Raw genomic sequence first — 144,179 nt, forward strand, 5'->3', positions numbered from 1 at the left:
GGTGACATCTGCTAGTTTCAATGTTTGTTTCTCTGATTTTTTTGCCGTATTCAGCCAACCTACTGTGTGTGAAAAATAATTGTAGAACTGGGCCAAACCATGATGCCTTTAATGTTTTTGAGATGTAGATGAAAACTGGCCAGCTGATGGGATGAGGCTGCACAAGGGTGCTGTGTTCTGCCTTGATGGAGGTGTCACTTTTAAGGATGCCTTTTAGTGTGACTCATCCAAAGCATTTCTATTTTATTTCTGCAAAGACTTGGATGTTAAGCCAAAGGTGTTTTTAAGCCTGAACAGGTTTTGTTGATTTACAGAGTGGGGATAGTAGAGAATGTAGAGACAAGCTTGCTACAACTGAAATGTGTAAAAGAGCAGTTGAGATCCTGAACTGCTTCAGTGGTTATGTGATTTAATACGCCCTGCTTTGAGTGAGATTCACTTTGCACTCTATATCCTCAGAGTCTGTAGCACAGAGTTTTGTTGTGCTAGATGCATCTACTAAATGACTTGCAGTTTCTTTATGTGCTATGCCCAAAGGGGGAAATATATAGAATAGAAGGCAAAAAAAAAAAAAAAAGTTGAAAAAAAAGTTTTATTACAGGATACAAAAGAAAGGAGGATTTAAAAAATGGAAAGAAAATAACCTGGCATTTGTTAGTTGGCTGTTCATGGTAATCCTCTTTAAGACACATGTGACCTCAGCTGGAAAACCTCTCACATTTTTCAATCTGTTGTGAAGCAGCGAGCTTAGTGACAGTCATAAAAACCTTTAAAAATCTCTGAGCAGTTTCTAGCCCCTCTCAGTGTCACTCTCTGACTCTCTAGGCTGGCATACCAGCACTGCTCAGTGACTTGGACCAAATGATAAATACTAAGCCTGCTTCTATATATATCAGTTAGTCTGTTCCAGGACTACTGGTTCAAAATGACATGTCAGAAATTGATGTGTGGATTTTAATGCCATTTTTGAAAAGAGACTTGAACAGAATTCTTATTTTCAAAGTGGAATTTAATAATTTGTAGTGTGTGCCAAAAAAACATGCCCTGGATTTTGGTTGTTAAGGTATTTCAGAAGAGTTACTAGAAGTCCTGAAAGGACAAAGCAGAACATAGTGCTGAAAGCTTTCCCTCTTGAATGACTATAGAGGTAACAAATTTTAAAAAATAAAATAAGGTCTAATACAATAGATCATTTTGTCTCTTATGTTGTCAAAGTTGGAGTAGGTTCATACATTGTTATTTTCAGCACTTATCCAGATTAATTTTGGTTGTCTTGAGGAGCTGGATTTTACTACCATGTACACCCAGAACTACAGACATGGGGTTATTTCAGTTTTTCTTTACTGCGTGGGATCTAAATTTATATTACTAGGAAATGTGGGTTGACTGAGAACAGTAATAATATGGCGTATATGGTCTAAGTGTATGGATTAACTGTATGACAATGGTTTTAGACCTTAAAATGAAATTTATACCTTTCATAATTCAGAGGGAAGAACAACCTAGAAAATAAAGAAAATGGTTTGGGGTTTTTATTTTGCCATTAATTCTTCTGCATTAGCTATGCATAAGAACTCAAGAGCGCAGCTATCTGGTTGAAATGGTACTTTATGCTGAGCTCAAGTGAAGTTTGTTTTTATTCCTTTGGTGCTATCATACTGTCTTTATTTTGCCTAAATTTTTAACACAGTTATAGTGATGAAATTTGATGTTGTATGATTCCTTTCATATTGTGAGAAATGAAATATGTTGCTGTCTGGAAATACCAAACAAATAATTTATCTTTTCTCAGATCTCATCAATTATGAGAGCTTGGGTTTTTCTGTGTATAAATGCTTCAGTCAGAATGGTTGCCAGTAAACCTGGTAAACCTATAAAAACTGAATGAGTGGTAAAACACAGAAAATATCTATGAAAAGATCTATTTTATCTGATGATTGTGAGATGATATGTCAGGAATTAAGTACAAGGATGTATTTTGTCATACTAAGATATCAGTCTTAAATGAAACCTTTTAATTCATGCTGACAGACTCTTTCTTCTTCCAAACTGATTTCCAGGTTTAACTAGGTTTAATAAATTCAGTGACAATTTTAAGACTGTTTTTTAAATGTAAGTGTGTAATCTCTGGTTTCATGTACTACTTCTCTATCAACTGAAAAGGTCATCTCTAAAATTCACATGTGTATGTAAATTTAAAATAAATTTAGTTTTTCCTTGTAAAATGCTCCAGTGAGAATTATTAAAAAGCATCCTGGAAAGTGAGTCATCATAAACTGAGGAAAAGCATTTTGGGAATATGACCTTGAGAAGTCTGGGGGCCTGGTCCACAAATCCTACTGCCACTATTTTTTTTTTTTTTTAATGAACTAACAGTAAAGCAGTATCTGACTGCACTTAGATAAACCTTAAAGTGGGTGATATATGAAGGATAAAACTTACAAAGGGACATTGTGTGAATGGAAGCAGCCAGACAGGCTGTGGGCGTGGCCATCAATTTATGCACACAACTGCATTTTCAGCATAATTAGCTGTCTAATTGAGCATTATAGTTCAACTGACACATTTAAACATGTAATTTATTTGAATGTACACTGCTTGTAATCTATTTCTAATGTTTGCTCTTCAGGATGGCATCAGACTCTAGAAGAAGAAATTATCCTTCTGATGAACAGAAAAAAGAACCAAGAATATATTGAGAAGACCTGAATGCAAATACATTTCTGTAATTTGAGATCAGAAGGGGAGCATAGAAACGGAAAAGCCATGCAGAGAAAGTTAAGTGCTGAGCATGACTGTAAAGACACGACTTAATTTCAAATACCAGCACTTCATGTTACCAGGCTACAGTGAAAATCTGACTGGTTCAGCTGGCACCTAGGTAAGAGGGATATTGTAGTAACTGAGAGGTTTAAACTACACATCTGTCTTGTCCCGAGGAAAAAAACATCCTTTCCTCAATGTGATGGATTTTGCCATATAGATATGGCTGTCTTTTTCCATTCCTGAATAGGAACAAGGGCACATCATCCATACTCTGTTAAAATATACAGAGTAGTCTGTCATCAAGTTGCAGGAGGAAGGAACAAGAATTTCCTTCATTTACAGTTGCACAATCCCTGGTGTGCCAAAATGCCACTTTCTGGGTGATAGTTGAGCACCTGGACATTTATTTTTGGGGGAGAAACAAACCAATGCATGTTTGGTTTTGTTCCCAGATTTTTTTTTCTTTACTTTTGGGACTTATTTTCTGAACAAAATAGTGGCAGATTTCCTTTTAACCTAGCAAACTTTAGTAGTTGCAGCTCATTATGTACTTTGTGGTGCTGCTATGAATCTGCTGCTTCAATTACAGAAACTGCCAACAGACATGAAAATCCAGAACATAGAGGCTAAACCATTCCTGCTTTTTATCTTTGGAATTACTTTTGCATACTCTGATAATTTCACTTTCTAAACAAAATGTAGTAACAGCTACAGTTAAGGAATGCAACACAACTAATGTGAAACATTGCTGCCAAAATAGAGAAGAAAACTACTTTTTCAAACCTGAGGTTGGCACAATTCCTGGCTTTTCTCCTCACCTTTCCCTCTGCTCTCCACACTCCCAAGTAATTAATTATCAGAAGGGAAGAAGAGAAATTAAACGCAAGACCATGCAAGTAGAAAAAAAATTTATGAGTCTTTTACCCCAAGATAAATTCACTTATTAGGAGATCCTCAAATTTATAGCAGTGAATTTTGCATATCTGGATAGATAAGGTAGAATAAGCTCAGAAGATAAAAATAACACAGTGTATGTAAAAGGATCTCTGAAATTTGCATAGGTTCCCAAATACATGGCTGCCATGCAGAAGCCAAGAGGAAAGGGAACACTTAGAGAAAAACTGGTCTTTGTACCCTTCATGGGGAGATGAAGGGAGAGTTAGGAAGATGGACTGTGACTCAGAGCATCGTTTCTCATTTCCAGTTTTTTGACAGAACAATTGTCAGGAGGTAGAATTTCTATTTTGTTGCCCAGTGTGTTCAGAATAGCTCTTGTCAGGAGAAGCAGTATTGGAAATAAAATGAGAAATACATTATAGAAAATAAAATTCTTTACTACTTTGACCTTTCAGTCCTTTCCATTGTGCTCTGTGGTGATATCCTCCATTTTGTGAAGAATAGAAAGGCTGTCCATACAAAGAGGAGAGCACTTCAAAAATCTCCCTACTCTGATTATGGGTTTTGTTGGAACTTCTGAGTTAGTGCCTCTTCTATTCTCCCTTCATGATAAAGAAGCAGCAAAGCCTTTCCCATTTGGAAGGGGAAAATCAGAGAAATTACTCCCTAATTACCTCTGATAGAGTAGTTCCTGTTTTAATGATATTGCTGATTCTTGCTCTGCTTCGAGAAAAATATGAATTCCTGTCTTAGGACTCTGAGTTGACTCTGCTCTGGTGGGAAGCAGGAACGGCACCAATGCCAAAAAGCAATCTGTGAATTGCTGTCTCCTCACCAGGATTTCTGCTTGGCTGTGCACTTGTGTGGACACACAAAGCTGGCTCAGCTGGCTGGTCATGTCCTCCTTCTCCTCCAATGTGCAGAACTGGCATAGCCTTAGGGGCAGGCAGGACAATGAAAAGCTCTGGATTAAGCTGCTTTGCTTGGTTGAGCTATCTGGGATAATGATGGATATCTGGATCAAAGAGTCAATTCCACATTATTCATGAAGATTCACTGAAAGTTGGGCATTCACTGCCCCCTGGAAAGGGGCATGAAAAAATATGGAAAATAAGAAGAAATTCAAATGGGAATGGCTCCTACTTTAATTCAGACTTTACTGACTGTGTGTCTTCAGGTGGAGAAAAAAAGCTGAGAAAAAAATATCAAAAACTAAAATAAAGCAACAATGAATGGCAAGATACTCCTTATGTAGCAGATTCATTGCTGTCATGCCTGAGTAGAGGCCTTTAAATATATATTGTTTTCAGAAAGCTGAATTGGGCTATTTTCCTTAATCTCTCTGAAGGGTTTTATAAATTGAACATAATTATTAACGAAAGGTGTATGCAGATGCTTAACGTAATCTCGCTGCTTAACCTATACTCCTGTCCATTTCATCTTGTTTAAATTAAGAATAAATAAAAGCCTACATTGTGTAACCTGAAGAGAAATTGATACAGGAGCAGCTCAAATTTTCCCCAACTTAAATTTCTGTGGTATTTTGATGTGTTCTGCAGGAAGTGTTCATGTGATTTACAGTGCAGCATCTTTTTGTACTCCCTCTCTGCAACTCTTCTGTCTACCACAGAATATCTTTTACAGGGAGGTGTTGTGCTACTCGAAAATGACCACAGTTAACTTGGTGTGCTGTTTGAACAGCAAGTACAAATTGCACAGCAAGTACAATTTGTATTTTGATTCAGCAGGTGGATACTCAGTAAAGGAGATATCTGTATATTCAGGGTTGCATACTCAAGGGGAGGGCCACTTCAGTGTGAGACAGATTATGCAGTGGGAAGGATTTGCTTTAGATATGGAGACGGCTGACTAGATATGTTTTCTACTCTGTATATTAGCTCCCAATTTCAGTGCTCTCTGTGTGTGTGTGTGTGTGTGTCTCTGTGTGTGTGTGTGTGTGTTAAAGAGGAGTGAGAGTCTTTTATCCTGTTGAATCCCTCTCTGCCAGCATCTCCTGTGAAGGGACTATTAGGGCCATGAAGCCTCTAGAAAAGTGTGAACAATACTGATTATATTCATTTATTTTAAGGCAAGAGCCCTCGAATTGTGGTCCCTTACAGAGTCCTCTCAACTTTCCTCTTTGAAGTGCAAGCAAGGTGTTAACAAAGAAGAATAAAACTCTGAGGGTTAGTGTGCATTTTGTTATAAAAGAGCCTAGGATAAGAGTAGAAACACTTGATAGGAAAGCCTCCTCTCTTAATCTTTGGACTAGATTAAAGGTGGAAGGGATGGAGAAATGCTGGAAGTGGTGCATTATACACAGAGAGGGTTGAGCTGTTGGCTGTTTCTATGCGTGAAGCATGAGTTTGAAATGTGCTTAGAAATCCATGTCAGTAATTTTTGTTGTCCTGGAGACTGAATTTCTCAGGATCTGGGTAAACTGTACCTCCTCACAAATGTGGGGAGGTAGAAGAGGGCATATTTCTGGCATGACAGCTGTTTTGCACAAAATTTTAAAGTCTAGAAGTGGCAAGTCAGAAATACCTTCATCAAGGCCACACACTGTGTCCATCTGCCATACATCAGCTTATTAATCTTCTTTCTAAATGTCACAAAACATGGTAAAATTATTATGCTTCAATAGACAGTGTCTCTGAAGAATAGATTGTGAATGTGGAAAATAGGAACTTCACTTTCAAAGTGAAAACAGAGGCTGACCTCAGCATTAAAATGCTGTTCTCTTTTGAAGTGTGGGAATAATATATGGAGCTGCACTAGTTCAAACTGCTGAAGTGCCTTGGCAGTGCTCCAAGCAAGTGCTTTTTCTGATGGAGTTTTTAATACTTCAAGAAGACAAAGTATGTGTATTTAGATGCCAATAAAATGATTCCCTGTGTGATCCACAGGCTGCATTTCAACGCTAAACTGCTATGACTGTGTGAATGATTGAATGCCAGTCATTTCTGGGCATGTGTGTGCTTTTGCTTATCTGCAGGTTAAATCCGTTCTTGTGGTAAACTCTGTCACTGCTTCAACCCTTAACTGAGATGCTTCTGTCCATCTCTATTGATGGAGATGTTGTGACATTACTGCTAAAGAAGCCCTGACCACCCCGGAGCTCATTGACTGAAGCCTGACCTTGCTGCATTCATGACCTGCACAATGCCCCAGCCAAGATTTGTTTGGTCTCCAGACAAAAAAAAATCTACATTAAATGGACCTAAAGGGAAAAAAAAAGTATTGCTGCATATGGCAATTGATACAGGAATGAGAACAAAATGGGACCTACAATTCCCATCACAATTATTCTTAGGTAAGAGTGTCGTTTTCTGCTTAAGAAAAATCAAGTAACTTTGTATATATTCTCTATCTAGTCTAAATTGTATGCAGCAGAAGGGGAATGAGCTCACCCAGTCTGGTGGGATAGACGGGTGACCTTCTGTTAGGGTGGAAGTAAGGAACTGGGCTTCAGATTACAACAAGGGATCTGAAAGATTTCTCCACTTAGTGGTCAGTAAATTAAAACTTTGTTTAAGTTCTTGAATTCTCCTCTCCAAGATTTTGCATAGATTCTTTTCATAGCAGAATTCAGCAGCTGTCACACCTGTGAACTAAGTATAATTAACCCTTTAAGAAAAATGTTATTTATGGCACAAAACCATAATTCACAGGAAGTTCAGCATCTAATCAAATAGAGTAATGCAAATGGAAAATTATGCTGTATGAATTGTATGAAAAATACGATAAAAGTAATATGGAGTTGCTAAAGAGCCAAGGTGAAATTTGACAATCTATGCAGTTGTTGTATGTTTTCTTCACATTACAAACGTTTATCTACTGTGAAGAATTCTCCCATGAAAAATGGGGAAATGGGTTAGAAAACATTCTCACTGCTAATTCAGTCTCTGAGTTTTTCAAAGATTTGTTTTTTCTGAAGTGCCAATTAATTCTCTTCACATGCCCAGCCTAGCCTGAGTCATCTGAAATAAAATCCTGACTCCCTGAAGTTGCCAGCAATCTTGCCATCATGCCAGGTATCTGGCACATGCAGTTTTAATGGAAATTTACCCTGAGGTCTTGATTTCCTGAGTGCCATGAGGTATCTCAGTGTGTGCATCCAAAAGCTGAGGAAAAATAACATGGGACTCTGAAAATTGTTGTCTCATTCTGCTAATGAGAAATGCAAACACAGAAAACTCAAGAATAATATTTATGTACAGCATTGCTTAGGTTATGATTACATATATCCCAAATATGAAAAATTGATTGGTATAAAACACACTCATATTTTCATATCCACAGGGCTTCAGTGAGAATTTGCTTTCTCTCATGTGGAGTTTTCATGCTTGGTACAAGCTGCTAATGGTTCCTGTCTGCTTAAAAAAGACCCATTAAACTGTCAAACCATTCAGCCAAATTCATCATGTCTTTTGAAATAGAGCTTTAATAGTGAGAAAAATAGGAGGGATTTGTGAAATCCCTTTTTCTTTCCTTCTTTTCGAGCTGAAAATTGACTGGCAGCTATCAGCAAATTGAAGACAGGGAAACTTTCAGAAGCATTTGCCTTCTAAACTGCTGTTGCCTGCAGTCTTCTTGATATCAGATTTTTATTTGCTTCCTGCATTTGGTAGGAAGCTTTTGACTGAGAATACAAGAAAAAATATTTGAATTGCTTTTGGATTTCTTATAGAGGTTTTATCTTATTTTTAAAATCTGTGAGCTGGATGTGTATTTCATTCCCTCTCATTTTTTCTTTTGCTGCTAAATGTTTGTATCCAGCACAAAGTGGAATGCAAAATAATTGAGTAATTTGTAAGACTCTGACTACAAAATAACAAACCTCCCAACATTCTCAGTAGTTCCATTTTTAACTAAAGATTTGACCTGTATTAGAGATAACAAAGTATTTTGATATTCTCACAGTACTGTGTTTGCATTAAAACTTTAAAAACTGTCCCAGTTGACTGAGATTTTTGTTACTTCATAATGATTTATTCTTAATGACACCTTATTTTTTAAATACTTCTATATTTTCCCCCCAATACTAGTTAAACGCCTTCTCAACACTACAATAGGAGCTGAAATCCCCAGTCAAAACTACTCAGTGTTAGATTATCTACATGAAACAAATACTTTTAGGTATTTTGCCATCCTTTGACATTTGAAACCAGACTAGTGCCTTTCTGCAGGGCTGCTTTCTGAAGTTCACAAACAACTTGGCATTATACGCAGAAGACTCAGATCAGTTTTCTAAACAACATTTTTCATGCCATGCCACCCACGTGTAATAGTTTGGGGCTTTCCTCGCCTTTTCAGTCTTACTGAACTTCCTCTTTTATTCCTGTGTCTCCAGTCAGCATGGCAATGTGTGGCTGGAGGCTTGACTTGTGACTCTTTGGATTTGTTTGATGCAATAAGCTGATAGACAAATGCCTGGAAACGTTGTCAAGGTATGCTCTCTACATCTAGAAATTATAGAGTTTTTGTGGGCTTGAGAATTGGGAACTCAAGTTCAGGATTGAACTTTAGGTTCTTCACTTTGCTGTATTCGTTGTAGCATTACCATAAAGGTGAATGCTTTGTGTGTGTTTTGTAGCATTCCCCAGGGGAAATACCAGAATTGTAGCTTCTTTGGAAAGATACAGCTGTGTCCAGATGTTGGCAAAAACTCTGTTAGTGTGATAAACAGGGGTAACACCGTGTCAGGTGTGTTCAGCCTGAGATACTGAGGTATTGTTATTCCCTGTGATGCTCAAGCACTGAGAAGAGAGGTGCAGCTGGCCAGGAAGGTTATTCACACCCTGAGAGGCCACTGATGGCATTCAGGCAACCAGTCTGGGTTGCTGAATCTTCTGGCTGATGCTTTAGCTCTTTGCAGGGTGTAGGTGTAGGACTTTTAGGCTTTTCTGGTAAGGATTTTTGTTTGGAACAGAGAGTGGATAGATTGATCAGGGCTGGTGCTGAGATTAAAAAGGAAACTGTTTCACAGTGATGATCTCAGTTATGCTCTAAAATGTTTGTTCAGGAGAACATGTCTATGAGTTGGAAAAAAAATAACCAGAGAGAAACAATAAAAAGGCTATACACAATGCCAGATGCTTTTAGAGGTTGAAGGTTTATTTTCAGAACATATTTTTTAGAAACATTGCTTCAAAGAATTTCATCAGTCTAAACAAAATTGCACCTTATACCTTTTTGTTCTGCTTTTAGAGTGAGCTTTTTTTATGGAAGAATGAGGCTGTTCTGAGTGTTGGACAGGTTAAGCCCTGAGCTTTCAGAAAAGCTCTTTGAAAAGACAGTGAGCATTGTTTGTTGTGTTTGCATAGTGGTCCTTGCTCTGTGATGAATAATTGAAGTAAAAGTGGATGGTGAGATACAAATAATCAAAAGAGATTTTGTGAGTATACCATAAGTGGGGTCAGCAGACAGTTATGACCCTCTTCCAGCTTCATGACCTCCTCAAGACTGGGCTCAGTTGATGGATAATTCTCATGAAATTCCCGGAATGTAACAAATAATCCCTCAACACCAAATAAGTATTCCTTACCCTGAGTGGAACTAATAATTGGAAGTAAGGCTGGAACTTAAAGGAGAAAAGCTCCTATTTTTCTTATTTTTAGTGGATAGCATTGAGAAGCTATGAAGAAGAAGTACACAAACATACTCCCTGGGAAGGCTACAAATAATGAGATCACCAGCAAGCTGCCAGAAGTTAGGAAAAGGAGTTTTCTGCATCCAGCCTTCCTCTGGTCCTACCTTATAAATTTCCCTGGGAATTACACAAAATCCTAAGCTTTGCATGCATGCTGTCCCCATACCATTGAAGGAGCAAGCACCCTTTTCCCTGCGTGGAAGAGTGTTAATTGCTATGCCCAAAGGGAAAACATGTATTCTTCTGGCTAGTAATCAAATGCTACTTGAAAGCCATTATACTGCCCAGGATTTGTACTGGATGGTTGTTGCAGACAACTGGCTGGCAGGGAGCTGTCTCGGGGTCGTCTGGTTATTGAGCTTTTGGTTTGATCTTGGAACCAACTTCCTGTGTAAATAAAGGGTAAACATTAGTTAAGAATGTGTACCTTAAAGTATCAGATGTTTGAAGATGTCATGTGCTTCTTCATTAAAAAGCCTTTGAAAATTAAAAAAAGGTCACCAGCCCAACTCACCTCTCTGATTAATGCTTTTTGCTGGTTTGATTTGATCCAGCTGCCTAATCCTATTGGGGGGCAGCCTGTGGAACGTGCATCAAGAGAAAACATCTTGGCACAACATGCCACCTAGTCCTGGCTTTACTTGTCACTAGTGCCATGAAAATTGCCTTGGTTTGGACTGTGGGGTGACAGGGAAGGTCCTGTTTGCAATCAGTCTGTGCAGTCACATGTGGGCTGCTGTACAGGGATCAGCTGACAAGTGAGGGATCAGCTACTGAGCACATCAGTAGGTGGAGGCAGAAGTAGGATATGTTCAGAAAACCAGACAAGCACTACTTGACTGCTATACAGTCAAAAGCTACAATCACTTTGCTTTTTACCTGTGTGCATTTAAACCAGATAAGCTTTTTTTATGCCTTCTTTTATCTCAGTGCCAACTATTACAGGTGAGTTGTAACTGAAAATATGAGGCTTTAAAAACACTCAAGTTTTACAGTTGCAGCATGTTGCTAGTCCAGTATTTCTTCTTTCTCACATAAATTTGAAAGCACAGTTGTGCTCTGATCTCAATGCCTGCTTTTTGAAGGATAAAATGGTTTAACTGATCTTCTTTTTACTCCCAAACCTAGGTACTAATTAAGCAATACCTGTAAGAGCAGTAACTGTAGCTATAACCTCTCACTACACTGATCTAATCTGAAGCTATTAGCAGCTGCAATAGTTATACCACGAAGAATTTTTCCCCTTTGGCATATGTATTAAAGGCTGTCCCTTCAAAAATGTTTGAAGGCTATTGATTTTTGCTCTGTTTCAGGAGAAAGCACCTCTCATTAACACTTTAATTGCTCAGTTTGAATTTGAATGATCAGGTGAAGCAAATGTATTTATGCATCTGATTACCTGTTTGTTACCTGGTCAGAGGAGTTGTGTGGATTTTTGTGTTATCAGGGACAACACAAAAAAGCCATTCTGATTCCTGAGCTGTTGGAGATCCTGTGCTCTGGGGTGTTGCCCTGCTCCTACCCGGTCACACACTCGAGGTGGCTGTGAACCTTTGCAGTGCATTTTAGCAAAGTGGTGTTGCGGCGCCGGTTCCTGACATCCCAGGAAACAGCCGCACCTACGAAAATGCCTGTTCCGTGGAAATAACGCCTGTGTGCTCCTTGGGCTGACTGGGGGGTGTTGCTAAGTAACTCGGGGTAACACCGGGGCTGTGTGGATCCTTTGCGGTGGGTCCTGGTCCCTGCAGAGATTTCCAAATTAGTAACACGGACGTGGGAGAGGCGGATCAACTGCGACACTAGAAGTTCAGCCCCTGCAAACTGAACTTTTGTTGAGAGTATTTCGAGATGAAATTGGATTAGACCCAGGGATGACGTATCCTGTTTGATTTCTTTTCCCCTTGTGCTCTGACGAGCTTTATGTTTAGGCAGGCTTTTGTTTCTGGCTCTGAGCTGCTTTAAAAAATTGGGAGTGTGTCTTGGGGTTTCGAGGGTGATATGCTTGCATTGATTGGTGAGGTTTGGCTCGAGTTGCTGGCGAGCGCTTTGTTCTTCTCACCACCCCCAGGTCAGTTGCACAACATGCCCCTACAGTTTAAAAAGGAAAAAAAAAAAAAAAATAAAAGGGGGGGGGGGGGGAAGAAAAACAACAACCAGAAGAAGAAAAAAAAAAAAAAAAAGAAATGCTGAGTAATAGTAATGCCAGCGGTTTCTCAAATGGCTGATGCAAACCTGGAGAATTTGCATCATCATTCAGCTGGAGTAACTTGGTATGACAAGAGCTTAAATACAAGTCCATGCGGAAGCTGAGCTGGTTTCCAATGATAGGGCAGTACCACAGTGTGAAAACGCAGGTGTTCCTGAGCTGGGCTTGGATCACAGGAAGGGCTCACATACTCTTTAAGAGCTTGTTACCTGTGTGTAGGAGCAGCTGGAAAGATAAGAGAAAACAGAGGAAGAGACAAAGTAGTTGGCTACACAGAGAGGGGAAAAAAATCCCTTCAGTTTCTGCTAAAAACTTTTCTGCCTGTGCTTGCCAGCAGTGTGCTGGTGGCACTGTAGCATGTTTAGGAAAGCTGCTGTGCCCACGGTCTCTAATGGAAGCTACTTGCAGGGACGAGTTAATGGCAAGTTGTCCTCTATGGACAGCGGACAGCCAGCCCGGGAGGGAAAAGTTGTGCTGAAGAAGAAAGTGACGCTTTTGAGGGGGATATCCATCATAATTGGCACTATCATTGGAGCTGGCATCTTCATCTCTCCCAAAGGCATCCTGAAGAACACAGGCAGCGTGGGCATGTCCTTGACTGTCTGGACAGTGTGTGGTATCCTCTCACTTTTTGGTAAGTCCCTGAAAAGTTTCTAATTGGTCTAGAGGGGCAGCCGATGAATTATTGTGATTATTTCTCTGATTTTACTATTGGATCGGAAGTGAGAGTGCAGAGGTTGAGCACCAATGGGACTACAGACGGTCTGTGCTTCACGATGGATTTGTGGAGGATGCAAAGATTTCAACCTCTGTCCCCCTGCTCCCAGCACCAGCTGGTGAAAGCTGGAAGCACAATTTTTTTTTTTTTTTTTAATGAGTCCCTAAAGGAACAGGAAAACCAAATGAGCATTTTTCCCTATAGAATGTGCTGTATGCTTTTCTCCTGTCTGTAAGATGTATTCATGGTTTGCTTGTGAAGCCCTGGCAGCTGGATGAGTACGCTGCTAGATCACCACTGAAATGTTTAGACAGCTCAACCTAGTTCCCCAGAGGCTAGAGCAAGGTCTGAGAGGAATAATTCCTACTGTATGTAAGCTGTATTGGCATGAAGGGGAGCAAAACAATAATACTAATAACCCCTCTTCCCAGCTCTTCCTTCCTCACCTGTGATGTTGCTTTGAAAGACTGGGCTACAAAAAACAGTGTGATGGAAGCAAATCTGCCCTGGGAGTTTTATTACTGGCCTGCTTATTGTGGGAGTTTTTGTTAATTCTTTGTATTCTTGAAGAGTGTTGAATTCTGAAGAAGTCCAGTTAAGTTGTTCTGTACACAAAACCCTCATTCAGAGTGGAAAACCCCACCCTGGCCTCTGTGGGACGGAGGGTTCATTGACCTATTTAATGAGTTAATCTCAAAGAAACTGAAGAACTAACATGAATATTGGCTTTATTTAAAAGGGAAACTGCTTGTTTACTGGCAGGAGGTGAAGAGGACAAAGAGGGACTAAGTGTCTACTTAATAGGCGGAACATGCAAATGCCACCTTGTAAATTGGCTCTGAGCTTAAAAGAAATATTCTTTACAGGCTAAACCCACCCAGGCTAAACAAACAGTCGAGTAAGTTAGGACCCATTTGGGTCAAATGATAAATGTATGGGTACAATGTGCAGCATAATCTCTTGTACAAATGTGGAAGATCTGCCTGCAAGAAAATTCTCCTAACAAGAAAAAACTCAGATCCTATTTGTAACCCTGTCAAAAAACCTTGGTCATTTGAGTTACTTAATCCAGAATTTGCTTAAGCACTGCATTTATGGCTATAACTTGAGTAGTAGTAATCTTCTGGCTGTGAGATAAAGTCTGTACCAAAAAAACAAAAAACCAAAAACAAACAAAAAACCCCCCAAAAAACCCCAAAAAACCCAAAAAAACACAAAACCCAAAAAACCCAAAACCCACAAAAAACCCATTCTCTTTTATCAGACAGATTTTTAGGTCACTTTCCAGACCTCTAGATATGAAGAACTGTGTAATTTGGCACAGCCAAAGATAGTATCTTGTTCTCAGAATGGACCTGTTACATTTTGTTTATTTGTTTTTTGTTTTTTTTGCCTTTTTTTTTTTTTTTTTTTGTAATATTTTGGTTTTTAGTTCCCTTCATGACTCAGTTATAGTTAAATCACATGTAGAGGTCACATAAGATCTTGCCGAGGCTGTGTTTATAACGTTTTATATTAAAACACAATTTCATTTCATCCTGAACCTCAACAGAAGAGGCTGGCAAAAGAAAACGCAGAAACACCTTTTTTTAATGTGACTGTAAGGATTCCTTTAAACACATCTTCAGGTAAGCTAAAGAATAGCAGATAAAAGTTGCCACATTTTTGCAAAGTCCCAAACAAAACAAATGAACAAGGCTGGAGAATTTGTCATCACGTGGTACAGCTTTGATGGGCTTGTACATGTGATGTGGTTTTGACAACTGTAGTTTTTATCTAAAAATGCTGTGATGTAAAGGCGTGCAGGGAAGAGAGCTGAAATGAGTTCGTGTATGTTGCTGATCTTAACCCTGTGTGATGCAGTGCTAACAAACTTTATTACTGTTTATTACTAGTTTCTCAGAGTCTTACAAGAGGACTGCCTCTGTTCATTGGTTGTGGAACACTATTGATGTGTTCCACCTGTGGAGCTGTAAATCCCCGGCTTTGTAACTCGCTGATGGTTCCTGACCTTTCACTGCATTTGCAGTACACAAAAACAATCCACCAGTGTTGAAAAGCCGTGACTAAGCCATCCCCCGAGTTTTGTATGGAAGGTGTTAGGAGTACTGTTGAGGAAAATTCTTATTCTGCAGATCCCGCTTCCAAATTTTGGCCATTTGTTTGCTTTTGCCCATGGCTGAGGAGACGCAATACAGTTTTCAGCCCTTCAGAGTTTGAGCCAGGCATCTCTAAGGCTGAAATGAGTAGATCAGCCCTTGATAACAAGCAAATGTGTCAGAAATCTTTCATTTAGTGATGCAGTCTGGCTGCCTGGGAAGTAGGGTGGCTGGTGTGACACCCCAATTTATTGTCCTCTTCACAAGATATTGAGTAGCAGAGTAGTAATTGTAAATAGTTTGTCTAGTGGCTTTAAATATAACTGGGTAAATAGTTTTGTTTCCTGCATGTCTAGCTGAATAAATTAAAATGTAGAAAATGAATTGGAAAAAATTAAAAAATATAAAAAGTAGTTGTGATACCATGGCAGCTCTGTTGTTTAGGCTATAAATGTTTTGGTAGGCATTTCTGGATATCTCTCATGTTGGCACTGTTGAATTCTCACAGGTGCCCTCTGCTATGCTGAACTAGGAACGTGCATTAAGAAATCTGGTGGTCACTACACCTATATCCTGGAGGCCTTTGGCCCATTACCTGCATTTGTGAGGGTCTGGGTTGAACTGCTCATCATTCGGTAAGTGTATCATGACTCTGCACTTGTCAGTCATAAAGAAAAATCTCTGATATATGTTGGGCAAAAAGAAAATCAAATATATTTTGGTCGGTTAACTGTGTTCTTCCACTATAATTGATTCAGAGAGTTTAAAAATGCTGTTCCGCTCATCAGCTTTGAAATGTTCAAGGAGACATGTTTGCATATATGGGGGAAATAAGAAAACTATCTGCCACAAAAATTCAATAAATTGCCTTAATTTTGCTAAGCTTACGATGTCCATTAATGTCACTAATAATGTTGTTAGCCATTCCTAGATATGGTACAGTGAAAGAGAGAAGTCACCTTTACCTTTTTTCAGTCTTGGCACTACCTTTTGGAGCAATTACTGTTGTCTATGGATACAGGAATAACTCCTGGTGAAACTATTGTGCAGTAGTTTTCAGAGTGTGGGGCACCATGTATCCTTTTTATGTCAGATTGGGCCCTGATTTTTTGTTTTTGTGGGGTGTTGGAGAACTTCACTCTTACTTTGAAAAACACTAACTGACCAAATATAGAAACACTCTCTTCACATACCTAAAATGTCAAATATATTGCCTTGGTGTGTAAGCCTGTGACTCATGAAGCCTTTGACATTGTGCAGAAGAATTACAATATGAAGATGTTGAATCGTATAAAATAAACTTTCATAATGTAAATGGATCAACCTATCAAACCCATGTGTAGCTTCTCTTTTTGTTTTTACAGTTTTTCTGAGTTTGGAGATCTTGATACACGTAGAACAGGGCAACTCAGTTATGCAAAATGACTTTGGGAATGCTCCACCCCCTGCCTCAGGCTGGTTAGCGCTTCTTTCCCCTCTTCCGAAATCAGCAGATTAGTCACAAATGAGGCACAAGCATGGTTTCAAATCACAACTACGTTTACATAACACTGACAAGTCCTAGCATAGACTGTTGAGTTTAAAAGTGCTGACGGTGCTGAGTCATTATGAATCTATAAATTCTTATGTTGTTTCCAGAGGAAATAATTTTCTATGTCAGATGGTCCAAAACAACCTCCCCCCCAAAACGTAACCTTTGAATTAACTGGGTGATTTCCATCAAATGTGATGAAAGGGCAGATGTCTCAACTGTATGAACCTTTTGCCAAGAAGGAAAATCAGGTAGTGGAATGAGACCTATGTTTTCACAGGTCTCTGTGAACAGCTATATCATTTCACATCAGAGAATCAACAAAAGGGAACAGTATGAACAATCTCCCTCTTAATCTGCACCTTTTTCGGCAGAGGCAATTTATTAACCTAGTCACAAACACCCACAGGAAACCAAGCATCATAAATTCCTTTCCTCACAAAATAATTACTTTTTTTACGTACAACAGTGTCCCATGAGTGTTGTATAAATGCTCTTAGTCATCGTGATCTGCCCCACACCCAGAAAATAATTGTGTTGCATGGGAGAGAACATCAGTGGATTCTTTAATCACCCAGTCTGAGAGGCAGCGAGGAAGCCATACATGTTGTAACTTGTGATGACCAGAGCAGCACTGCTGAAACTCTGTGTAGAGTTTTATATCTGACTCCTTCATCAGGAAACTAATTGACTGCTACCATCAAAGAACTTGAGACCTCTTATATGTTTATTTTTGTTTTCAGCTGATGAAGTTGCACACACACGTCTCAGCTAGACTGGTTTTTTGTCTGAAAAATTGCAGAATTATCACACTCATAGGCTGGCGGAGGAGTCACAATCAAAATAGACATTTCCTGCTCTCATATGTCTCTTTAAAGCTGCTACTTGACAGTGGAGGACACAGTTAACTACTCTGCCCACATACTGATTAGTTCTGCCTTACACTGCACTGCTTCTCACTCAGTGCACTCAGTGTGAATTTTTTCCTGTCCCCAAGCCAGGTTGTGTGTATTTTATATGTTTTTATATACCTTTAAAAAACCCCCAGCAACTACTTTTCAAACAAGTGAAGACAGCAGTGTGAATGCATTGTCTGTAGAGCTTCACTGTGGTGGTTGCTAAACAAAGGCTGGATGAGAGTGTGCTGCCAGGTGCCTGACTTACCTGTGGTATGTGGTGGGACCCTGTCCTGCTCCTCATCTGGTGTCTTCCTGTATCCTTGCCCTTCAGTGAAAGCTGGTCATGCACTTTCTACCTGCTCCTCAGCACTGCTGAGTCCACCATTAAGCTGTGTCCCTAAACACCCATCTGTGTATTTTTTAAATGCTGCTCTATTCTTTGAACTTCTCCCTCCACTGATTGACCGCACTGCCAGCAACATCTCCCCTGAGACGTGGGAATGTCAGAGCTATTTATTAGAGGTGTAATTTAGGAGCTATGTTTCTAGAAACATAGTGGCATAGATAGCAGTGACTGCATCTTTAAAGGCTTTTCCTTGAAATGGGAGGGCAAAATCCAAGTTCTAGGGAAAAGAGCTGGGAGCGAGGAAAAAGTCTGGGACAGTTCCAAAACTCTGATCTTTCATCTGATCTAGGGTACTCCAAAACCACTTATGGCAGGCTACCTGCAGTACTTAAAAACCAGAGGCCTGGTGATCTTCTGATATGAATTAGAAATATTGCACTGAGGTAAAATCAGTAAATGTCTGTCAAAATCCAGACAAAATTTGCAAAGCCATTTGCTGGCCAGTGAGAGGACTATCCCCATGCATGGGCAATGCACATGCAGCAGCCCTTCCTCATCCACGCAGAAACTTACTGAGGAAGATTGTTCTGTTCTGTGCTGCTCTGCAGCTTGGTCCAACAGGGTGTGTGACTTCTGGGTTGAGTCATAACACAAAGAAAGTGGGTTTTGTTTTCAGGGTGCAACTCCCTTGTGGAAAATCCTTTTACTGTTTGATGGAGAACAGCAACGTCTCTGCAGAATTTTTACTCTGTTCCATAGAATTTTTGTCAAAATTCTGTGAAGTGAGGTGTTGCAGATTTTTTCACAAGAAATTTGCATGGACTCTTGCTCAGCTCGGAAATCCTTTGAGAATCATGTGCCCTTTTGTCCTACAGTGTGTATATGATAAACCACAGATGCCACCAGCTGTCCTAAAAAGAGTGAAAATGTCCTCCCAAATGGAACATGAACAGTAACATGCAGGCACAGGCTAATTTGCTACTAATGTGTGTCAGTGCTAAGGCTTCTGTCAAACAATTAGCTTCTCTCAAAGAGAAAGGCTGTATGAATATGATGAGCATTTCAAATTTGTAATTGCAACGACTTTGTGGGGTGTTGGAGAACTTAACTCTTACTATGAAAAGCACTAACTGACCAAATAAAGAAACATTATGTCTTTCTTCATATTCCTTTGTTTTAGGGTATTCTATGGTATACTTACAGGGATTTTGCTCTTACCTGCAGTGCTAGGAAATTGTTAGTCAATAAAAGGAAAAAAAATCTGTTGGTATTTTAGAAAATCCCATTTGGACTGTCTCAGAATTTAATAAAAGGCCTGGGTAGATTTTTGATGCTTATTTTAGTAAACCAGAATTCTCAGCTTGAATGAAATGCATTTGCTTGTGTCTCTGTGGGGTGAGATATATCTGGCCACTGAAATTCACTGACTTTTGTGCAGGGTGTTGCCCATGTAATCTGATTCTGGCTATGTTCACTCCAAGTCAGTGAATGAAGATTTCTATTGATACTTGTCCTTTTTGATTATAACTGCTTTGCAACACGGAAGTTATAAGAGCCACCCTGGTAAGAAGTGTTGCTGTCAAGATCAGAATCACTGAGTAGTCCTACATTCAGAAACTGTGGTACTTGTCAGGAAAGCTACAAGAAAGCACCAAAATTAAGGTTCACAGTTCTCTGATAGTGAAGTTACAGCATGATCCAGTAAGAATAATAACTATGTACTATTACAGATTAATTTTGTGACTTTGTTTTTTCTTTCACTCTAGCCCTGCTGCCACAGCAGTGATATCATTGGCGTTTGGACGCTACATCTTGGAGCCTTTCTTTATGCAGTGTGAAATCCCAGAACTTGCGATTAAACTTATTACAGCTGTCGGCATCAGTAAGTGTCCAATTTTAGGTTTCAGGGGAGGGTAAAGATTATATAAATTGAAAAATTATATAAAGATTATATAAATTGAAAAAAAAAATAGCACACTGAGCAGGTTGTTGCTTGGTATAAATCATTAATTACTGTGCATCCAATGCCAGGGGCACCTGTGTGACATTTTGCCTGGGTTTGTGAGCAAATGCAGGAGCAAAAAGAACAGCAGACCTTATCAATGGCAGGGAAAATCTATTGTCAAGGCTGATTCTGTTGCCACTTGAATTTATGGCTAAATTTTCATTATTTTTGTAGGAGCAATTTCAGTCCCTAAGAGACAGCGAGGCAGTGCCAGAGATATGGAAGAATGATTACCTTCTTTAAGTGCTTTGCTCTACCTTGGTTTTAGGAGGCAGTTGAATGCCAAGTATGATGTCATGAAGAAATGTAGTTCTCTTGTGTGCAGACAGGCAACATGAGGTCATCTTCCCCAGTCCCACTCTTTCCATCCTGGCAAAAATCCTTATTGAGGCACTTGTGGTTCAGAAAGCAGGAACTGAATTTTAGGAACAGAACATACAGCCTGGTGCCTGGTTGTTGCTGGCTTGTTGTCCTACACTTGCTAACTTTGTAGTTAGTGTAAAAGGGATCATTTAGGGTTACAAAAAGCCAATATTTGCAGTGGAAAGAGGGACACTTCCCTGAGAGCAGAGGCTTTACAGTGTACCTGGGCTGGTGTGGAGGATGCATGCAATGGGAAGGCACAAAAGATGATGGGAATGGGAGCTTGTAACCTTAGAGGCTTGTTTCCAGGTCTGCCTGGTCACAGGTGAGAATGCTCCTTGTGGGCACACATTGGAATTCAGCTGTGCTGGGAGGGAGTGTGGAGTAGACCTGAGTAATTAGTAACAGATTGTTCCTTTCCATTTGCTCAGTGCACATATCAGAAACAAAAAGACTGGAAAAAGGAATTAAGACATGCAAAATGATCAAAGGCCCACAGGAGACCCCTTCAGTTTTGCACAATAATAGGTTCAGATGACTTTTTCTTTCTTCGGGGCAAGAAGTTCAATTGACATTGAAATTTCCAGTCTCCAGGTTACTGTGGCTTTTTGTGGGAGCTCTCTTGGTAAGATTTCCTTTCTGCTGGGAGTGTTAAAAAAATCAATATGTGACTGCATTCCTTTCTAACTTAATTATGCACAAACTATAGGTTTCATAGGAATAATTGAATTAGGGGTTTGAATTTTGAGGTCAATGACTTTTTTCAGCTACGTCTGTCTAAAACATTTCAGTGCAAGATAAGAGTGAAACAGATGTTCAGTAACATTAAGGTCACTGAGACAAAAGGCATATTAAGTGAGGACTCCATCAAAGCATTTTGTTAATTGCATGTGATTCAGGCACAATAGGTGAACAATTTGAAATATGTTTTTATTACTTTTAATTTAAGTGAAGATCTGTGTGATAAGCCAGGGCTTGGCAAAGTAATTGAACAAATAAGTAGCATCGCAGGAGAGGTGGAGTTAGGCTGAAATAATCACAGCCTAAAGGGAGAGGGGAGGTCAGATGCTCCTGTACAGAGTGGGTCTGTACAGCACAGGATGAACTGGCATTTCACTGAAAGCAGAGATTCTCGTAGAAAACTTGTAGTGGTGAATGGGATGATGCTGAAAAAAACAGTGATATGTCAGATTGAGGCTTTATTCTTTGCAGTATGCTCTGCAGTGGAGTTTCATTTGTAGTAGTTCTTAGAACTTCTGCTGCACTTAAGCTCAGGGATCCCAGTGTGTCTGAATGTTATCCTTGTCTAGTAAGAACCAGCTGCTGTGGTGGTAATTGTTATGAATGTTTGGTATTGGGCATGTAGGCAGAGTGATAGGTAAGATTAAGTTGGTGAGCTGAACAGACACTTTGGAGCCCTGAAGATCTTGTAATCCAATATAATGGTGCAAAAAGTAGTATTTGTTTCCACTTCAAGTTTTAAATTAATCAGAAAGTGAAATGACATGCCTTTTTTTCTCATCCATACCTGGTCCCTTTTCCTTCCTTGCCTGATGAGAGAGCATGGGTTGTGCATATGTCTTTATTGCACAGGGAGAGGCAGTGGGATGCACCACTGAACTCTGTCCTTGGCTGAGAGTTTTACCTTGTCATTTCTCGTTGTACTAGAAAGGAGAGGGAGAAATTTTGAAAAATCTTCAGGTGATCCCCTGATCCCAAACACAATTAGTGTTACTGAAACAATTTCTTACAGATGTTTGTATAAACTGGTCTTAAAATCTCCAGCATGGGAGTTTTTTAAACCCTCACTAGTATTGTAGCCCAGTTTTTTCTATACTTGTCACAATATAGTTTTTCTCTTTCCTTTTTTTTTTTTTTTTTTTTTTTTCCTCTCTGCCTGTATCTCTATTGATGCATCTTAAGCCTATTATTAAAAGGTTGACTGAGATGGATGCAACCAGGATCATGTTGGGGAGTGGCAAATACTATTGCTTCTCTACCAGCTGTCAAAAAATATCTCTTGTAGAGGGGCTGCAGCCATTCTGCTCCCCACCATTTCCCCTCTATGCCTTTTCAGTGAAAAAGGAATGATAGTGCAGAGGAGATGTAGATCAGATGAGAGTTAAAATGCAGCTACTGGACACAGTGACATTTAAAAAATCCCTTGTTCTTGCTTTATTATTTATAGGAAAAAGACATGCTGGGCACAAAATTCCCCTCAAAACCACCTGTTCAGAGCAATCTTGAACAATCTGCAAAAACAAATTTTCTGTTCCACAATATGCTGCTTTCAGTTTTAGTTGCCTTTATTATGGTTTTTCTCTTTTTACCACAACCAGCCAACCAAAATGTCCAAACATTTCAATGTCTCTGTAGAGAGAAGGATGCTTGTGTGGAGTCTCTTTTCAGAAGCCACAGCTTTCTGAACCTCTGAAGCAAAACCTTCCTGTTCTTTTCAAACTTAGAAATCACTTAAATTCACTTCGTGTTTCTTATGCAAATCTTCACAAGGAGAAAAACCTAGATCAAATACTGGATATGCAGATCTCAATTTGTCAGTCTGCCATAAACTTTTTCTCAACTCGTTTAATTTAATTGTATGTGAAAGAGGAGCAGATATCTCGAAGATTTTTATTACACTATACATTTCATAGACTCATAGAGTCATAGAATGGTTTGCATTGGAAAGGATGTTAAAGATCACCCTGTTGTGGGACATTTTCCACTAGACCAGATTGATCAAAGCCCCATCTAACCTGGCCTTGAACAATTCCAGAGATGGGATATCTAATTGCTACAACTTTATGAAAATAAATGGCTAGGTAGAGGAGAGAGAAGCACAGGGAAGGAGAGCTGAAGAAAATGCAAGCAGGAGACTAGCCCTTGTAACTCCCTGCTTAGTTCCATAGGAGAAAGAGTTTAAAACTCATTTTTCTCTTGAAGTGAGAGTTGATAGACTCCTCCACATGTATTGTTTCTCGACATGAAGAAGCATCCTATCACCATGCCTATCATTGCAAAAAAAGGCCCTATATTCATATATTGCTTTTTTTGTATCTATTAATTTTTTTCCTAATAGTAAACTTAAATATAATGGTAACAGGAAGGGATAAATTGCACTGTGCAAAGGTATCAAACTCTTCTATCAATATGTAGCCTGAATTGGAGCTGAGCCTTTTCCAAACTTTTCACATGGCCTCCATATCAGAAAGCAGATAAGCAGGTTTCAGCTGCTTATTAAAAACAGTGAGACTGAAAACCACTTACCAACTCACATGAGTTCTTGCACTAATTCATATGTGTATTTTAGGCATTTTACACTGCAATAATATATAATTTCCCCTCTTTTATTTTATTTTTTTTTTGAGAAGTCTGCCAGCAAACTCAAATACCCCAGACTTTGACTGTTAGAGCTAAAGTTATGCTCGAAAACTGAGGTTAGCTGTACAGGTCTATCAGTGCTTGCTGGCAAATGCTCCAGCCCCAAGTTTTATTGGTGTCTAGGTGAGTCTATAATTAGATGCCTTTTTTCCTCTCATCATGGCAGATGTTGCAGATGCCATTCTCTACTGCTGACAGTCTTCAGACAAGCAGTTTACATTAAAATATCTCTTGGCTTGCAGGGATATGCTCTGATATGCTTTTGCAAATATGCTCTGATAGGTGCTTTTGTGCTTCCTGTGACTTTTAATTGGCTCATTAGGGTCTGTATTTTTTGGTGTTTTTTGAATGCCTTGACCCTAAAAGTCTGACAAGTTGTGGGAGAGCAGTTTTCTTGGTCTCCTGCTGAGGCAATAGTACATACATTCTGAAAAGTAGGCCAGGATGTAATGCTCACTGCTGCTTCTCCCATTAGATTTTGTTATCCATCTATAGCTGTGTCTGTGGGAAGGAAAGAGATTGTGAAAAACATGCTTGGTGGTTCCATTGTGTTTGATTGTTCATGAACCCCATTTTGTTCTCCCTCCACACTACTCTTGGTTAGGATTCATCTTGTTTTTAGCAACGTATTTAGTTTAGGTAATCTTCTGTTCTCCCCATACAGTGGAGAAAGAGGAAAGAGGAACTTCCCGAAGGTAAACTATCTCATCTGGGGTAGGCATCTCACAGAGGTATTGTTATTCATCCTCTGGAGCTAACTGTCTCTTCCTTGAGAATGCAGCCACACTTATTGCCTGACTTTTAGTTAGAAAAGTTAGACCTGAGTCCTTCTTTCACTTCCCCTTTTCTGAGAAACTGTTTCTCCTTCTGATATTTGCTGTAATCCCTTATCAAAGTCTGCAATCAGCTTCTCTAAATATCTCCAATAGGCCCTATTCTGAAGAGAGGTGTTGACTAATGGCCATAGTCCCAGAATATAATGTCCTTCCTGAACCCTGGCACAGCTGTCACAATCTTTTCGTGCTTTTAGCAGCTTTCTTCATGACTCCACTTCCCCATTGCCTTTCATTACCCAGTTGCTAACGCAGCCAGTACTATAGTGCTGGTACATGGTACTTATTTAAGGCCCACATTTCTAGAAAAGTATCATGCACATAGAACCATTAACACTGAATATTTTATTATAAAATACCATTACTGTTATTAGTAGTATATAATAAGAAATAATGCATTTATATTATGTAATACTATACTGTATTATAAAGAAGACTGTAAAATCTTATAGCCTAATAAGTACGATAAAATAACATTTAAAAATATAAAACTGGTAACTGGTATTTATAGAAATATAAACTCTCAAATTTTCTAAGCACTTGTAAGCGCTTAGGTCTCAGCTCTGCAACCTGAATTACTACTATTGCAGTCCTCCAACTCTGCACTTACTCTTATGAAGTACTATCAAAGGACATTTGTATCAATGGGCTTTTTACAAGGGCAAGTAATGACAGGTGTCTTGGTTTCAGCCAGGTTAGAGTTAATTTCTTCTCAGTAGCTATTACAGGGCTGTGTTTTGGGTTTGGAATGAGAATGGTGTTGGTAACACACTGATGGTTTGGTTTTTTGCTAAGTCCAGTTTACCCCTAGTCAAGGACATTTTTTTTCCTGCCTCCATGCTCTGACAGTGAGGAGGTTCACAAAAGAAATTGGGAGGAAGCATAGCCAGGACAGGTGACCCAAACTGACCAAAGGGATATTCCACACCATAGGGCATCATGCTTGGTATATACACTGAGAGGATTTAAATGAAAGGGCATTTGATCTGGGTTTGGGAATGGGGGGTCTGGCTCTGTTCAGTGGGTGGTGAACAATTGTACTGTGCAGCACTTGCTTTTTTCCTTATTGTTATTATTATTATTATTATTATTATTATTATTATTATAATTTACATTATTACTGTATTTTACTTTGTTTTCAACTATTAAACTGTTCTTATCTCAACCCACAAGTTTTACTTTGATCCCAATGGTGGGTGGAGGGAGAAAGGGGGGAGTTGAGTAAGCAACTGCCAGGTTTAATTTCCATTTGGGCTTAAACTGTGACAATAGGATGAGGGGAAATGGCTGGAAAAGGGCTGGTTTAGATTAGATATGTGGAAGAAATTTTTCTGATGTGGGTGGTAAGACACTGGCACAGGTTGTCCAGAGAAATTGTAGCTGACCCATTTCTGAAGTGTTTGAGGCCATACCATCCAGTAACACTCTCATATGTGTATCAGGAAGGTGAAACCAATGCATTAGAAACCTGGAGGAGCTCTCCCCACTCATGTTACCTACTCTGACCTGTGCAAAGTTGACAGACTGATTGTTGCAGTCCACTTGAACTCTGAGTAAGCTGGGTATCAAATTGCATATTCTCTTACACAAAAAAACTCCTCCTTGACATTTTCTTGTGCTCTGGTCCATGCCTGGGCTTCACTTTCTACAGAAGAAAAGTATGATATCCTGAGTCTTCTAGTAAAATTAAAATAAGCTAGTGTGAATCAAGGCCCTGGGATTTCCTATTGCTTGTCAAATATAGGTATACAAGGAAGTAAAAAAGAAAAAAACAAAAAAAAAGTTTTTGGGTCTCAACTGAAAATTTGCAGAAGTCCAAGCAATTTCTTTGTGACTTCAGAACACTTCAGCTCTGAAATATGGTGAAATATAGAACTAAGTAAAGATTTTGATCTTCAAGATCCTTTTCTGGTGAAAAAATTGTGTTAGGTGGTGTTGTGAGTATATATTGACTTGTAAATTGCTCATTTGAGAGTGGAACTGTCATTCTCACAAATAAAAATTCTAGAAAAATACCTTTTTCCTCCCCTGGAATTTTTATTTTATTAAAAATATGTTAAAAATACATTGGGGTGCAGATTACTTGGAATTTTCTCCCTCTTCCATTAAACTCAAACTACTTTCAGTTGAAATGAGAAGATTTTTTAATATTTTTTAACCTTGCTGGTAAAGAGAAACTGTATAAAAGACCTGAGATAAATCAGTGGGGTGTTTTTTCCAGGAAGCCTGTGCCATGTCAGATTTATAATGCTAGCTCCTACAAACTAGCAAATTGTGCTATTGTGTGTCCTGAGATGTGTGATGTGGCTGATGATTTACACAAACTGGTGCTCTTGAGAGAGCTTGAATTACAGGAGGATTGAGATGAGGAGCTACTTCATTAGTTCCATATGATGGCAAGAAAGAGAGGAACATGCTTGACCATGTTTACCTGGAGCAGCAGGGGAAATAGATTTTTTTATCTAGTAAAATGGCTCCCATTTTTCATTCTTTAGGGAAATTTTAATTTTGTTTTTAATATCTAAACTCTTTCTGTTTAAATAAACTAGAATAAGTGGCACTAAAATGACAGGACTTGCCCTCCTCCTGTCAGTCAGTGCTGTAGGAAATGCTAGAAGATGCTGTCCCTGACCCAGAAGGATATAAGCTGACCAGGCAGGATATAAAAACCCTTCTCACTGATCTCTCCTCATGCTAGTGAGCTGCAGACCTGAGCTTTGTTTTTGAGAAGTAAAAGGTCTCTGTTTCTTCACTGATTCCTAGCAAGGGTAGGCACTTGCTAGGTACTTGCACTCTGGCCCTCCTGCATCTCTGGTGGTGCAGCAAAAAGAGGGGGGGGAACATGAAAAAGAGGACCAGAGGTAAAGCAGTTACAAATTTATGTGTAGCCTAAACGAGGGTGATAAAGTTCAATATGGTTATTAATTGTTATTGTTTTATGAAAAATACAAATCTCTACTCAAAGCAGCACTGACAAAGAAATCTGGAGTGACAAGAGTTGGGCAATTGATTTCTTTCATCCAAAGCAGCGTCCTGTCAGCCAGCTGTCTACCAGCAGCTGACAATTCTGGGTCAATGAAGCTGTAATTTGGCGAGAAGGATGTCAGGCAGAGAAGGGACAGATGGATGGTCAGTGCAGTGGGTGAGGCATAGCGGGTCAGCCCAATCCTTTGGTGTGGTACCTTGAATGGGGATGGGAAAAGTGGGAGGACAAGAGGTGGAGAAGGTTAATAGGATGTATTTCCTTTAATGCATCAGGATCTGTTGTTTGTGTGACCTCTCTGCTGGCAAAGAATTTTGTGACAATTATTTCTTTCTGACTTTTCTTTTTCCCCCTCACAGCACTGGTGATGGTCCTGAATAGCACAAGTGTCAGCTGGAGTGCCCGCATTCAGATGTTCCTTACCTTTTGTAAGCTTGTAGCTATTCTGATAATTATAGTCCCTGGAGTTATCCAGCTAATTAAAGGTATGAAATGAAAAGTAAATGCTTTTAAAGAGCTTTTATCTTTACCCTCAGCAGTCTTTCCTCACTTGCCTCCACCACATAGTGCTTATAGCAGCAAAATCTCTTAATTAGTCTGTGCTTGCTTAACTGAGGCTCTGTACTGTCATGTCGTTGATAAGAAGTAGAACTACACTGGGACGAACTGGTATTTCCTTCAGCGTGCCAATGAGACTATTCCAATCAGACTTGCTTTTCAAAGGAGCAAATGGACTTCTCTTCTCTGTAATCTGTCTTTGGCCTGAACTCTGTGACAGGGGCAGGATGGGATTTAAAGGCAGATGCACATGCACCTCCCCAGAGCACATGCTTAGTCCAGGCAGGATGCCTGCTCTGACTGTGCTAGTCCCTAGTCGTGGTACATGTGTGTGGTGCTAGAGGGGGCTCCCAATTCACAGAACCACAAAATCACATGGTGCTTTGGGTTGGAAGGGACCTTAAAGATCATCTAGTTCAAACCCTCTGCCATGGGAAGAGATATCTTCCACTAGGCCATGTTTCTCAAAGGCCCATCCAGAGCCTTGACCACTTGCAGAGCATCCTGGGCAGCTTCTCTGGACAATCTGTTCCAGTGCCTCATCACTGTCACTGGGCAGAATTTTCCTAACACATAATCTAAACATGCCCTCTGTCAGTTTATAGCCATTTCCCCTTGGCCTGTCACTACATGCCCTCTTTTCACTGACAGATGCCCAGATACCTGTAGAGACTTTCCCGTTCCAGCTCTCTGAGCAGCAAGTGTGAGATGGTGACGAGCCCCAGGTCGCCCTCCTTACAACAAGTACACAGAGCACAAGCAGCCATTCAGCACACAGGGGCAGAGTAGGGAGCACTCTTGAGTGTATTGCTGGCAGATTTTATCTAATAAAAACTATCACAGTTTTGGGCTATGTCCCAGGGGATGCTCTTTTCTGATGTTTGCAAACCCTTCCACCCAAGTGAAGAGCACAGTGTTAGTCTGTGCAGTGAGCTTCGTTTCTTAGGGACAGGTGGCTCTCTGTGGTTAATATAGACTCTGAAATAAAAGTTTTCCTGTGTAGTATTCTGCTGATTCACTATTTTTGTTCTCTTGTTTTTCACTTTCTTTCTGGCACTTGAAATGCCATTTCCTGTTGCACATGACATATGAAATGTGCAAAATTTCTCTCTGTTCCCATCCGCCCTACTTTCTCTAGACCTTTGGAGCAGGTCAAACCCAGGTTTGCTTGGGGGTTGTTGCCCTGAAGTAGCTCAACTAGTGTCCCTGATTTTCCACTGGGACCTTCTTCTGGCCACAGTTTCTCCCTTAACCAAAAAGCCTCTGATTCAATGGGAATTTTGACTGAGGGCTTAGTAAAAACAGAGTAAAGGGTAGAGGATTTGACTCATTGCTAATTTACCTCTGAATTAATTAAGTTTCTCCCTGCTCCATATCTGTGGAGGATCATTGCTTCTTAGGAAATCTGGGATATGGTGGGGATATTTTACAAACAATAAAGCATTTTGTAAATTAATAAGAGCATAACAAAAATGTTGCATATTTGCATTTATAGATATGTAGATAATTCTTACTTGATGTAATATTAATACAGTATTGATTATCAAGGTAGGGGGTTGCTAAACTCATTTTTCAATGGTAGAAATGTTTAGGATTTTGGGTTTATTTATCTTATAAATGTTGCTTCTGAATGAAATGCCAGCAAAGTTCCTTCTGATTAAAATGTTAAACAAGTGAAATTTTCCACATCAAAAACGACTGAGCTCATTCTGCTCTTTCATGTTGATGTAAGTCACTGCTGGAAATGACAGAGCAGTGAGTGTCATCAAGCTCAGAATGCTTTGAAAGAATCTAATAGGTCAAATTCTCCTATTGCATGAATACAAATTCCACAAAGCCTTTTACAATTGCTGGCAGATTATGGCTACAAGGGTTGGGTCAGAATTTAAGGTCAAGGGCAGAACTTGATGTCAGTGAACTGCTGGGTGATTAAATGTTCCATGATGTGTTATATATATTTTTTTTTTTAAGTAGTTATGACCAAAGAGCTTATTTGTCAACATTTTTTTTTTTTTTGGTTGATTTTGCAGGAGAAACACAGCACTTTAAAAATGCCTTTTCAGGGAATGATGCCAGTGTTATGGGATTGCCACTTGCTTTCTATTCAGGAATGTATGCCTATTCAGGCTGGTAAGTGCATGAAACTTATACGTATTTGTCCTGAAAACAAACACTAATGTGCTTTAACAAAGTAATTTATTTATATGAATCAATTATATATCACATTCTACATCTTTTGCCAAGCTACATCATACAGCTAGGGTACTCGTCACCTCTGTTCCATTTGCTCAGTGGTCATTGTGCAAGCAGCTCTGCAAAGGAAAGATTTTTCTTTTAAAGTGTACAATATATAAGCATACACTGACCACCAAAATAATCACACCACAAGAAAGGAATATTCTTCATTTTTTCATTAAATATTTTCATAAAAGGATAAAAGGACTAATGAAGCTTTAATTTTTTGAAGAAGTCAGTAATTATATTAAAAACAAATCTATGACTCTGTTACAAAGTTGTGTGGCCCTTAGCCTTGCTTTGTGGAAGGAGTATTTGACAAGTAAGAATCAATGAAATTGGTATGGACCACAAAACAGAATAAGAATCTCTAGATTTTTTACACTTCTTGGTCCAAGAGATTTGGACCATACTTAAAAGAAGTGCAAATAGCTTCCACAAAAGTCAGGTGTGATTAACTGTGAGCAAAGGTATGAGAATCTACCTTCAGGTATCCTGCTTAGAACTTTCAAGTTCTTTCCCTCTTTCCGCTCCAAAGTATGCAGCAGCTGGTTTGAAAGGTGCTGCCGCTTCTGGAATCTGCCTTTACAATTTATTCATGCTCATGAGGGCTCTGCATTGTGCAGTGCCAAAGGGCTTTCAAAGCAGCAGCCTGGGGGGAAGAAAGCAGACTACAGTGCACAGAGTGGGCTTATTTTGAGATAGCTTTGTCTGCAGGTCTTCCCTTTGCTCTCCATAGCCTCACAGGCAGCCAAGTTCTTTACTTTGCACAAAAGGCGAGGGCTGCAAGATAAGGGGTTTATTTATTTAATTTGAAGGGACAATGGGCCGAGCGTTGGAGTTCTCTGCCCATCTCTAACTCCCTGGTTGCAGGAGCATTATAAATGTGCACACTGAAGTATGAACAGAACTTTATATACTAAATGGCAGTGGGGGAAGAAACCCAAGAGAGTCCAAAGCCTTTATCTGGGATAAATATGTAAGAAAAGAGCCTGGCATTTTGAAGCCTCAAAGAAATGGAATTGATTATGTGGAGAATCTCTACTTTGTTCCCCCTCTCTCCTATAACTGACTCTGTCTCTCATATCCATGCATGTGATGGTTTCTCACTTTTTAAATATTAAACTAAGTTTTTGTATGAAAGCAGTTTTAAAAGCTCTTTAATACTATTCAGAGTTTCTTTCCTGCAAAATGCTTCATCACAAATACTGTTATTCTGTTGCTTCTTTCCTATTTTTTGCATAACAGTTCAAAGCCTTGCAATAAAAATTACCCTTTTTTCCCCTTTACACCTTCTGACTTTTATTTCAAGGTCCTTATTTGCCACTTATTGAATAAATTAGCAGGAAAAAGACCTAATTTGGCTAGTGGTTCTTCCCAGCTGTCTATTTTTCTTTGTCATCAGCTAAAATTCATCACCTCAGATGGAGGAGGAGTAGACCATTAAGTGGAGTGGCAATATCCTTGCACTATCAGTTTCATGGGGCTAAATCAATACAATTAGCTGAATATGAAGGAGCGTTGGAAGTGTTGGTGGTGTGTCCTGGGATGCAGGCAGAATTTTACGCATAGCTTACAAGACTATTAACTTTTAACTGGTAACTTTTAATGATACAGCTTTGAAGAAAAGAAAAACAGTATCTCTTCTGTGTGTGGGTTCATCCTGCCAACAGCAAGTGTAGACTATGGGGTATGTAAAATGTTGTCTGACAAAGGACAAGTGGAGAAAAGAATGCAAGGAAACATGTCTTTGCATCAATAAAAGGACTGATGCTGGGCTATCATAGAATGGTTTGGGTTGAAAGGGACCTTAAAGATCATTTTGTTCCAGTCCCCCTTCTGCTAGACCAGGTTGCTAAAAGTCCTGTGCAACCTGGCCTTGAACACTTCCAGGGATGGGGCATCCACAGCTTCCCTGGGCAACCAGTTCCAGTGCTCCTCACTAGAAAGACTTTCCTCCATATATCTAACCTAAATCATCTTCTGTGCTCTATGCACTAGGAAGTTTAAAAACAAGTACTGATGTTTTTGCATAAGGTGACAAAGAATTTCATGTGCAGTCACAAAATCCCTATTTTTAAAACGTTAACTTGTTCTGCTAACCCAGTTCTGCTCCAAGACATGTGATGAGGCAAAGCTCCCAGACTTCCTGCCAGGTTAGTTACTAGTGGTTTATTCACTGCAGCACTGCTGGCTCAGGTGCCATTTGTCTTTCTGCACTAGAGCAGAAGGCCAGCATAGGTGCTGTATTGACTGCTCTGTTTCATTAGACAAGATCTGACTTTGAGCCTGTCTCCGAGCCAGGCACAATTGTGATCCAGCCAGGCACAGACTGAGCGCTAATAAATGTAGAACAGAGAGTTCAGTGGCCTTGAGGCTTATGGTTGCTTTGTATGCAGGGCTGTGCCTGGTGAGCAGTTCCTATGAATTCCCATACAGAGCTCTCTCTTGAATGCTGCTGGAATATGATCAGAGTGCAACCTGTACTGGAGGTTGTGCAAGAGCATGCAGGGCTAGCAGCCTGTGTTTGAGATTCTATACAACAAACTGGGGTGAAAGTTCTTGGTTTAGGAGGGGTTTTTCTAAGGCTTCAGTTATTTGTATTGTTAAGGAGCCCTTGCTGAGTACTCTGATGAAATTGTAAAAGGCAGCCAGCACAAATGGAATACAAAGCTTGAAGAGTGCATGTGTGTGTGTATGTATGGAATTAGGATAAACCATTAACTATGTAGTATGTCAGGGGAAAAATAACTTAATTACACACTGATTTTACATAGTTGCTGTATTTTTCTTTTTCTGCTTTGCTACCTTTTCTGAGAATTCCTTTCCCGAGTGTGGGGATAAGGGAAGATTAAATATCACTCTCTTCTTAATCCAAACATGGGCCTGCAAAGCCTACTGTAATTAACAGCAGTGCTTAACTGAAAGCATCTTCTTGATTCTTAGTGAGAGAAATACAGAATAAAAATATAAGAATATAAGAATAAATCTTATAATACATTTTATAACTATTTTCTAGGTTTTACCTCAATTTTGTTACCGAAGAAGTGGAAAACCCTGAGAAGTACGTACTTAATGTTTTGCTTGACTTTTGAGAAATGCTTGTGAAATTTAAAATGTTATAAAATTAGTGATCTTCAGAAGTTCTGTATGCTGGTCAAGCTGCTTGCCTTCCAGCAGATCTGGTATCTATTTGAATTGCAACTGCTTGAAGATTTGCTATTTTTAGTCTGCTGTGACCTTATTATTTATTCTGCTTTTATCTGCACTGAAAGCATAAAATTAAGTAGATCTCTAGGGCTCTGGTTCTCCCCCTCAGGATAAGAGTAACTATCAGTGGCTCCTTTCAGTGGAAGTTACTGATATCCTGTCAGGGAAATCTTGCCCAAGAAACTTATCTGCTGCAATATTTGTCAGTTTTGCTGTGTTTAAATATTAATCAAATACTTAGTTCTACTTGTTTTAGATGTCTCAGAAATGCAGGATCTTGAATACATGTCACAAAGCATCCAATCTAATTAAACCGAACAGGGGATATGGGTTGGGGTCTGTTTCCAACCAGAGATGAATGCTCCACATCACCTGCCTATAAAACATGGAAAGTTATCCTGTTAGGGAGAGTTTGATTTGTCCCATCTATTTTGGTAGATGTGCTTGAGTACATGGGGCCAGTAATAAAAAGCTACTGTTTTCTAAAAGTTAGAAAAAATGTGCTTTGCCAGATCAATTTGTTTTCTTTGAGAAAAAGAAACTATTTACTTGACAAAGAAATTAATGGCTACATATAATTTTCTTAGGTTTTTAAAATAAGATACCTGGCTGGGTACCAAATTACTTTTAAAACTTATTGTTTTAAAAGGAACCCCAGCACTGTACACTCAGATAATATGAATTTGAGACATATGGGGAAAGAAAACCCCAAGCCATTGATTGGGAGCATGCAGAAGATTTTTGTTAGTTTCTTCAAAGTCTGAACCAAACCTGGTGCTGTTTCAGAGATGTTTTGAAAATCATTTTCAGGAAATGGATGATAAAACATGAGGTTGATAGAAAGACTGGCAGATTTCCATTGTTTCAGTGACTTTGAGATGTGTTGTGTGTTAGCAGACTCTTGGATGTGATCTGGATATGTAGAGTGATATTTGCGTGACCAGAATCTGAGATCAGACAAATGCAGGTGGAAAATACTGCATTAATATTTGTGAGCAATCATTATGACAGATACCCTTGTACAAATGGGTTTTTCACTGGTAATCTTCAGTTCTGATAAAACACCATTTTAGGAGCTGAGGTTTAGTTAAACTTGACTCTGGATGTATTTAAAGCGTGTAGATGCGGCACTTGGGGACATGGTTTAGTGGGTGGACTTGGCAGTGCTGGTTTAATGGTTGGACTCAGTGGTCTTAGAGTTCTTTTCAAACCTGAAGGCTTCTGTGCTTTTAAGTCATTTGTGTCAGTCAGTGGAGAGCAGCTGGCTAAAGATTCCCAGGCCTGGGACACACATGAACTCAAGCTGGAGGATCTGGGGTTTAACTAGCAAGGATCTGTGCTTTTTATAAAATCATGCGAGGCAGACACTAAAACCAAAAGACAACCTAGTGTTTTTTTTTACTTTTGAAAAATTGTTGTGTGACAGACTGATTTTAAATGGGAAACTAAATGTAGGTGTGAAGGGATTCTGGTCCAGGACACCTACTACTTCAGGAAATTCTGGGGAGATAGGTTAGGAGCCAGAGTCTTGGTGGTGTGATTAAATTCAGCTAGAAGCAATATAATTTGTAAATTATTATGTGGTTATCATCAGTACTGTGTGATCTTTTTAAATGTGCAGATGTCTACACCCTTTGTGACTTTTCAAACAGTTCTGTTTCTCTGCAGTTCTTTTAACTGGAATTTTTGGTAATTTTCATTATAGCTATTTTTATATATGTTGAGTTTTTTATTATTTGAGTCAGAGGAGTGCCTATTTTTTGAACATTTTGCTCTCTGCTGCATAGGATAGAAAAGCATAGTTCCTCTATTTTTTAAGAGCTAAACCCCTTGAAGCATGATATATCTCAGCTAAGAAAAGTGGTGCTGATTCAATTCTGATGGTTTTTTCCATTGCAGCTAGGATATGAGGGAAGAAGACTGTCTCTTCCCATCTCGGGAGAACTTCTCTGTTCTCCAGGTTATCCTTGGAGAACTGCTGAAGTTATGTGTGCTGCTAGTGAGGATGTAGGACTGGAGGGCAAACCACATAACGTGGCTAGTTTAGTGTATTCCAGGATGGCACTGGAAAAAACCCAGCTCAATATTACACGTGCAAAGTTATCACAAGGCTCTTAAAGCTTACCTTCATCACTCTTCCTCTCGAGGCTGCACTTTGAGAGGATGAGTAGATGCCCAGTTTTTACAATCTCCATGCTAAGGTATAATATAGAATAGAAGAGAGTGGGATTTTAAAAACTGCTAAATAAGTGGCAGGTGATGGTGGGGCAAATGGATTGTTACTATCTGTGCTGACAGAGACCTCTGCACCACCGGTAAATGGGGATTCTGGACTCCCTTGAGCTGAAATAAGCAATTAAGTGAAACATTTGGAATATATTTTTTATCTGGTCGCCACCTGTGAATGTCTCTGTTGGAAAGATGTCCTGAACCAAGGCCTGTTCCACCATTGTTCCCAAAGCTACAGGGCAAGGGAGTAGTGTGGATTAATCTCAGTGGCAACTGTCTCAGCTGCCACTAAATCCAATACAAATGTTAGATGAGCCACTAATTGTCCTGCTGTTGTAGTGTAGGCATTTATTAAGACTCAACTGCCTTTTTTTTTTTTTTTTTTTTTTTTTTTTTTTTTTTTTTTGTAACTTAAAATATTGTCTTTCATTCTTATTGTGAGCCTTATGTTAAAGGTTGCACTAAGCAACCAGGTCTAGTGGAAGGTGTCCCTGCCCATGGGCAGGGGGTTTGGAGCTACAACTTTAAGGTCCCTCCCAGCCCAGACCATTCTGTGATTCTACTGTATTGTACTTCTCTGTTGGTATGATGTTGCTGATTTTAAAAAGGAAGAGGAAGGTACAGCCTTAAACCACTTAGAGCTTGTAACAGCTCCAGATGTGCAATTTGTAATGTTTGTCAATGGTTAGGATGGATGCAAATTACATACAGCAAAGGAGGTGAGCACAATGAGGTCTTCTGCCCTGCACCTGTCAAAGTAAATATTTGCCTGAGAATCAGTCACAGCTGTGCATTTCCTGATGTGCAACATCTTTGGAAGTAACTGAGGTGAATGATCAGCTCCATCCCCATGTGAACCAGCAGGCTGCAAACCCCCAGTGAATGTACTAAGGGAACGTGCCAGGTTTACAGCAGAGGCATGGCAGGAATGTTCTAGCAGAGAATGGGGATGAGACTTTGAGCAGCCTGGTCTAGTGGAAGGTGTCCCCACCTATGGCAACAAGATTGGAATAAGATGATCTTTAAGGTCCCTTCCAACCCAAAACATTCCGTGGAGGTGGGCCCTAGAATATATTCTGAGATATCCTGAGAATATGTCCTGGGAAAGTGGAAGCATCTGCTATTAGACATTAAGTTTCCCAGATAGGGATTGCATTTCTTTCTGTGGTATACGGCACCAGGAGGGCCTTTTAGAACATGGCATGTGTCGTTGGGAATGCAGAAGAGAGGCAGGGAAAAGGGGATGCTTATGCCCTTGCCCAGTCCCCTTTGTGCTCCAAGCAGCTGTTTGTAGAGGCGGGAAGGGCTTTGGAGGCTGTGGGAATCTGTGGAGGTGCAGCTGCCTGCCCAGGCACAATAAATTCCACACTTAGGTCTATAAGTAGGATAAATACTCTGGGTCTTAGACACTGGGGTTTTTTTCCCCCTCTAGAGAGGGAGAGCAGAAACAGAGACAGTGAGAATGAGCAAAGCAGGGAGCAAGCACCCTTTATAGTACAGAAGGGAGAACAGAAAGACTTTAAAAAAATCTCAAAGTGAATGTCATTACTTTTTGAACTGAGTTTTGTAAGTAGTGTTGAATTCTCACTTTGGAAATGCCACTGTTCCTTCTTTTCTGTAAGGACATTATTATAACCCCAATTATCATAAGATGTAAAAGTAGCTGTTTCTGTCTCTCGCTAAACCCCCTTTTGATGTCTCATTTTAAAGCCTGAACTTATTTCTTTATTCCTCTTTTTTCAAGTGCTTCTCTCATGCAGCTATTAGTAGGACCTGAAGAAACACGAAGTTAATGTTTATTTTAGAAGGAGCTGTGGTTGCAGTGTTAATGTACAATTTTTGTAAATAACCTGAAATAATTTTATTATCAAGAATATGTGGAACAACATTAAAGTGTGACAACAATTTTTTTTCCTTTTTTTGAAAATTATGCTTTGCATGTACGGGCTGGATCAATGGCAATTGTTGTTTCAAATAAAATACCTAAATAATCCTTGAAGCAGAACTTCACCAAAACAAACTTGTGCAGCCACATCACCTGCAGGTTTGATCTTTTTGATTTTCTTACACTATAAGGATCAGTCTCAAACTGAGTTCTTATTGTTAAATAATAGGTGAATGAAGGAACAGCCAGGTCTCTGAGAGAATTTTTCACCTGAAAATTGACAGGAGCCATGTTGTCTGGAGCAGGAAATTTAGAGGACTAGAAATCATGCATGTTGAACTTCCAGACTAATTTCTTGTACATAGTCTTTGATCTCATCTGTATTCTTGAGCACCCACTATGTACTCTCAAGAAACAGTCTGAGTTTTTTCAATCAAGACCCTGAAAGCAGCTCATGCCTGAAGAGCACTTCCCTCTTCCCTTCCTAGGCTGAGCAGAGTCTGGGATCAGTGCTATAGTTCATCAAGTATTTTGGCACTCTCTAGATGAGAATATAACACAGAATTGTTTTCACATCACAGCAACACCTTCAGAGCCTTGTCAAAGTCAGAGCCAGGTTGTGTCAGATGCTGGCCAAAGAGAATCCCTCTTTAACAAAATTGAGCTCCATCCTCACTATGAGTAGATGATTGGCCTGAATGCTTCAAGTTGTGAAGATTAGGCTTGTGTTGGAAGAGAGAGAACTATTATTTCACTTTAAGGGGAGGGATTAGACTCAAATTCCTTACTGACCTCAAGCTAATCTGTCATCAAGTGGGCAACTTGAGAGAGATGTTAATTTATAACCTTTGTTTTACTAAGTAATTGTATTTCTTTGGCAGTGTAGGTTTTGGTGGTGTTGTTGAACTTAGGAAATATTTTTCATGTAGTGGACAAAAATAATAGAATTTCAAAGGATGTCGATTCTGAAAGCATTTTACAGCATAGATTACTTTGCAGTTGCAGTTAAGTACAGCTGCTATTTGCTATTTGGCATAATCCTTTCTTTTTTTTTTTTTTTTTCATTTTTCTCTCTCCCCCCCCCCCCCCCCCCCCTTATTGAACCATTTCATTTGCAAATATTTCATTTTTGTTTGTAAAATAATTTTGGTCTAGCCCAGGCAATCTGTCATTGTTTAAAAAATTACACAGTGCGAAGAACATATTATTGAGATGTATAGTGTTTATAAGTGTGGTCTTAGATTGATAAATCATGTCTTGTGCTGTTGAAAAACCAAGAAATTAAATGCTTTGCTATGACCTTGGGGTCTGAGATCAGTCAGTTTGTCTATTAGATTTTTCCACTGTTCTTCTAGCTTCATTTATTCCTTCTTTTCCAAAACACCAAGAAACAGTAGCTATATAGCAAGTCACCAGAGCCTGATCAGACATTTTGTAAAATCAGGATATCAAAATGTTTGATAATATCTATTTTTATACTGTTTTTAAATAACGTGATTGTCATGTCTAGCTAATGTGTGCCGCCCATTCATTCTAATTATAGAGTCAACTTTGCATCTATGAGGACTGCGTGAGAGAAATAAAATATTAGGGGTGTTTTCTTCAGTCTGTCTGAGCATTATAGAGATGAAGATAAATGGGAGGGGAATGGTGGATAAGATGCTAACTCTTGTAGCTCCCTTGTTATTTGTAGCCATCTGATTTTTGACACTTCTCTTTAAAATGCAGCCCCCTACCAAAGTCAGTCACAAACTGGAATTGCACTGCTGCTCATTGTCAATCTAGCCACTGATATAGGATCAAATTTCCAGTAAGCAAAAGAGTAAAAAATCTTTTCAGTGTTAATTGAGAGGATGCAAACCTTTGAGATTTCTGCCTTTCTGCTTTTTACAATTTTTTTTGTTACTTTATAATTTAATGACAAGATTTACTCTGAAGAGGAATATTAATATCCGTACTCTTAGACACTAGAAAGGTTTATTTGCTTGGAGTTTGAAATCTTTCTTGTGTCATTATATTCTGCTTATTCCTAAAGGACACATTTGACTCCAATTCATTTTCTTCATGTCAGGCTACAGTGCCAAATATTCAGTGCAGAAGTTATGGGATTACATTGTGATATTTGACCTGAAGATAATCAAAAGAGACAAATGCTAATCTTTCCAGTATTTTGTAAAGCCCATGTGAATTTATCAGATTACCTTAAAGGGAAAATCAGGTCAGTTAAGTGAGCATTTGCATTTTTTCCTCTATATATTATTTGTGTCTTGGTATTTTTTGCACTTGAACACTTATTATTCATCATAGAGTGAGGATGTTCTAATTAGCCTCCCCACAATTATTTTTATGTCTCTTTAATGGAAGGTTTATACTTTCTAAATTTGACTGTATCTAACAGCATTACAGTCTGCTTAAATTCTTTCAGTTATCTGGGAGGCATCTCAGATGAGGTGTCCACGCCTGGTGAATTCAACAATAATTTCTACAGTTCATTTGTGCCCTCTATAAGTGATAAAATTGTGTTTTCAGATCTAGGAAATCCTTTAATGGGGAGCTGAATCTGCCAAATAAAGAAAACAAATTAATTTACTAGCTGAAATGTCTTTTCACAAAACCAAGCATGGGTTTTGCTATTTGTAATATGTATGAAAAACATTTAATTAAGAATGTAATTCAGTAGTATTTGTGTATGTTTGAGAGAGACAAATAGACAATTACTAGCTCTCAGGGGAGTTGACTCACCAGCATGAGACTGTTCTTAATAAAATGATCTTTACTTTTGCTTTCTCACTAATCTTATTAGTTCCTTACTGTTTGCATGACTCACATCTTCAGCTCATTAATTATTGTTTCTTTTAGAAATTACTAATAATTCATTTCTGAAACTAAGTATTTCAGTCTTGGATACATGTTTTTAATGGATTCAGATTTCTGAAATCTCAGTATGGGAACTAACTTTTTTCCCTTCATAAATTTATTTTATTCTTTTTAGTTGAAGGATGCCACTCTTGCTGGAATTTGCAAATTTGCTTAGGAGTGGGACCTGAATATTCTGAGTTGCTTTGCCTTTATTTATAATCATTTTTCACTCTTAGTTTGGGAGATTTTCGACCAGGCTTCTCAGGGCCCCATCCAACCTGGCCTTGAATACTCCTGAGTTCTGGCTCCAACCATTTCTATCTTCAGTCTTGCACTAGTTTGAAAGCAAATCAGTAAGAGATTCCACATCAGATCCACAATTTAATAGGAAAATTAAAATAAATGGAAAAAAAAAAAAAAAAGGCTTAACCTGACAGAGTCAGACTACGACCTGACACCCTGTGGGTCAGGGTGTTGGTAGCAGTCCAATTGAAATGGTGGCTGCAGTCCTCCTGGAGTGACAGATGTGGTTCTGTTGAAGTGGTGATCTTGTAGAAAGGTCTGGTCTTCTTCTGAATGTCAAGTGGTGGTTATGTGGCTCTTGTCCTCTGGGAATTCAGTAGATAAGGCTGCTTGTGGTGCTCCAAGTCTCAGATTATATCCAAGATGGAATGCTTGGCTCCTCCCCCTGGGTGGAGCACCTCCCAGTGGAATGATGTAATTTTATCAGTCATGCAGTGAGACTCAATGGCCCATTAACAGAAGATATTTCCTGGAGTTATCAGGGATGAGTCATGGAAGAGATAAAGAACACTACCCCACCTGGTTTTAACAGATGGTAACAGAATACATACTTTTGGTTACATCTTACATTGTAACCTAAGACAACTCTCCATCCCAGCCCCCAGGAGATGTGCCATAAATGCCCTAAGCTTGACAATCTGTTTGTTCTGCTGACAAAAAATATGTGATTCAGTCACATGTGATACATGCGATTAAAGGGTTGCAACTTGCGTTTGAGCCCTAATTGGGTTCTGTCTGTGATAGGATTTTTTTGGGAGTCACTGAATCCACAGAGGAAGAAGTGAAATTGTGATTTTAACTGTGTTAGCAGCTTGAGTTAAAAATGGGGAAAGGGTCGGAATGGAATTGGAAATACTTACCCAAACTAAAATCCAAATAATTGGTTTCTTTTCTTTTTCTTTTTCTTTTTCTTTTTCTTTTTCTTTTTCTTTTTCTTTTTCTTTTTCTTTTTCTTTTTCTTTTTCTTTTTCTTTTTCTTTTTCTTTTTCTTTTTCTTTTTCTTTTTCTTTTTCTTTTCTTTTTCTTTTTCTTTTTCTTTTTCTTTTTCTTTTTCTTTTTCTTTTTCTTTTTCTTTTTCTTTTTCTTTTTTCTTTTTTATTAACTTCTATTACATTGGACTGGATTTTTGGATTTGATAATGTGGATTATCCTGTAGTCTTGTAGTGAAGACATTTCTTTGGCCCTGTAATTTTTGAGAGTTTCAACATAGTAGCTACCATATATAATTAACTGAGGATGCAGATTCAGTCTTTCTTTTCTTATTTTCCTTATTCTTGGCTGTTGAATGCAAATTCCTCCTGCCACACCCGAGTGTTCCCTGCCCCATAGGTGCCTTAGGTCCTACTTCACAGCAGTGCTGTGTCACAAGAGAGAGGGAACAGAGAGCACAGCTGGAGAGCTGTGGTGCAGTCTGAGTCTGGAGGGATCCAGATGTTTGCAGAAAACACTGCAAATCCCCTGCCTTGTCTTTGACAGATGCACTTTGTGTCTGAGCAGTGTTCTGAATTCACCAGAGCAAGAGATGCAGGCAGCAGAGGGTCTGGGAAGATGACTCACTGCATGAATTCACCTGTCATCTGGGTGATCACAGAGAGCAAAGGCTTCAGCAGCAGGGGTAACAAAAGGGCTGCAAATTTCATTGGGCACTATTCCTTTTCCTTTCCTCTGAGACAGGCAGAGGCAGCCACTATGTGTGCCTGCTGCTTTCCAGAGGCTGCATGTTTTCCTTATGCATTTAATTAGAGACTGACCTAATGGATGTTGTTACAGTCTGCGATGTTCAGGGATGTGTACATGACACACATTCAATACATATTATCAGATATTTTTATTTATTGTCCCTTTTTAAATTTTTTATTTATTTTTATTGCTTTTTTCCCCCTACCCCATTTTTCTTGGATGCTTATGTCACTGTTGAGTCCTGTGGTGTAATTGTACACCATGGGAGAGATGTCCCTCAGGTGCTGTATCTTTGTCATTGGCAGCTGCTTTCTAAACCCTAGTTTAGCATTTGAATTGGTTCGGCTGTCTTCAGGTCTTTCTAACTTCTACTTGATCATTAATTAAGACAATAAGTATGTCTTATAAAACTGCACTTGAGAAAAGACTAATAATTCACTATTGAATGAAGCAAGGCAAGGTCACTTGTATAATTGCCTGTTCTAACATTTATATTCCTTGTATAAAATACTCATACTCCTACTCATATAAAAGTTGAGCTGAAGGCCATGGAAATATGGAAGGACTAGACAATGCAGTTTTCATACCTAAACTTTTGGGCACACTAAAGAAACACAGTAGTCATCTTTTTCTATGTATTTATTTGATTTTTATAGACTGAATTATTATTTCATACAGAGTTAACTTATAGCACACACCTGGCATGGGTGTTGGAGAAGAGTGAGTAGGAAAATGGCAGAATAAAAATGAGTGCTATAGATGCACGGTTAGATACAGTATTGCTGTGCTGGGTTTTATCTGTGGATATGTGTGTTCAAATTATAGTGTTGCCTTTGCTCTTTTTCCCCTAATTGTCTGATACAGAATCTGATTCTTACTCCTTTTATGTCTCAAAAATGTAATAAGGATACCACCAAGACATTAGAAATCAGGAAGGTAGTCAGCTACCTGAAAAATCAAATCTATTCAGCAAACATAGGTGGAGGATGGAAGGAAAAAGGGAAATTGCAAGGGCAGGGAGTGTAATACCGTACTGCTATATACCAGGACAGGGGGACAGTAGTGGTTCTGTTCTCTGTCTGCTGTTGGGAGGGAGGATGGTAAAGCAGGGTGGGAGTGCATGCTACCTGAGGGATTGTCCTCCTCTAAGGCAGATCTACATTAAGGCAATACTTCAGAAGTCATTGCTTTGATATGTTTTTTTCTGTTTATGTAGACTCTGTTGCTTAAGATAAAAGAACCAATTTGAAATGAAAATTACTGAATGAATTCCTTCACAATTCTGGAGACAACTGAAACTTTTTGAAGATTATTTGCTAGAACTATTTGATAATTCTAAAAATGCATCATTGGGGCAGGATGCTACTGCAGGAGAGATGGGTGGGAGAGGTTCCTGCAAACTCACCGGATAAATGGACATGCAAATGCCTGGGCTGCTGTGATGTATGTCCTTAGCTCCTTTTTTATCCAGGGCCAGTGGAGAAAGGGGGTCTGGACTGATCTCTTCTGAGGGGATGAGGATTGAGCAAACTGGTCAAGGGGAAGGTGTCCCTGCCCATGGCAGAGGGTTGGAACCTGGATGGTCTTTAAAGTCCCTTCCAACCAAAGCTATTGTAAGATTTCAGTATTTTGATTTGTACAAGTGACTGCTTTCATTAATTCGTTGGTGACAGTGGAAGGTATGGGTGAGGTTTTGCTTGCAGTGTACACAGAAGGGGCAAACATCTACATGGCAGTGGACACATAAGATACAAGCCCTCAAACGGGTTTTCCTCTGCCAAACCTGTGGCACCTCTTTTGAGGAAACAAAGTCCAGGGAACTCAGCTGGAGCTTCCTGCCCTCCCTCCTGCTCCAGAGGGGAGAAGGTGTGTCCCAGCTGCCAAGACTGTGGCTGGCTGCTGCAGAGGGTCCTGCAGCCCCTCTGTTTCATGGAGCTTTGGTATCTCCAAGGTGTGAGGATGTGACAAGTCCACGTGATGGCTCTGTCTGTCCCTGCACTGGCTATTCAGTGTGTGGTGCATGGTGTCGTGCCACTGCGCAGCGTACTGCTCCTTTCTAGCCCTTGTGGCTCATTTTGTTTGCTAATGTGATAACCTGCTGAGTGTAAGGTTTGTTTTCTTTCCTGTTGGTGCTTTTACTTTTTTGTTTTTTAAAATCACTTCTGTTTGTTTATGTGAATCATGGTTACTATGAATCAGCTCTCCTAAGGAAGTAAAACAAATGTTTATCCACAGTCTCTCTGAGTCCCTGGAAAAATTGTAATCTGCTTTACCAGCAGGGTAATGTAATGCAAAACATTGTAACCTTCAAAGTTTCCATTGCCCTGGACTTTCCTTCATTTTCACCAGCTGAAACACATGCAAAACTGTTATAACATCTATTTCTGTTTCACTGAGGGACATAGCAGTACTTACACAGAAGGGTGACAGTTTCCTCTTTATGGGGAACCTGAGTTGCTCAGCAAAATGGTGGGAATAAAAATCCCTTGCAAGACTGATGTTCTGCTGTAGAACAGAGTGTATTTTACTGGAGAGATGATGGGTTTCTCAGGGCTGAGCAGTCTTCACTCTTGGCCACAGTGAAGGTTCCATTAGACATTTTCATTCTCTTTTGGTGGTTCATAAGCCAGAGGCCTGACTGAAATGACTGTAAAAGTGATGGGCAACAGTATATTAGGAATAGACAGAAAAATGAGTAAATTGACTCAGTGTTGGACAAGTCCAACTGAGGTGGTTCAGAACAGTCACTGCAGCTGCACCTTACATCTCTTCTCCTGGGTCCTACGGGTGTTGCACTCTTTGTGAAAGCAAGTATGTTTTATAGAACTTCTAGCATGGGTGCTGCTCTGCATTGTAGATAAACCTCTCCAAGATTTTCTTTCCCCTTCCCACTTTAAAACTGGAACATGGTTCTGTCTGATTTTTGAACTCTTATTTCTGTGTTTACCAATGGCATTAGCTCTTGTGGAGGTGACTCAGAACACTCACCCTAATGTTTTGGTCTGAGATTTAAATCTGTGTTTCAAGTAGCACTGAAATCTCACTGTAAACCCCAGTCAAAACCATGAAATTCCTTATGAAATTGTAGATCAGCCCTTTCTCATGGGTACTGTCAGTGTTGGTTTATAGCCTGGGTATAGAGAAAGAGGTCTCACAGCCATTTATCCTGTTTTTTGTGAAAGCAAGCCACCCCCATTACCTATGGTTAGTTATATAGGGCACCAACAGCTACTTTAATTCATAGTGCAGTGTTGTGATCTGTATGTGGTGCATCCACTCCTGGAGCCAGAAGAGAATGACCCTCTTCTGCCACTTTTTATTTCCTTGTCTTTTTAATGCTGAATCTCAAAAATGAGGAAGAGCAGAGTGCTAAGGCAGTGTTAGGTAAGCAGGGTGTTATACCAGCACATGTAGCAGCATCTTCCTTGCCGTTATCAGTAAATCTTTTATTGGAGCACCATTAGGCTGATGCTGGCTGACACCATCTGACAGAGGTGGTGAGATGACTGTCAGAGAAAGTAAGACAGCATTTTTTACTGGGATAAGATACAAAATTGGAGAATAAAATTCAAACAAAGCAATGGGCAACAAAAATTGCAAGGGCCGTATGCTCTTTATTGAAGTCATACACATCAGATTGGAGTTTTATAATGCACGAAGAGTCATTAACACATGCCATGCCACCATGAGTAGTTGCCATGGTCAAAATTCCAATAGCAATGGTATTATGCACACGAGAGAGGGCATATGTTCCACTTACTGCACAATAACTCACTCTGACACAATTTTTTGTATGAGACATTAAATGGGGTTCTCTTATCTGATCGTTCATCTTTAAGAGGTAGTGAGATTGCTGGCTTGTATTTAAGATATGCAATAGTCATATTAAAATGAGACAATTTGGCTTTGTACATCTTTCCTGCAGATTTGTACATATTTTCCTGTGTTACAGCAGAATTTCCATCAGGGAGCACTGATCTTACCTAGTGAATGCTAAGATTCTTAATCCCCTGCACACCCCTTCACAGCATGGTGGCTGTTTTATGTGAGTGCTTATGGGTGTGCAGATGTTCTGGAAGCAGGTTCTGGTCACTTACAGTGTAGCTTACGTGTTGATATTTGGCTGTGAATATATTGGAATTTTAAACACATAGTGACAGTGATATTTTATTTATGGAACGACTATTGTTAACTAAATGATCATTAGGGTTTTTAGTCATTTAAATTACAGTACAGCCCATATCCATGAAATGTAAACTAAGAGGATTTATATAAGATTATTAATGCTCCAGGGGTGCTGTGAAGTGAATAATCTGCATTTCATAAGTTGTGGTGCTGTGTTTATTATGTCAATCCTCATTCACTTGTAGCACTTGCTGTTGAACAAGTGCTGTTATTTGCATCTTCACCTTGTCATTATGTTTTGCTTATTGTGAAAAAGTGGACTATATAATAACAGCATTTAATTTTTTGAGGTATGATGGAATGGAAAATCCCTTACAAGAATAGTTTTAATACCATCATTTGAAAAGATATAACAGCAATTTAGAGACCTCCTCCATAGATAATGAGAATGGATAATGAATAGGAGCATTCTGGTATGACAAGAGGTTTAACTTCTATGTGGGGGTATTTTAAAGGAAAGAAAATTTGCATTCATCTAACACTGTAAAGGAACGACAGGCACTTCTAGTTTATCATATCTGTTTATTACAGGAAAAAACAGTTGCTAAGCAAAACCAGATAAAAGTAAAGATTTATCCACAAGGAACATAGAAGACCATGAAAATAATTTTCCTTGGGCAAAATTCCATTAGAGAATAAGCTGCTTGTGAGTTTAAGGAAGAAATATTTCAATAGATGTGAAAATAAGCAGAAATGCTTTAGAATTCTTGCTTGGTGATTGGAAAAGTCATGAGGAGAGGCTTTTTCTTAGTTGCAGGCTATCCCAGACATGAATAGATCCAACCTCGGTTTGATGTTAAGTGTTGACAGTCACGATGCTGTTCTAGAATGACCCTGGAGCACAGTGAATTACATATTTTCTCTGCTTTTAAGAACATAATTTTGCCCACAGAGGCCCAAAAGCTGCCATTTGCTTTGTGTTTATTTTGGTTACTGAAAGTCCTGTTCCCCAGAGCTGGTGTTTTTAAGTGGAGACCTGCAAGAAAAATGAAGACTGAATTTTTAGTGGGATCTGTTGCAATCTATAGAAAAAAGGGTAATGATTTTAAACCAAAGGAGAATAGGTTTAGATTAGCTACGTGGAAGAAGGGGTTTACAATGAAGATTGTAAAGCAGTGGAATGGGTTGCCTGGGGCAGTGGTAGGTGCCCCACCCCCAGAAACATTTAAGGCCAGGTGGGGTGGGTTCTGAGCAGTCTGATCTAGTGGAAGGTGTCTGTGGTCTTCCCAGGGAAGTAGGGAAGTAGTACATGACATTTAATGGTCCCTTTCAACCTAAACCTTTTTAAGATTATCTAGGTTCACTCTCAAATGCACATGTCAGGGAGGCTGGTGCTGGATTGTAGGGATTTTTGATGGCACCAGTCCATGGTCCTTTTAAGGTGTTGCTATGGGTCACAATAAGAGATGGTGTGGTAAATTCTGTATAAACACTCATTATCACTTTCATTTTATGATTTTAGCATTGAAGAATAGGGCATTTTTGCAGAGGGTACACTGAACAATGTGCAATTGCAAAGATGAGTCAGCCTTAAAATCCTGAGTTTCATTGATTATACTGTCCAAGATAATTGAAATAGGCTACTAAGTCTGGCTATTTCATGTCACTACCAACTGCAGGGCACTTGATTTGCAGCAGAGTTTCAAGATTAACTCTCTAAGGTTATGTTTAAGGTTATGTTTAAGATTTCTCAGTTTGAATACAGAAAAAGGAAACCTCAGCTTTACTGGCCATTTTAAAAATTGTGCATATTTTGATTCATGATATCACTTCATCAAAAAAGACAAGGATAAGCTTTTCTCCTATGCCTGTGATTGTATTTTCAGCATTATAAAAGTTTAGTGAGAGACGATTTCAGCTTACTATTTCCCTACTCAAAGCGCAGAAGGTAATAAAATAGAAAAAGTTGATATTCCCATTTGAACTCCATTCAGTTGCTTCCAGTTACTGTGTGCTGCAAAGGCATATTTAAGCTCACATTTGAAGTTTTCTGGGTTTCTGTTCTATGTCAGAACTCCTGCAGAGTTATTTCAGTGTGCTATATGGGCTGTCCCATATAGGGACAGCCCATATAGGTGCTCTGCTGGGCTGTCCTTAGCAAGACCAGAATTTCCCTGCTTTCTGCAGAGAAAACAATTTATCTGCCAGATAGCCACCTTCATGGCAGTGCAGTATTGTTAAGACATGTCCTTTTAATTTCATTTACACCTTTTTGTATCTTTAAAAGTGCTAATGCTTTAAGGCACCTGCATTTTTCTCGTTTTGAATTCCTTCAGAAGAAGAGCCTGTCTTGGTAAATGATATTTCAGTTTCCATGGTGCTCCTTATTACAAATAGCTTCTCTTTTCATCACCAAACGGTGCAATTTTCATTCATGCTGAAATATCAATGGTAACATACAGCAGCAAATTATTTCTTTATGATCCTTGGCATTGTGGAAACTCTCCTGCTCAAAATTAAATGTCAAGAAATTCAGCAAGTATGAAAAATCTGGTTCCTTTTATGCACATACACACAGAGACATGTGCTCTTCCCTCTGTGCTCTGTGCGCCTAAACATTTACCTTCCTTTATTAATGTATAGAGTCATTAATATGCTACCAGTGATGCTTCCCAAAAAGTCCAGCTTTTAGAGAGCTTCCTGTACCTTCCACTGGAACTGAGTGAGGGGGTTTGTATTCAGGCTATTTGTTGCCAGACTGTGAGCATAAGTAGATCATTTTGGGAATGATAGCAGCCTTACCAGCCTGCTCCCTTGCATTCCTCAGAGTGTTGCTTTGCCATTTGCCCTGGCCCAAATTACAAATGTATAATGTTGGTGTAGGCAATAGAAATACACATAGATAAAGGCAGGGCTCTGCTTCCACCCCAGCCCTGCTCCCTGCAAGCACTGAGGTACTTGTGGGAGTGTGGGGAGGGTACTGTGGCAGGAAGCATGGTTTTTAGTGGGATTCCTTTCACAACCATCTTTCAACCATTCCTTTCAACCATCTTTCCCTGGTGATGATATTGTTATGCAGTAGATGATGGCTTAGGTTTCTCAGCTATGCGGCCTGATCAGCACATTTCCCAGATCAGGTTCCCTTATTTATAATTCTAAATATCCCTCACTCCCCCACTGCCAACTACTGCCAGTGGTCCATCTTTCCTAAGAAAGGTGATCCTGTCTGGAGAAAGTAGACACTGTTCATAAATCAGGTGCTCAGGGAATTAATATTTTCAAATTCCCAGGAGAGCCCCTGGTAATAAATTAAACTACTTTTGTACACAATGACTTCACTTCCTCCCCTTTACATTTATTTAAGTCTGGCAATGAGGTATGTGTTGGTATGGAGCAGTTAAGAGGGAGTTAGATTCCCTAGACCCAGTAAATAAAGCAGCTTGGAGGAAGTGCTTTGGATTGTGCCTCTGCCCCTTTCCCCTTCATTTCCATACAGGAACTGGGTGCGGGCAGATGTTTTGTTTTTACAGCCCTGTGTCAGGTTTGTTGTTATGGCTTCCTTGCCTCCAAGCAAGCAATGTGATTTACAAGTGCTTCTCACCATGATCTACACTACTGGCAGTACTGGGAGCACTTCCAACAAATAGATCTCAGAAGAAAATAAAACGCTGGAACTTTTTGAGAAAGCAGAGGTGCTCCTTTCATCTTCTGGCTGGGAGAGAGCTGGACAATAAAGGTAAGATCTGAGGTTTTGTCTCTCTGGTGGAAAAGGTCACAAACTTCCTTGAGGGCATTAAGGTTTCCCACAAATGAGATAAAAGGAGGGTGATGTTAAATGATGATATAAGATAGAAACATAGAAGTCAGTCATCAAACTCAGGAGTGGCAGTATATTTGTATTTGAATCCTCTGAATTTAGACTCTGCTGCTTTTTAAAAGGCAAGCTTTTGAAAGAGTGGCAGACAACCTTTTAACTAGGTTAAAAGTTAACCTAAACTTTTATTGCAATACACTAGAAAAATAACCATTGTCTTCTGGGCATCTTCACTACCATTTCATGTTCTGAAATGCAAAATGCAGATCCTTTGCTAGAGATCCTGCATTTCCCAGGCATCTGGCTGTTCTCTGGTTAAGCCTCCCAGACTAACAATAAGCACACTTGACTTCCTAGGGTAGGCCTAGTTCCCTGCAGGTATGGCTAAAGCAATAGGAAAGCAAAGCAAGCTCCTTGGGACTTTCAGGTTCTCAGGAGGGATGTAACTTGGGGTCAAGTTACAGTGCAAAATAAAAGCCACTTTTGGTTATTCACACGTCTTTTGGAAACGGTCATAAACTTTGTACAATAAGTTTGCAACTGAGGTACCATGGAGATGTTGAACTCTGGCACTTGATGTACTTATGGAAATAGAGTTGACTGAGAAATCACAGGGGGTGATCGATATTTTATGTTTCAAGTCTGTATTCCATTTTTTCTTTTAAAGAGATTTTAAAAATTAGCCCCCATAGTAGCTCTGTGTGCTGCCTCTTGTGCTCAATTTCTGGCTCCTAAGAGTGCTCACATGCCTGCTATACAAGACATGGCTAAGCAGAGACAGACAGACTAATATTTAGTTCTGTAATCTCAAAAGTCCTTTGTGTGTTTAGCTGTCATCTTTGATATCTGCTGTGTTGGCATAGTTTTCTTTGGGAATGCCAGTAGTGCTATCCACTCCATGCAAAACAATTCAGGATCCTGCTTGACCATGAGGAGTGTCTGTGGCTGGTAGTTCAAGTTTCAGAGTTCATTCTGCTCTTCCAAGAAAGATGTTTCATAAAAGATATTGACTTGACAGGGTGGGGCTTGACATAAATGAGCACTCTGGTCACACCTGGCTTGGCAACCTCAGTTTGTACACAAAGACATCATAGCCAACTTTAAATATCTATTAAAATAAAGCAACTCCCCTTGTGAGCATAACAACTCTTCTCAATTTCTCAAGGGCTGTGGACAGGGTTTGCCTGAAAGGAGATATTTTATGGAAAAGAGTGCCACCCCGTGCAATTAATACTTAAGTCTTAGGGCAGTATTTATGCTAATTAGCTTTTGAAGAAAACCTGTTGGAAAAAGTGCTGGAAGCATCTGAGAAGTTAATAACATTTCCTGCCTTTTGCAGCACACTGATAACACAATATGACCCTTTAAAGTCAGTTGGTCATGGAAGACCCTATTTATGAACTGTAAGCTGAACAAGTGAAGCCAAACACTGAGAAAACAATAAGTAATTAGCACAGCAGAAGCTCTTGTCTTGCTAAGTGTTAGAAGGCAAGAAGGCTTTTAAATGCAGACTGTAGCCTGATTCTTCACTCTTTTATCCCAGTGTCATGCTGCTGTGTCTCTGAAGTAAGAGATATGGAACCAAAGCATGGAAATGAATAAGGGGAGCCCTTTAAGACTTCACTCCAGCATTAACATCCATGGAGCATGTGGTGGTGTAAATGAGAGTGCAGCTTAATGACTGGGCTTTCCTTTCATTCATTCCTCCTCTCAAAATAAAAAAAAAAAAGATCAAAGGATGACAAAGGGCAGTTATGTAACTGAATATTGTCTAAGCTGCAAGCCCACAGACTGCAAGTTCCTCTGATCTGGAACATAAGGATGGAACATATTGGAAGGCAGTGAAGGGAAGAGATGATTTGCTGATGGGAATCTTCAAAAAACAAAATAATAATAGCTTGTCACTGAAGTCAGCAGTTGCTGAGACACTGGTTAGCATGTAGAAATATGTGGATTTGAGAGGTGCTGTGATGATGCCCATCCCTTCTGTCTCTCTGTTCCTGGCTTTGATTTAGTCCTGGGAGGTGACCTCCTTTGAAGTTATATATCTGCCTTTTCTCCTAGCAGAGGATGAGACTGTAGTTTTTTCACCTGTTGGCATGGTGAGGACGATTTCATCCCTTCAGTGTAATGTCTTGTCTTATAGGCTGCTTTTTACATGAAAAACATGTCAGGGATAAGTGAGTTTATATCGAAATGTGCTGCTTGCTGTCCAGGATTTGGGATTGCCACAGCTCATGGAATGACCATCTGAAATTGGTGAGAGACATAGTTTGGACTCTGGAACACAGCACTTACTAAGGCAAGCCTGTACATCTTCTAGTCTTGCACTGAAGTCCTGGGAATATTAAATTTCTCTTGCCAATTTCTGTATTTTTCCCCCCAGTGTCTGTTTATTTGGATAAATTCACTCTTGTGATAAATTTGCTATTTTTTCTGCTGAGCTTTGGTGCTATGGGCAGTGCAGTGGATGATTAGATTTTTTTTTTTAAGAGTGCCAAAATCTGGAAAGAGTTCATTTAGAAAATTGCTTAGCAGATTGCAAATGGTGAATAAACTATTGCACAAGGGAACATTTGAAACTCCTCTGGTGGTAAATTTTCAACTAAGGAAATATAGAATATACAGCATCATGCTCATGAAAATGAAGCAAATCCTAGCCCATGAATCATGTGGAGGAATTAGGATTTTTCTCCTTCTTTACTATTGTCATTCTAAATTTATAGGCAAAATTATCTTCCACAATTTTCTTACTGCAGAAAAGATGTAATTTCATGTAACTTTATCAGTAATTAAGTTATTTATTTAGACCTTTTTATTTATGCTTCCTGGCTGGGTCCTGCTAGAGCAACTTTGTCCAGGACAGTTGACTATGATGCATATTTGTAAAACCTGGCTTTGATATGGATGCAAGGAAAAGGTTTTGGTATGACCTCTAAGTGACAAAGAATGCGACAACAAGGTGCTTCACCATTGTGAGCTCAGCTGGCTTGGAGGGGTGTCTTTGACTGTGTGGTTGTCATTTCACAGGAAAAACAGCCCTCAGGGGACACAGCTCTTAGTGCTCACTGCTTGCTGTTATAGAAGTTACCATTAACCTGGGATATGTGCTATACATTTCTGGGAATGTTCCTCAACTGATTTATTGACATGGTTTTTCTCATCCTCAGGTTCTTGCTCTGGCTTTCTTTCTCTTTTTCCTTCTATCTTTTTTTTTTTCTTTTTCTTTTTCCTTTCTCTTGCTTGCTCTGCTTTCAGTTTTTTTCTTGCAAAAGTATTTGTAGGAGTGGAGGTGTACTCTAGCTGATTATCAGAAGGTCTATGATTCTGCAACACTGAAGGTTAAATGCAAAACCCATTGTTTATCCTGATTAACTGAACCGTATGCCCTAACTCTGGTGCCTTTTACAGGCTCTAGAGGAAGGAAATTTGCTTCTAAGCAATATACAGCATTGCTTGGCAACCATTTCAGCCCTGTATAGCACAGGATGGGCTAGCTGTATTCCCAAAGCTGAACTTCTCTGTGATGGTAGGCTCCTTGGTAATGCTTTTTTTGGGAATCACAAGGGAAATGTACTCTTTGTTCAAGTGTGATTCTTCTTTACAGTTGCTCTGTATATAGGGCAGACGGGGAAGATTTAGCTTTGAATAGCAGCAAGTCTTAAAAGGTATGGAGATTCAATTCAATTTTAGTCAACATTCAGCTACATAGAAGCTATCCTAATTGTCTTTCACCCACTTTTTAAAAGACTGTTTAATTATATAGGGTCAACATTGTCCTGATTCAGATTTCCTCAAATTCCCTTTGATACTGATTTTCTTCAAAGTTTTGGGAGACAACATGAGTATTGCAAAAAGACTTTCCTGGCAGCAGCTTTCCCTTCTAATCAATTCTTGAATTTTCTCTCACTAGTCCAAAAGTCTCAGCTGGCTGTGAGGCAGCTGTGAATTTGTTTATCAGAAACATGGCTTATCAGTATTGTGGGCACCCTGTGTTGTGTGTGATTCATAGAATGCAGAAGTGAAAAGGTGGAAACTGCATCAATAGAGGCAATTTAATGGAGAATAGAACTTAGGTGTCATTTTTCTTATTTAGAGACAAGATTTGGAAGTCTGGAGAATATATAAAATATTCCAAGAAAATTGATACAGTGATACTCTAAGGAAAGGAAGTAGTCTTTATTGCTAATGGCATTACAGATTTTATTCTAGCATGGAGACTGTAGTTCACAGCAGCGAGTCTGATAATGGGATCCTGTTGAAAATTGGGAATTGTCTCTTAAATTGGATGGATAGAAAAGACACACTGTAAGCTCTCACTCCGTGGTTTTGCATATGGTTCCTACCTGTCTGCCTGTGTTTTCAGGTGATTTGAGGACCAAGGCAAATCTGAATGGAGGTGCCAGTGAGAAGTGAACCATACTGTACTGCTTATCCCTGAAATCTTGAAACTGGCCTTTTATTTCTGTCTGAATCTGTCACTGGAAGCAGTGGGTAATCAACAGCACTTGGAAGAGTTGTGCAGGCATACACAGCCCCTCTGAAAGCTCACTTCTGCCAGGAGACAAAAGGCAGTGCAGCCTGAGCACTTCTTTCCTTCAAGAACAGGGACTTGGGAGCTTAGAAGTCACAGCATCCCTCGTGCTGCTCCAGGCGCTGGGTTATGATTTGCAGGTTTTCTAATGAATAGTACTTCCTGATTAGTTCTGGCTTGTTTAGGGGTTTTATTCTTCTGAGTGTGTTTCTTTGTTGGTATTACTATCCAAGGGCGTTAGCACTCTTCAGCATAACAAAGCAGGACTTGCAGTGCTAGGATAATGGTCACGTTTGGAAGCATGATTCTTTGCAGCACAACCTCCCCCCCCCGCCCTGTTTTGTATTGCCATTTTGTTTTATCAGAAGTTAAACTGGGATTTAAATTAGATGTGAATATAAAGTGTTTAGTAAGAGTTAGAACAAACAAAGATAATCTGTTAAGTTTAGCAATATGCTTTCAGTCATTTAAATGGTATTTATGAAAAAAGTCCAAATTTTGCTACATTTGGCTGAAAACACTCTTTTTGAGGTTGGAGTCAGGGCTGATTTTTCCAAAAGCTTGATGGTTGAAGCATTCTTCTGCGATGCAGAAAATATAGATAAAATAACTGCTCTGAGAGGCTTTAAATCCATGTATCCCTACCTTGAATCAGATGCTAAGAGGATTGAATTCAGTTTACACCCAGGTCAGGTAAGAAGCTTAACCCAAATGATTGCAATACATCTGGCAACTTACAGACCCCATTTTGACTTATATTATCTATCTGATTTACAAACCCCATTTTGGCATATATTATCACCACACAGAGCTGCAGTATTTCTTGTCTCTATAACTGCGGGTTTTCCAGCACTACAGCACCTGTATTCTGGGCTCTTTGCTCTAGTCCTTGCTGTCATCTTCTCCATCAACAAACACATCCTACAAGTTGACTGGTTTCACTTCTTCCAGTTTCTTCACCTGAGATGTGTGCATGAGGTAGCCGTGGCTTAATATAGTATCATGATGTCTACCCAGATTTGGTGTTACATTACTAGCATGATCCTCTTACCTACCTGTCTGTCTGGGTTAATGGGAACATTTGACACCATGGCTCCTGAGGTGGGCAAGATGTGCAACAATGATACTGTCCTGCTTTACTTATTTATAAATACATTTATTTATTGAGTCTCAGGGTTAGAGCTTGTTTTCAGCTCTATACAGCCATACTGATGTGAAGGATTTATTTGAGAAATAAAGTGAAGAAGATCCTTAAATTCTTACCTGGCTGTGTTTCTTTGAGAAAAATATCAGAAAAGAATGGATCTTTGTGTTGGTTTTCAAAATACATTTTCCTTTGAGGTGATTACAATAGTCCCTGAGAAATGTGCTTGTGATCTCTTCTGGAATACCAGAATTCCTAGTTCTGTCTTTCCTTTAGCCACCTGCTGGGGTGACCTTCTTTAAATATGGCAACCTCTCCATCCCTCCAAAAGCAGCCTTAATGTAGGCAGCTGGAGGGAGCCAGCCATGAACGAGGAGCTCTCAGCTCTCCTCAGAGGGACCATACATAGTGACCTTGGATTGGTTTCAGATCTGAGTCTTTTCTTGGTGTGATGTAGATACCAATAATGTTAGGTGGAAAGAGACTAGCATAACACTTGGGGTATCTGGGTTTTTTCTCCCGACTCAAACATTTGCTTGCAGTGTGGCTTTGGACAAATTCACTGTGCCTCTGTTCCTCCTTTTAAAAACAGAAATAATTCTGCTTTTCTGACTAGGACATGATATATAAAAGTTTGGCATTATTATTTATTTATTTGTTGTTGTTCTGTCTTTTAGCTAGGATGGCAGGGGGGGTTGTGCTTTTCAATACCATTTGTGCTGTGCTAAATTTACAAATTTGTACTGTTTCCCTTTCTGTCATGTTCTGCTCTCATATTCCCCCGAATAGTGAGAGAGATCACTGGGATGTGGTAAGGTGCATAGAGGAAGAAATACACCCAGGAAGAAAGGGCAGAATTTTGCATGCTGGATATTTTGGTATCCAGGCGAAGATGTCAAACACCTCCAGGTGTTTGGGTTCAGTTTACAATTCAATCTGAGCAGGCAACTTAAATGGGAAGTGGGGGACCGATGGGAAGCATGGGGGCCACAAGCCCCTTGGTATCCCCAAAGAACTCCTCCCTCAGATGGTTTCTCACCTTTTCATTATAAACCTGTTTCCTTTGTTTACAGGGTTTTGTTTATTCCTTTTTTCACTGGTAGTTTCTAATGATGATATTTTGGGATCACCAAACGTGCATTCACCATCATTAGTGGCTTTTTCCCATGTTATTTGTTTCATGTTCAGGGATTAGCAACCAGATTGCAAAATAATGAGCTACCTTGTGTATTTCAGAAACATACCCCTCGCAATATGCATTTCAATGATTATCGTCACAGTTGGCTATGTGTTAACAAACGTGGCTTATTTCACTACAATCAGTGCTGGGGAATTGCTGCTTTCAAAAGCTGTAGCAGTGGTAAGTTACAGAAGAAAAATACAAAGATATATTCCTGCTGCAGTTGTGTTTGTTGATATTATTCTTATTTTCAGGGTGGACACACAAAAGATTGGGTGGACACATTCAGTCAGGTTTTAGTATGCCAGCACTTATTAGCATCCCAGTGAAAGTTGATTTTTGACTGATTGCAGTGGGATTGCAGTTCAGGCCATCAGTAGCATTTATAATGTAACATTGGACTGTATTAATTTACCACTTATAACACAGTCAATAGAACTTACATTTCATAGCCAAGCACATGCTTGAAAAATTCAGAGCTAAATTGTAAGATCAGCTCCTGGGAAGGAGAAATTACAGATATTTATGGAAGAGAGAACTCTGAACTATCTTGTGTAGCAGAATACAGTAACTTTGTCTTTGCACAATGTGTGTCCTGAGTACTTGGGAAGGGGGTTGCTGTGAATACTGGAGCTCATTTGGGAAGGAGTTGCAAGGCAACCTGGCTAGGAAATGCTGCTTTGATTGTCCTTGCTGAATTGCAGTGATGACACTGATTTTTATATTTGTGGTATCTGAGTCACAATGAGGACATAAATAATTCCACTTCTTTTCCAGTAGTGATACTGCCTGTGGCTATTTCAGTTGATGTGAGTTTTGAAAAATGACCAAATTCTGTACCTAATGGGAGGTCTAGGAAGAAAACATTTTATAAACATGACGAAAACTATGCATGTTGCCTGTGGTGCCCCAAAATCCAACTAAGGCTCATCTGCTAACCTAAAACACTGAAGCCTGGATGGATAGACTTATACCACTGGGTGGTACCAGCTGAGTGCAATGAAGGCTGTAGAAAAAAGATATTAGATGTGCAGATCAGACTTTGATCTATTCGGACTTTGTGTTCTTCTTTGGAGCCATAATGGTTTAAACTGACATGAGTCAGGGCCTGATTCCACCTCTTCATCATTGCTTCAACTGGAGATCTTCCACATGCCCCCAGGGGTAAGGGTAGGACAGCTTAGCTGTAGTAGCTGTGCTCTCACAAAAGAGGCAACAGATGCACTGCACAGTTTTCAGTGAGGGATGAAGAGAACGGGTATAACTAACACCATGATAATTTGTTAATAGAGGACAATTATTTTCCCATTTTTTGAAAAATCATTGTATGTTTCTCTCTCTTTTCTAACAGACCTTTGCCGAACGACTAATGGGAAACTTCTCTTTAGCTGTACCCGTGTTTGTTGCTCTCTCCTGCTTTGGATCTATGAATGGTGGCATTTTTGCGGTCTCCAGGTGAGCACTGCTGATGTTCCTGGGGGTGAGGGCTTGGGAGACATACTGAAAATATGGAAGCAAGGGGAAGGGAGAGTAGGGTTTATTCCTTTAGCAGGATATGATAAATGACTACTCTGTTTACCAGGTGTAGGGCTTTTTCACACTTTGTTTAGGGTACTATTTTTAAAATCCTTTGAATGGTTTGGAAATTAATATCTCTGAGGCTAGACCTTAATCAATGACTGCTTTTTTTTCATGTAAAGGAGGAAAACTGGAGGGAAAATATTAACTATTTCCCAACACCAGTCAAGGGACACCTTCAGAGATGGTTTTGATTTCTGCATGTGGGTTTCTCCTGCCAGTGTTTTCATTTAGGGCACCTCAAACAAGACTAAGAAGTTCTGCTCTGCTCTGTGACTTTCATGATCCACTTTGCGTACTCACAGTAATGAGCACATTTAAAGTCTGTCCATATTTATTTCCCACCAGGATGTTCTTCGTTGCATCCCGTGAGGGTCACCTTCCAGAAATTCTCTCCATGATTCATGTCCGCAAGCACACTCCTCTGCCAGCTGTCATTGTTTTGGTAAATCATACAAACAAATGTTCCTGCACTAGAATTCATATCACAGGCTTGCTCTAGAGGATTCAAACAGAATTTGGGCACTGCTTGAGTCTCATTTATTAATGTGAACATGGGCTTTGGGCTGGGCAGAGGACAGGAGAAAGAGGAATGAGATTTGTGAGTTGTTCTTATTCTATCATCTCCTCCTTCCTTTTTTGCCTATCACTGGAATCTAATTCCTATCTTATTGTTCTGAATTTCTAAAAACCTGCTAGTGATGAGCTAGTTGCCTTTCAGAGAAACAAATTCCAGTTAAACAAACAAAAAAGGGATTCAGTTAACTGAAAGCTGAACTAAACACCAGCATCTGGGAGTACCCTAAAGGCTCATTATACTATCTTATAGTAAAAAATGCAAGCAGTTTTACAACTAAGATAATGGAGGGGGAACCCTCACCTGTCCAGCATAGTGGTGATTAAAAATGAGAGGACATGTGCCTGGGAAATAGTCTGTGAATTTTCTCAGGAAAACCATTGGTGCTTTAGTGGAAATCCTATTACTGATTTCTAAAATAAGCGGCAAAGGTAAATGTTGGTCATATGTTAGCTTGGCAGACTAATTTTTATGGTAAAATGGTAGGACTAAATGTCAAAATACCAACTTCAAAGTTCAATTTTCATAGTGCCAGGAAGATTTTCACTTAACATGCAGTCTTCATAATCATGGGTATTCAGCCCCTCTTTTGGGATCAATGACTGCAGTGTATCTGGATAGGCCTCTGCTGTATTTAGGGACTTACAGCCAAAGCAAAAGATGCACCTATGAGTCTATGCTACTAAGAGCAAATGCTTGTGGAATTTGAATTGGTTTTTGCTCTTGATGCCTATAAGCTCACTGCTGAATTGTTGAATTTTATATATGCACGTATAACCATAGGCTTTGAAATTTTGAAACTTAGGCAGTGTGATTATGGTGAAATGTTTTAATGAAATTAATTTTCCATAAACATTTAGTTTGCATTTTATTTCTTTGGGTGTAGTCATACCTTGTGGGTAAATTGCATTGACTGTTTTTTTGTGGAATGAAATGTACAAAATGTATTAATATATTATTTATTTTCCTGACAGACATTTTCTGCTATTGTATATGGTTCTGTTACACCAGCGCATTGATTTGCTTTGAAAAAGTCAGATTCTCGTATGAAGATGGCTTTCCTTCAAAGATTGCAATTTTTTAGCTCACCTTACTGCAAATAGAGCAGTGGCAGGATATATTCAACATCAATAGTAATTTTAGCATTTCCCTATTTTATTTCTCTTTCCAAGTTCTACACACTGTAAGAAAGGAAAGAGCTTTTGAGGATAAACTGAAAAAACGAGCATGTGTTTGAGGCTTGTTAAATTAAAAAAATAAAACAAAACAAAAAAAACACCTTTTTTTTTTTTTTAATTAAGAAATCTGTTTATATGTGTATGTTGCTAGAGAAATTTTCTAGTCTGACCATTCACAAGACTTCCTGGCAATCACATGCCCAATGCCAGGTATGTCCCAGCTGGGACCAGAGCCCGTTCGCAGCGGTGGCTCTGGTGACTTGATGGGTCACCGCTGGACTCCTGCACATCCCACTCACCGGCCAGGTTTCCCCACTGCTTTGAACCTGAGTTTCCCATGGCAGAATATCAGATGTCTCGTTCCATAAAGCCACTTAGTCCTGGCACAGGAACACAGAAACAGATAAGCTGGTGCCCCCAAGGAGGGACCCCCAACAAAGGAATCCCATTGCCTTTTATACTCCACATTCTCTCCACAAGTCTTGTTCTTCCTCCCAAGTCTTTGGCTCCTGCTCCATCTCCATGTCCATCCACTTTGCTGGCTTCACTGGTCTTCATCTGCTTTGGTATCCAAAGGGTCAGCAATTCCCAGCTCCTGCTGTTTCACCCAGTATCTGTTCATCTGGCTGGAGTCACCTATCTTTCATACTTTGTTACCTCAAATGTTGGCTAGTCATGGCCCCTTGTCTCAAGCTTCCATAGAGAGCTCAGTCTGCATTTCAATCTGCATCTCAATTTTCAAGTTGAGCTACCTGTACCAGAAGTATTCCTCACCAACATGAGGAATCTGATAGATGTGTCTAGTAACTCATAGAAATAATGCAATCTGATTGTAATCCTGCTTTCTTGTATTTTTTCTTGATAGCTCTCCTTTATTTGCATTGTTGTATATAGCTTGCATTATAGTTAAAACTGAGATTTTAAACTTTTAGAGGTTGAGTCTGTAGAGAAGAAATCTTGCCCAATATAACTCAGTGGTACAATTTCCCTTGACATTTACATAGGCGTTTGCTTACTATCTATATGTAAGGAACCAAGTACTTTAGAAGTCATCAGAGGCTGGAGGCCAGAGATCCACATTTGAAAAATTGATCCTTCTGATTCAAATCCATATTGTCTGCACTGCTTTGAAAAAAAGGAGAGAGAGGCTGTGAAATGTAAATAATACAAATTATTTTTCTCTGTGTAAAGATTTAGCCCAATGTCTTACTGCATCTGCAGTTGATTTCACCTGTTGCCTTGTTATAAACCTGAAGGCTCTCGCTTCCAGGATCTTCTCTCTCGCTGAAGAATGAGGGATATGGTGAATTTGACTTACTCCTTCATGCCCAAATGCAAAGACACTTTTTTGTCCAGATACTACTTTGAAATAGATCCACGTAGCCTTCACTAACCATCTAACTCACAACAAAACACTCTAGTTTATACAAAACCTTCTGCTGGCCTCACAGAAACCTTGTGTCTCAGACTAGCTTTGTTATGAGGAACTGTATTTTTTCTGTTGTCCCCTCTCCTTCCTGCTCTTAAATAGCTACCTGAGTGACAGCTAAATTCTTCCTTCTTCTCATAAATATTTGCATTTACAATGTACAATAAGTCTACACTCTGCAAGTCTGAAAGGCAAACCCAAGCTGGTGGCAACCCAGTGTGCCCAGCTGGCATCTCATGGGGTGGAACTGCCCCTTGCCATGTCCTCTTTGCTCACTTTCCCTGTGAAGCCTGGGGGACTAAGACTTTTTCCTTCAACAAAACACCTAGAAATTTCTGCTTTCATATGATTAGATATGACCAAAACTTAACTGTTCTTATTATTTACATCAGCAATGAGCAAGTAAACCTGCAGTGAGCTTGTATCCCATAAGAATACTGCCCAGGATGCTCCAGCACTTTGGTGGTGCAGTGTGCCTCTGTATTTTTGTCTGGGTCACAGGAGACAGATTTGTATTGACTATGTGTGGCCACTCAGGACAGATATATATTGATCCAAAATGGTCTCAGGGGACAGCTAGACATTGATCACGCACCTGATTGTATGACAAAGGCAAGCCTGAAGTCTGTGGCACTCAGGTGTGTGCATAAGTCTGTGCTGCTTTTCCCTGTGGAAAAATTTGACATCACTGCTGTACAATAATAGAGATCGATCTACTAAACCCCTCTTATGCTCTGAATTTCTTTTGCAGCATCCTCTCACAATGATAATGTTATTCACTGGGGATCTCTACAGCCTCTTGAATTTCCTCAGCTTTGCCAGGTGGCTTTTTATTGGACTAGTAGTTGCTGGGTTGATTTATCTCAGATATAAACGTCCTGATATGCCTCGTCCTTTCAAGGTAACATCTGCTCTCTACTCTTTTACATGAATCCTCCCTCCTCTCTGTCCTGTAGTTAGACAGCAAGGGAGCATTTTCTGATGCAACAAGCTAACCTCTTTCTCAGGAAAAACCGATTTAAGAGGAAACAGTGTTTGCAGTGAAGACTGAGAGTTTTCCTGCAAGGTCCCCAGTGCTACCCCAGCTGTGCTCCATTCTGGAAAATAATTCTTGCCTCTTCCCTATGCTTGGGGGGCAGGGACTGAAGCTGCTGTGCTGAGATGAAGGCATTTGCTCAGTTTTGCTTGTCTGTTGTCTTCAGGCTGTGTGATGCAAGCTGTGTGATGCAAGCTGTGTGAAAATACCTTGAGACCTCTGCAGTCACAGAGGGCTCAGACTGCAAATATTGGGGTTACATGTGCCAAACTGATTTTCAGCCAGTCCTCTATTTAATGTCTCCTTTGATAAAGGCCTGGATAATTTTATGACCAAATATACAAGAACATGACCAAAAAGTCATGTCAAGAACAAGAATTAATGAGAGAGGGCGTTTATGTCATTGCATATCCAATATTAAGCAAGCCAATTTTCTGTGCAAATAAGTGGTTAGTGTGATTATTGTAATATTTGGCACTTGCAGTGGATTGGCAGACAGAGTTATCATGAACCCAGAAAGAAAATGCTAATAGTCCAGCCCCTTGAATAGTAGCTATTTTGGCCTTGGTTCTGCTATTTTTCTTGCTTGTTTTAAGTAGCATCATACAAAGTAAGTTGTCCCATTGTGCATCCACAAAGATAATATCCATCATCAAAAAACTGAGAAATATATCCCTATTTAGATGCTGCCAAGAAGACTATTTTGTGAAGAACTAAGAAAGTGTATTGTTGCATTTTTGTAGGTATATTAGTAAATAAGGAGGTGAACAGTACTACCTATTTCGCTTTGATTAAAAAAAAAAAGCTTTGATAGTGCACAAAAGAGGAACAGTAATGCTTTGAGGCATAAAAGGAAGAGAACAATCTCCAAGGAATTCTCAATTCTCCATTACACTTAATGTCTCATAAGCCATGCCTGTAGGTATTTCCTTCATAGATTTGCTAAGAGAGTGATTGTATTGGTGCTCTTGAAAATTGAGCAAATAAATTTGATATGGTTACTTTGTGTGCTTTCAACAGTGACACTGGCAATGCCATCAGTCATACGGTCAGAAAGTGCTTTTTCAATTGCTATCAGATGCATAACACTATCAAATATCTTTATCACTAGTCAAATTGCTGTTTAATTTGCTCTCTTCCTGGTAGATTTTGATTTTTACCTTAGGAGGAAAATCAATATGTTCTTAATAGTTTTAAAAGGTGACTTGAGCTCCTGGTTGTGTTTTAAAATGTTTTCTAATGGATAGTTATCAAAATGGAAATCTTTACTGTGGTTAGAGCCGGTTGCTTATATGCTGGGGGATTAGAGGAAGGACTTTTACAGTGTAACTTATTTACAGTCCCTACATTTTAAAGGAAGTAAAACACTGGAGTGTTTTAGAGTGTAATTAAGACACTTCTGTGGTACTCACTGCACAGTAGTTGGCAGGGCCTGGCTTCTGCAGTCACTGACATTTTGTGTGCCTCCTCTAGATACCCTTATTTCTCCTGTACTGAACTATCCTGTATGGCTGGGTCTTATTCAATTTACATTTCATGGAAAGTTAAATGCCTTAGTCATTATTTTACAATGACCTTATTATTTAATGGTTCTTGTATGGTTATTTTTCAGGTTCCTTTATTTATTCCAGCGTTGTTTTCCTTCACTTGCCTCTTCATGGTTGCGCTGTCACTTTACTCTGACCCAGTGAACACAGGGATTGGATTTGCAATAACCCTGACTGGCATTCCTGCCTACTACCTCTTCATTGTATGGGACAATAAGCCAAAGTGGTTCAGAAAGCTTCTAGGTAAGTCCTGGTGTGGGACTTCTTACCTTCATGCTGACTCCAGGAGTTTCTCAGAGCTCTCCCCGTGCTGTGAAATCCTTTGGATTGATGCTCTCAGCTACTGTGGGCTGGGGGTGACAACTCAAGTTGCTTTTGGGCGCATGCTCTAGCATTGCTCTGCCAGTGGCAATCAATGTCCCCTAACTAAAGAGGTACATTCACAGCAAGGCTGTTCTTCAGCCAGTGATGGACTTTAAAGGACTGATGCTTCTTCCCTGTCCTCCCTTACAAACATCTAATTCCTTCTAAATCACCATCATCTTCTCCTGACCCTGCCTCTGTGCTAATAAAGACAGTACTGCACTCCTTGGAGAATCTGTTTGGAAACTTGAGCAAAGCAACTGTGATATCAGGATGAGCTTGGTGTTCCCTACTGACACCATGTGTCTGTGGATCACTGAGGAGTGTTTGGAATGGGACTGGAAGTGTCTGGAAGATTCAGGCAGGTTTGGCATAGGGATATTTTCCTTAGCAGCAGCTCCTGACAGGGTGATAGCAATGTATCCCATGGCTGACAAGCCTCTATGGAAATTACTTCCATGCTTCATGAAGAATGATTTCTGTGTGACTTGGCTAGTAGTATTTCATGCCTGAAATACACCGAGAATACTTTCTGTACCATTTCTGAAAGGTTTTGAAAGGATTTGTGGAAGTTCTGATGTATTAGAGAAGGATTATTTGAAACATTTCAATTAGAAGTCAGTATCTCTTTATTCTTTTTTTTTTTTTTTTTTTTTTTTTTACTAGAATGATAGGCTTCCAAAATAAAGGGAATTTTTAAAACATGAAATAAGACTATTGGCAAGATATTTCAGGAATGATGGATAATTTATTAAACAAAACAAAAATAAAATTTCTTTTGCTGCAAAACTAAAACTCAACCTGTGAAATCTTTAACTAAAAATAGTTGATTTCTATAGATGCTGAATGGAAAGTGCATATTGATGATTTAAAATGAGCTGCTCACAAGAAAAGAATAGTGCTTTTATATGTAATTACAGTATAACCAGTTGTATGTATTTTCTAGATATAAATATGTTATAGAGTTGTATGCTATCTGCTGTAGAATATGTGAATTTCCCTCTCAATACATTCTGGGAAGTCCATAGGTAATAAGGCATAAAAGTATTTACAGCACAAGGTGTTAGTTTAGGCTTGCAAAATCTTAATTTTATATCGAAAACATTATAAATTACTTGCATTGTAAGTAATGCAAGAAATACCCATTTCTGGGAATGGGTAGAAATCTTCAGTACAAATTAAAGCAGTTGTATGCAGAAGGACATTCTATTAAGTAATTGGGGTTAAGTCTATTTATAATCTCTCAGTCTTGACATTTAGGGTCTAGGAATTTTTCCCTTATCAAATCCAGGAGCTTTTTTTGGCATTTTCTGTCATGTCTTAGAGGTTTTGGAATACAGCTACTTGAATCTTTGGCCACGGGATGACAGTGTTGAACTACATTTCTTGGGCAAGAGAAAGAATATTGTCTTTAAGGTGGACTGGATAGATGTGAAGATTTTTCTGCCAGCTGTGACAATGAAGGTGAATAATTTCTAGCTTTTGAGATAACACAAAATTTTCCTCCTAGAAAGAAGTCTGTGTGCCTGTGTCGTATCTATGGATGGGCACGGTGTACTGGCTGAGAGAGGAATGCAGCAGAAGCCAGTCAGTGAGGGAAACAGCTTGTTTTCTTTGCAATTATTATCCCCAAAATAACAGTAATGAGAGAAAACTGATGCTGACAATTTTGAGGTGGAGCAGAGTGGAGATTTACGTGTGAAACAAACAGATTTTTCTTTTCCCTAAGAAGAAGCAATAAACCTTCTGTGTGAAGTCATTAAGCTGGCATTATTTTGGGAGACCCATTGTATAGCCTGAGAACATTTATAAAAGGTATTGAATGAGGATAAATTCACTTAAGGTACCTCTGTGAGATATAGAAAAGAAATTTGGTGGCTGCAAGCTTGATATTCTAACCTTGAAAAAATATCTTACATAGGCATGAAAGTGTAATTCCAGACACGAGGTAAAGGACAGTATAAAAAATGGGATTGTTATTTAAGAGGTAGATTTTTTGCCAGAATAACTGGGTAACTTTCTATGAGAAGGTAAATGATTTTTTTTTTTTTTTTTTTTTTTTTGCAAAGGAGAATGTGATGAATCCAATCTACTTAGACTTGACCAAAGCATTCCACGTGGTACCAGAGGGGAAGTAGGTGCCTGCTAGTCTGAACACAGTGCAATGCTACCAATACTGATCCCAAATTGCATAATGTGCCCAGATCAGCACATGGGCAGCTGGTGTTAGGCTTTGAAAAGTCTCCTTGAGGCATTGACTGGTCCAGCTGCCCAGCTGTGCTTTGGCAGCGAGCGATGGCTGCTGCTCAGAAACCCCATAAGGTGCAAATACCCATGGGTACAGACCAGTCCCAAGTAAGGTCAGAGGGAATATCCTGAATAGGTTTTGTAAGGATCAGAGGAAAGGGATATTGAGCAGCCAGAATGAGTAGCAGGATAAAAGAGCAGCCTGAAGACACATATACTTCTGAAAGGAGTTTCAGGCTGATTACACTAGCAGAGCCCTTGAATGGATTACCCAAGGAATCCTCTCCCAAGGCTGAAAGTCTTTGTTCTGTACTTAGGGCATTTGCATTGCCCATTCTCCTTATAAAATTGCTGCATTGAACAAAAGGTAACTTTACAGCTTGTAGGGTTTGTAGATTCTGGGATGGTATTTTGCAATGAGAATAACATTTTGTTCTTTCCTCTTCCAAGGGAATTCTGCTGTAGCACTAGATGTGCTGGGACAAATAATTTTCAGCTGGTACAGGCTTCATTTGATCTCTGCATTCTTTCTTTTTGTAAAACTAATGTGAAAATGAAAAAACGTTAAGCCTAGCAAATCTTAAGCAGTAGATCAGTGTGTAAAAGTATGCATCACTAGCACGAGAATGCCTCTATCTGCACTTCCTCAGCTGAAAACCCAACCTTAGACTCACACTTAAAAACATCTATTTCTTTACAGTGGGTTGACTTGCAAAGAGGTAAAAAGTTGAATCCTACTTTTTATCATAGCTGAGCCCTTGCTGGAATTGAGATCTCATTATATAACAAAATATCTCTGCCAGGGTTATTTATTTAGCAACACCAGAGGATAACACTTGTTCACTTAGGACAAAGTGTTATATGCTCAATTTGCTTCTCTTTGTTGAGTTTGTGATGGGATTCATGGGGGATAATCTCAACATTTTGTTGTTACAGATCTCATGTCCAGTCATATATATATGATAAAATTCCTGCTTTCTTTCCTCACCTAAACTTTATGTGGTGCTTGTGTGGATAGAGGGTCTGGAGTTTTTTTTTAATAAAAGTTGCCCCCTGGGACCCATTTGCAGTGAATTCTTCTCTCAAAAAAGGGAAAATTAGGATTTAAAGTGGGCTGGGGAAGTTATCTGCACTGATATGGTATGTTAAGTTGTCATGTGACAAATGTGAAACTGGTCCCATAACTCCAGGTACCGCTCCAAGCAGACAGCATAGACGTACTGACTGGAAACTGATTGGAACATTTTCATAGGGGAAAATGCTCCAAATACTGATTTATTCTGAGTACATTGCAACCAAAAACTGCAAAGAATGCCAGCTCCCCCAGCTTGTCTGCTCTGCTGTGGCTTCATCCCAGGAGAGGGAAAAACGGCTGCATAGAAAAGGAGAGCTGGGCAAGGTCTTGCTGCTAGTGGGTCTGTCCATTTAGGTGAACAAAATCACAGCCAGCTCTAGAGATGCCCACGATTTCCCTCTGCTGCTATGCCCTTTTCCAAGACCTGTCATGCCACTGCTCAGCTTCATAAAATTCTCTTTTTCCCTTTGCTTGTCCTCAAAGCTGGGAGGGCTGGGATGAAGCCCTGCTGTTTTCCTGCTGCTGGCTTTTCTCCTGTCTTTTATCCCTGCTACACTCAGCCCAACTCTGATGTCCCATTACGGGTAGGGAAGGCAGATGGGAGGAAAATGCAATGCCTGGAGACTCCTGGCCTCTCTGCCCCTATCAGTTTTTAGTCTAAGGGCAACCTGGCTTTGCACTGAACTGGTGACATCCAGAGAAAAGAGGAAAGGATGGTAGAATCTGCCTGTAGACAGAAGATCAGAGAAGTGGTTTCAATTCATATCTTCTGTGAAATGCGCTATTTTACCCTCCTGGCATTGTCTCAATGTCAACATTCATGCCACATATTCAAGGAAAATGAGAACTTTCTTTTACAACAATTTCTGCTTATTTAAAATAGGATATTAAGAAAGAGTGATAAGTGAAAGAAATTGTAAGAAAATGTTCTTTTACTATTCTGTATGTGCTATATGTGAATTAACTGTGCAATTTATGCATCAGTAACCTAAAAAGAAAACCACCAAAAGCACCAGAAGGAAATAAATGTTCAGAGTGAACAAAAGAAAACATGAAGTTACTTTGGATGAGTGACTTTTTTTTTTTTTTTTTTTTTTTTTTTTTTTTGCTTAGGCAGGTCTTGGCACAGGTAAATTAAATTATTTGAATTCTTCCAGACTTTTATTTCAACGTAAAATCTTGATAAAGCGAGCAATTATGCAGAGTAGTCATATTTTAATATAGCCTTTAAAAGCATGCAGACTTTTATTGAATAAGGTTATACATCTGTACCCTTCCATTATTATTGTATATGCACAGCCTTGGATCAGAGGCACAGAAAACAGTTAAAAAGAAAATGTTGAGTTTAAATGATATATGTATATGCAATATATATGACCTGTGTGAAGTCTATGTGCAAGTAGCCAGTATAGAAGGTAAGATAATTTTCCTGACTGCTTCTTCTTCTTAATCTCTCCTGCAAAATCTTACCATGTGTATGCTTTTATCTTTGCAGGCAGGATAACCACAACATTGCAAATCCTCTTGGAAGTCATCCCAGCAGAGGAAGATCAGAAATCATGATCATCATGTGCAGGTTTTTGGCTTGGTGTTTCATTTCTACCTGAAATAAAAAGAGTAGGGAAATTTATCCACCTTCCTAATGTGCTGCAAACTGGAGGAACAAGACACAGTTGCAATGGATACCGAACAAGTCCCTTACCAGAATTGCCTTTTATGATGCTGTTGCAACATTTTTTTTTGACATAGTTGGTCTATTCGTAGAAAGCAAGTACTTGTGTATGAGGGAACTCTTTACTGTTTCTTTTGGTACAGTGTCTTATTTTAGCAAACTGTAAGTTCATTATACTGGGATTTTGTTTGCCTTGTCACTGAAGATAGGTTTAAATGATGTGTAATAGCTGGGTGTACTGTGAAGAATGGATCTTGCTTTCTGTTCTTGGAGATCTCAACTCTCACCAGAGCAAGGGTGAGATAAAGCTGCTGAGTTTCACATACTACATTCTTCCCATCACTCTCTTTGGCAGCCTGATTTGGCATCTTTTGACGTACTGGGAGCTCCAGCAGACAGATGCAGAAGCACCACTCACCAGACCTTTGTGATGGCAAACTCAAGGCTTCTCCATTCCAGAGTTCTTATACCATAGCCAACAGAAACATCTTCTGAGACTTAATATTTCTGCCAGTGGGGCAGGAAGATCTTAACACGGGAATTTCAGCAGTAATTTTATGCACATTAAATTTTTTATCAGGCTGGAATTGATCACTGGTTTTACCAGTGTTTGTGTACCTACACACATAAAATCCAGCAAGTTGAGCACTGACCTTCAAATGAGTCAAAATATTTGAAGATTGCCTCCACTGCTGTATGAATATTGCCTATCTGGGAGCATATGTTCCTGCAGTTATCAGTCAGGCAAACTGGATTTTAAAGTTTTCTATCAGCGTTGGTGGGCAGAAATAGACGTCACTTGGTGGGAACATAGTAAAGACATGGCAATAAACGCAATACTCTTTTATGAATAAGGTATAAGGCAGGCTACAGCAGATTTGCTCATTTGAGTAAGATGTGTGCCTGATCTGTGGGCTTTTCACTCAAGCACACTCCAGTTAACAGAGTTTTGGAACACTGAAGAACATGTGCTTTTCCTGTCTTCTCATGGGTTTTATTTCATCAGCAACAGAGAAAGGCCTTCAAAACTGATAAAATAAAATTAAATTCATCTCCAGAGCTATTTTTGAGCTGAGCTCTGGCTCAAATATGAGCTGAAATTTTGCTCTTTTTAAAAGATAATTGTATAGCTAAAGAAGTTTTTTAATACTTAGAAATTGAGTTTTATATTCTTAATGACTACCTAACCTTAAGGTTAAGGTTTATTATCACTCTGCTAAGAATATAACACCTAACTATTGAATGCACTACTATTTGAGCTGTCTGCTTTCAGCAAGTCACATTTCATGAAAATTCTTATGGAACTAAGCAACATTTAACTTCCTAAATTATGTGGGAGAAAAGCACAACTAGTAGCCAGACCACTACAGTAAAGGGAGACTGTGTATTGTATATGTCTTGTATATATCCAGAATATCTACTGCTTTAAAGGTGTACAGTAATATGTCTTAAATGTATACGTGTTTTTTGGTTTTGTGTCTCCGGTGGAATTTCACAAAAGTAGGGAAATGCAAGTAACTGCTTATGGAGAAGAGCAGTAATTTAAGACACAGAAAGCGTTTTGCAAATAGTGTTTTTCTTTAAATGTTTTCTGTTTAGAGTAATTTAGTGTTATTTGAACATTTTTTTTAGGCAAACATTTTGAGAGAGTTTTTTTTTGTGCTGACAGTGGATGTGATTTAGTCCTTACCTTTGGGTCACAGTTCTGCCATCCCTGCTCATTGGGGTTTGGCCTCTGTCGTCATGGAGCATCTTTAAAGTGCACAAACTCTGCTGCTCTCTGAGAGAAATAAACTGTCTGGCACCCTGCAGGGGTGCACCTAACCTGTTTCTCCCCTAATGAATGCAAAGTGCATGGGATCCAGAGCAAACCACTTCCAGAGCCTCAGTGGATGCAACTTTTTCATTCTGACTGTTTTGTTCCCATGTATTCACTCCTGTTGTGCCACATTACTTGAAAATTTGATTTTTGCCAGTGTTAACTTGTAGAAATAAATGGGCTCCATAAATATAACTGAATGTTGCTTTATTTTCCCATTGTGGTCTTTAAGGTTTAGAAATGTTTCTGAAGCCTGATTCAGGGAACATATCTTTACTAGCTTTAGTTCATGTAAAGGGTTAATTTATCCCAAGGGAAATCCTAGGACTTGTTGATTGAGAAGTTGTATTTTTTAGGAAGGAAAAAAATAACATGCAAAATAAAAATCTGGGGTTTTTGAAGGTGCACAGAGATTTTAATTTCAGGTTTAGTTTCTTTAGCACATGCAAGTGCAGTACAAAATAATGTAATTGGGTTTCCACTGTATTATGAAAGTCAGTATCAAGGATTTTTATTGCACTTGAAAGTAAGGCATATCTTCAGAAACTGAGGAAAACCATATTTTCTTAAATCTAACAAAGGATTAACTTTATCAAGAGAGTTTGGATCCTCTTAATATTCCCTGTTACAGGAATGTCTACAGTGTTGTGATGTATATCAAAGCTTTGATATTTTCTAAATATTATATAGGTAACAATCCAACATGGTTATAAAAATGCTGTGGCAACAGTCAGTTTTATGCTTCTCTAGCTCATTCTCTGCTCTCAACTCAAACTACAAAATGTTCCCACTGCTAAGCTTTTCTACAGGTCTTTTTCAGATCCAGGAATTCACCTACATTTCCTTTTTTTAAGGGAAATGCCATCCCTTCCTTTGTGGTACACCTCAGCCCCTAGAACTGGATGTTAGCAGGTGACCTTAGCTCTAGACAGGCCCTTTGCTGAGCCCAGAGGTTGTTCTGTTCAAGGGAAGTTGGAACCCTGGTTTTTAAAAAGAAGCTGGCTTTTGAAACCACCTCTCTCATTTGTACTTAAAATGTTTTGTAAAACTGTTAGATAAGAATTTTGGTGCTGATTTTTAAATGTGGTTTTGTGTATGTGTGTGTGTGTGTGAGAGAGATATTTTTATTTTCCCCCCCTCCCTGTTAGTTATGAGAAGTTAAATGTTATGGGATCTTCTAATTTTACCCTGTACCTTTGGCTCTGCCTGAAGAAAGCCATTTGATGTCGTTTCAGCTGCCAATATCTCTTTGCCACTCAGTCATTACAGTGTAATTGGATCTAAAGTACGTCTATAATTTGCTGCTAGCAATGTTGGCTTGTCTTAATTATGACTTCCAGCTGATTTCTAACGATACTCATCAATGAATATGCATAGCAAAGCAGTCAGACTGGTGCAGATTAATAACTCTTCTTGAGAACTTGAGCTTTCGAGCTATCTATGTATCAAGCTGTTGAAAAGCATCAAGGCAGGATCTCTGGCTTAAACTGGATGGAGGCTTTCAGGAGGGTTTATGACACAGCCCAGCACACCATGAGTGCAGAGCCTGAGATGTTTTAGATTCTACGTGTGTGTGCATTCTTCCACATTTGGCAAAATTTCTGGGAGAAAATTTGGAAAATCTGAGGACTATAAATGTGACCTCCTAGGCAGATGATTTCCCTGTTGCTTTCTTGTGCATTCACCCTGACTGAAGGCTACAAATACATTCTCACTGAGAGCATTTCTATTCAGTGTCTCTTCTGCAAGCCAGCTCTTTGAAAAATCTGTATTTATTTTTAAGCTGGGTGCTATTCTTGTCAATTTGCTTGTGATTTTTTTTAAACCTTCTACTTTTCCTCGCCTGAAAACTGTCATGTCATAGAAAACTGGTTTTTCAGGCTGTAACCGCTGTACTTTTAAAAAGTAACACAGTCATAAATTAGGGTCACATAAAGCTCTAAAGAGGTTCCAAGCAGCTCCCTCCTAACAGGCTCATATAGTTTTGTTTGCAGATTGCAGCCGGAGGATCTTAAAGTTTATCACAGCAAATACTCAGCTCCTCTCAGGTATCAAAGGTGTGGTGTTTTAACAGAATCCTTGCACTTGCACTCCAACACCTGATCAGAGGTCCTGACTTGGCCAATTTGGCATTTAAAAAATTTGGGCACATGGTAAACTGCACTTGAGGTTATGGAAACTCTGTGGGGATACTGAGAGATTTGGACAAGCTGAAAGACTACAAGCACAGCAGTGAATTTTATGATTAGCCTTCTATGTATACTTAATTACTTGCATATTTTCAGTTACCAATAGCTTCATTAAAAAATATGTTTTACTGTTCCAGAGGGACATTTCAAGTTTCCTGAGTTCATTTGTTTGTTTGTTTGTTTGGTTGTTTGTTGTTTGTTTTGTTTTTTCTTTTGTAGCTGTTTTGCCCCTTTTTCTTTCCTTTGTTTTTAAGCATTACATTCAGGACAGCTCCCTCAGGTGTTCTACTTGAAAGCTGGGGCCGACAAAGAAGCTTTTAAGGGAATTCTCACTGTATTTTCTCTACATGTACTGCACAGTGCAATTCAATATTCATAAATTACTTTTGTCTGCTGTTAGTATTTCCCATCTCTGTTTGCTAATTCATGTACCAGATATATTTAAAATGAATCATTAAACATCAGGGGATTTGATGCTTGTTCCACATGCAACAGCTCACTTTTAAACAAAATTCCAGTGCTTTGTACTAATGCTAAGCCCTACCTTTGATTTTGTAATAAATATAGGAGTCAGAGGCAGAATAAATCAGATCCTGTACTGTCAGGTTGGCAGAGATGATTGATCATACCTTTCTGACAGCACTGCATTTGACTGCAAGTCTCATGCAGCCCTACTTTAGATCATATAGAGGCATCTGGATGATGAAAAGCAGGCTGGCTTAGAAGACAGCATACAGTGCAGCACCACTGTCATATTTATTTAGTGGCATGTGTCTGCTAAAATGCTTCAGGTTGTAGCTCATGGTAGTAATTCTCTCTTGTGTTGAATCCATCTTGGCCCATTTTTATTCCTTTGCCCATATTTTAAACAAAAATTGTTTTCAAAAACCTTTCCAGGATGGAAACATAAAGCCTTTAGCTAAAGCAGACATATGTGGGTCATAAAATAGCTCATCTCTGCACTCACTAAGAGTGCTTTTTTTAGAAATGAAATCATTATGTGTTAGTCAAATTTTAGATGGTCACCCAAACACTCATGTTCCTCCTACTTTAGAAAAAAAATGGTTACTCAAGTATCAGAAACTCTCTAGTCATACAAATTTGAGTTTGGTTGCTGTTTGGCTCTTGGCGATGGATGTCTGCACCAAGGCTCTGGTCTTGAGCACTGATTTTGGATCTGACACCCAAACATTTTTCTGGGCAGAGGGAGCAAGGAGCAGCAGCCTATGACTGTCTCCCTGTCCTGCCTTCTTGGCAAGGGGTTTGTGCATCTGTCATTAGAATAGAACTCATCTGGAAGCTGCTCTCATGGAGAAATTGCTGTTCATTCATGTTATGAATATGCCTGCATACAACCTACAGAGTGATGCAGCACATTGTGTTGGGTTTTCTCACAATTTTTCAAGATGTCATTTGAGATACATTTATCTTTGGCTTGTATGGCTTTAAGTTGGCTTTCTCTTTTATACTACAAATGATTTTCTGTGTATACATATACATGTATGTATGTATTCTTTAGGGTTAGTGATGCAGAGCTGCACTCCTGTGTTGCAAGTTTAAGACAATCAATGAAGCATTATTTAGTTCATGCCAACTTCTTTTTTAATACTGTTTCTAAAGTAAATTGCAGCAAGTACACAGCTATCCACCATGGAATAATAAATTGATATAGAATGTGTGGGGAATAGTCAATAAGCCAGAATCATTAAAAAGCTCAGTGCACCAATCCAGCAACACAAAGCAGCCATAAAGCTGAGGTTGGAATTGCACACAGTAAATGGTGTACACCAGTAAATCTGGCCCTGGTAATTTTACTGCAAATGACACACAAGCCAGAAAAACATTTAGATAATTGAAATTAGCACTTTTAACAATGATCTATAAAGCAGTGAATGATAATCAAGAGGTTCTTTCAAGCTCTTTGTAGCAAACCTATAGTATTTCACACTCTATTTTTCTCCAATATAAATGAAATGAAATAACATGGACCCTCTTTTCCTTAAGAATGGAACATCTTTTTGGTAAGGTATCATACCAGCCCCTGCTTTGCCAAATACTACAACTGTGCATGGGATGAAGGCTTGTTATTTTGGTCTTGGAACAAAGTTAGATAAAAAAGGAAAATATAATAAAACGGAGCTGTTGGAAAAACATTAAAGAGCTTTTTTTTTTTTGGTTGATGCAAATCCGCACCTGTGTTTACTCATATCAAAGTGACTGTGCATACCAGATCATGTGAACATAGCCCTTGGGTAGGTAGAAAGGCTGCTGCAAACTTTGAAGTCCTTCAGAGGGTATAACCACTACTGGAAGATTGGATATTCTTCACCGATGCTCTCAAAATTAAAGTTTCTTGTTTTGTATTTTATCCATTCCATATTTTTCAATGTTGCTCTTAAAATACAATTTCCTTCATATATCAATACAATACAATACAAAACAATTTCCTTCCTTTCTAACTAAACAGAGGAAAGAGAAGATTCAATCTCTCAGGCAATAAATCAGCTTTTTAATGTTAGATCAGCTATTTAAATCACTGTTTGACCACATTATTGGCCACTGTGTCTCATTAAGCTGCTTACCAAAGTCACCAGGTAGGGAGATTGCTACCTTACAGCACCCCATCCAGGAAACAAGCCTTTAAAATGAACCTGGGAAGAAGTGGGAACACTGCCTTACATCATATTGTGCACAGGGGTGAAACGTTTCCCTGTGGATTAGAACTAAAATCCCACCAGAACCCTTTTAAAAACGGAGATAGTTTTGCTTATCTGAGTTCTGTGCAGAAATCTGGCCATCACTTTCTAGTCTATCAATCTGAGTTCTTTCATGAATACCAAATTCATTTCAAAAAAATCAGAGTCAGTAAAACAATTTCTGTAGAGGAAGCAGCAGTATTGGGAGAGAGATGGAAATATGGGTTTGCATTAAATTCCCCTTTTTTGTCAGATGATAGGGATGCTTCAGAAGTATTACTGCAAATATTTAAGGAACAAAAACCCAACAATTTCTCCACACTTATATAAAACATTTTGTTCTCAAATAAAAGCAGACAAATATGTGGGCATGAGAGAAGAAATAAAGCATTGCAGATATGAGAACACATAAGAGCAATATTCTGTGTACTAATCCTGAAACTCTGGGGAAGGAGTGAGTGTTTCAGGAGGGGAGCTGTGCTGCCAAAATTTTGGGACTCTGATATTCCTGTCTCTTCTCCCGAGCACCTCCAGCATCAGTCTTTCAGGTGCTGCCACTGTGGAGAAATTTGGCTGGAGTGGTTCTCCCTGTCTGGGTGGTGGAAAAGGTGCAATGTACCTGGGAAAGTCATCAGCCCCCATGGAGAGGTGACCCCACACCCAGTGGGACTGTGGAATATAGTGAGAACAGAGTCTGGGAAAAAATGGCTGGCTTTTGAGAACCCACCCAGAAGCCCATGTTTGTGACAAATGTAAGTTACTGGAAGCTCTAAAACCAGGAAGTCTTTTACATTGAGCTCCAATAGACTGTATAAAAGAAATTAAGCTCCAAAGTGAACATAGAGGTGCTGTCAGTGTTGTGCTCTTGTCTCTGTGGGGGTTAAGCAATTCAGCTCCCTAGAGAGCTAAACACATCTCAGGGAAAAAAAAATAAAAAAAGAAGGCTCAGCTCATGAGGGCAATTGGGAAAGCTGGGTTATTTTAGGAGGCTGGAGGAAAGGAGAAAGGTAACAGTAGCGAGACAGGCTGAATTGAGAGGATCAGGACAATATACCAACAGAGTCATCACCTGTAGGAAAGAATGGGCAGAGTTTTCTCCCCATGAATTTCAAGTCCTGGTGTCTTGAAGAGGAAACTGCAGGCTTAAAGTTCCCTTAAAGAGGGATGCCAGAGATACAGACCCATTTTTTCTTCCAGAATAAACCGGTGGCTGCTGTATGAAACCTGAGGGCAGGTAAGAACTGCCTGGTACAAGTTATAGTGACCAGAACTGAGCTGAAAAGAGATCCAAGCTGTTGTGGCATTTGTTTGTATGAACAAAGAATGAATGGTCATCTAAACCTTTAAAAATATCTGATTTGCCTTCCATGTTTTTCCCCATATTTACATTCAGGCAAGAAGTGCTTTTAAGTGTGGGTGACATTGTACCAATTAACAAACTGTGGTTTCTTGATAGTCGACTCATATTCAACAATATTTGAGAAATATTGTTTTGAAATCTTTAGTCTACAATTGAGGAATTATATCCATAAACAAATTGCAATTGATTAATTGAGACAGGCACATAATATTGTTTCTGTTCTCCTAAGGTACCTATTGATGTTGTGGATGTCCTATACCTGGAAATGTTCAAGACCAGGTTTGATGGGGCTTGAACGATGACCCTGCTTATAGCTAGGAGGTTGAAATAAGGTGATCCTTAAGGTCTTTGCCAACCCAGACTATTTTATGATTCTATTCCAAACATTTATGTTCAAAGGATAACAGGAAGAGCATGCACAAAGAGCTTCAGTTATAATTACACTTTTGAAGTAATAAAATAATACATTAAAAGACAGCAACAGAATTTGAGTTTCTTTTGGAACATCTAATTTGATGTATTTTAAACTGAGTAATTGAGTATTCAAATTTAAGAGGAACTTACAGAGCCATAATTTAGAAGTTGTAGACTCTTTTTGGAATGGTAATATTTTTTTTTCCTCTTAACTGTGTTCATATTGCTCATGAGATTCCAAAAGCACCTTGAAATTTTTGCTTGCAGTTCAAGTCCATTCCTAAAAAAAATTGTTCGTTAAAAAAAAGTGCTTTGCTTTTATTTTCTACATAGTTCATATTCTTGCATTCTTGGCAATGCTAGGAGCAGACCAGGAGCTCTCATTCCAGAAGCAGCTATCTGAAGTCTAGGCAGACTTGTGGATTTTACATTAAGAGCCTATTTTGCAGAAATCCTTTATTCTTCATTACCAAAATACAGGTTTGATGAGTATCATGATACTGTTGCTTTTTTATTTATGCTTCTGTTCTTACAAAAATTGATTGTGACTCCACTTCAGTTGGTTTTCCTATCTATTATAATATGACATATTCAAGAGGCTTTTTTTTTTTTTTTAGACAATAGTTTATGTTTAGAAGTTCTAGTCCAGAAAATCTTATCTTTCATAATTTCTTTCTGGTTTTCATTGAGTTTATTTCTAGTAATTGGTAATACTCAGAGTCCTGCATTTCAGTCTGAAGGTTTTTTGTCTTTCTGCCAAAACCTTCAGCATAATTCTGCTGTCCTTGCTACTCAGTGTTTGTTCTTGTAAACAACTATAGGATTTCCTTACAATCAGACTATTCCTAGGACAAGGGGGAATGGCTTCCAGCTGAAAGAGGGTAGATTTAGAATAGATATTAATTAGAAATTCTTCCCTGTGAGGGTGGTGAGGCCCCGGCACGGGTTGCCCAGAGAAGCTGGGGATGCCCCATTGTGAAGGAGTGAGGCATAGACCCAGACCAGCAGGGAATCTGAATCATTTATTCAAAGAAACAAGCTGGTTTTATACACTTTCTCCAGGCACAGTATTTCCTTTCATGGTAAGTCTCACTCTGTGACCTATCCCATGTTGCCACGTCAGCAACTCTCTTTCTAAACGTCCTTTTATGGGGTGATCACGCCCTGTTCAGGAATCTGGTAGCTTCCAGCAGCTCCCACAGGGGTCTGCTGCGTGACACCTCCTCCCCCGAGGGTCTGGTGGAGACTGCCTCTCTGTGCCCCCATGTGCTCCTCTATGCTGCCATGTGCTCCTTTGTGCTGTCATGTGCTTCTGCAGGCAAGTCCTACAGCCCACAGCTCAACTCCATCCCATCTCTTCCCACACCCCATTTCTGAAAGTGTCCAAGGCCAGGTTGGATGGGGTTCTGGGAACCCTTCTAGTGGGAAGCATCCCTGTTTGTGGCAGAAAGGTTGAAACCAGGTGATCTTTAAGGTCCCTTCCAACCCAAATCACTCTATGATTCTATGAGTAGCTCAGCAGAATACTTTTATAAATGTAAGTATGTAGGAATTCCATTTTCTTTATGCTCTATGGCTGGTTCTGCAACTAAAAAGCAGAAGTGACCCTGTTAAATATCACTTTACAAAAAACATTAGGAAAGATCTGTGCTGTGCTCTGTTATAATTTCATCTCAAGTCTTTCTATTTCTTGTTCTGAATATTATAGCTCAGAATATGAATATTCAGCTCTCTTCACTCTGGTGCCAACAGTGTTCTGGTAGCTGTAATCCTAGAACACACTAAATTCCTTACTGAATGTCTCTGTATCAAAATAATAGGTATCATTTCAAAGATTATGCACCAGCTTCAGCCTGGGTTACAACAAACTCTGTAACCTTTGTGTAATGGTACACAAAGTACCTTCCCACATTACCAAATTTTTACATAGTTAAAACTTTTTTTTTTCATCTACAAAAACCTTATAGTTTTCTTTTTAGTCTTTATAAAAAGTTATAATCATAATAACTTTATAGTCTTATTTTTTCTCCTTATGTCCAAAGGACAAGATTTCTCTTGGTAATTCCTTTTGTTTTCTTTGTATTTCAGGAGTCACACAGGAAAGCTCTGTAAGGATTGTCTCCTTTTGGATACATTTATTTGCACATATATATGTAAATGGCCAGGAGAATACTTTCCTTTGCTCCTTCTTTTTTTTTTTTTTTTTCCTCCCTTAAGTGGATCAAGCTGCAAAATTATATTCCATCTGCATGAACAGCCTTCCAGAAAAAAATAAGAGCAGATTAAGAGCTAACTTCAGTGCTGTGGATGCTGAATCTTTGAAGATGTATTCATTTCACTTGCCTCTAACCATCTGAAAACTCAGTACTTAGTGCAAGACTGGAAGGTCTCTGTAGTCACTGGAGACAAACTGGTCCTCCCAGGAGGCCATGTGAGCTATTCTGGTGTATGAAGGATGAATTTTTCTCTGTCTGCCTTCTGCTTGTAGTGGAGTTGTACTTTCTTGTCTCTCCAGCACTGTTGGACTTGGCTGCCTTTCACACCCTTTGACACATCTCAGTTCACAGCATTTTGAGAATGGTGGGTTTTCTCTTCACCCCCTCTGGAGCACCCCGGTTTTCCCCACTGACCATGGAGAACACTCTTAGACTATAGAAGAACCTAAGTCACACATCAGATGCCAAGGCAACTGAGAATTTAGAAGAAACAAATCCTACTCTTTGAAGCAGTACTGATAAACCCAACAAGACCATCTATCCAATTAGCAGTGCACATGTCTGAGTAAGAAACCAGGATAATGTGCAGAGGGAAGAAAACATTTAGGGAGAATACAGAAAAAAGGGTGCTTTAGTCCCTCTCCAAAAGGTATGCTGGTGTCTGTCACTGGAGCAGATGGAGAGACCTACCTTTTGCAGATTTTATAGTCATGGAGTTAAGGGAAAAGAGGTTTTTTTTTTGTTTTTTTTTTTTTTTTGTTTTTTTTTTTTTGTTTTTTTTTTTTTTGTTTTTTTTTTTGGTTTTTTTTTTTTTTTTTTTCCAGTAAACCTCAAACACAAATTTTGAAGGAGAAGGTGCCAAATATACAGTGGTCAGTACAGCCAGTGGTGGAGGTCCTTTAGTTCAGATCTTCCCACCCCTGCCGTGTTGCTGGGGTCCAGCCCTTCTCCTGAGGCTGCTTCACTTAATCCAAACACTTATGTGATAAGTGCAGGCAGTGGGAGCAGCAAGGAGTCTAAGAGGCATGCTTTAAGAGTCATGGCCAGAAGGGATTTTTACTCCCATACTCTTTCTCTCTGGTCCCATTCAGTTCAAAATGGTGCAGGAAATGAACTGATTGTTTATTTCCTGAAACAAATAAGCACTTCAGAGAGAATCTAGTGTTCTGATCAAAAGAAAGGCAACATTAAAAACATGCAAGCAGTAAAAGGAAAATCTACTATTTCTTAGAAAAACAATGCTTTGCAGCCCTAATCTGTTACTAAAAGTTCCCATTAATCCCTTGCAATACGATCAATCTGTGGTGAAAATTTAGTCTTATATGTATGAACTGGAAGTGATCTTACTAGTGTTTTACTACATCAGGTCTGATAAACTCCCATATCTATTTCAGTTAAGCTTGTTTTGATCCACTTAGAACATAATTTTTACTTCCATAATTTCGGGGGGGGCAATTTCATTTGTCTCAGACTGAAGTTATGAAAAAAGTGTAACTTAGCAGTTGGAGGATGCATGCACTCTCCCACATGTGCATGCAAACACACAGACACCTAGATATTTGTGTAGCAGAGGTGCCTGTGTGATGCTTTGGAATTCCCCTCTTGGTTCCTCAGTTCCTGATGGTGTATTTGGGTCAGGCTTTGGTGTCTGAACTGCAGTATACCTATGGGAAGAACAATTCAATGGGCAAGTTCAGCTGCAGTTGATGTTCCATCTGCAAGTGAGAAAGTGTTCTATAATTGAAAGGCTTTATTTCCAAAAGAAGACAAAGGGTGCTGGAGAAGGAGACAGGTGTGAGGTCTATACCCTGGAGAAATATCAACTGCAGTAAGTTGATGTTAGGAAGGAGGTTTTTTTGTTCTTCTCTGCAAAAAAATAATCAGAGGGATGTAGCACCTCTCCTGTGAGGATAAGCCAAGTCGGGTTGTTCAGCACAAGAGAAAGCTCTTGAGAAACCTTATTGTGGCATTTCAGTATTTACAAGGAGCTTGTAAGAAAGATGGGACAGACTTTGAAGACTTTCTCTAGAATGAGAACTATTGCTCTCAAGAAGGTTTGATTAGTTCTATTCATAATGAAGGGCATTACCTATGGCCACTATTTAGTTGAATGGTTACAGGAAATTTTTATTTTTCAAAACAATGCAATTTACATTATGATATATTTTAGTAGGGCCTATAGCAATAGGACAAGGAGTAATGGTTTTAAATTAAAACAGGTTCTGTTTAGATTAGATATAAGGAATAAAATTTTTACACTAAGAGTGGTAAAACACTGCACAAGTTTCCAGAGAGGTGGTAGATGCCCGATCCCTGGAAACATTCAAGGCCTGATGGATAGGGCTCTGAGCAATCTGATATAGTTAAAGACATCCCTGTTCATTGTAGAGAAGTTGGACTAGATGACCTTTAAAGTTTCCTTCCAACTGAAACTATTCTAGGATTTTTTCAGGTATGTTAGGCAATGCCCATAAGTGGAGGGGCATAGGAAGGGAAGGACTGTGAGAAACCCCCCTTTCTCCAATATATCTGCCAGTGGCTTTTGGTCTGCCTTCCACCAGTGAAAACATAAATAGCTCCTGAAGGTGTGGAATAGAAACAGGATCTCATCCCACCTGAGGGTTTACATCTTTCTCTCATATGAGGCAAATACTCCCCACATCCCCACTGGCAATGCATGGATCAGGACTGTGCCTTCTGTGGCCAACAGTACCAGGAGAAGAAACTTGTACAGGCAAGACACTACACTCATGATGAATTTGAAACATTTTTTTTTTAGTTCTGACATGGAAAGTAGGCATCGCTACCCTTCTCTGAAATGCATTAAGTCATTGAACAATCACAAAAAGAATGGTGAGAAAGGCCATAAGAAGAAGCTCTGCTGTGGTATTTTTCCTCTGTAAAGATGTCATAGACTAGTTCCTTTTATTTATAGCTATAGTAGCATATACTGAACTCAATTTTTCTGAAGGTACTTTGCTATAAGCCTACTCTCTGTCTTTACCATTGTTATTTGCACTCCATAGTGAGATAAAGTTATTAACAGAAGGCTATAAATTCAAGTCATGAAAGAGACTATCAGTCAACTGAAAATAATTCAGAATAATAAATTGAAAACATTAAAACCTCTTCCAAACTGAGAGGTAGACCTCTTGTCCAGAGATTGGAAGACTCTAAGTCACCTAGTAAAGGCAACTGGCCCCCTCCACCCACTCCTTCACTGCGAATTAACAACTGATCACATTTATCATGGTTTCCACTGCAACAAAAGAAGACTGGTGGAAATGGAATACTTGACCCAATATGTAAAACCTCAAAAGTTTCTTAGTGACTCAGGAGGTGACTTCCTATGGTCAATCCCAGCACTCCTGTGGGAAGAGACAGGATAGAATTGAGTTACAGCTGTGGGTTGCTCCTGCAGAAGCACATGGCAGCACAGAGAAGCACATGGCAGCCTGACCATGTAAGGAAATACTGTGTCTTCAAGAAGTGTACAAAACCAATTTGTTTCTTTGAATAAAGGATTCAGATTCCCTGCCAGTCTGACAGGGACTGATATTTCCATGGGTGCAAGTATCCTACCTGTGCAATAAGGTTGAATTAATATATTTGTCCTATTCCTAAATGCAGTAGAGATTACAGTCTTGCAAGCTGTCTTCTCAACAGAGGGAAACAAACTTGTTTATTATAAAGCTTGTAAAACAGGAAACAGAAACCTCCCTTTTCAGGGAGATGCTAAATTCTTTGGAAGTTATTTATTCACCATGATAACTGTCGATGGATGAAAAGTCTAAAGCAGAGTGTAAAATATCTTGCTTTTCCAATACTCTAATTCCACTTGGAAAGGCTCCTAGTGGCAGACTGAGCACAATCAGTACTGCTGCAAGGATTGCTCACAGATTCAGCAGGGAACAGGACACCTCCTGGCATAGTATCTAGCAGTGCCACCTTGGAACACTCTGCAAATGTATGCTTGCACGAGCCTGAAGTGTTGGAATATCCTGGTGTTCAGAGCTCTGTGAAACATGAATTAAGCCTGCCTTCCTTCTTGAAATATTACTTTATATATATTAAAATATAATGCAAACTTTTGTGAAACACTTAATCCCAAGAAAAAAAAAAACCAAAAAAAAAAACCCCTTTAAAATCAAAACACTGGAATACATTCTTACTACTTACTCAAAATTTCCATTGATAAAAATACTAATAATAGTGATTATCATCACCCTGTTATATCATTTCTTTCCAGTGCTATGGCAATTTCTGCACCACATGTGTGCTATTCAGACAGCTCCTCTTAAAATACTTACTCAGATTCACTGATAAATGTGCAATTTGCAAATGCAGTCCCCAGCTGAGTAGTGCATTCCTAGTTAGCAAACCACATCTGCCTCCTATAAATAGGTATGTGCTTAAGTGCTTTTTCAGGTGGGGCTTAGACACATAATATTGGACAGAACAAGGGTCTAGTAGAAGGCAAAATATTCAACATGCTCTACAGAGCCATCATTTATCTCCTGCATGCAACCTCTGTTCTGAGGGCCAAATTTTTGTTCAGCATAAGTGACAAACCAGGTTAAGCAAATGAACAACATTTCTGTCTTGCACTGCTGTTACAGTTAAACTTTTCAAAATTGGCTTTTGAGTTATTAAAAATAAGTCAGGAAAAATGAGAGGGAAGAAAGAAATGTAAAACTCTGCAAAGATAAGTTATGTGGCCTGATATGAAAGAAGAATTCTCTTGCTGGAATGTCAATAAATAAAACTTGAAAAAAATAGTGCAAATCAATTCAAAAAGTTCTAAAGGCCACCTGGTCTCTATATAGGAGGAATTAGCACATAAATGCAACTAACTCCCTCAACTTTTCATTTCTGGAAAAGGTGAAATTTTAAGTCATTACTCATCTCATTAGTCATCTCGCAATCCTAATTGGTATTGCTAGGCCAGATGCCTGCATTCCAACTTTCCACCTGCCCCCATTGAACAGGGAGTGCAATTAATCAGCTCTTCTAGGGCTGGCTGTCCCTCTGTGAAATGCCATCAAAAATCTGAGCACATTTTGTGAGGAGAGGAAGAATATCATTCTGGAAGGCTTCTCTCAATGTTAATGCATTTTATAAATGAGTCTTAGGAACTGGACCTTTTCCTAGTGATGTTTGTGAAGTACTTAGCCGTCTCAAATGGTAGAAGAATTAATCTCAGGATTAAAACTGCCCTGGTTTCTTCCCTTTTTTGTACCACTACCTGTTGTTTTGTATGTTGCTTCATTTCTTTGTAGGACTTTTATATTTGCATACAAGAATCAAATGAGAAAAATTGGGTTGGAAAAATTGGACCTCAATAGATTATTTGGTCCATCCTGGAGTCTGGCTTACAGGCTGATACTAAGTGTGTGAGACAGGACAGAGGGAACTGGGGATGTTGGACATTATTACCACTAAAAGTCTGTGAACCTTTAGGCAATGGTTTCTCAAAGAAAAAGGAAACCTCTCTCATGGCATGGCATGACAGCATGCATGGTTCCAGCAAATAAAAGCATTAAAATGGCAGAAAGAGCAACAAAAGCTCCTATTAGACTAAGTAAAATAAAATTTTACTTTTAGAATTTGACGTGTATAAGTGACATAAGTCCCTTCTTCCAAGTAACAACAAATAGGACAAGATGAAATGTCTTCAAGTTGCACCAGGGCAGTTTAGATTGGATATTAGGAAAGAAGTTCTTCATGGAAAGGGTTACCAAGCACTGGAATAGACTGCCCAGGAAAGTTGTTAAGCCACCATCCCTAGAGATATTTAAAAGATGAGTAGAGGTGGTACTTAAGGATAAGGTTTTGTAACAGCAGTACTAGGTTAGCAGTTGGACTCATAGTTTTTGAGGACTTTTTCAACCAAAGTGATTCTGTGTTTGTATTAAATAGGTGCTACTGCTGAAGGAATAGTTAAGGCAAGTCTGGGTTTTAAAACAGAAAGAGACCATAGTTTTCTTTGTCAATAGGCCTGTCAGTACAGCCCCCTCACCCCAACTATAAGGGAGATTTTCACATCTCTTGAATTTTCAGCTTGTCTAAAACCTTTTGATTTTTTTTTTTTTTAACAGACACATGTAAATTTATGTCTATAAAAGGTGAATTGTTTTTATAGAAAAGTTTTGGTCAGGAACAATTAATTACTTTTACCTCCAAGCACCACTGTAATACCAAAGGCAGCTCCAGGTTTAGAGAAATGTAAAATTAACTTCTGGCCCTATTCAGCAAGAACAAGTATGTATTTTATCACCAGCTGCTGAAATTTATGGCATTGAAATCAAGAGCCAGCTAAAATCTGACTCAGCAGATTGTACTTGTGACATGGACAGAAGAATGCCTGAGTTATGTCTGCAGGGCAGAGTATGTCATCTAAATTAATACAGAAAAATTGCCTCATAAGTCATCTCTGCAGTTGCTCTGCATTGCACTATTTGAAGACCTGAATTCAACACTACACTAATTTTGCAGATGTAGCACTGATTCATCTGGTTTGGATCTTCATATCTTTTCACACAGAGCAAGTTTTAATGACACTTTGGTTATTCAGAGAACAACACTAACCAGACCATTAAACCCAGCATTAAATCCAAACTTACTCTCAAGGAGCCTAATTCGTTTCATATGAGGCAGTACAGTGTTGCTGATGACTCCAGTGAAATATTTAAAATATAGTGTATCCCACCAAAAGAGAAACAAATGCAAGAAATATATAAGAGGAGGCAACATTGCTCAGTTACAATTGGGGTTTTCTTCTGCTTGTAGGGACACCAAAGAAATTTCATTTTAAACCACATGGTCACCCTGGGTGTTGCATTGTGTGGACCTGCATTTCATACTTACTGTGGACTCTCTGGACAAGTCAATATTGGAGAGCAGAGTGAACAGAAAACAGAGATTTCTTTTTGCAGTTTTGAGGAATTCAGAAGCCCTGGGGTTTTGAAGATATTTGTTTTTTTTTTTTTTTTTTTTTTTTTTTTTTCTTTTTGGGGAATGGGGTGGGGGGCGGGAAGTATGTGTGATAAACCTGTAACAAAAAAAAAAACCAAAACAAACAAACAACAACAAAAACAAAAAAAAAAAAAAAAAAAAACCCTAGGGAAAAGTAGGGGGAAAAAACTTTTTGAGAAACTTGTATATCCTCTTACATGTGGCAGCCAGCAAGTGGGACCTGCTCCTGGGCTGTGAATCATGGAATAATTGCTGGGCTTTCATCAGCAATGACATTTTCAGGACAGACCCTGGGTTCCTGAGGGTTGCTTCATCTGACTAGAAACCAGCATACTTCTCCAGGCCCCTCTCACCAAAATCAGCATGTTTAGGAAAATTAATAGTGAATTAATAAAAATTAATAAAGCACAATATATGATGTTTGGAAAATCCCATACATTTCAATTAAAACACATTTTTCTGGAATTTTCCTGGCTTCCTTTGTTTGGGGTATTCTCTCAGAAAAGTGTTGGCATTTATTAAGACACTTCTCTGGTCTGGCTTTGCTACAGCAAAACATGGCCTCATTCCAGCCTGCTGTTAATGACACTACTGGAGTGATACACACCAGTCTACTCATTATTGTGCAGAGGGAAGAAACTGCACAAAATAGTCTATTTAACAACAGAGAAAATAGGTAAACTTGACAGGCTTTGGAAACAGACTATAGTTTGGCACTGGCAAGTGTAGGAAGCATAGTGTAATCAAATGCTTATGCTTTTATTGAACACAAAATTCATTTGAGAAAGAAAAGCAGAGAATGCTTCCCTCCTAAGTGGTATATCTTGTATGGAAATAGCTGATTTCTCCAGAGGGATATTTTGTTGATATTTTGCTCCCTCAGGTGGTTTTTTTTATTTTTTTTTTTTGTGAGGTTCTTTTTTTCTTTTTGTTTGTTTGATTTTTGTTGTTTTACAATAGAAACTCTTGCTGTTATAAATTATAACCTTTCTTTTCTAAGCAGCTGTTTCATTGTTTCTGGTAGGTGTTCAAGGTTTGAGCATTGTGACAGTGCTTCAAAAACGAAGAATATTCTCTGTAGCTCCCAGCATTTCTGTTTTGAAATTCACTGCCTGCACTGTTTGTATGCTGAGTGCAGCACCACCAGAACAGAGCTGATATGCTGTTGACACACTTGAGCAAAAGGAAATCATATGACCCAGGATGCTCAGTAAGGCCCTGAAAACAACTGAAATGCAGCAGAGAAAGCAATAAGTTGCAGCTCTCTTTTAGGAATGGCTTGTTTTTGAGCCTCCTTTTCTCAAAGGACTGAACTGCCAGAAGACCATGAAAAACATTGTTATGGGTCAAAGAAAAGTCGTCTTTACAGCATCTCCAAAAACTGGTCTAATTCCTGTGTGCTGTTTTGTGGGCTAGTCTCATAGCAATAGTTTGAAGATGGTATTTAAATGCTTTAGGAAGTGCAAAGAAGGGTAAGGAGTGAGTGTGCTGCAGGGAATTAAATGAATAAGTTATGTATGAGGTGATGTTTGGATAGTACATTATCTCCAGGCCTAGAAGGAAGGTGACAGAAGGGGGTCTAATTGTATGATGTGGTCCCTAAGGATGTTCATATAATAATGAATGACAGAATGTGTTCACACTTGGAGGGAATGGATAAATAATCCATAGACCTTGTTTGAAAGGAAGAAACGAAAAGTTCAGATTACCCATAAAGTCCCTAGTATTTCTCCCAGCTGGATTTTGGCATAAAAAGAGGCTGAAAACATAACTCATTTTACCTGGTTATATACATATGTGTACACAGACACGCATATAGGTGTATTTCAAGAGGGGATGTATTAGATGACCAGAGATGAAAAACACTTGTTAACCTATTTTAAATAATGCACAAACATAGGGATTCCTGCCTACTTTTTACCAACATTTTTTTTTACTCCTGTCATGCCTGACTTCCCTTGTTTCCCTTTGTTAACTTTCTTACGGAAGGGAAGGGGCAGAGGAGGTTGCCCTTTCCATATGACACAAAGTTCATGACCTGATGCTGCCAAATCCCTTTTTCTGTTCTAGTGGCTCGGAAATGCTGCAGGACCGGTAGAGAGAGGTGGCCCTTCCTGCCTCCAGGGAGAGGAACTGTGTACCACGAGCACCGTGCCCAGAGAAGGCTACCCATTGTCTGGAGAAGGAAAGGTTTTGTTCTGTGTTTTTTTCTTTATTCTGCCCAAGAGGAAGAAAAAACCCCAAACCTGTGACAAGCATGTTGTGTGGAGGAGAACAATGGAGCCAAGGCACTCTGTGAGAGTGAGGTCACACTATTGCAAACTACACATTGTATTTCCACAGCGTGGACAAATTGCTACGTAATTATGTCCAGCTGCAACAATGACAGATAAACTTACAGAGGAGATAACAATGGTTACTGCAGGCAAAGCAGTAATGCAGTTGAGATTTTTGCACTGTGAGGTTACCCTGACTTTGTGCAAACCAATGTACCCCTCCAAAGTCCAGATAAGCCCAGCTGACCCATCAGTAGTGTGTTCAGGCAGACCAAATCCCATAGCCAGAGGCACATAAGGGGCTGGTTGCACTTGGCATGGCATTTGCCTTCAGCTGCTTTTCAACTTAAATTTAACATTTTAGGGATCAACCAGATGAAGCTGCATACTGCAGCTGTGAGGCCTATCCCTCCATGAAGAACAGCAAAGCTCCTTGGCAGACTCCAGGTGCCTGGGCTGTTCTTGCTCAGCTCCTCTGCTGGCCCAAATCTCTTGCTGCTTGCACTTCAGCCATGCTTTTCTTCAAGAATCTCCAAACACTCCCCTGGTGTTAGTAAGTGTCCTGGTTCAGGCTGGGGTAGAGTTCATGTTCATCTCAGCAGCTGGTACAGTGCTGTGGCTTGGATTTAGTATGAGAATAATAACATGGATAACACACTGGTGTTTTGGCTGTTGCTCAATAGTGCTTACCCTAAATAAAGCACTTCTCAGTGCCCCAGGCTCTGCAGTGGGAAGGTGCAAAGAATCTGGGAGGGACCATGGCTGGGGCAGCTGAATTAAACGGTCCAAAGGGCTATTACACATATCTTAGAATGTTATAGTCAGTATAAACTGGTGAGGGTTACCCAAAAAGAGGGCAATCACTGTTTGGGAATGAGCTGCATATTGGTCAGTGGGTGGTAAGCAATTTTATCGTGTGCAACTTGTCTGTCGTGGATTTTATTTCTTTTTCTTTTCCCCCCCCTCATTGCTATAATTTTAAAATTATTATTTTATTTATTTATTTGATTTAGTTTCTATTATTAAACTCTTCTTAGCTTAATCCATGAGGTTTTCTTTACTCTTCTTCTGATTCCCCTCCCTGTCCCACAGTGGGGAAGAGGGAGTTAGTGTGCACTTGTGTGGTACTTAGTTGTTGGATGGAGTTAAGTCATGACAGTAAGATAGAGCTCATCAGCCTTTTCTGAAAGCTCATTCGTATGGGAAAGATAGAATAATAATATAATCAGGGGGCATTGATGTTCTTCCCTGAAGTGTTTTCCTAGGATATTTTAGGATGATGTCTGTGGCACACTCAATTCATGAAGACCTCCAGCCTCCCAAGGCAGTAAGAATTCACCACTCAACAGACCTCCTAGGATTTTGCTCCTGTTGTAGATTGCTGTAGACAATAGGGCAATATGTGGGGAAGAAGAACAGCAAAAGTTTGCTGTTCTAGTTATTTGGGTATCTCATATGGAGGGTGCATACCCATAAGGCTACATTACAGGTGTTCTATATGTTGATCACATTGAGCAAAATGACAGTGGTTGTGCAGAGATGTTTGTGTTAGCAAATTTGTCCCAAAGTTACAAGGTTTTTTACTTTGAACTATTCAGGTACTTTGAACCTAGAGCTCAATTTTCTGTGCTTAGCAGGTTATTTTTTTCTCCTTAAGCGGTTTAATTGGTTCAAGCAGTAGAAATGACCTTGCCAGAACAATGACTTGTTTTCAGATATCGTGAGAAGCACACAGAAGATGCTGTTAACTGTTGCACTTTATTGGATAGTGCACCTGAATCCTGGAAGCTCAGAACTCATTGACTGTGAATCATAGAGCATGGCTCTTCCTGTATTTCCTGACTGCAGAATGCCAGCATAGAGAAATTTTAGTTATTATGAGAAAATTAACTTTCCTCCAAAAGAGCTTTAAATGTTGCTTTGAGATGTGTATCAAGAGAAACTGTATGTCACCTGTCACTAATGTGAGTGACATTGAGTATTTCTGTTCCTCAGAGAGGTCACTGCCAAGTGTTCCTGTGCTGAATGAAGAGGATTCCAGTGCTGGCCAGAGATCCACTGATAGGGCATGAAGGGTGACACAGGTAACATGTATTAGATGAGCTGCTGCCAGGTTACATGTCTGGCAAAACTGGTAATCTTCCAGGGTGATTTTTAATACTTTTGGGATTAAATCTGAGCTGATACTCTGATGGACAGGGCTTGGGAGTATGGTGACTGCTCTGAGTGACAAAAAGGAGGGAGTGACTCACACTCTGAAAACACAATTCAACTGTACAAAACCTGTGCTCTATCCCCTACTGCATGTTCCTGGAGGTGAAAACCATCCCTGTTAAGGTGCTGGAGGTGTGTTGTGACTTGTGAGTCAGCACCTTTGAGGAGTTTGTGGTGGGAGTTGAAAACTTACTGAAGTGTGATGTACAAGAAAACAGAAGAACTCCTGACACATGTCTGGTGTCTTTGTTCAGATGAAAATTTATAACAAATATCATGTCTCCTACCAGTGGGTTGTGACTCCCTCCTGGTGTGTTACAGGTTGTCTGTCTTCTGTACTGGGAAGTTCTTGGGATCTATGATGGCCATAAAAATTAGCAGCGAGAACCCCTGAAAGGACAGTATCTGTCAAAGCCTCCATCCTACAGACATTGCATTGTCTATCTGCCCTCTGCCTTCTGTCCTTGATTCCCTCTTTGGGTCCCTGAGCCAGAAAGCACTAACCCCCTCACAGATTCTTCTACGATGACACAGCTGAAAAACAGACTAGAGCATATGTTTGAAATCCAGATAACAGAAAGGCAGATTGTGCTGGGAGAAAGTCCAATACAATTTAAAGAAATTCATGCTGCTGTAAGGTTCCATCACTCAAAGTTACATGATACAAAAAAAAAAGAAAGTACAGAGTACTTAGTTTTAATTTAGTAGAAGTAATTTTGATTTGAGTTAGGCTGCATGCTGTCTACTGAAAAAAAAATAATTTAAAGACTTTAATTGTAAAAGAGTGAAGCCTTTTGCTTCAAAGAGCCCATCAGCATTCTGTCTTTCCTGTTTTATCAGTAAGTGAAGCTGAGAGCAAATAACAGATGGGTAAGTCCCTTAGCGCCAGCAGTGAATGTTCATGAAATATAGCACAATCTTCTTCTGATGTGTTATGTTTTTTTAACAGTAGTAGTAGGTGTGGGGCAAGATGAATAATTAGCTCAGATCAAAGCTCCCTTTTTTCCTACTGAGAAGGTGGCAGTGGCTGGCACTTGGGAAATGACCATATTATTTTGGTGTGATTGTTGAAGCAGAGACAAACAGCTTTAGAAGACACATAGAACGAATTTTAGGGGGTGATAGAAGCATGAGAAAGATTTTTATGTCTGGATTCAGAGCCCCCCAAAAGAAAAAAAAAAATCCAGTTCACTCATTGCCTCATCAGGAGGCAAATGAACCTCTTTCAGCCATAGAAAAAACTAGGATTAGATTCTCCAGTAGACTTAGTACTGCAATGCAGGGACATGATGCAGAGGGAGAGCCAGTTTGCATTGCTCAGATGGCTGGGTAGAGCACTGGGTGGAGCTCTATGCTGGATCAACAGCCTCCCTGGGCACACAGAGCCCAGCCCAGTTATCAGTGGACTCTGCTAACACGGCCGGAGCTCTTTTGATACCTGGGTTGCCTTGAATAGCAACACCTGTATTTGGAAATATCTCTTGAAAGGCTAAGATTGGGGCTTATAAAAACCAGCATGTTGAGTAGGAAGCTGTTTAGCCTGCCCAGCAGAAAGCAAGAGAAATGTTTAGGTGGCTTACTTAGAAATGAGAGGGAAAGATCTCTGTGTGTGTTCAGTATGTGCAGCTGTGAAAGCTGGCCAATCCCTCCCTGCTCTGAAAAAGCAAACAATCAGAAAAATCCTGTGAATCAAAGCATCACAGAATGGCAGGGATAACTTTCAACAGACTGGATTGTTCAGAGCTCCATCCAGCCTAGCCTTTAACACTTTTGGGGACTGGGCATCCACAACTTCTCTGGGCAACCTCTTCCAGTGCCTAATCATCCTTGCAGTAAAGAGTTTTTTTCCTAATATCTGATATAAACCTTCCCTCTTTCAGTTTAAAGCCCTTCCCCCTTTTCCTATCACTACCTGCCCTTGTAAAATATCCCTTTCCAGATCTTTTGTAGGTTACTTTAGGTACTGGAAGGTAATTTAAGGTCCCCCCGGTGTGCTTTTATCTCCAGGGAGAACACCCCCAGCTCTCCCTGCCTGTCTTCACAGGAGAGATATTCCAGGACTATGATCACAATCCTGGACTTCCTCTGGACTCACTTGGAGAGGTTACCAGTGTCACACCAAGCTTTCTGAGGGCTTAAGGGGATTTTGGTTTCTACCACTACTGAGAAAGAGAGATGTTATCTCCCTGAGCTGAGTTCCTCATTGATTTAATGTTGAATCCATTTTTGCAAGCAGAGCCACTTCAGCAGGAGAAATTCAGCATATCCCTGAGTAATAAAGGAAACACTTGCTGGTGAACACTCTAGGGGGTTTGTCATGGCTTAAGTGCTGGGGAGGTCTGTGTGTATCCAGCCTGAAAGAGTTCTGTGTGTTAAGGCAAGTTATAGGCCAGTATTTTCAGCATCTAAATTTCAGATGAATGCACCTTCGTGCAAGATGAAGAACTAAGTCTTATTTGAAAAATCTATTTCTTTCCCAATTACAAAATGGACACCTGTTTTACATATGTTTACTGTCTGTTAGTTTATGCTTAGTTACTCAACTGTTACTCTAGCTCTATTTGATAAAAAATGCCAGAGGGCCAGATTTTCAAACAGTGTAAGTTATCCAATTCCACTGACATCAGCTGATTTTCATACGCAGGCATTGGGGGGGTCTTAGAGTTAATGTGTCCATATTCCCACTCCTGGGTGGGTTTAACAGAAAAGCAGTGTGATCTGTTTGCAAACAAATGGAAGCATGTAAATTGAAGTGATGCTTCAGCTATGGTGGTTCAGATTTTTGGAATGTGAAATGTTCCAGAGCCATGGGACTTATTTTTGCATGGCATTCAAGTTATCTTAAAGCTTACACATATAAGTGCTTATTCCACCATTCTAAGCTTTCCAAACATTTCAGGTGACTGCACTGATAGTAGGTTGAATGTGAATTGAATTTCACTTTGTTTAAAGTTTTATATCTGGAAAAATAAAAAAAAGTTTGATAGAGGTGATGTGAATTCAGAATAAACTCAAGTTCAGATACAGTTTCACTAGGGTCAGACTTTTTATGTAATTGTGATCAATAAAATTCCAGGATATCACATTCAGATCAGACTTGGAGGAATATTTTACGTGACCCTCTGAGAATGCAAACCAAAACTCCATGAAACTAAAAGCTTTTTAATTCTCCTGGAATGGAAGGTGAATAATATTGTATCATGCACCCATATAATTGCAAACAAGATGATTTATTTGTAAAAGTCAGATTCTGTCATGTTCTAAAGTATAATGCTGTAAAGAAGCCATTGAGGAAGTAAGAAAACAAAACTCCAAAATCAAAGGAAGAATCATTATCAGAAGACCTAAATATAAGTTGCATATGTTACTCCAGGCTGAAAATACATTCTAGAAAACAAACAGGAGATAGATGCTTTAGTGGCAGTAGCCAAACACAGAAACAGCAAGGAAATGATAACAAGAAAAAGAAGACAACAGCATAATAGAGGCAAAAATATTTGGAAGTCTGATAAGCAGATATATACAAAATTTCTTTGGCCTTCATTTTTGCAGTGGTTTTTACACTTGCATTGCTGAATGGCTGTAAAATTCCTCTACTTATGTAGAACTGGGTTCTTTGAAATATTCATCATCCTGTCAGGGGGAAATCCCTCCAGATTTATTTTAGTAGCTATTTGGTTTACTTTAATTTTTTTGTTTGTTGAAAGGAATATTAACTTCTCATTCATATGTGCCAAAGAGTAACAAGGATTAAAACCCACCAGTTTCCCTGAAGAAGAAATAAAATCAGACTTTCTTGGTTACTGGTACTACATAAATAAATATTACAACCGTAGCTATGAGAGTTTTTTTTATCCATTACAAATAAAAAGCCAACTGAGGAAAAACTGATGGGAAACCACTATGTAGGCATTATGGGGTTCTGGTAGTAAAAAGAGAAAAATATGAGTAGTTTATGATGTCTTCAGACTCCAAGGAGACTTATACACCTATAACATATTTTTCTAGCTTGAACACTTTCATTATCCTATACCACCATGAGAAGCAACATAATTTTCCTATGTTTATGGCTTGTACTGGCCACATATACACAGGCTTCTGAGGAAGAAGGTCCCCATCAGTGTAGTATTTTGTGTATTTTGGCTAAAAAAATGTCTTCTCCTTGTGTGCTAAATCCCAGTATTGGGAGGGACCAGGAAGCCTGAAGATATTCTAGAACAGAAATCCTCCTGAAGTTTAACAGAACTTTAGGAAAAAAAGAAAAAAAGAAATGCTGGTGTTATTTATTTATATTAAAAAACCCAAATAGAAAAAAAAAAGAAAGAAAAAAAGAAAAGAAAAACAAAAATACCAATAAAGTGATTTTCTGCTGTTTTCTTTTGCAATTGTAGTGATAATATTTCAGTGGGAGACTCAATAATAAGAAATACTGAGTTTTGTTTCCAGATATGGGGCTGTTTCTCATAGCCCATAAACAGTGCATGGATCATCCTTTGCTCCATGTGAATGACAGACTCCTGACTGCTTTTAAAGAGTCCTGACCTTTTTTTTTTTTTTTTTTTTTTGCTAAAATAAAATATTTTCCAGCAAGTGTTCCTGCTTAGTTTGGGACCTTCCTGAAAAGCAGCAGACATCGTGAGACTGCTAATTTGTAACTACTTATTTGTAAAAACCAAAACCAATAGTGCAACATGCAATGCTAGTAGTCAATATTTTATAAGCTGATGTTCTTTTGGTAGTGTGGTATTTTTTTGAGGAAAACACCTGCCTGTTTGCCACGGGAGAAAGGTTAATACTTTTTAGCCTTTTCAGTGTGGTTCCAGTCGAATTGCAGGCGCGAATTGTGTTAAAGAGTTGGGAAGATGCTGTATTCTCCTCAGCTGCTTTTTGCTGCCTCCCTGCCTTGGTTCTCCCAGCCATCCCCACTAGATGGTAGTGTCAGTCCAGCTCCGAATTCCAGCTCCTCCGGCCATTCCCCGGTGCACCTGCAAAATATCGCTGTGATGGGGATTTGCCCCCTTTTTTTTTTTTTTTTTTTTTTTTTTTTTTTTTTTTTTTTCTTTGTTTGTTTGTTTTGTGGAAGAAATCTCTGTTCTTGCTGTTCTGAGGTGATTTGTGCTGCTTCTAGGGTGGTGTCTCAGCATGAAAGGTGATCCCAGTGTTTATTGTATGGGGTCGGAGCAACCCTTGATGTCAATCCAGGCTGGGGGTGAGCAGATGGAGAGCAGCCTGCCCAGAAAGACTTGGGGGTGCTGGTGGAGGAGAGGCTGGACATGACCCAGCAATGTGCACTCAAAGCCCAGAAAGCCAAATATACCCGGGGCTCATCCAAAGAACTGTGAGCAGCAGGGGAGGGAGGGGATTCTGTCCCTCTGCTCTGCTCTGGTGAGAGCCCACCTGCAGGGCTGCATCAGCTCTGGGGTTCCAGCACAGGAAGGTCACAGACCTGTTGGAGCAAGTCCAGAGGAGGCCACAAAGATGGTTGGAGGGATGGAGCACCTCTGCTGTGAGGAAAGGCTGAGACATTTGCTCAGCCTGGAGAAGACTCTTGCTTCCTTTTGATACTTAATGGGGGCTTATAATAAAGGTGTAGACTTCTTACCAGAGCCCATTGTGATATCCCATTGTGATAAACTAAAAGAAGTTTGATTTAGATTAAATATGAGGGAGAAGTTTTTACTATGAGGGTAGTGAATCACAGGAACAGGCTGCCCAGAGAAGCGGTAGATGTCCCATCCCTGGAAACATTCAAGGTCAGGTTGGATGGATCAACTAAATCCACCTGACCTAATTGAAGATGTCCCTGCTCATGGCACGGGGGTTGGACTAGGTAACCTTTAAAGGTCCATTCTAACCCAAACCATTCTATGATTCTCTCTTAGGACTAGGGACGCACACATGGCAGCTTCATGCAGATCAGGCTGAAGAATGTTGAGAGAAGTAAAGGAAATAAGAATCATCTCTCTAATAGCTTTTGGTTTTTACCCTCAGATTTATTATCTTTTATCTTTTGCATACTTTAATTTTTCACTGCGATATTTAACATAGATAGCAGCTAAGAGGAGGACCATTAATTATGTCTCAGAATGAGCTATATTTTAGCAGTTGTATTTTGCAACATATAGTCCTTGCTGGTGTTTAAATTTATCTTTTGATCAGATGCATCATTTGGGTCAGAAATGCTGGCCTTTGTTCTGCATGTGTTTTATGCTTTTACCACCATAGCTATTCAAAATCAGTATTCTTTTAGAAAGTACAGTGTTAAAATGGAGCTAGGAGTACAAGGTCCTGCTTTTCTTTTTGGGATTAAGAGAATATCTAGAATGATAGAAAAATGGACTTCAGTTTCCCAAGCTAAATGTTACCTGTTTTGCTTTAAAAGACAGTTATCTTTAATTTCTCCTTTCCATTTTTACTGTTGAGCAGAAACTTTTAAAGAGGAAGACAGAGGGTTTTTTTGTCCATGAATAAACAAGTAAAGCCAAAAATTTACTGAAGATTAGTGAGGAATAAGGAAGGATTCTTGTGTGTGCAGTCAGTATATTGCACAGGACATAGTGAATGAGACAGAGATCAATATGCATTCTTCCAGTCATGTCTTTCTAAAGTGTTTTAAATTATGGGATCTTCTTTTATTCAGTCATACTCTTTTAAGATAGAAAATTACATAAAGACTAACAGTGGCAGTATGTTAAAACCCCAGATATTTTACTCATAAGGCAGGTAGTGACTAAATTAAAGCTTTATCTCAGCCATACTAATGAGATGCAATTGCATTGCAGTCTTTAATTACATGATTGCTTGGACCAAACCCACAATGCATATAAATGACTGTAGCTGCCTCAGAGTCAATGCCAGTGTACACTAACAGAGAATGTAATTCCTTTTCTTGAACAGAGTAATTTTCCAGAGAAGAACCTTCATTTACTTGAATTAAAAGGAATTCTATGTAGAAAATATTTTAATCTGGTCTACTTACCCACAGGTGTAGGGGGCTACATAAGCTTATTAAAGGCAGTACACCAGGAAATGTGTTGTTATTATATTACATCATTAAAGACTGATCATATACTTAAAAACCTGTATCATCATCCATATGGACAAGGGGCAGGGCCCTGGAACCCATTTTTGGCTGGCAGCTGCCTAAATGTGCAGTTTCCCCACTCCATTAATGTGTAATTTTATAGGAATGCTCTAGAGCCCTCTTCAAGTATTATTGCAGCAATTCTTTCATATACCTCCCTCATGCCAGGATGCAAATATATTGCTCCTAATGCTTCAACCTATTTTTGTTTTGCATCAGCAGTTAAGGTAAAAAAGCTAAATCTAATATTTCCACCCCTCCCCATACAATTTCCTTGATTATAAAAATTCATAATGGTTTTGGATTCCCTGTGCTAAATTGCTGCAGGTTCCCTGTGAGCATTAAAGGTTGCTCTTAAATGCTGACCAGTTTTAAACACCCCAGCAGGCATTAAAAGCCTGCCATGAAGGTAGTGACTCGGCCGCATCTCTCTGACAGTGGGGCTGCAGTGCTGGGTCTGTCTGCAGACACTACAGAGAGGACTCAGGTACACCCTGCACTTGCTGCCATATGCAGGCTCCTCTTGCCTTGGTTTTTCATGAAAACTGTTGTGTTTTTAAACTTCCTGGAGCTTAATTAATAAACATGACAACGAAAGTGAGACTTGGCACAAAGTCCTTCCCCATCCAGCACATGGGCATAGTAGGGTAATTGCAGTTATTTACATTTGGCATCCAGCTGACTGAACTAACAGCACAGTATCTTTTTTTTTTTTTTCCTCTTGGAGTAGAGAGGCTATTAAATTAAACAGGTTAATGTAGCTGCAGCATTTCACCCCCTGCTATCCCTGCAGCCATAGTAAATCTGCCACCTGTTTATTTCCATAAAAATTCAATTACAGCACCACCAGTTTATTCTTCTTATGTGTGTTGTTAACTTGAGGCAGTTTCAGACTCAAAGTGCATGGCCTGTTCCTTTCCAAAGATGTTTTTCTGATGCTTCTCCTTAGCTGGTAGCTTTTCATTTTGTTAAGTATCCCAGCCCCACACCCCTTGAAAATAAGAGAATAGATTTCTGCTGTGGTGCTTTGCCTCAGTGGTGCAAAAGGCTAAGTAACATGTGCACATACACACATATACACAAATTTACACACATTTACAAAGATATCCCACTGTGGGGCACAAGCAGAGAGCTGGCTGTAGGCTCCCAGCAGCAGCAGTTAAAAGAGGTTAGCAAAGTAGGCTAATGACTTACAGTTAACCAGACATCTTTTAAAATCAGGCATAAATTTTCCCCCTTTCTTCCTCTTTCCCAACTTTCTCCTCTGAGAGGTAAAAATATGTCTCTCCACAGCAAGGAGGTTCTAAATGAGATGCCCCTTCCTATTTGGGCTGCATTAGGTAAAACGCAATCTTTACAAGATCATCCTTGATACTCTTGTCATTGAATCAGAAGCAGCAAATGGCCTGGACTGGTTCTGTCTCCGCTGGCTGCAGGTGCTCATTTGGGTACGACAAGAACTGGACATAGTGGGACTCTCAGAGTGAGGAGAGAAAGGGAAAGGCATGAAGGTAAGTCACCTGGCAGACTTGTTTCATGGTATCACTTCATCCCCTCAGGATCCCAAAGGGAATGGTGACATTTCATTCACTCCCTTATTCCTGGTGGGACAAATAATTTGGGAATGTTATTCTTACAACAGTGTAATTTCTGGTCAGATGCTTGGCTTTTTCCATTTCCTCACTGTTCCCTCCTCTTCCTCCACCTTCACCTGATTTTGTGGTTAAGAACTTTTGCTTCTGCCAAAAGCAACATTTTTAATGGGGAACCTGAAGATCAGAATTCAGAGAAAGAAACAGTGTTTGACTCAGAAAGGCGTATACTGTCATCCTTGGTTCTGGTATTGCTGCTAGCGCAGGCATTGTGGGAATGAAAGGGCCCTTTTCCATGTGCTGCTGCCGGGAGAGCATTTAAGTAGTTAAGGAGAATAGGAGCAGGGTGCTCTTACTGCAGAGAAGGGAAAAACACTGTTTTTTTCTTCAGAAGCTGGAATAGCTTAATTTAAAAATTGCAGGAACTCTAAGTGCCTCTTTTAGGACTTGTGCAGAGATTCAGGGGCTGATTTCTTCCTGCTTCATGTCTGTGCCCTGGGACATTGTAAGGGGCCACCAAGCCTATGATTTCCCTAGAACCTCCCTTGTGGCAGCATTTGGCAGAGATACAGACTCATCTTCACTGAGCAGAATAGTCCACTGGGCTTATGGAGCTCTTGAGAGAGACTAGATTTATTAACCCTTCTTCTGTGGCAAACAGGCAGGTGTTTTCCTCAAAAAAAATTACCACACTACCAAAAGAACATTGGCTTATAAAATATTGACTTCTAGCATTGCCTGTTGCATTATTGGTTTTGGTTTTTACAAATAGAGACCCACTCACTCTGAGCAAGTTTTGTGACTGGCTTCTTCCTCCTGAAGTCAGTCGAGAGAACATGCTCCAAAGGCTCCTTCTCATCCTGCAGCGGCAGGAAGGCTGCTTGAAGGTGGGGGAACCTCTCATTGCACCTCTCTGAAAGGGAGGATGCTTCACCCACTTGCTTCATCCCACTTTCCATGAAAACTCTATTTATAAATCAACTGTGTTGCATTTGTAAGAGAAAACTGAGGCATAAGGAAACCCTGCTACTACCGAATTATATGGGTTTTATTGTACTGTGTCTACTTTCATATACTTTTTCTGAGTTTTGTGTTATTTATTATTAATGGCTAATGCATTGCTCAGGTTGGATTGCACTAACAATCTTTGGAAATCTCCCTCATTTTTTATTTTACTGTTTTCTTCTCCAGAGTTATATCCTTAGGAGAATGGTGGCAGAATTTTGTGAAAAGATTTAAATTTGGAATGACAATATTTTCAAAGGACAATTAAGAGAGGGTAAATGAGGTTTATATCTATGTTATGGTATTTTGTCAGAACCAGATGTGGATGAATTTTCTTTGGATACCAAATTATTTAACTTCAATACAATTAAACAGTTGTATTTTTTTTTCCCTTCTGGATGATTAGAGTCTTTCAAGTAAAATTCTAATAATTTTTTTTCTGTCTTGACTATCATCTTAAGCAAAATTCAACAAGGAATTTATGCCTCTGCCTACATTTAAGGTGTAGATTGTAAATTGCATTTAAGAATGCAATTAACTTGGGATTTCTTTACATGCCAGAGTTCAAGTTTGCCTCCTGGTTCAAGGATTTGCATAACCATGTTGAAGTCAGAGTAAATGTTTGTGCAGGAAGGAGCTCTTGGCAGGAGCCAGAGCATCAGAATCTAGTCTTTCTGCAAAATACAGCATAGCAAAACATTGCTGTTTTTGTTATTAAGTAGTAAGGGCTTATTTAAAAAAAGAAAACTGTAGTGATGTGTTTGCTCTTGCTGCAGGTGATCTCATGTGGTTGTTGTGAAACTCTTGGAGTCATAAGGCTATGTTATCTGTATTGACCATGAGCTGTATTAAAAAGATCCTTGAGGAAATTATTAAAGAAACCCAAAGAACATTGGACAGTTTCCAAATCATTCTCATTTGGGGGTTTTAAGGTTTAACTGGAAGATTTAACAGTGCCTCTCCATAAGAATGAGTAGGTAATAAGTTATTTTATCATTATAGAGAAATTGTCATTGCGGTGGAGAACTTTTCCACATGACCTCTGAGAAAAAAAGGTATATCTTTATATATGTTCCTTGTATCTTTTGTAAGGAACAATTGACCAAGTAGCCCTATGAAGCTTTAAAAGCTTGAAATTGTTTGCAATTGTTTGCAATTGTTTGCAAAGTGCTATTCCTCCCTATTGAAATGTGGCCTTTTGCAGGATAAATTGTGACAACTCTTTGATGCAAAAGTAAAGGACCATGTAGTAAAGGTAGATTTTGTGGGCTGTGGTAAGGCACTATGTAATTACTCCAAGTACAATGTGGTCAAAGAAGTCAGAGTCCCATTTTATTCTAGAGACACTCTTTTTCATTATGAAGAATGATACAACTTTGGTTTTGTTTTTTTTTATTTTTGTTTGGTTGGGTTTTATTTTTGGTTTTGTTTTGTTTATTATATTGTGAAAATTGAGTTTTAGGTTGGCTGAGTCCTTTTTACCATAGAACACGATAATTTTAGATTTCTTTAATTCCTTTTATATAGGTTAAATTTCTCAGCCATTATCCTGTATGTGACATAATCCCCTAAAGAAAGTTTTAATGCATTTAATAAAAGACTTAGGCATGGTTTTTATCTTAATTAAAAAAGGTACTCTTCTGAATCCAGGACACTGGATTCAGATGATCTGATTTTGCCAATTCCTTTCAGAATTTTCTAGAAAGGATGAATGATTTTATAAAAATTAATTTATTGTGCTGAACTTCCTGGAGGAGTATTAATAAATGTTACAGAATGGAAATGTGTTACTATTTATTGATGCTATAATTTCTCAAGTTGCACACAGGAAACCTTCCTTCCTGTAATATTCCATGTTTATTTAGTTTAGCCCAGCACATGCATTTGTTATTTGCTGTCTAGAGCTTCATCACAAGAAAAAGATCACTTAAAGATCACAAAAGATCATCATTATCCTTTATCAGGACACACTTGCTATTAACTAAGGTATCCTGAATGCTCTTTGTCACCATACAGTTTGGATTTATTTGTATATAATTTATTCTTCTACTTTCATGGATGGATAAAGTTCAGTGCCAGCTGGACCTTGAGTGCTGCTCTGATGAATAGGTAGAACAAATAGGGCATTTAGAAGAAAAACTTTATAACATCCTCAGCAGATTTTTCATGGAAAAAAATATTTGGAGACTGCCTCTTTTTGTTACACAAATTACTTGGAAAAGGGAAAGGTCTTATTTCTCTTTACCATACCTACAAAATGAAGACAGATTTTCCCAGATGATGTGAAAAGAATGGATGGTTTATCAATATTTCAAACATAATTGAAGTCTAGAAATTGCTGCATTCACTAGCCAACAGGAAGTCACTGATTATATGTAACTATCCTTATTTATGTAACCCAAAATATAACTATATAAGAAATGTACATTGGTGGAAAAGTTGAATTTTGAAAAACATTGTACAAATATTTTAAAAACACTAAGTATATACATGAGGAGGGAGGGAACTGTATTTTCCACCCTCTTTTCTTATCCTTTTTTCTCTATTTTAATTACTTTTGGCGACACTGTTTACAAGAACTGGTAGAACACATTGGGAATGTGGGAATAGAACATTGGGAATATTTTTCCTGGTTTGACTTCCTGTATCATTGTGAAATCAGTGCAAGCTAAAGTTGTGTAAGAAAGAATAGAGAAAAGGCAAAATTTCCAAACTGTTGTTGTGCACACAGTTTTAAGATTTATTCTTGATCCTATTAGTGCTAAATTTTCATGTAAAACTTTGTTTTAGCCACTGGCCAAGAAAAAATTGCTGAGAGTTGACAGCATTGCTCAGTCTACCCTTTCTTTCTGTGAGGAACAGATGTCACTATTCCTCTTAAGGAGTAATTGTGAATATGCCAGTGAAAAATTACTTAGAAGAGCATCCAAATGGAGTATCCCATTCAAATAACTGCAGGAAGACTGCTAGCTTTAAAAACCCACTGACAGCCAGAACCTGGGGTCTTTGTGGGCAACACTAAGGTGTCAAGAGCCTGACAGTGCTTGTCTGTCATTCCAAAAGGAGATTATACATTTGGAAACTTGTGAGCTTTAAGAGTAATGACTATAAAGGCAGTCTGGGATATCATTTCCTCTGTGTATCCCTTCCAAGGACAAGCTGAAGGCTAAACACTAGTTTCCTGTCAGTTTTTAATCAGAAGTTTTTTAAACTTCTTGGAGGTGTGAATAAACAACAATGCAGTGATTTTGTGTTTTAACCCTCTGGTAGAATTTTACTATTTGGAAAACAGAACACAGCTCACTTGAGAAGTTCAGATAGCATATGAAACTCTCTTTTTTTCCCCCTCTCCCCCTTAAGCTTCATTAAAGTTTTTCCACCAGTGGTAAGATTCATAGTGCAATGAAACTAAATTAGGGATTCCTGTGTGATCTCTAGAAGCAGTGATTTCAGGATTCTTAGATCATATTTCATGTGAAAAATCAAAGGAAACCCCCCCCCCCCCCCAGTATTTAATTTTTCCTTCAGCACTGTTAGAGGGTTGCATTTGGTGTGGCAGAAGCATTCCTGTAAGCTCATTGGAATACAGTGACTTGATCTTTTTCCTCTTAATATTTCAGTAGAATAGCCAGCTGGCTATATAATAATTTATTATTAGTTTCAGGTTTTTTAAACAATAATAAAATATAGAACATAGAATATATATATATATATATATATATATATATATATATATATATATATATATATATATATAAGTGATTTTTGATCAGACTTTTCATTTCTTATCTTGGATGTGATTGGGCCACAATGGGGCACAGAACACAAGTGCATAGTTCCATAAAAATGGGTTTAAACAAATCAAGTTAGTTTAGTCTAGAGAAAGTTATTATAGTTCATCCCACTGAGATTTATATCTTTGTGTCTTCTCATTAGATGTTTGAAAGAAAATTACTTGATGGTTACTAATAGAAGCTTGTTTTGCAAACATGTAGAACTTTTTATTTTTAAGAATGTGAGCTTCAGGGAAACCTTGAAGAGTCCTATTAGGAGTGTTTGAAGAAACAATCATTTCACATAGGCTGCAGCTCATACTTGGAAAACAGTGTGACAAGGTGTAGTCTATTTTTAATTTATAAAATCAGATAAGCTATGTTTTCAGTGTTCTTAATCTTCACTGATAGTCCAAGAATATCAGTCACAGTTTACCTGTTGAAGTCTTGATCTTAAGCATCAGATTAAGGTCCTTGATTTCTTGCATGAATTAGTTTTACTGTTAATAAATAAGATCTAAACAGAGTGCTGTACACTGTATTGCCAGAGTTAGTTACCCTTTATAAAGTAGAATCATCAGCTCTAATCAGTTCCTGCTACATTTTGTGGACTACATAAGAGAAGAAACAGCAGTAGTGTGTGTGTGTGTGAGAGAGCTCATTACTTTTAAAGGTGTTTTGCAATTCTTTTATTGACGTAATTAAGTCAAGAGAAGGAGTGGAAAGGCTATTCTAGATAAAGGCCCCAGAAGCCCATGAATACAGATGTAGAGGTAGGGATGGGTAGGCAAGGGATCAAGTACAAAAGCAGATATCCTTGCAAACAAATCTATTGAGATTTAAAAACCTGCTAACAAACTAATCTTGACAAACGAGGGGCAGTGGAGCTGTGTGAGAGAGACGTACTCCTTCAAGTCCCTGTGCTTCTGAGGACTGAGCAGCTTCCTGGAACAGAAAAAAACATACAGAAGGGTATTTGATCACTCTGGGAAAGAGGAAATTAAAGCACCATATGAATTCTTCTGCAGAAAGGAAGTAATAGCAGAGCTCTGTGCAGGTGATGCAATGACATAGGGAAGGCATGAAGTCCCTAAATGAAAATGGAGTCCTTTCATTTTAGGCAGAGCAGATGTTTTACTGCTTATGTTATGGTGAGAATAAAGTCCAGCATTGTGTATTGACTTCTGCTGTTCCGTAAACTGCAGGAATAAGATGCCAACAAGCAATTTCTGTCGTTATTTGGGCATTGGAAAGTTTGGATACAAAGTACTCTCTACATATACATAGGTGTTTGTTACTGTCTCTTTGTAAGATTTTGTGGTAATATTACTGACATCATCCCAATTGGAAACTATATATAAAAAGAAACTTTAATATTCTAAAATAGCTTATGTTTTTGAAGTCTGAATACTTTCTAAATTTGAAGAAGTTTGAGATGCTTTTACAAAATAAGAACAAAAAACATTGGAAACATATTTTTCATCAAAAAATATACATTTCTTCTAATTGCTTTTATTTATCCCAATACATATTTTTAATCAAAATGTGTACAATCAATCTCTATGTGTACATTGTCCTATCATCCATTCATTCTTTCAATTTGTTTTGACAGGATCAAGGAAGACATGTGAGGGTGCCAAGAAGAGAAACAATTACAACAGAAAGAAATGGGCTCGTTACAAGACTACTGGCAGTTAAAATGTTATTTGTTCTACTGTGAAGCAATTAACAGCTAAGACTGTAGGAAATTTTTAATTGAGTATTGATTTGAAACAAAAGCAGTGATCACTTAAGTAGTTGTGTACTGTTGAACAGCCCTCATCTTGGCTTAATGCAGACCTTCAGACAACTGTGTTAATTAATCTGTATATGGCATTTGCCTTTTTTAAAACCTTTTGGAGGATCAGGATAGGGATCTTTTGAACAATCAAAAATGACAGTGTTTGGAAGATGCTACTATAAGGTTATAGGTGACAGCTATGACAATTCTGTTCAATTATATAACAATATTGAAATTTCATCTTCAAAAAACAAAATTGGCATTGGTATTAGCTCCAAATACAGTTGGAGGTCCTTTGCAGTGTTTAAATTTTAAATGATATGTCTCGATTGGCTTGATGTTATTGAACATGTATTCAGGGAAAGGGAACCTGAAACAGGAGTCCCAGTGGAGAAGTTTTGTTGGAAATTTTTATCATGTCTTAGAGAAGCATCTGTTTGAGACTGAAGGACTCTCCCTCCTTTCTTAGTCACAACAGCTAGTTTTCTGGCAATCCCTTTTTTTTTTTTCTTTTCTTTTTGCCAGGGAGTGAAGAAGCAGGTTCTTTTTCTCCAGCCATTTTTTTTTTTTTGGTGTGATATGTTTGTCTCCTTTAGTTTTACATTGTTTCATGTAAAATAATTCTCTTTGCACACCTTTATCTAGTACAGCTTAGCTTCTACTTTCAGCTGAGAAATCAAATATTGAGTTTTAATCATAAACTTTAAAATATTGATGACAAACACTAATTTATGTTGATTATAGTATGCACATGAATTGGAAGCAAAATATCTTTGGAAAAATATTAACGGGTGTCATTTATAAATGTCAGAGGGATTGATAGGCTTTGTCTCTCTTCTATCTATATGCATATAGATTTTAACCAGCTCACTGTATTTTTCCTTTTGCCTTTATTTCTCTGCATTTCCTCCTCATTGATAATAGTGTCAGCACAGGTGAAAATATTAACGCTGCTCCTATGGAGGTCTTTCCAAATTCTAGCTTTTTGCATGGTAGTCTGGCCCAGAAGACATTGCTTATCCTAAACTACAGACAATTAGATTAGCAATTTTATTACTAAAAAAAAAAAAAAAAAAGGATTGCAATCTTATGTTGCTGTCTACTTTGAAATTCACTTTTTGTGTGCACGAGTGGTTGCTACTCTAAATCAAATGTCTAAGGATGTTGAATGACATTTCTTGTGGTTACTATTTGATAGATACAAAACTATGAAACTCCAGCAGAGTGGCCCAAAATTATGCAGAAATATCTGAACTTAGTGCTGCATCCTCTTCCCTGAACAGTTTTAAAAAAGGAGTCTGGGGAAAACTGACCCATGTGGGTTTCTGTAATGAGCTGTCAGACACTGAGGGTGGAACAGTGAAATTCTGGTGCTCAGACCTCTGCTGTAACCATTTTAATTTAAATTTTCTTGTTAACAGTGAGATGAATAATACTTATAATTCAACAGATACTGCAGTTGGATGAATGTTGCTAATGATGATGAATTAATATTAGGCTAATTGTGTCTAAACTGGCAAGTCAGAAGATTGAAAAAGTATAAACTATCTTTCAGGCAGACAGAGGACAAAGCATTTAGCAAAAGTAAAAATTACAGACCTTTTCTCATAGTCCATTCAATTTCTCAAGTGCATTTATTATGTTCTTTTGCTTCCAACATCTCCAGAAAACCAAGTTTGACCTGACTGAATTCACTAACAAAGCTGAATATATGTTTCTGTCTCTAGGAGCTAGATATATTCCTGCCTGAAACACCTGTCAGGGTCGTCATGCCTAAATTGAGGGAGACTGAATAATGTCTTAATTCAATGAAGAGCAAGAATACAATTATTTTGTGATCCTGAATAAATATTCTGCAATTCCCTAAGCTTTTTGCATACACAGCTTCAGAATAGAAAGGCCTTTTTTTTTTTCTTTTTTGCTATAGAATATATCTGAAATTTCAAGTAAGAGGACTAATGTTCATTCTTACTCATGTATTTTCATAATACTTTGAGCCCTTTGATTTTAGGTGCCCTCTCTGTTTCTGTTACTGTTTCTTTTACTCTGTTTCTGTTACAAAAGCATGAAATTCAGCATAAATTACACCTGTCCAGGAAGAGAGCTCCTGTGCTTCTGACCAGGCACCCCTGTGTTCCTTCAGCATAACTTTTGAAAGCAACTATCCTGTCACATACTGGGTGACAGGGAATGACAAAGCATTGGAAGAAAGCATGTCTGATGTCTTCGTGTCACCTGGGACCATCTTGCAAGTTAATGTGGGAGCACATAAGAACAGTGACCTGATGCTTCAGAAATGGCAATTCATAGTTTACACTAGAAAATATGTCAATGACAACAAGCTCTGATAATCCAAATATAATTTTTCTTTATATAGTCTGGTGAATGGTCTGTTGCATGGATAAGAAAGTGGTTGGACAGTCACATCCAGAGGGCTGTGGTCAATGGTTCCAAGTCCCAGTGGACATGGGTAACAAGTGGCATCCCTCAGGTTTGTATTGGACCAGTGTTATTTAGTACCTTCATTAATGACATAGGCAGAGGGATCAAGGGCACCCTCAGCCCACTTGCCCATGACACCAGGCTCAGTGGTGTAGTTGGCACATCTGAAGGATTGGATGTCATCCAGTCGGACCTGGACAACCTCAGGAAATGGGCCCATGGGAATCTCATGAGGTTTAACAAGACCAAGTGCAAGGTGCTGCACTTGGGTCGGAGCAACCTCCAGTATCAATCCAGGCTGGGATTGAGCAGATGGAGAGCAACCCTGCCCAGAAGGACTTGGGGATGATGGTGGAGGAGAGGCTGGACATGACCCAGCCACGTGCACTCAGCTCAGATAGCCAAATTATCCTGGGCTCATCCAGAACCCTGTGGGCAGCAGAGGAGGGAGGGGATTCCTCTGCTCTGCTCTGGTGAGAGCTCACCTGCAGTGCTGCATCCAGCTCTGGGGTTACCACATAGGAAGGACACTGAACTGTTAGAGCAAGTCTGGAGGAGGGACACCTCTCCTTTGAGGAAAGGCTGAGCAAACTGGGTTTGTTCAGACTGGAAAAGAGAAGGCTTCAGGGTGAAGCTTAATTGTGACCTTCCATTACCTGAAGGGAAACTACAAGAAAGATGAACAAGGCGTTTTTATAGGCACAGGTAGAGACAGGACAAGGGACAATGTCTTCAAACTGAAAAAGTAGGTTTAGATGAAATATTAGTGAAGAAAAAATTCTTCACTTTGAGGGTGGTGAGGCACTAGCATGGATTGCTTAAAGAACTTGTGGATGCTCTATCCACAAGTTCAAGGCCAGGACTGATGGAGCTCTGAGCAAGCTGATGTAGTGAAAAATGTTCCTGTCCACAGAAGGGGGTTGGAACTAAGTGATCTTTAAGGTTTATCCAACCACCCACGTACCGTGTGACAAATGTGTCCATGTGTCTTCAGAAAGGCTGAACAGATTTTTAATTGATTATTTATGAGACAGAAATAGTCTCTGCCACTGGTACCAGTGGCCCTTTATGGAAGAAAGAGCCAGCAATGTTTAATGTTAATATCTGAGCACAAAGTGATATAAATGGGCACCTCAGTGCTGCCCATGTGGAAATGGAAATCCCAGGCACAGATTGCCTTGGTGTTGTATGCATTGACAAGGGATTTACTGTGAGAATTATTGATTGTGGCAAGTCTTGGGGTCTTTTCCCTCTGGGTAAGTAGATTCTGCTTTAAAAGAGAATAAAGTACTTTAGGCAAAGTTTTTATCTGAAGGCAGAAATGTCACAGAGACATTCAGAAATCCATTCTTGGTGCACAAGACAATGAAAAGAAGTTAAACAAACCTCATTCTTGTGTCCCTTGTGCCAATTTTCTGTCACTTGACATATTGGAATTCCAAGTAATTTTATACGGTATACATATAAGAAGTCTTTGCTGAAGTGTTCATGAAAGGCAGCGAAGGAAAACTGTGTATATATGCACTAATGGTATTGTTATACAACTCATGTATAATAAAAATATGCAACTCATATTTTCTTGATTCCAAAGCTGTTGTACTACGACCTTATAGGTGCAAATTGTCTGGAAAGAGTTGTGGCAGGAATGGATTGTTAAACACCTTTAAAAAATATTAATTCTTAACAAGCTGCTTTGTGTGCAATTTCTTTAGTCTGCTGAGAAAGAAGTATAAATTGGAGTTGGTGTTTGTCTACATAATTTCACTATATTTTGGTATAGTAACTTGGTGGAGTGGTGAGGAAACATTACATATTTGTCTTAACCTGATGTTTCAGTTCTTTGGCTGGCATGTGAGCACAGCTAGTTTTACTAGTAGCATGTAAGGGGAACTGGATTTACTTGTGGGGTGTGGGATGGTTCTTTTTTGATCAGATTTGTATTTTCTATTAGACCTATTCAAATGTCAGAAGATACAGAGATATATTCCTCATGTAGGTGCTCTTTGTCTTTTCAGGATTTCTTGGGAACCCCAGAACTGTCCTTTAATGCCCTCAGTTTTTCATGTCAAGAAAATCTGCTGTCTTCCTTCCCACCTTGTTCTGTGATCTGACAGATTTCACAAGCTATTGTAATCACTGCTTTCCCAGGTATGAACCTCGGTGGGGGACTTCATACTCAAGGTAGGAGATGGCAGAACAAATGTTACTGGTGGTTTGGAAGTTCTGATTCGCAATCCTCAACAAGTCTTCAGCCACAGGAAACTTTATTTTTTTTTTGCTCTGGGGGATATGCTATTCCAGTCAAAAGGAAGAATAGATGTTATTTGTTGAGGCCATTACTGACCATCTTCAGTAGCTTTAGGCACTGAAGACTGGACTGCTTATATTTGGGAAAAGACAGTCTACAACCAAATTTCTCCTCTTGATTTTGTATTGCTGTGGTGGAAAAAACTAACTACATGCATAAAGAAACATACACTAAATAGTTTTCCAAGTACTTTGGGATAGCAGGTGCTATTAGAAGTGCAGTTTTTCAACATTTTAGAGTATTTTTTTTCCCCTGCTGCTATAGGAAGCAAAAGAGATTAAGAAAATACCTTCAGTCTTGTGAAGTTTTCAAATTTACTTTGTTGTGTAGTTTAGGTATTTTGTAATTAACACCTTTTTTGGGGGGGGGGGGGTAAAAGTCTTAAAGTTATGAACATACTTGAAAATTCACTCTGACTTATTCTCTCTTCTGATTGGTCCAGTTCACCAGAACTGGGTGTCCCACCTCACAGAGTCTTCATTAGGATTTCTATGTTAGATACCCTTGTGCTGTACAACCCTTCACTTAGAGCAGCTGACTGAGCTAACTCTGGCAGCTCTAAAGTTTACAGGATTTCCCACTCCTGATGGAACTTTTAAGTCTGCATTTCATTTTGTTCAAAGTGAGTGAAAGATCAAAGGAAAATGAAAATGAAGTGGAAAAATCAGAGTGGCTTGGTGAAAAGGATGGACATCCATCCTCAAATTACTCAGGAGTTTTAGGTGATGTACTATCATTATTACATAATTTCCAATTTTTCATTCTTGTAGATGTTCTGTACCATGACTTGTTATCTTGTGTCAACATGGCTTTCTGTCATTTTGGGGAGTAGTCAGGGTGGAACCAACAATTACACTGAAAACTGTCCTAAGATTAAAAACATGTGAAGTTTTCTGCTTTGGTGATGGTAGTGAATGCAAAGGTGCTCTTACTTTTCTCCTGCTTATCTCCTCTTTTAAAAAAATTGTTGCTCTGAAAATTGAGATGAAGTTTTTATTTTTTTGTAATAAAGGGACTATAATAATGTGGGAAAAAGTCTTAAAGGAATTTTCTCACATCATTCTAACAAGATACTGCACACCATTTGAAATTTCAGAAAAATGTCACTGTATAACTTCACAGCAAATTGTTAAAATGCAGGTAATAAACAAACATATATATTATTTTTCTCCTCTAACCTCCAACACACTAGAAGGAAAAGAAATTTTGGAAAATTGTTCACTTGTGTTCTACAATGCTCAGAACTACGTTATCCATCTGGTGTCTATATGCTCACTGTCTTCTCACATCTAGTCATTTTTCTGTGCTGTGGGACACATTTATTTCAATGACAGGATGGTTTTGGTATGAGATTCTAACCATAACCAGATGATATGATAAGCTTAGACATACAGTGATAAACTTACCCACTGAAGTGTTTCCTTAGGTCTTGGATGAATAAAGCACCCAATCAATCACTCAACTTTCATATTTCTGCTTTTTTCTTTTTAGTAGAATATATGCTATAATTCAGAAATTATTTCAAGAAAAGAGGTACACCCACTAGATATGCACATTGGCATATTCTGGGGGAAAAACTAATTCCAGAATAGTGCTTAGTCTTATATATGCTTCACTAGAAAAATAGATTCTTGCAGTTCACAGGTGAAAGAGCAGTGTTTTGAAAGAGGTTTTCAATATGTCTGAATCACAACCAGAATAACAGTGGTTTTATGTTATGCTTTAAGGACCACATAAATGTTTTGTTATTAGGCTGCAATATATTAAGTTGATCTATGATTTAAAAAAAACATGAGTGGTGAGGTATGGCTTCACTGGTTCATAAATGGTGCCATATTTTGCACGACCTAAACAATAAAGTCTCCAGGGTAGTTTGGATTTAATTCTGGAGTGTCTGGAGTTTACCTTGTGAATACAGTAAAACCTTTTGGGTGTAGTCAAGGAAGTGGTGGGTGGGCTCTGTGCAAAGGCTGTCTTGGTTTGGGGTAGGGGGCTTGAGATTGGAGGCTTTTGGGTTACTTCATTTAATGGTCTTGCTCTGCAATCTGAGGCCAGCATGCTTAGCAGGGGGAGAGAATTACGCTCTCTGCTTTCCTTCTGTAAGCGTTTTGCTTGTTTAATTTGGAAACAGGAGACTTCATGCCAGGGGAGTGGAAAAGGAGGTGGGGGTTCGAGTGCATTTTGTTATGTTATGAAGGAGAAAGCACAGCTGTAGGAGCAAGTGGACCTAGATCCTGAGAGAGGCTGTGAGAAACCTGAAACATGCCTGTGGTCTCCCCTGTTGAGGAATTGCACACACCTTATCAGCTGGACTTCTGTACATGTGGTGGAGTTTCTTTTATCAGAATTGACTCTTTCATTTTCTTTTTGTAAGTCCCTGGCATCATGGAGTATTATTTAAACTTTTTTTCTGTGGGCTTTGCAATATCTGTAAGCAAGGTCATACACAGCAATACACTAGTCATTGCCTCCTTTTTACTGAGGTTGGTATGAAGATATATACACACTTCAGTCTCTCTGCAAAGAAATATTTCAATTCCACAGATGTTACTGGGGTCAAACCCAGTAACACATAAATTCCTCTGCTCTCCAAATAGCCCTGAGGAATTCCACTGTGTATGTAAAACTCATCAGCAACGGTTTAAAGTCTGTACCAAACCAAAAGTGTAAATGTCACCTAACAGGCAAGTTTACAAAAATCACAGGGTTGTTAAGTCCAGGAATAAGTGTCCACTTTCGCAGAGCTTTTGTTGTCATAAGTTTGGGTCCTGAGCATTGGGCAAACAGGCCCGTGGACGGTATGGCAGGACTGTAAGCTACCACTGGAAACTGTGATATAGTAGCTGCTGAGAAAACTACAGCTTCCCTTAGTGTAATTTTGCTGAGTGTCCCTTCCCTTCCATTTCAGAGGTTCCTTTAGCTCTGAGAGTTTGGTGCCATTTTGGGGAAAGTTTGCAATATTTCTTGCTTTACTTGTCCTGAGCAAAGGCAGGTTAAAACCTCTTGTCTAATTTAGATCCCCAAAATATTTAAGTGACGAAATCCAAGGGAGAGAAACTGTGTTAGGTGCTTTCCTACACTTGGCAGACTGTCAACTGTCAGGCATCAGTTCCCAGCATTGCATTATGAGATCTGAATCTCAGTCAGTCTTAAGTTTCTAGGCCCTATAAATATAAACCTCTTGCCTTGAAAAGAGAAAAGTAATGGATACAAATCAACTGATTCTGAAAAGGAGTTGATGCAATGCTCTTCCACTCGTTTTTATCCATGTATATCTCAGTCATATGGACAAGAGGTAGATATAAGGTACACTTGACTGGGCATGCTACTTGGAGTATGTCAAAGGCTTTGGCTTATTCAAGTTTGGTTCTGTTGCTGTGTGTTATTAGTAGGGAAATCTTTAACATCTTAAGGCACAAAATTTGTGGATTGATCCCTTGTTGCTAAAGTAAGAGAAATTGTATTTCAAATGCTTCATGACAGAATTTACAGCTCATAGTACTTAGTGAGGCATTGGTGATGAGGCATTTCTCTACTCCAAATGGACAAATTATATTGGCAGAGGTAACTGCAAGAAGGTAAGTGAAGCGTCTTATGTTTGAAGTGGAAGTTGTGCAAGTGACGAAGGGCAAATTGCCAGTGGCCTTCTCTCTCTGAAGCATCCTCTGTAGCTTGAACAGACATTAACTACTCTTAACAAAATACCTGTGGGTGTTTAAAAATATTTATTACTTTCTCCCTCTTTAAAGTTAAAGCCTGCATCTACCCACCACCAAACAATCCTTTAAGAATAGACATGGCTTGCTGCTTCTCTGCAGTTGGTACTTAGCAGTGAAGAGAGACACTTGTGTCTGCAATTAGAAATTAAATTCCTCATCCCCCTCCTACTGTGTGGGAAGTTCTCATTCCTTCATTCTTGCCTGCTTCTTGCAAGGCTGAGGCATCTGGCTATCCTGAAAAAGCCTGGGACTCCTAAGACAGACATTTCAACATTAATAGTAATAATTAAAAATGTATTCGGCTTGCATTTTTAAGCACTGAATAATCCTTGTCAAGTAGCTAAGAACTGAAGATGAATACTTGTTATAATCACCATTTTTTTGGAAAGTAGAAATGGACAGTTAACTACTGAATAGTACCAAGACTTCTTGGGAGGAGCATGTATAATGACACCCTTTTTGGTATCTGTGGATATAGAAATCTAATTATAGTGTATTTTACATAGCAGTTATGTAAGCAGACAGGTTTGCTTTTGACCTGCTCTTTTCAATGGACCCAGTTAAATCCTCCTGATTTATTCTGGTAGGCGGCACCTTAGTTCAAAGTTGGATAAAATAACAACACTTCCATTATGAATAGTAATATTTTTTTCCAAAGTTATCTCCAAGTTGGAAGGGAGGTGAATTACTAAGCTGAATTACTGAATTCTGAGTGTTTGCACTCAGATTAAGCATAGGTTTTTTGGTAGCAAACTAATCACTGCTACTCAACATATGTCTCTATTGCTGCAGTATTTAAGTAAAATCTCAGATTCTCAGATCTAATTTAGGAATAAGGCTTAAAACCCTAGTGGCACAAACTCTGCAGAGATCAGAAAGCAGCTGTTTCTTGGCCATTAGTCCCAGAACGACCATGAGTAGCATTAGTGAGAACGTGTTTTACACCATTTGGAGCACGAGTGAGAAGCTGCTCTACTCTTGTTCACCCAGAGCAGACTGGGCTGCCTGAGGCAGGGACACTTCTTCTGCATGGCCACTGATCACAGGTGTGTTCAGACTCTTAATTCAGTACAAAAAGCTTGCCTGTATCTGCAGAGTAAATTTGGGAGTTTTAGTCAGCCTCTCTTTCACACAGCTTTGTCTTTGTAAGAATAACAATTTCATCCCTTTTCCTTTCCACAGGGAAAGCAAAACAGTTTTATAACACTTGCTGTCCCAGATATTTAGCATGTAGGAGGTTTTGACCCCTGCATCTGATATCACTTTTTCTAGTGCCATTTGCTGGTGGGGCTGTTACTGTTACCCCAGGCTGCTGCTTCTCTGCTTTGCAGACAGAGCACTGAGCACTCTCCCCGTCCTAGTCTTGTGTGTCAGGGTGCAGAGCTTAGAAGTCTGGGAAAGGTCCAGTTGAGGACACAGAGCTCAAGTGTCAGAGCAGATGTGTGGAACAAACAGGTAGAGCTTCTGGCAGTGTGTCCCCTACGCTTGGTAGAGATGGTGGGTACTCATCAGTCCCTGGTCAGCAGAATGTTGGGACTGGGATTTCCAGTTAGCATCCTCTGTCAGACTGGGATCCACACCAGAGCTACTGCCCTGAGCAATTCCATCTAAGAACACTTTGCTGTGTTGTTTAAATTTGACTCTCTGGTTAGAATAGAATGCTTGTGTAAAATGCAGCAATCCCCTTTCTTTTAGAATAGGCCCACTGATTTCTATGTTCTCCAAATCAAATCCAATGGAAAAGCAATTTTGGACTAGTAAGTATTTCATTTTAATATTGACTTATTTCTACAGTAGTAGATTATTTAAAAATACTTTGGAGAAAAACATTGAGAAACTTGTTCTGGGGATGTCAATAAGAATTTTATGGCATTACTATAACACTACTGTTTTTTTACTCTTGTTTCTTCCCAGTAAAATTTAGTAAGGATCTACTGATTCAGTTTTACAGGACATTGTAAGGCTGAAATTATTTTTTCTTCTACCAACTTTCCATATTGTATCTCTGTTGCTTTTCTCTGGGCATCAATATCTGGAAAGAATATCTGTTATATTTATTTTGTGTATTTCCACACAAATAAAAAGATTTTATTAAAACAGTGTCTAAACTTACCTTTCATAAAACATCTAGATATTTTTCTGCTGAAAGTCAACAGACTTGTTGACTAATAGATTCACTCACCAAAGTTTGGATGACATCTCCCTAAGCAAGACCGCTCTGCAGAGACTATGTGGTGTTCCATTAAGAGCTGTGGCAGTGAGGATGCAGATTTCTCCATGCTAATCTAAAATATGTAAACTCTGATCTCAGAGTTGAGGGCTCCTTTTCCTTTTCTGTATGGGCTGTGGCCTGTCTAGCACAGTGTGTGATAATATGTGTATGTCAGCTTGGCTGAAATGTGGTGGGTTTATTTTGTGCAGAGGCTTTTGCAGTCATTTAAGTGCACCTTCTCTGCCAGGTGTGCTTGCCCACAAAGAACAGGCTCCCTGTTACCTGCGACTAGGTGGGCATCATGACCAGCTCGACCTTTGAGTTGAAATTTCTTGCCCACCAAATAATTATCAAGTGACTTTATGTATTATGCTATTAACTGAAAAGTTAAAATAACATCATGGCTGTGTCTGACAACTCTGACATGGCATTTTTTAAGTTCACACTCATGCCAGTGCTAAATTAACTATGTGAATTCTGACAACCCAAATCCGGCTGCTTTTCCTCCAAGCCCCTCCATGTACAGAAGGATCATTGCAGTTCACAAGGGTCTCAAGCATGGATCTGGGCTGTGCATCATTCTTGTCTGTTTGAAAAATGTAGGCAATAATGAAGTTTATGTTGTTGACTTAGAATTGTTTCTCAGGAAGGATGTATGCTTGTGGTCAAGGTCAAAGCAGAGTAGAGGAAAAACATGTTGATTTTGGTTGGGGGAAAAAAAAAGCTGTTTTTGAATGACTAAGATTCCATCAAAAAATGTATTATATAATCACTCCAAAGTGGCCTTTTCCTCCCTGTGGGTAACCCATTTATTTTGTTTTGCCCTGGCTCTCCACAGCACTACCCATGTGAGTACATTTCTTGTATAAACTGTTAGGATGTTGTCATTTGGTGTCATTCCTAGTTACATGCTTGCTTTGTCTTTTTTTTTTTTTTTTGAGACTTTGGGGAATAAAACTTAAAACTTCCACTGTGTCTGTATCATAAATCAAACATTTCAGTGGAAGATAATGGCACACTTAACAGTGACAGAGACTTCAATCTATAAAATACCTTAAGAGCAACAGCTTGTCTACCACTTGAATTGTAGTTAATTAATTAGAGTTGCTATTTAAATATTTAGTATGGTGTATTAGTTTAGAAAACAACAAAAAATTAATTCGTCCTTCCAATGCATTTGATCAATGTATGAAAATCAGAACAAAAATTTTTTTATCCTGTTTTTGTTTTATGTACATTATTTAAGTAACGTACACCCCTGGGTAAAGCTTATAGAGAAGTTAATTCAACTATTCTATCATTTTAATTCACTTTCTGCAAATGTTTGAGAAGAATTGGTTCATGGATTTACTGAAATATCTTTTTTCAGGATTCATATGCTTCCCACTCCAGTCCATGTACTCCCATGAAATAATTTTTGTGGGATTGAACCCTGAAGAGATTATTCTCTGCAGGAATATGCTTTTCTGTGCTCTCTAGGATGCAGATGGGTTTTGGAGAACTGCATGGGGATAGGCTTGTGTCCTTTGTACTACATAAGGGGTGCAGAGTCCCTTTTTTAGCACATAGAAATAGTGTCATAGTGTTTGAAGCCATCAGAAATAAACTCAGCATGGATAAGGGGACTTTGGCCCTTTGCCAGTATTTTGCAAAACTAGGAGAAATTGCTTGGTACAGTATAAATTTGCGATAAACATGCCAGAAAGGCTGGCTATCACCTGGTCTGCTCACTTAGCGGGAAAATGGTTGGCACCAAACTTTAATGCCATACTTGCAGTGGGTGTTTTTGTATACCAGGCAGCCCCTGGCATCAGGAAATAATTTAAAAAGCATATGCCAGTGTGGTGAAAATCAGCACAGATTGTTTGTCTCAGCACAGCTCATATTTATTTAAACAGAGGGAAGAGTGCCACTCGCTGTGAGACAGGACCCTACTCCCTTGGAAGCCAAGAGGAATATCTGTAAGCAGACAGACTGATACATAGCCAAGGGGTTTTGAAACATTCCATTAGATAATCCTTTTCCCCATTCCAGATCCCTGCTTGCTCTCTGAGTACCTCTGTGGTCACTGTTAACCCAAGTGCTCCAGTTCTGAGCTATTCATGTACACAGTGCTCTGGGTGTCCTGGAGAAGGGAGCATGCCGCAGATCTGTAGAGCACTAATCTTTGGTACCAGTCTATTAAAATACATGCTATTTTTTTTTTCATTTTTATCAGAAAAGGATTAAAAAGGCTAAACACTGAAGGAACTGCAGCATTTTTCTCCATTTCTGTTTTCTCTGTGGTGCAACACATATAAGTTACTAATTATTTATAACTATACTTAGCGTCTATGTTTAAATTAATTTAAAAGTAACTGGTTTACAGGATGTGTCAAGAGAAAATTTAATTTTTAATTGACTATGAATAAATAAGCAATAAAGACTGCTCATGTGCCTGAAATGGGAAGGTAAAGTATTCAGGACCATTAGCAGAGGTCCCAGACTTTGAGTGTATATTTGCAGACTTGCAAAATGATACTGAGCCAAGTGAGTTCACTTCCCTGTGGATGCTGTCTTAGGGTCACATTGAAAGGCTGCCTTTTCACCTTGCTGTGACTAATGGGAGCATCTGGACAGCACTTCTGTCGCACAGATGTGGAATGAAGGGTCTAAAACTTAGTCAAACCCTTTGAGCCAAACACTGTGGAACTACTAGGAGATCAGGAGAAATATAAATCTGAATTTGAGTCTCTTTAAATCCTCTATCACCTCTGCATTGATATTTTTTTTTTTTTTCAAAGCAGAATTTTAGGTTTTCTATTCAACCTCATTTGACTTTCAGCCCTGCAAACTCTCACCTATTAGCCATGGCCAAAGAGTGGCTTAGGTACATATTTGTGGCATCCTTGCTGTAGAGCACTTCAGAGATGATCACTGTGTTTCTAAGTGACATATCAGAGAAATCATAAATTAATGCAAAGGATGACTCTGTTATCACTGCTAATCAGGTGAAAAATAACTCAGGAAAACTTCATTTAATGCATTCTGGATGAATACATCTCTAAAACCAACAGCTTTTATAAATCTCTAATTGCTTTTAAACGCAAGCTTAATGCACACAAATATTTTTCTTTTAATAAGTATGTGACTTTCATATTGAAGGTTCTGAGCTTTGCTGTGGTTTCAAGAGTTCTTCATTGTTCTCAACTATATTATAAAAATTGTTACAAAACTAAACAAACAGGCTTCTGTCATGGTTAGGATATGTTTAATAAATTGTCTTCTTGGTAAGTAACTCCATGTTGAGCTCTCAGTATCTCAAGCTTTTCAAAGGAATGCCTTATAACTTCTGACACTTAGGACCATTTTTTTAAAACCTTCAAGATGCCTTCTGCATTTTTGTTCTCTTATTTTGCTGTCACACACTAAGGAGTCTCACATTTAGGAGACTTTATGAGTTTCAGAGACTTCCTTAAAGGTTTCACTGCTAGGAAGAGTAGCATGCCAGATGGCTGCCACATTTTCTGTAGCTACTTGGAGGTGCCTAAAATAAAAGTTTGTTGATAATGTAGTATTTTTTGTCAATGGTTTGTGACTTCTTTGTTATGCTGGTAGTGGTCAGGGCAAGTAATCCTGAATATTGGCATAGGAGACACTTATATCACTTGTCAATCTGCCCCCTGAATTTCATGGTGGGGGAGCAGAGATGGCAATATTAATATGAATTTTTTGCATATTCTCTTTTTATTGTTTCATTATTGACATGAATTCTAGAAAAATGACCACAATCCACGGTTGTCTGTAGCTGAGGAAGTCTTCTTTCCTCACTGAAGGTTTCATTGTCTTCCTCTAGGCATGTTGCTTGTTGTCCTAAGCAAAACTTAATTTTAATAAACCCGGAGCAGTAAATATTTTGAGGCATCACTTCTAATTGTTTTACAATGGCAAGTATAGGTCAGAGCTAGCAGGGAAACCTGCTAAGTCAACCGAGGTAATAAACTGAAAATGAATCATAAACTAATTTTCATGACTGACACTTCCTCTCTGAATTAGAGAAGAGAGCAGAATAGCTTGAGAGGAGTTGTGGAGAAATATCAGTTTGATTTATGGACAGTAAGCTTGCTGTGGATTGTATATGAACATGGATTTAAATAAAAGCTAACACTTCTTGTTTGAAGTGAATCTTTAATGGCACAGTAAAACTTGAAGAGAAAATATAAGCAAACACTATTCTTCCCACTAAAAAAGAACTGGGGGTAGAAATGTAAGATCAGGCAAAGAAACTGGATTCAGAGGTGGCACTCTTGCTCTATATTCTTCTTGTGTAAAGATATATTTTTGTCTTTGAGGAATTCAAACACATGCAGAGAGAATGAACTAGCAAAACACAGCAAAACCCCTGATTTCCTTATGAAGATGATGATGATGCGAAAATATTAGGCCTACAAAAAGGAGGGAATTTCATGAGGTCTGGTATTCAATATTGAGCTGAGATTCACAGGTTCAGTCCCCTTCTCGAAAGGATGTAAAACTCCAAGGGATGAAGCAATTAAAACCCAAATCCAGTTCCTAAAACAACAGATGACAGAACTTTCATATCTATCTTTCAAAATTATGGCCAGTCTTATGACAGTAACTTCTGATTCTGTAGCTATAATCCTCTCTCTGTCCCCCCCTTCTCCCCCCCCCCCCCCCGTGTATTCTGATGTAAACTATCTTGCTTAAATTTACTAGACAGGGAATAATTTTTCCTGAATGAGAGCCAGTGGATAATGACAGTACTCTTGGGAGCATCTGAAAGGGATGCTTACAGAGGAGGGGTTACAAAGCCTGGATTCAGTTGGGTTATCTTTAAGATTGTTTTAATAACTAATATGGTTGCATAATCGATACAGAATTCTAGGTATGCATTTGAAAGACTTTTTTCTCCCTACCAATATTTTCCTTTCCCTTTGGTCTAATATGTTCTTTCACCTGAATAAAGTAAATTATTTGTTATAGATTTATTGTCCTCTTGTCTCTGTACCTCATCTTCTATTTAATGTTCTTCCTTACTGATAGTCTAAAGGAGTGATTGACATTGTGTTCTCTTTAGATGACAAAAATATAGCAGAATATTCTGACCAGTTAAAATAAAAGAATGAGGATAATGAATTTTCAGAATTTATGGCCACTTCACTTACATGAGAGCATAGAAATAAGCAACCTACCGTCTATCCAAGAAGTTTGATCAACCAGGATGTATCCAGGGAGTTTGAGACAAATAAAGCTTAATGGCAAGGACTGTTGATTTTTATAGGCAGTAATTCTATTTAACTGGAATATTTTCCAGATTATTTAGTGGTGCTCATTATCTGGTCTTTATCAGTCTCATTACTTACTTCTTACCATGCTAAAGAAATGTTCACTTTCATCTTACCTGAAACACATAAATGCAGTAATTTAATTTTCAGTTCTCTGTCTGTGGTTGATAACTGCCTTATTCTCCACCACTAGGCAGTTAATAAATCAAAATGCAGATTAATCAAGCCTATAAAAAGTCTTTTGTAGCTTATTTCCTTTCTATACCTCAGGCTTATTTTTCATAAGCTCCTGTGTAGCATGTGAAAACGAGCTTATTTGGGAAGTGACCTAGGATAAACTTTATACATTTAGTTAAAATAACTGACAGTCTTCCAATTGTTTTGTACTATTATAATATATAGTTGTTGATGTGTGCCTTTTTTTTTTTTTTTTTTTTTTTTTGCTATAAAGATACTTTCCCATGATAAGAACACTGGGATCAAACACATCTCTAGTTTGTACCTCTATTTTTGCAGAATATCTCTTCATACCACATACCTTGTAAGGACTTATTTTTGGATAATGCCTGCCATTGAAAGGTTGCACAAAAATTATTGAAATAAAATTGGAAGAAATTGCTTTAAATTTTAAGTTGGAGTAGACATCTGCATGCTACAGTGCTAAATCCCTGACTGGCAAGTGCTGGCTCTCTGAGGCTCCTGATTGCTCCTTGGCTGCTTGGGCTTTTGGGGCCCTGCCTGTCCTATCTTGTCTTGGAGCCCTTACAAAGAAGCTTTTGGGATGCCCATTTTGGTTCTAAATGGAGTAGAAATCAGGTGTTGCTGTATGGAAATTTCATGGTTTTGCCTCCTCCCAGTTCTGCTCAAACTCATAGAAACAGATTGGTTGGTGTTGGAAGGGACCTTAAAGATCATCCTGTTTCAATCCCCCTGCCATGGTCAGGGACACCATCCACTAGATAACAATGCTCACAGCCCCATCCAACCTGGCCTTTAACAAACTTCTCTGGGCAAAATGGAGATATAGAGATATTAATTGTGAGTGAGTGTGATGATTGTAGAGGTATAGGCAGAAGACAGCAAGTTCCTTGTTGTTGGACTTAAATGGAAGGGCACATATGTGCAGGAATATTCCAAAGCTGTTTCAGACAGCAGCAGCTTCAGAGGAGCAGACTCCAGACCTGTTAGTCAGAGCCAAGGTGCTGTGGAAGGAAGTTCAGTGACAGAAAAGGAAGTGGAAGGATGACTTGAATCCTTTAAAATTTGGTTTAAAGAAATAAAGCTCTTTCTGAGTTTTGAAAACATGGAGTCAAAACTCATGTCTGATTCTATGACTTAAAAACATTGAGGGTTTTCTTCCTAGTTCAATTTAAGAAAGAAAAGAAAGAACCCTTCTGGCTGTGGCCATGTATGCCAGCCATCAGCCAGGAGTAAAGCTTTACAGCTGACTTATAAACCCCTGAGATATGGGTTTTCTAATGGAAATACTGACAGCCCCTGGACTAGCAACACTAGCAGGCACCATTGTAATAAATGAGACTGAGAGACACATGATACAGGGCCCAGAAGGTAATTAATGGCTAGAGTGAAATAAAATATAGACACAACATCCCACAGAGAGCATGACTCAATGGAACAAACTTGTAATAAAGCACAAAGAATGTCTGTTTAGTAAAGAGCTGTGTGAAACTGCTTGTAAAATAAATCATGAGCTAGTGCTAGAGACAGCTGAGCTCTCTGTATGTTTCTTTTAAATAGGAGGATTAACAAATGCCCCTTCACTGTAAAAAGCCACTTTTGACAATGCAGAATTGCAGTTAAAATAAAATGAGAAGAAACAAAATGCTAAGTGCACCTATTCAAATAAGATTTTAATACACTTCTCAGCAGAAATATGGCAGAGGGAAGTTATGAGTGCACCTACCACCTCATTTTTTTAACCAAGTAACTTTTGGGCTGGCTCTCATTCTGATTTAATCCAACTGTCTTCTCATTTGGAATACTTGACTTTATCCTTGTCACATGTTATATGTCAAAGCAAGCATCAAAATAGTTCTTATTCCTTAATTTCCTTCCTTAAATTCTAAGCTTAAAAAAAGTTTAAAAATCACCACAAAAACCTCCCCAAACCTAGACTCTGTTGCCTTGTTTCTTGCTGTGCTTCCACTGACTTATGAGACTGTTGCTATGATATTTGAAGGTAAGCTATTGTTTTGGGATTATGCACTAGGATGCTTGAGCATAGCTTGTTATTGTTAATTTACTAGCAATGTATTAATAAGCTCCTACCTTATTGGTAATGTATCCTATATTCACATTTCTCAGGCAGAAGAGTAAGTTGCTTCAGATTCCTAATCCAGTTGAGTTGGACATCACAATGAATGTACTCCAACACCACCAGCTCCCACACTGCAAATCTTGGCAGATTTCAGACTTGGGGTGATGCAAGCACTTGCCATGTCACTGTTACTTTAATCTTTATCAAACAGTGTTGGCAAGCCCCAATCCAACATTCCTTGAGTTAGGACTGAAAGTACTTGATGAATGATTAATTTCAGCTTCTGTGATTTCTATCACTAATTAACACATAAGAATATCAAAGCCCACTATTTAAAAATTATGACTGAAGTTGAAATATGGCAGGACTACAATGTCAAAGTTGACTTTGTGATATGTAAATTGTGTAAAAAACATAATCAAAAATATCTTATGAAAATACACTTCTGTAATTTTCTGTTTCTGCTTTGTTTCATTTTATGCATCCTTAGGGGGAAAATATCAGAAATTGCTTTCTAGGTTCTTATGCTGCAAATCTTCTGTACTGGTGTGTCTCAATGTTTTTATTTCTTGGCTGAAGAGCAGGGACCTGTTTAGTGTCAAACTCTGTACAACAGGGAAATACCCCACATACTGTTGGAGACTAAAACACTTCCCTCACATCATCTACACTACAAAAGTTGCTGAAGAAGTTTTGTGATTTCAAGCAGTCTGCTAGTTAGTTTTGCCATAGTTTCAGTTCCCTATAATTCTCAGGAGGCAAGATACCTTACACTTAGTATTGTATTCTTTTCATGTTCAGGCTCTACTAATAAAACTTTAATAATTATTCTGAGTGTGAAACATAGCCAGTCACAATAAATATCTTTATATAAAGTTGGGATCAACTTCAGAAAAAAAAAAACAACCCTAAAACCTCTTAGAAATTGAAAATCTCTTGTGCTGTTTGAAGTATAAAATGTAAGAAGTAAACTAGAAAGATCCCCACCTACCCCTGGCAGAAAGTTTAGAGGTTCCAATAAATGAGCTCTTGCAAATTGTGCAGGGTGATTTTAATTATGTTTTTTCTGCCTTTCACTTTGCTTTGACTCTGACATGTGGGTGGTTGGAAAAACGTTTTCTCAGCTGCTACAGTCCTGTGATGTTTATGCTGGACATTTACTAAATGTGTAAATCCCAGCTGAAGTGAAGTATGTGCCCTGATTCTTTCTTATCCTGTGTGTAAAATCTTGGACATTTGTACCATTCCAGAGCTGGATTATGGACTGTGAAGTATTTTGCTGAGTGGGACCATACTAAAATCCCTCAAATGTGCACCACCCTCTTTCCAAAATCCTAATTTCTCTTGTACTTGAGCAAAAATAATTTGAACATCATTACTTATTTTTTTTAATTGCCTATTTGCATAGACAGAAATAATTTATGCCTCCTGCTTGTACTGTGTAAGTGACAATTTCTTGTCTGCTATTTGTAGTTTCTGTCTTAGATTTATAACTGGCTGAGTCTCATTGCTTGATTTATAGAGAGGCTGCAGATGAGTTCTCCTATATTGCTGATTTAAACTAGATCGGTTATCTAAATCTTTATTGTGCATACAAAGAGCCAGGAATTAAATTTAATGCCCTTGACACTTCAAAATATCATTGAGAGGACCCAGATGTACAGGAACAGTGGCTTTTTATCATCATTATTTATGGACTTTTACATCTAATGTCATTTGTATCAGAATTATGTGGCAATTGAGAAACTTTATTAATAGCAGTTCAGGTTCCACAGTCTTTGCATTGGAAATTAGAAGGAATTTGAAACAATTTTATTTGATAATGTCGCAGTAGAATCAGAAGCTTAATTGTTCATGCTGGGATTTTTTAATATTGCAAAAACAGTGCTTGAACCGTAGCATTGGAATTTTGCATGTTTTGTTCAGCCCTATGAAAACTGGAACATGATTTTTGATACATTTGGATCACAGTAAGTATTTAGAAATAAAGAATGTATAAAAAGAAAAGGCTAATAGACATGGCTAGTGAGTGAAAAAATCAGATAATAGCACTATGGTAAAAATATTCATACCCATTTTTATCACCCCACTGCAGTAGCTGTGTCTTTCCGTGAATTCCTCTGAAGGTTATCAAGGTTTGACTGCAGAATGTGAAGTGTGAGAAGTCTATTAAAACAACTATTTTCCCTTTCCTCAAAAAGCATTTAAATTCAGGTTCAGAAAGGCTCACTGGTCAAGAAGGCCTTTTGACACCCTCAGTCAAGCATCACCTATTCAGCTTCTGTGGGAGGGGAAAAAAATAACAGTTTTATCCTTAATGCTTAAAGAACAATCCAATTCTTTTATAGTTGTGTTGCACCAGGAAACTGATGATTCTTCCTTTGCAAGAAAAAAGGCAGAACTGGCAGAATTGCTTCCACTGGCTAATACACAGACAACCCAAACTTATGAGAGGCAGTCTAAAGAGTGAAGCTATGTTGAAGTTATGTTTAGAGGGAGAATTTACAGATAAAATATTTCACTTCTCTATCAATCAGTAGGCAATAAAGTCACATGGGTAGGCTGGTGTGTGACATGAAATTGGATTTGTACCTTTTTTAAGTTCTACAGTGCTCTTTAAAACAGCAATAGAAGAATTGAAATCCACTTGAGACATTTTTCCTAATGCTCATCTCTAGATTTGCAATTGATATGCTATATGAATGAAAGTGATATATACAAGTAGTAAAGTGAAAGGAGAAAATTATAGGCTTCTAATCCTGGATGACAATACCTTAAAAGGAAAGGAAATTAACTCTGGAGACTAGCTAATCCATTGTTTCAGTAAAAATAGTTAATTTTGGTTATAAACATCATGGTGGACTGTGGGTTGGTTTTAACAGAGAAATTCTGTGAATAGTTCCAATGTTGATCTCTTAAAAATAAAAATTTATCTTGGGTATTCTTATCCTGAAAAGGGGGTATTAAATATCATGTGGAATAAAAACATGAAAATTGCATTTCTATTTGGATGTCATTCATGTGGACAGAGTTCAGAATCCAAGAATTAAAGCAATTTTGAACCATCACTATACAAAATTAAAGACTTTTACTCATACATGATGGTTACACATAAAAAATTGTACTAGCACAAAAAAGAGAAATTCCTGAAGAACAACTTACTTTATGGTTACTCAATGAATTGAAAAAATCTTTGAAGAAAAATAAATATACAAAGCAGAGAGGGAAAATATTTATGTCACCAAAACAGTTGACACTCACAGAAGAGTTGTAAAGATTATTAGCAATACCAATGTAGGTAATGGTCATGAGGAGAAATGCTGAAGTACTGCAATAACGGAAAATTTCAGTTTTCTTTCTTCCTGAAGGTTATTCTTTATGACATGTTATAGTTCTAGACCCTCTGTTCAGGAGAATGTTTTTTTTTAAACTATTTCTGATTATATTTTCCATTTCCTCTGAATATAATCCAGACTCTCATATATAAGACCTTTTATTTCTGTCCTTTGCAGAATCTTCCGCAGTATTAAGTGTAGATTACTACATGCTGGATCATGTAGTAATTTCTCTTTAATGATCTTCCTTTTTTGTGTGTGATGAGTACATTGTTTGTTTGTGGTGAACACAGCCCTGCTTTCAGTGTAGAGTTCCTGTATTAACTTGACTGTATCATACATTTGATGTAAGTTGTTCTTATTTCATTCCTGAGTACTTCACACACTTTTCTTTTACACAATGCAGTCATTTTATTCGTGCTGTCACTTGAGTTCATGACTGTTTCTTATGGCTGTTTCAGAGCCTGATCATTTTCACACTCATCACAGGCAGAAGGTTTATCTAGTGCTTAAGTCCATAGTTGTTACTCTTGCCATCAAGGGTAACCTCAATTACGGCTTCTAAATACTACATATAGTGGTAGAATCATGTTTGTCTTCAGAAGCAGACTGATTAGAGAAAAGTCATTTATTGTTGAAAATCTCAATAAGAAGATGACTTTCAAGTCATAGAGATGACAGGTCTCTAATTCTTCAAAGAATTAGAAAGAACTTCCTTGCCTTCTCTGTTCAAATAAAACAACCAACAAACCTGCATACAAAGAGCCAGTACAGGCTTTTTTCTCTTGAGTGTATGTTGTTAGGAGTTAAAGCAGCTTGATGCAAGAATGTTGTTCTTTAATTCACTTTAATTAGATCTTTAACTTCTGTTTCTCTGCTTTTCACTAGCTGCATTCATAACTATTTATACAATATATTTAAATTTTTGTAGTTTTTTTCTCAGTGATCCTTTTATTCTACTATATTAGCCTGGTCATATTTGACCCATGGCATGAATCACTGTGCCACATTTTTCTTATAGCCTTATGCTCTGATCAAAGATAATGGGAAGTGAGAACTACCTGTATGACATGAGAAGTTATTTGTATCTGAGTCCAAAATGCTTTGCAAAGGTTTTTGAAAAGTAGTCCAGATTTTGCTCTCATATTGTTCCTCTGCAGAAACATGGTTTTAATCCATTTTGCCATGTTCTCACATAGAACAAATCATTCAGTCTAATCTTGATTCCTCTCTCTTACTTCTTTCAGTTTCTCTGCTCCTGTTAGAAGTATCTCCACTTCACTTCTTTAGACCCCTAAAGTTTATTCTGGTAGATTTACTTCAGTTAATTTACTTAAACCAGCCTCAGTGGTACACATAAAGTTCACTGCTGTTACATATCTACTGAGAGTTATGGGGGATATTGATGTTGATGGGATCTCATGGTGTTTGCTGATACTATCTGATTCTTGGGTCAACCAGGGTAAAACAATTGGTATGTTGGATTAAAGTAAAAGAAATCCCTCAGCTGGGAAACTGAAGTTCTTGTTAAAGGTGTGGTTCACAGTTGTTCACAGACTTTAAGGCACAGTTTTATTGCACCCTCACATTGGACAGGTTTTGAGAGCATTGAGGCTGAGAGGAAGAAAACTCCACACTGGGTGCCAGAGTGCAGCATGTCTGTGCTCTTGTCTATGATCCGTTCTCCACATTTACATTAGCACTGGGATGCTTTAATGGATTTCCAAGGTATTTATACCTTCTTTTTGAATGGGAAGACCTGCCAAGAGGCCTACATATCTGCACCTTACTTCACCTGATGTGGTCTAAAAATCTGGGGTTATTTTCTACTGGATAATGTCTGCCAAGAGATGTTGTGTTATTCATAACAAGGTCAAGTAGAATCTCTCTATAGCAACCCAGGTATTCTAAGTGTCTTGTCTTAAACCTTTCAATGTAGATATCCCTAGGGATGGTATGACAACAGGGACAAGGGACTTCTAGATGATTGTACAGCATTGGAAGTTAGATGAAAAAGAGCTTGCTGTTATAAATGGGCAGTTCAGTGAACATTCTCCTTCTCCTTATTAGCCTTTATAATAATTATGGTATGTATGGCATGTTAGGACAATGTGAGTCCTTCTACACCCAACTGTGCTGGACTCTACCAAAAGAAAACATTCTAATCAACAAGAAATGAAGGACAGAATTCTGTGAGTTCTGTTGTGATTAGTTTGAGTGCTTAGAGACAGAACTGGGTGGGAGGAGAGAGGGACTGGAAGTCTCTTGGCCATGACTTTGGAGGAAATTGTAGGTTCTGCAAATAGCCACCTCTTTTGTGATCCCACTCTCCAGTATTTTACAATATCCTTAGGAAGCTATTTTATTCAAAAGCTCCAGAAGGAAAACTGGGAGACAACAAGAAAAGGGCAGAGATAAGGTTAATATTCAGGAGATGTTTTTTCCCCATAAAACTTTCTTTTGATTTTAGAGTACCAAAATCAAGTGCATCTATCAAGCTGTTTCCTGGGTTTAATATCACCTTGGAAACTAAGAACTAAGTTCCCTCAGGAAGTTAATGATGGTTAGGCAGATGATGAATCCACAGTTTGTATACTCGTTTGTTCTGTGTCCTTTTTCAAAACAGACATACATTTTGGAAGTAATTAGACCCAGACTATAAAAAAAAAAAAAAAAAAAAAGGGATTCTGTGGCTAATATACCAAAGGGACACTGAGGATTATTCAGAGACCTAGGCCTGTCAACTCAATCCCTATGAAAGCAGCACTAACACTCTTGGACTTCATTAATTTCCAAGTGCACAAAAAAAACCCTCAAAAAAACCCCAAAGAAAACAAACAACCAATCAAGCAAAAACAATCTTCCCCCACCAAAAAAAAAAAAAAAACAACCGACCCCCCCCCCGTTTCTTTCCCCCTCTTGTTCCTTTCTTTCAACTGACATAACTAGAGAATGAATAGTCATGCATTATGCAGCACAATTATTCTACGGGAAATGTTCACAGTCATCTAAATTAATGGAATAAGTATGTAAGCTTCCAACTGCTAGACTCAGAGGATTTTCAAGCACAGATACACTATCAACAGCTGGTTTCTTTAAGAATTCTAGGTAATTTAATTTTAAAAAATTAAAGATGCCTACATGCAGCATATTTTGACTGACTTGCAAAGAAAGAATCCCCATTGCTTCTGCTCTTACTGTAACATATTGCTTTTCATGCTTTCCCCAGAGTATTGAAAGAATGCTGCAGATGTTCTCATTTAAACATTCTGTGTCCTGTTAAATATCTAGAGAGAGAAGTCTCTGTGCAAAGTCTCAACAGCCTTTCAGAATAAAGGCTATGAAATATTTTCCTTCTCCATCAGGTTTTTTCATGTGAGTGTTGAACTTCTATAAAGAGTACCAGATTTTACTTTTTGGAGAATGTGAGGAAGTGGTGTGTGCAAATAAATTAATCAAATTTAAATTAAATTCAAGATTTCAATTGAGTTTCAGTATTTGTAATTGATCTTGTATTACTGTTCATGAGTTAAACGGTGTAAAATGGGAAAGTGATATCTAAGGATTTATTTACACCATAATTAATACTTATAGGTTATTTGTTTGCACATTGAAGTTCATACTAATGAATGAAAACTGGGTACATCAACAGTGATTTCAACTTGAACAAAACTGTAGAGGCAGTTTCATATTTAATATAGGAACATCTGCAATTTAACAGTATTCACAGAATCACAGAATGAATTAGGTTGGAAAAGACCTTTGAGATCATCAAGTCCAACCTATCACCTAACACCTCCTTATCAACTAAACCATGGCAGAGTGCCATGTTCAGTCTTATCTTAAACACATACAGGGATGGTGCCTCCAGCACTTCCCTGAGCAGTCAATTCTGATGCCCAGTCACTCTTTCTGTGAAGTATTTTTTCCTGATGTCTAGCCTAACTTCCCCTGGCACAGCTTAAGACTGTGTCCTCTTGTTCTGTCAGTGGCTGCCTGGGGGCAGACACCAAATCCTGCCTGGCTACAACCACCTTTCAGAGAGCTGTAGAGAGTGATAAGGTCTCCCCTGAACCTCCTTTTCTCCAGGCTAAACAACCCCAGCTCCCTTGGCCATTCCTCCTAGGTCTTGTGGTCCAAGCCCCTTACCAGCCTTGTTGTCCTCCTCTGGACATGTTCAAGAATCTCAACATCCTTCCTAAACTGAGGGGCCCAAAACTGGGCATAGAACTGAAGGTGCAGCCTCATCAGTGCCAAGTGCAGGGGAAGAATGACCTCCCTGCTCCTGCTGGCCACACCATTCCTGATACAGGCCAGGATACCTTTGGCCTTCTTGGCCACCAGGGCACACTGCTGGCTCATGTTCAGTCAGCAGAGACCAGTACCCCCAGGTCCCTTTCTGCCTGGGCACTGTCCAGCCACACCATCCCCAGCCTGTAGTACTGCAGGGGGTTGTTGAGGCCAAAGGGCAGGACTTGGCACTTGGTGTTGTTAAACTTCACGTTGTTGGACTCACCCCCATCTATCCAGCCTGTCCAGGTCCCTCTGAAGACCCCTCTTATCCTGCAACAGATCGACACAGATCCCAGCTTGGTGTCATCTGCAAATCTACTCATGGTGGACTCAATCCCCTTGTCTAGATCATCAATGAAGGTATTGCACTGATCTCTAAGGCCCCAGCACAGAGCCCTGGGCTGGTGCACTGGTGACTGGCCCCAGCTGGATGCAGCACTGTTCACCATCACTCTCTGGGCCCGTCCATCCAGCCAATTCTTAACCCAGAAAAGACACTCCTGTCTAAGCCCTGGGCTGACAGCTTTTCCAGGAGTGTGTTGTGGGAGACAGTGTCAAAGGCCTTGCTGAAATCCAGGCAGACAACATCCACAGCCTTGCCTGCACCACCAGGCAGGTCACCTGGTCATCAAAGGAGATCAGGTTGGCCAGGCAGTACCTGCCCCTCCTAGATCCATGCTGGCTGGGTCTGATCCTTTGGCCAATCAGGTTTGCTGTTTGATTGCACTCAGGATGATCTGTTCCATGATCTTGCTGGGCACTGAGGTCAGGCTGACAGGCCTGGAGTTTTCCTGGATCCTCCTTCCATCCACTCTTGTGGATGGGTGTCACACTGGGCAGCTTCCAGTCATCTGGGACCTCCCCAGTGAGCCAGGACTGATGGTAAATGGAGAGCAGCTTGTGCCAGCTCCCTCAGCTGGCATCCCATCCAGTCCCATAGAGCTGTGAGCATCCAAGTGGCTCAGCAGTTCTCTGACTGCTTCCTCCTGGATAACAGGGGGGCCATTCTCCTCCCTGACCCCATCTACAAGCCCAGGAGGACAGATGTCCTGAGGACAACCTGTTGTTCTGGTAAACATTGATACAAAGAAGGTGTTAAGTACCTCAGCATTTTCCTCATCTTTAGTTATTAAATTCCCTCCCACATCTAACAGAGAGAATGGAGGTTGTCCTTGCCCTTCCTTTTGCCATTAATATATTTATAAAATATTATTTATTGTCCTTCAAACAAGTGGCCAGATTAAGTTCTAACTGGGCTTTTGAATCTCTCATTTTTTCCCTACATTACCTAGCAACTCCCTTAAGCATTTCTTGAGATACATGACCCTCTGTCCTCACACCCTCTGGGTGTGATACACCTTTTTCTTCCTTTGTTCCTTGATCCTTGCCCATCCAGGCCAGTTATTTTCCTTGTCGGTTCATCTTTTGGCACATAGAGATAGTCTGGTCCTATGCCTTCAGGATTTCTGTTTTGAAACCTGCCCATCCTTCCCGGACTCCTTTGTTTTTAAGAGCTGCTTCCCAAGAAACTCTCCAAATAAATCTCTTGAATAGGCCAAAGTCTGCCCTCTGGAAGTCTGGTGTGGAACTTGTATTGGTGGCCCTCCTTGTTTCACCAAATATTGAAAACTCTATAATTTCATGATCACTGGGCTCCAGACGGCCTCCAACCACCACATCTCCCACCAGCCCTTCTCTGTTTGCAAACAGCAGGTCTAGTGTAGTCCTCCTGGCAGGCTTACTCACCAGCTGTGAAAAGAAGTGTCTTCCATACACTCTAAAATCCACCTAGACTACTTCTTCTCTGCTGTGTTGAGTTCCCAGGAGATATCAGGCAGGCTAAAGTCACCTACAAGAACAAGGGCTGGTGATCCTGAAATATTCTCCAGCTACTTATAGAATAAATCATCCAGCTCTTCAACCTGGTTGGGTGGATGATAACAGACTCTCACCAGGATGTCAGCCTTGTTGGCCTTCGCCCTGATTCTTACCCGTAGGAACTCGACCTTATCATCATTAATCTCAATTTCCATGGCATTGAGAGCTTCCCTAATATACAGAGTCACCCCTCCACCTCTTCTCCCTCTCCTGTCTCTTCTGAAGAGCTTGTAGCCACCCAGTGCAGTGCTCCAGCCATGCGAGTCATCCCACCACGTTTCCGTGATGGCAATTACATCACAGCTCTGCAATTGTACCATGGCCTCCAGCTCCTCTTGTTTGTTACCCATGCTGTGTGCATTAGTGTGCATGCACCTCAGCTGGGCTGCTGATTTCACCCCTGACTCTGGCTTTTACCACCCTTGGGCTTTTTCTGGAGAGCCCAGTTGCATCCTCTTTCCCCTTTGAACCTAGTTTAAAGCCCTCTTAATCAGTCCCACCAATTCATGGTCTAGAATCCTTCTGCCCTCGATAGATAGAAGGAGACCATCTGGCTCCAGCAGTCCAGGTGCTGATCAAAGAACCCAAAATTCTGCTGATGGCACCAGCCCTTAAACCATTGATAATGCGGGTTTGCCTGCTCCTTTCATCATTTGTCCCTGCCACCGAAGGGACTGAGGAGAACACCACCTGTGCTCCTGCCCCATCCATCAACCAATCAACACGAGCCCTTTAACAGCCCTGGTGCTCTTCCTTTCAATCTCATCACTGCCATCCTGGAGTATCAGCAGTGGGTAATAATGAATCAGCCCAGGGAGTCTCCTGGTGACATACCTTACCCAGGCCCCAGGGAGGCAGCAGACCTCCCTGTGGGATGGGTTCAGTTGACACATGGGGACCTCTGTTCTCCTCAAAAGGGAGTCACCTACTACAACTACCCTTCCTTGCTTTTTAATGCTAGAGATAGTCTGACAGACAACATGTGATTGGGAGGCTCTCCAGGCAGATTATTTTCTTCACTGTCATCTGGATGACCCTCTGGATCCAGGGCCTCATACCTATTCAGAAGTGGCACCTGGGTAGGTGATGGGGGTTGGGAGGAATTTTTATTAACTCCCTGAGTAGGGATCCATTTTCACTCCCCTTTCATCTACTAGGTCTCCTCCTTCTGCCTGATGGTAGGAGGCATGGGAGTCCTCTGACTCCTGGTGGGCTTCTCTCAGGGATGGAAGGGCGAAACTCCACCAGTCTATTTCCCTTTCACTTTCCCTAATACTCCTTAGTCTTTCTACTTCCTCCTCAAGCTCGGCCACCAGACAGATGAGATCATTCAACTGTTTGCACTGCAGGTAGGTGTCTTTTGCACCGACCCCTGGTACTACTGACAGCCTCAAACATTCCGTACAGGAAGGGGTCCAGACAGATGCATCCTTCTTGGGGTGTTCTGTTTGGGTTGATACACTTTTACTAGCTATAGCTTTTGATTGTTTGGAGAACGTTGCTGAAAAAAAAAAAAAAAACCAACCCAAACAAAATTTAAGAGGTAAAGTTGTTATCTTCTCAAAACAAACAATTAGTTAATCATGTTGAAGCATATAGATAGCTTTGAGAGATAGATTGAACTAAAGCATTTGGTAAATATGTGGTATAGAGGCCTACTCTGAGCTCCTTACTATATTATCAGGAATTATAATTGCATGGGCTTAAAGGCGTTGGACAGTTCAGAAAACCAGGCAGGAAAAGGATGTGATTTTAACTGGATTGTTTTCTGAGGAACTTTTTGGATCTGAGCTGGAGAGAAGTGCCTTTCACTATATATGAAATTACAAATTTGTACTGTACAATAATGCTTCCAGGAAAACAGCCCAGTAGCTGGTATTGACTGGAATGGAGGGAAAAGCCTTCCTTTGCTCTAGAAGGAAGGAGAACTCTCACAAATATCTCTGGTATCTGGCTGGCAGCTAGAGCTGGCAAAGCAGATGACCTTTCTGAGATGGATAAAAATGAGAAATAGTTTTGGAAATACATTTACATTTATTTATTCACAGAAAGTTGACATCTACACATATATTAATGTCATTGGTTCTGTGTATAATCGACAGGTACCTTAAGTTGCTTTGCATGGATCTTAGGCAGTAGATGGTGTTTAAATGTGGTAGTAACTTCTAGACACGTGTGCAGCTGACCAGGGAACTCAAGCTTTAATTTATAAAATGTCTTGCATGCAATTAATATAAACTTTTTTAGTAGTTACCTAATTTCAACCCATTTTATGCTTCTATGTTGGATTACTTGTGATCTGATTGCTTGCAATAGCTGCATGGTTTAAATTTTTTGTTTGTATCAGGTTCTAGTTGCAGACTGGGAAAACCAATCAAAGTGGTTTTGATGGCAAAGAATATGGAACATTTCCTACTAAGGATCCCCTCTCATGTCCTCAAACTCAAATAAAAGATCACAAATATCCTCTTCCCTTCTTCCTCCTGCCCCCAAATTTGTGAGCCAGCTTCACAAACTTTGTAGTATGAATGATGGCACAGTGTGGAGCAGAGGCAGGATCTTTCCAAGTTGTTGATCAATCTGCCACTTCATGCTTACTCATAAATTCACTCATTCAGTGCAGAACTCATGACAATTATAATAGAGCATCATTACCAATACAGCTACAGTGGAGCCTGACTGAGCTCACTGTTGCAGACAAGAGTGCATAGTGAGTGTAAGGATTAGTTTATTTTGATCCTATGTAAGGGATTTCAGTTGTGCTTTTTTTTTTTCCAAAATTCTCTCATTAAACAGTGAAAGCAATTATTGTACATGAGCTTCAAACCAGCAGCATTTTACAACTGGATTAAAAATATGTACTGATAATGTTGCTTTGTTGCCAGTGAGAGCTTGGAACTTTCTAATAGAACCACCCCATAAATAACTTTGTGGATTTTCAACATAGGTCAGCCAACCACATAAATAAAATACATCAAGAGTGTGCTGGATTGAGCAACTTAGGGTTTATTGCAATTACTTCTAGCATATGAGGACTGATAATATAAAATGATATAAAATTCAGAATGTGCCTTGAACACTGCTCCAAAGCTTCCTTGAGTAGAGAAATGACACCTTTACTCAACACAGGTTTTAAAATGACCCAAAACTCTGGAGGCCTTTGTACAGAGGACCTCCAGGGTGAGTACATGAGTCAGAAAACAATCATGAGCCCTTTACAAGGTTGGCTGTAGGAACTTATGTGTCATCCTGACATGGTAGAAGAAATCAACTGGAAATCTTGGTGCCAAGAACAAGAATTGGACTTGTTGAGATTTAAGATATCCAAAAGCAGATTAATGTGAAGACATTGCATTAATCAACCTGACAACAGAAAAATCCAGACAGAGGGAAAGTATAGAGCTGTCTAGCTACAGAATGGCCCACTATTTTTTCCATACACATTTGAGTGCTAGAATGTTTCTTAAGCTATTCTCATAAAGTTTATGTATTGGGCTGGCTATTACTTTACATAGCATTTTATAATCAGATTATACTCTTTTACTGTCACTGACCCTCTATATATTGAGCTCCTTTTCTTTCATGCAGCACTAGAATCTATAGAGCACAGTTTCTGGGAATAGTAAAAAGCAAGAGGGGCTTGTGCATGTGACTTGTGATTCCTAACTATGTAAACATGTTATTATCAGATTTTGTTAGTCTTCCCATTATATGGAGTAAGGCAAAACAATTCCCTGCATCCTCATTCTTTTGAGGTTCTGGGCTTAGCTGGAGGTCATACAACCATTTGTTACTATTAAGGTTATATATTTGGACAGGTAGGAAAAATACCAACAGCTGAACCACCAGTGAAATTTGCACAGGTGCTTTATCTGTGTAACATATATTAGATCACCTTATTGCTGCAGTATAGGTTTTATCTTCCTGGTATTTGGTAAAAACTAAGCAAACTATGGATAACTTTGAAAATTTATGTGTTTTCAGTCTTTTCTCTACATTGAATAAAGCAACAAACTCTTAAAGCCAAGAGAATATATACCTAGCAGTTTCTGTTTAAAACTGAATTCCACATTTTAAAAACCTTTTGTATAATAAACATTCTTCATACAGAAGTGCAGCAACAGCCTTTAAGTCACTGTCATTTTTCTCACATCTGTAGTTCCTGCATCAGAAATTTGCTAGGCACCATATAGAACTGCCTCTCTTTGTTAAGGACTGATTATGCACAGAAGTGAAGGTGCTCATGTCAATTTGTTTGATGCCTGTCTGATGTGAAATGTCTTGAAATGTGGATTGGTGATAAATACTGATGAAATACTGCTAATGTGCTATATCAGTTAATAGAGAAATGCTGTCTCATCTTCATTCCAGCTGGCAGCCAGAATCCTTTGGAGTGATACTACCAACACCAATTTATGCAACAATAACTTCATGTTCTGTAATTTTCAGTAGTAAAGTAGTAAATAATAATGTGTTACTACCAGAACCTATCTGGAATGCTATCTATGAATGTGTTCTAAATGTGTTCTGAATGTATTCTAAACAGCAGAAACTTGAAATGGTTTCAAGATAGAAACTATGAAGAGGCTATAGTCCACTCTATTGTCTTTCCATCTCTGTCTTTCAGCATGTCCCTTCTGTCTCCTATATTCTTCCCTCTACCACAAAGGGCCTAGAGTTCAACATCTATTCCTACTACAGACAGTCTTCTCTGGTATCAAGTTTTCACAGTCATAGGAATCCAAATTTCCAACCTAAATCCCTTGGCAACACAATGAACTTTAATTTTAGTATTATGCGCTTTCTTCTACTGTTGGCATGAGTCGCTGTAATCAGATTAGGAAGAAGGCAAAGTCAAGGAGACAGGAAAAAAGGTCTAGGAAATAAGAAATCTGGCAGCATGGAAATGTACAACTAAAAAGGGGCAAAGTAGAGTCATCATAACTTTTCTTTTTCTGCTGTAAGAAAACGGAAGTTTCTAAAACAAGTGATATTTAAAAAAAACGTAAAGCAATCTGCCCACTCCCTTTAATGTCTTCTAAAATCCTCTGTTGAAAAGGTCTCCTGTTCCCCAAGGATCAAAATGGCATGGATTTTCATTACATCCCATGGCAGATTAGTCTGGAAGAATAACTTCTTCCTGCACAGGAGCCAAGTAACTGGGGAAAAGGCACCAGTGAAGTGATAACAATACAGAGCATTACTCCTTGGGGATGCTGCAGGCCAGGACCAGAATGCCTCTGCCTAATTCAAGCTCTATATTCCATTAGAAGCACTTCATGATATCTATGAGGGCTGCTGAGGCTTTCACAGTTCATCTAGAATCAGCTAGAAATTTGTGACTGTGTTGAATGAAACAATTTGGGACATTGTATTCCAGAAGGTAGAAAGCCTTCTCTTCGCCTGTGCTGAAACACTAACTTGTCTTTTTGCAGAATAAAGTGCATTTTCAAGACTATTTTACCTCTCTTCTAAATGAATTAATAAATTTAGGATAAAAAAAACTGTTCATCAATCCCTATACATAAAATAAATCATTGTTGTGAAGAAGTGAGTTTTGAAATCAAAGCCCTTCACAATTTCAACAAAAAAAATTTTGAATTTTTCTAGCCCAATCTTTAGCAACAGGAAGCACTTGAAATGCCATTTTCCTTGCCTCTACTGTGTGGCATGTTTTTTACCCTGAAATCTTTGTTTGGGATTGTTCTTGCTTAGAAATTATAATGCTGGTTTTTTTTTTTTGGCCAGAGTTCCTTCAACCCTTATGTGAACTTGTCATTCTGAACTGGCTTCTATTACAGAATTCAGTTAAAATGTTTTTTTTTAGGCCATGAGTAAATCATACTATGATAACTTAATCATCTATTACATATTAATTTTTTACAAATAAATTAATTTCACAGTTTATTTTTGTTAATCTCAGTTTCTGGCTATTCAATGTGAACTTGGATTAGCAGCGGAGAATTTGGTACTTTCTATTTTGCACCTCAGGGAAATGTTTTTTTAGGAGGGTGTTGTCTATTTAATGCTTTATATCTAGAAAACTGAAGAAAAATGAACGAAGAGCTGAGGGAATTCTTGAGGAAATGGTTATACAGCAGGAACAAGCAAAAAAAGTGTGAATTTTTGATTAATGTCTTTATATATATGTGAGGTACTTAATGAATGTGATCTACTACAAAATCACTTGATAACCAGGGGAGTTGTGCCAGAGTTGTCTTTCCGTTTAATGATCAGTGCACATCATATTTGCTGGGTCATGAACTTTATTTCAGCACACAGTCCTTATTTGACTTTGAAAAAACAAAAGAAAGCCAACCTAACCCTCAAAAAGCCAGTATACTACATGATTTTTGCTTTGATTATTCTGGACAAGGAAAAACTAAAAGAAGTATTTTGTGTGACAAAAGAAATTGGATTTGACAGTTCCTCTGTGAAGGACTGCAGAATAACAACAAGTTTGATGCCAAAAAATGACATTAACAAAGTGGTAAGGTTGGCTGGCAGTGTACAGTGCTTTCCCAAAATGTCAGTCTGGTGGCTTTAAAAAAATAAATATAAAAATTAAAAAAAAAAAAAAAAAAAAAAAAAAAAGTCCTCCAGGTTATCTGGACAAGCAGAAGTAGGGGAAAAAGAAATTGCAACCTTTGCAATGTTGCCTTGCATTAATACACACTGAATATGTGCTGTGTCCATAATTGAGAGTCAGCATTTTAGATTCCAGGAGCAGCACAAAAAAGTTTAGCAAGGAGCCACCTCCACATTAATTATCATGCTTCAGTTTTAAGTCTTTCATCAGGTAACCTCATAATTTTAATTTTCTTCAACAGAAAGAAATGTTTTTAAAACTTAATGAGGCTGATGCAGTTGACGTGTATGCATACACTTATATGCTCTGCATCTCATTAAAAGTGATTCATAAGTGTTTCTCCATACTCCTGTACAGTTTAAAGAGGAACAGAGACAAATAGAGTATATTTTGAAATATTTTTAGGTTTTACTGCTTGACAGGAAAGGTAGAAAATTCTCAAAAGGCAAAAGAATTTGACAGTTTTGTTACACAGTAAAGACAGTAACTAGAAATATATGAGAGAAGATTGATGTGCTTTCAGACTTCTTCCAAATAATACAGGTCTGTTGACCCAGGACAAAATTATCCTATAACTTCTTCTCTTTTTAGTCTGTTGAACTGGATGCTGTGGAAGCTATGAGCGTGTGCATAAAGTTGCTCCATGCTTTCTGGATTTTTCTTTGGCTGCAGGCACATTCTGCATGCAAATTCAATTTTACATATTCCTTCATTCTCTGCTTGTGCTAAGGCTTTTTGGAGGGTCTCTTTTTTATATTCAGGAGCCAAGAGCATGGGAAGTGAATTATCTAGAATTATTATTATTTTGAAAATGGTGTAAAAATTACTTTATTAACCTATTTGGAAAAATGTGGTGTGAGTAATATAGCTACCACTACTTTAATTTGAAAGTGTTCATCAACATGCAGCCTTTGCCAGACTAATTTGTGGCTGAGAGGTTGCACCTTACAATGGTTTAAGAAGGACAACTGTGGCAGTCTCAGATCTGAACATAACTTTTCTTATGCTATTACTACACAAACACACACAGTCTTCAAACTACACAAACACACACAAAGTCTTCATCTTTTGTGGAGGAAGTAGAATGCTTTCAAGAAGCCAGGATCTACTGCATATCTGTGGCATTCTGGTCCTGCGGTTATGTGGTAACCCATGTTTTTGATGGTATGAAGCTGACAATGAATGAAAATGACTACCAGATGTGTTCATTAAATTTGATATTCCATGGAGATAGATCTTCAACTACTTTTTAATAATCCCATTGAGTCAAAAAAAAGTTTGATTTTTCTTTCAAATAAAATTAAGATAAATGTTTCACCAGTCTTAAAAAAGTATGTGTAAATATGTTTATTTCAATACGTGTAATATTCCTGATATCCACTTCATTAAAATGTTTTTTTCTGTAAGATCTTGACAATAACTGTGCTATTTTAAAGGCTCTACACAGTTTCTATTCAATGTTTTGGCCTCTATTTCTCTGATCTCAGCAAAATCGCATTAAAGTCACATATTTTAACCTAATGAAATGAAAATTTAAACACTGCCTGTCACTTTTTTGGGGAAAGAAAGAAAACCTTACACATACCAGTAAAGAAAAAGGCATATTCTGCAAAGAGTGTTTGAAATGCTCATTAAAAAATGTTAGGAAAGTTTGTCTGAAACTTCAGCACAGTTTTATTCCTAACTGGGGAAACTTTTGTTTTGAAATTGTGCTTTCTGTTTACTTTTCAAAGCCTTTATGTTCATCTGGAGGTAGAATTCTAAATCATGTTCTTCTACAAGTGGTGTTTTCATTTTGTTTCATTTGAAAATTAGGACTTTCTTAATTCATCATAAACTCTTACTAAGTATTTCATGCAATGTGATAATGTTATTGAAGGTATTTTGAAGAGATGTTTTGAAGAGATGATGATGGGAATATTCTACATGTATGCTGGCTGTGTTACATGCAGATACATTAAATGTTGTTGTAGAAAGGAAATCTCATGCTTACAGGAAAAGCATCAGTGCCATCACATGTTGCTGTTAACACAGGTGATTCATTTATCTTTTCAGCTGCCTCCACATAAAATCCTTCTCTCTGTCTCCCCAGTGAGGTTAGAAGTGCTCCTGTCAATTTTCACCAAAAGTAAACACAATTGTGGTACATGTATTTATAGTAACTGCCTTTGTTTTTCAATCTAGAATGCATTTTAAAAGGATATAATTTTCTTCTGTACTGTTGCTGCCAGAAGACACATCAAGTGCATTACTTATTGCTGTTTTTTATGTTTTCCTTACTGCTTTTGTCACAGACAATTTTAGAATGTG

At 38.9% G+C, this 144,179-nt stretch overlaps 1 protein-coding gene across 1 annotated transcript; it reads left to right on the forward strand.

The window, feature by feature from the left end:
- The first annotated feature begins 12,878 nt into the window (after positions 1-12,878).
- Positions 12,879-72,133, forward strand: SLC7A11 (solute carrier family 7 member 11). The gene is made up of 12 exons (XM_053975430.1): positions 12,879-13,155; positions 15,847-15,973; positions 19,881-19,996; positions 28,039-28,164; positions 30,268-30,367; positions 33,492-33,536; positions 57,492-57,615; positions 58,787-58,890; positions 59,362-59,458; positions 62,949-63,098; positions 64,846-65,027; positions 69,965-72,133. Exons 1-12 carry the CDS (start codon positions 12,879-12,881, stop codon positions 70,026-70,028), a joined length of 1,512 nt encoding a protein of 503 aa, XP_053831405.1. The 3' UTR covers positions 70,029-72,133.
- Positions 72,134-144,179: the final 72,046 nt, after the last annotated feature.

This window comes from Vidua macroura, chromosome 4 (assembly GCF_024509145.1).
Source record: "Vidua macroura isolate BioBank_ID:100142 chromosome 4, ASM2450914v1, whole genome shotgun sequence".
Taxonomy (NCBI): domain Eukaryota; kingdom Metazoa; phylum Chordata; class Aves; order Passeriformes; family Viduidae; genus Vidua; species Vidua macroura.

Bases quoted from the DNA above. Each gene is read 5' to 3' on its own strand.
- SLC7A11 (XM_053975430.1), top strand. From the start codon at position 12,879: ATGTTTAGGAAAGCTGCTGTGCCCACGGTCTCTAATGGAAGCTACTTG. The intron at 57,616-58,786 runs GTAAGTTACAGA...CTTTTCTAACAG, and splicing joins TTTCAAAAGCTGTAGCAGTG to ACCTTTGCCGAACGACTAAT. The intron at 63,099-64,845 runs GTAACATCTGCT...GTTATTTTTCAG, and splicing joins ATATGCCTCGTCCTTTCAAG to GTTCCTTTATTTATTCCAGC.